Source organism: Sciurus carolinensis, chromosome 18, assembly GCF_902686445.1.
Source record: "Sciurus carolinensis chromosome 18, mSciCar1.2, whole genome shotgun sequence".
Lineage (NCBI taxonomy): Eukaryota > Metazoa > Chordata > Mammalia > Rodentia > Sciuridae > Sciurus > Sciurus carolinensis.
Window position 1 is genome coordinate 8,688,351 of NC_062230.1, and position 128,925 is coordinate 8,817,275.

Genomic DNA, 128,925 nt, shown 5'->3' on the forward strand with positions numbered 1-128,925 from the left:
TTCATTAAGGATATTGGTCTAAAATTTTCTTTCCTCGCTGTGACTCTGTCTGGTTTAGGTATCAGGGTGATATTGGCTTCATAGAATGAGTTTGGGAGGGTTCCCTCCTCTTCTGTTTCATGGAATACTTTGAGAAGTATTGGAATGAGCTCCTCTTTAAAGGTTTTGTAGAACTCGGCAGAGAACCCATCTGGTCCTGGACTTTTCTTTGTTGGTAGGCTTTTGATGACTTCTTCTATTTCATTACTTGAAATTGGTCTATTTAAATTGTGTATGTCCTCCTCGTTCAGTTTAGGCAATTCATATATCTCTAGAAACCTGTTGATGTCTTCGAAATTTTCTATTTTGTTGGAGTATAGATTTTCAAAATAGCTTCTAATTATGTTTTGTATTTCACTCGTGTCTGTTGTGATAGTTCCTTGTTCATTCCGAATTTTAGTAATTTGGGTTTTCTCTCGTCTTCTCTTCGTTAGTGTGGCTAAAGGTTTATCAATTTTGTTTATTTTTTCGAAGAACAAACTATTTGTCAATTTTTTGTATTGTTTCTTTTGTTTCAATTTCGTTGATTTCCGCTATGAGTTTAACTATTTCCTGTCTTCTATTACTTTGGTGTTCGTTTGTTCTTTTTCTAGGGCTTTGAGAGTTAGGTCGTTTATTTGTTGCGTTTTACTTCTTTTATTGAATGCGCTCCATGAAATAAATTTCCCTCTAAGTACTGCTTTCATCGTGTCCCAGAGATTTTGATATGATGTTTCTTTGTTCTCATTTACCTCTAAGAATTTTTTAATTTCCTTCCTAATATCTTCTGTTATCCATTCATCATATAATAGCATATTGTTTAATCTCCAGGTGTTGGAGTAGTTTCTGTTTTTTACTCTTTCATTTATTTCTAACTTCAATTCCATTATGATCTGATAGAATACAAGGTAGTGTCTCTATCTTCTTGTATTTGCTGACATTAGCTTTGTGGCATAATATATGGTCTATTTTAGAGAAGGATCCATGTGCTGCTGAGAAGAAAGTGTATTCGCTCTTGGTTGGATGGTATATTCTATAAATATCTGTTAAGTCTAAATTATTGATTGTGTTATTGAGATCTATGGTTTCTTTGTTCAATTTTTGTCTGGAAGATATGTCCAGTGGTGAGAGAGGCGTGTTAAAATCACCTAGTATTATTGTGTTATGGTCTATTTGGTTTCTGAAATTGAGAAGGATTTGTTTGACATACATGGGTGAGCCACTGTTTGGGGCATAGATGTTTATGATTGTTATGTCTTGCTGATTTATGCTTCCCTTAAGCAGTATGAAATGTCCTTCTTTATCTCTTCTGACTAACTCTGACTTGAAGTCCACATTATCTGAAATGAGGATGGATACCCCAGGTTTTTTGCTGAGTCCATGTGCATGGTATGTTTTTCCCCATCCTTTCACCTTTAGTCTATGGGTATCTCTTTCTATGAGGTGAGTCTCTTGCAGGCAACATATTGTTGGATCTTTCTTTTTAATCCAATCTGCCAGTCTATGTCTTTTGATTGATGACTTCAGGACATTAACATTCAGGGTTATTATTGAGATATGATTTGTATTCCCAGTCATTTGGTTCATTTATTTTATTTTATTTATTTATTTATTTTGACATGACTTGGTTCCTCCTTTATTTGACAGTTCCTTTAGGGTAATTCCTCCCTTTGCTGATATGCTTCTTTGTTTTTTATCTCTTCCTCATGAAATATTTTGCTGAGAATGTTCTGTAATGCTGGCTTTCTTTTTGTAAATTCTTTTAGCTTTTGTTTATCGTGGAAGGATTTTATTTCATCGTCAAATTTGAAGGTAAGTTTTGCTGGGTATAAGATTCTTGGTTGGCATCCATTTTCTTTCAGGGCTTGAAAAATGTTGTTCCAGGCCCTTCTAGCTTTTAGGGTCTGGATTGAAAAATCTGCTGATATCTGTATTGGTTTCCCCCTGAATGTAATTTGGTTTTTTTCTCTCACAGCCTTTAAAATTGTCTTTATTTTGTATGTTAGGTATTTTCATTAAAATGTGCCTTGGTGTGGGTCTGTTGTAATTTTGTGTATTTGGAGTCCTATAATAAGCCTCTTGAACTTGATTTTCCATTTCATTCTTCAGATTTGGGAAATTTTCTGATATTATTTCATTGAATAGATTGTTCATTCCTTTGGTTTGTTTCTCTAAGCCTTCCTCAATCCCAATAATTCTTAAATTTGGTCTTTTCATGATGTCCCATAGTTCTTGGAGATTCTGTTCATGATTTCTTACCATCTTCTCTGTTTGGTCAACTGTATTTTCAAGGTTAAATATTTTTGTCTTCAATATCTGAGGTTCTGTCTTCCAGGTGTTCTATCCTATGGTTGTGCTTTCTATGGAGTTTTTAATTTGGTTTATTGTTTCCTTCATTTCAAGGATTTCTGTTTGGTTTTTTTTTTTCAATATCTCTAACTCTTTATTGAAATGACCTTTTGCTTCCTGTATTTGATCTTTTAACTGTTGATTGGTGCGATCATTCAGTGCCTGCATTTGCTCTTTCATCTCATCATTCAATGCCTGCATTTGCTTTTCATCTCATCGTTTGCTTCCCTGATCATTTTAATTATGTACATTCTGAACTCCCTTTCAGTCATTTCTTCTGCCATACTATCATTGGATTTTATTGATGTAACATCTAGATTTGTTTGGGGCATTTTCTTCCCTTGTTTTCTCATATTGTTCAGGTATCAGTGGACCGCTGAGATATTGCAGATTTCCTCTTATAATGTCCCTGAAGATTTCTAGTATATCCCCTCTTATCCTTCAGTAGCCTGAAGTCTTGGAGGAAGTTGATAATGTGGTGCTCCACAAGGAAGCTGCCTCTCTAGGGGTGTGGCCTTCAGGTGGGGTATATTCCCTGCTAGTGGGCAGAGGTGCCTCCACTTGTTGACCAATGGTCATCCCAAGGGGAACTAGGCTGCAGGCTGAGGCAAGGCCTGTTTGGGCCTGTGTCTCTGGTTTTACCGTCCTTGTGAGAAAACCTCACCTGGCGGGGAAGACTCACCCAGTGGGGAAGTCTTGCTGGTCAGTTCCCCTCCTAGAGGTTCCCCTCAATCCACAACTACCGCCTGGGCTGGGCGGTAGTTGCAATGTTTCCAGGGGCCTGGACCTACCTCCTGGGCCTGGAAGCCTCGCCCTTTGCAGATGAGTCTCCTTAGGCTGCCTCTCCTCAGAGAAGCTGCCCGCAGTCCTGGAACCTTCGCTCCACCCTTCAGCTTGTCTCTGTGCGGCTCTTCCACCAAGAAGCCACGTAGGTCCTGGGACCCTGCTCTGCACCTAATTGCCTGGCTATGTGGCCCCTCCTCTGAGCCGCCACCTGGAGCCCCGTACAGTCGCTCCGAATCCCAGCAACCCACCACACGCCTCTTCCTCCGGGCAGCCACCCGGTGTTCTGGTGCGGTCGCTAGGAGTCCAAGCAACTCACTGCATGCCTCCTCCTCCCACCAACCGCCCATAGCCCTGAGCAGTCACTCCGAGTCCAAGCGACCCGCCGCACTCCTCCTCCTCCTCTGGGCAGCCCCCTGGTGTTCAGGAGTGGTTGCTCTGAATCCAAACAGCTCACCACGCAGCTCCTCCTCTGGGCAGCGGCCCGGAGCCCCGGTGGGTTGCTCTGAGTCCCAGCGTCCTGCTGAGCGGCCTCCTCTACGATGCTCCCAGTTGTCCGAGTTCACTGCTCCAGCGGGGGGAGGGGTGTCTTGTTGGGCAACTCTACTTCACAAAGTTCCCTGCATTCCAGGACTACCGCCCCCTCCAGGACGCCTCCCCAACGGGAGAGACTCACCCGGCGGCTTTGAGTTGGTCCCAAGTCTCTCACTATCTCCTCTTCTTGAATCCTGAGTCCTGGAGCAACATGGAATGCAGCCACCCTCTAGTCCACCATCTTGAAACGCCCCTGAGTTGTTTTTGTTTTTGTTTTTTCCTTACTCCTATGGCAGCTTCAGTCTTAACAGTTATGCCAAGTTCACCACTAGCCTGCATACTAGGAAACTGGGATAAGTTTGACCCACAGATGCTCAAGAAAAAGCACCTCATTTTCTTCTGCCAGGAGGCCTGGCCTCAGTACAAACTCCCTGATGGAGAATCCTGACCACCAAAGGGAAATACAAATTTTAATACTATTTCACAGCTTGATGCATTTTGCAAAAGGGAAGGAAAATTGTCTGAAGTTCCCTACATTTAGGTTTTCGTTGCTCAAAGAGAAAACTCCAAACTATGCCAACAGTGTCAAGTAGACTCAGCTGTAATCCCTGCCATGAAAAGGCCTCAAGGATCACCTACTGAGGGAAAGGAAACAGGAGGACCCCCAAAACTTCCACTTCCTGCTGACATCCACCAGAAGCCCTCCTGTCCTCCATACCCTGGTTTCTCCATCTGCCCCAACAGGCAGGTCGAATTTACAACCTTTCTAGGAGATGCCAGGGGGAGAATTTGGACCAATTAACATACATACCCCTTTCTCTCTCCAAGAATTAAAACAAAACAGATAAAAATGGATTTAGGGATTGGATCCAATTTGGTGGACTAGAAGGAGGCTGCATTCCTTGTCACTCCACAACTCTGGTTTCAAGCAGAGGATATCTATTTCTTGGTGAGGAAGTTTTTGTTGCTTATTGATTCCCTCTGTTTAAGCCATTTGTCTACTGTAATCACCTGCAGTCTGCCAGCATATGGACGCCTTTTTGAGTGCAGATTGCTCACTGTCAGGCGCCTATCATCTGCCATTTGCCTGCCTCTTGCCGGTCCATCACATGCCTTACACTTATCCATCACCCACCACCCGAGGTTCACCTCCCGATCGACCGCCAACAGTCAGCAAACTGATCACCAACTGCCAGTGGAACGCCAGCTGCCTGCTGTTGCCTGGAAATTCACTGTGACAGTACCTGCAGGTTTGATTTCACGTGGCTGCCACCATTTTGAGACAACATCCAGGCCCTGTAGGACCCCTGCCCATACTGACCGAGCTTCCTCTCCGGGATCCCTCAGCCCAACAGATCACTCCCTGCCTCCAGGGCCCTCACATTGACTGACTGCTCCCTACTGCCAGGACCCCCAGACCAACTGACTGCACCCTAACTCCAGGATCCTGAAACCACATCAAACACACCACACCTCCGACACCCCTGCCTGACCAACCGCAACCCACCTCCAGGACCTCCAGCCAACCATGTCCACACCCGAGCTGCAGCTCCCCATTTGCCAACACATTTGGAAGTCAGAGCGGCCATCTTGGATAATCCTGGAAGCCGGAGCTCCGATCTTTAGGTGGGGCAAATCCCATCCTGAGATACCTGCTGGAGACCTGAAGATCATTGTCAGGTACCTTTCATGCATCAGGCTACTGAAGACTGATGTACTGTAGATTTTCTTTCTTCTCCTTATGGAACAATTTTAAGTTTTTATTTCTTTACTTTTCTTGCTCTCTTTTCCTTTCATTGACCTGTTCCCTCAGAGTCTCTTTCTCCCTTTTTGCATGCTAACATCCAATTTCTTTTGATTATACTCTCACCCTTTCTATTATCTAGAACTTCTGTATATTCTTTTCTTATCCCATTAACAGCTACATCCTACATCTCTCTGCATCCTCTTTGTTTTGTTCTGCAGACCTTATTGCAAATTTGTTTGTTATACTGAAGATAATATTCAAACTCATTCTATTTATTATGACAATTTTTTTATTGTCCTCATAGGGGCTATTGGTCTAGGATTGCATAGTGTCTGATTTGGGCACTCCTAATATTGTTCTCCCCTTAAAGAAAATGTTTTGGAAACCTATAGGGCCACTATAAGCCTATAGGGGGAAATCTGCAATACCCCAGATCTGCACTGCTAGAGGGGAAGATACATGAACAAAATGAAAAAACAAGGGAAGAAAATGATCCAAACAAATCTAGATACTATATTAATAGAATCCAATGACAGTATGTTAGAAGAAATGTCAGAAAAGGACTTCAGATTATACATGATTAAGATGATTCACGAAGCAAAGGAAGAGGTAAGAAAGCAAATGCAGGCAATGAATAATGATACCAATAAGCTGAAAGAGCAACTGCAGGAAGCAAAAGATCATTTCAACAAAGAGATAGAGATTCTCAGAAAAGACCAAATGGAAATCCTTGAAATGAAGGAAACAATAAACCAAATAAAAAACTCAATGGAAAGCATCATCAAAAGAATAGAACACTTGGAAGACAGAACCTCAGACAATGAAGACAAAATATTTAATCTTGAAAATACAGTTGCCCAAACAGAGAAGATGGTAAGAAATCATGAACAGAATCTCCAAGAACTATGGGACATCATGAAAAGACCAAATTTAAGAATTACTGGGATTGAGGAAGGCTTAGAGATACAAACCAAAGGAAAATTTCCCAAACCTGAAGAATGAAATGGAAAATCAAATACAAAAGTCTTCAGAACACCAATGCACAAAATCACAACAGATCCACACCAAGGCACATTATAATGAAAAATGCCTAACATTCAAAATAAAGATAGGATTTTGAAGGCTGAGAGAGAAAAGCATCAGATTACATATAGGGGGAGACCAACACGGATAGCAGCAGACTTCTCAACCCAGACCCTAAAAGCTAGAAGGACCTGGAACAATATATTTCAAGCTCTGAAAGAACATGGTTGCCAACCAAGAATCCTATACCCAGCAAAACTAACCTTCAGATTTGAAGATGAAATAAAATCCATCCATGATAAACAAAAGTTAAAAGAATTTACAAGTAGAAAGCCTGCACTACAGAATGTTCTCAACAAAATATTCCAGGAGGAGGAAATGAAAAAAAACAATGGAGGTCAGCAAAGGGAGGAACTACCTTAGAGAAAAACCACTAAAAGGAGAAACCAAGCCAAGTTAAAAACCAAAAATAAGCCCAAATGACTGGGAATACAAATCTTATCTCAATAATAACCGTGAACATTAACGGCCTAAACTCATTAATCAAAAGACATAGACTGGCAGAATGGATTAAAAAGAAAGACCCAACAATATGCTGCCTGCAAGAGACTCATCTCATAGAAGAACACATCCACAGACTAAAGGTGAAAGGATGGGAAAAAACCTACCATGCACATGGACTCAGTAAAAAAGTGGAGGTTTCCATCCTTATATCAGATAAAGTGGACTTCAAGCCAAAGTTAGTCAGAAGGGATAAAGAAGGATATTTCATACTGCTTAAGGGAACCATAAGTCAGGAAGATATAATGATAGTAAATATTTATGCCCCAAACAATGTGCATCCCTGTACATCAAACAACTCCTTCTCAATTCCAGGAATCAAATAGACCACAACACAATAATTCTGGGTGACTTCAATGCACCGCTGTCACCACTAGATAGATCTTCCAAACAAAAACTAACCAAAGAAACCATAGAACTCAATAACACAATCAATAACATAGACTTAATAGACATATATAGAATATTCCATCCATCAATGAGTAGATTCACTTTCTTCTCAGCAGCACATGGAACCTTCTTGAAAATAGACCATATGTTATGCCACAAAGCAGCCCTTAGGAAATGCAAAAAAAATAGAGATACTGCCTTGTGTTCTATCAGATCATAATGGACTGAGAGTAGAAATCAATGACACAATAAAAAACAGAAATTATTCCAACACCTGGAGACTAAATAATATGCTATTGAATGAAACATGGATAACAGAAAACATCAGGGAGGAGATTAAAAATTTCTTAGAGGTCAATGAGAATGACGATACAACATATCGAAATCTCTGGGACACTATGAAAGCGGTACTAAGAGGAAAATTCATTGCATGGAGCACATTCAAGAATAGAATGAGGGCTGGGGAGATAGCTCAGTTGGTAGAGTGCTTGCCTCACAAGCACAAGGCCCTGGGTTCAATCCCCAGCACCGCCAAAAAAAAAAAAAAAGAATGAAAAGTCAACAACTAAATGACCTAACATTACAGCTCAAAGCCCTAGAAAAAGAAAAACAGAATAATAGCAAAAGTAGTAGAAAACAAGAAATAATTAAAATCAGAGCTGAAATCAATGAAATTGAAACAAAAGAAACAATTCAAAAAATTGACAAAAAGTTGGTTCTTTGAAAAAGTAAACAAAATAGGCAAACCCTTGGCCACACTAACAAAGAGAAGGAGAGAGAAAACTCAAATTACTAAAATTCATGATGAAAAAGGAAATATCATGACAGACACCACTGAGATACAGAACATAATGAGAAACTACTTTGAAAATCTGTATTCCAACAAAATAGGAAATACCAAAGATATTAACAAATTTCTAGAGACACATGCTCCTCCCAAACTGAACCAGGAGGACATACACAATTTAAACAGATCAATATCAAGCAATGGAATAGAAGAAGCCATTAAATATTTACCATCCAAGAAAAGCCCAGGACCAGACGGATTCTCTGCCAAGTTCTACAAGACCTTCAAAGAAGAACTCATTTCAATATTTCTCAAAGTATTCCAGGAAATAGAAAAGAAGAGTACCCTACCAAACTCATTCTATGAAGCTAATATCACCTTCATACCCAAACCAGGCAAAGACACACCAAGGAAAGAAAAATTTAGACCAATATCCTTGATGAATATAGATGCAAAGACCCTTAACAAAATATTGGCAAACCGAATCCAAAAACATTAAGAAAATTGTGCACCACGATCAAGTAGGGTTCATCCTGGGAATGCAAGGATGGTTTAACATCCATAAATCAATAAACGTAATCCATCATGTGAATAGACTTAAGGATAAGAATCATACGGTTATTTCAATTAACGCAGAAAAAGTGTTCGACAAAATACAACACCCCTTCATGCTCAAATCACTAGAAAAAATAGTGATAGTAGATTCGGGCCTACTTTGTCTTCTATTAGGTGCAGGGTCTCTGGTCTAATGCCTAGGTCTTTGATCCATTTTGAGTTCAGTTTTGTGCAGGGTGAGAGGTACAGGTTTAATTTCATTTTACTGCATATGAATTTCCAGTTTTGCCAACACCATTTGTTGAACAGGCTGTCTTTTCTCCATTGTGTCTTTGGCTCCTTTGTCTAGTATGAGGTGACTGTATTTATGTGGTTTTGTCTCTGTGTCTTCTATTCTGTATCATTGGCCTGCCTGTCTATTTTGGTGCCAATACCATGCTGTTTTTGTTACGATTGCTCTGTAGTATAGTTTAATATCTGGTATTGTGATACCTCCTGTTTCACTTTTTCTCTTCAGGATTGTTTTGGCTATTCAAGGTCTCTTGTTCTTCCAGATGAAGTTCATGATTGCTTTCTCTATTTCTATGAGGAATGTCATTTGGATTTTAATTGGAATTGCATTGAATCTGTATAGTGCCTTTTTTAGAATGGCCATTTTGACAATGTTAATTCTGCCTATCCAAGAACATGGGAGGTCTTTCCATCTTCTAAGGTTTTCTTCAATTTCTTTCTTTAATGTTCTGTAGTTTTCATTGTATAGGTCTTTCACCTCTTTTGTTAGAATCTTCATCACGTTGGTTTAGGATCAGACTTCCTCAACAAGACTCCCGAAGCACAAGAAATCAAAGCAAGAATCAATAAATGGGATGGACTCAAACGAAAAAGCTTTTTCTCAGCAAAGGATACAATCAAGAATGTGAAGAGAGAGCCTACAGAGTGGGAGAAAATCTTTTCCACATGCATTTCAGATACAGCACTTATCTCCAAAATTTATAAAGAATTTACAAAAGTTTACAACAAAAATACAAAGAACCCAATCAATAAATGGGCCAAGGAACTGATCAGACACTTTACAGAAGAAGACACACAGGCAATGAATAAATATATGAAAAAGTGTTCAACATCTCTAGGAATTAGAGAAATGCAAATTAAAACAACTCTAAGATTTCATCTTACTCCAATTAGAATGGCTTTTATCAAGAACACAAACAATAAAAGACGTTGGTGTGGATGTGGGGGAAAAGGCACACTTTTACATTGCTGGTGGAGTTGTAAATTGGTGCAGCCACTCTGGAAAGCAGTATGGAGAATCCTAAGAAAACCTGGAATGGACCCACCTTTTGACCCAATATCCCACTCCTCGGTTTATACCCAAAGGACCTAAAATTAGCAAACTACAGTAACACAGCCACATCAATGTTTATAGCAGCTCAGTTCACAATAGCTAAGCTGTGGAACCAACATAGATGCCCTTCAACACATGAATGGATAAAGAAACTCTGGTATATATACACAATGGAATACTATTCAGCCATAAAGAAGAATAATATTATGGCATTTGCAAATAAATGGATGGAATTGGAGAATATCATGCTAAGTGAAATAAGTCAAGCCCAAAAAAACCAAAGACCAAATGTTTTCCCTGATAAGTGGAGGATGATATATAATGGGGCTGGGGGTGGGGAATGAGAGAATAATTGGGGAACTTTAGAATATGTAGAAGAAAATGAGAGGGAGAGGGTATGAAAAATGGTGGAATGAGACAAACATCATTGCCCTATGTACATGTATGATTACACAAATGGTATGAATCTGCATTGTGTACAACCATAGAAACGAAATTATGTACCCCATTTGTGTACAATGAATCAAAATGCAGTCAGTAAAAATTAAAAGCCAAATTAAAAAAAATAGATATAGTAGGAACATACCTGAACATTGTAAAGGTTATTTATGCTAAGCCCATGGCCAACATCATTCTTAATGGAGAAAAACTGAAACCATTCCCTTTAAAAAAAGGAACAGAACAGGGATGTCCTCTTTCACCACTTCTATTCAACATTGTCCTCGAAACTCTAGCCAGAGCAATTAGACAGACTGAAGAAATTAAAGGGATATGAATAGGAAAAGAAAAACTTAAGCTGTCACTATTTGCTTATGACATGATTCTATATTTAGAGGATCCAAAAACCTCCTCCAGAAAACTTCTAGACCTCATCAATGAATTCAGCAAAATAGCAGGCTATAAAATCAACATGCATAAATCTAAAGCATTTTTATACACAAGCGATGAAACATCTGAAAGGGAAATGAGGAAAACAACTCCATTTGCAATAGCCTCAAAAAAAATTAAATACTTGGGAATCAATCTAACCAAAGAGGTAAAAGATCTCTACAATGAAAACTACAAAACATTGAAGAAATTGAGGAAGACCTTAAAAGATGGAAAGATCTCCCATATTCTTGGATAGGCAGAACTAATATTGTCAAAATGGCCATACTACCAAAAGTGCTATACAGATTCAATGCAATTCCAATTAAAAACCCAATGATGTACCTTACAGAAATAGAACAAGCAATCATGAAATTCATCTGGAAGAATAAGAAATCCAGAATAGCTAAAGCAATTCTTAGCAGGAAGCATGAAACGGGGTATCGCAATACCAGAACTTCAACTATACTACAAAGCAATAGTAACAAAAACAGCACAGTATTGGCACCAAAATAGACAGTAGATCAATGGTACAGAATAGAGGACACAGACACAAACCCAAATAAATACAATTTTCTCATACTAGACAAAGGGGCCAAAAATAAACAATGGAGAAAAGATAGCCTCTTCAACAAATGGTGCTGGGAAAACTGGAAATCCATATGCAGCAGCATGAAATTAAACCCCTATCTCTCACCCTGCACAAAACTCAACTCAAAATGGATCATGGACCTCGGAATCAGACCAGAGATCCTTCATCTTATAGAAGAAAAAGTAGGTCCAAATCTTCAACATGTCGGCTTAGGATCAGACTTCCTTAACAGGACTCCCATAGCACAAGAAGTAAAAGCAAGAATCAATAACTGGGATAGAGTCAAACTAAAAAGCTTTCTCTCAGCAAAGGACACTATCAGCAATGTGAAAAGAGAACCTACAGAGTGGGAGAAAATCTTTGCCACTCATACTTCAGATAAAGCACTAATTTCCAGAATATATAAAGAACTCAAAAAACTCTACACCAAGAATATAAATAACCCAATCAACAAATGGGCTAAGGAAATGAACAGATGCTTCACAGAAGATGATCTACAAGCAATCAACAGATATATGAAAAAGTGTTCAACATCTCTAGTAATAAGAAAAAGGCAAATCAAAACTACCCTAAGATTCCATCTCACCCCAATTAGAATGGTGATTATCAAGAACACAAGCAACAATAGGTGTTGGTGAGGATGTGGGGAAAAAGGTACACTCATACATTGCTGGTGGGATTGCAAATTAGTGCAGCCACTCTGGAAAGCAGTGTGGAGACTCCTTAGAAAACTTGGAATGGAACCACCATTTGACCCAGCTATCCCACTCCTTGGCCTATACCCAAAGGACTTAAAATCAGCATACTACAGAGATACAGCCACATCAATGTTCATAACTGCTCAATTCACAATAGCCAGATTGTGGAACCAACCTAGATGTCCTTCAATTGATGAATGGATAAAGAAACTGTGGTGTACATATATACAATGGAATATTACTCAGCCATAAAGAATAATAAAAGTATGGCATTTGCAGTCAAATGGATGAAATTGGAGAATATCATGCTAAGTGAGATAAGCCAATCTCAAAAAGCCAAAGGACGAATGATCTCGCTGATAAGCGGATGATGACACATAATGGGGGTTGGGAGGCGGGCAAGAATGGAGGAAGGAGGGACTGAATAGAGGGAAAAGAGGGGTGGGAGGGGTGGGGGGGAAGTAAAAAATAACAGAATGAATCAAACACCATTACCCTATGTAAATGTATGATTACACAAATCGTATGCCTTTACTTCATGTACAAACAGCAACAACATGTATCCCATTTGTTTACAATAAAAATAAATTAAAAAAATAAAAATTTAAAAAATGGATTTAGGGAGGTTTTCAGAGGATCCAACTAAATATATTGAGGTGTTTCAGAACTTATACCAGGTGTTTGACCTCATCTGGAAAGCTATTATGCTATTACTTAACCAACCTTAACCTCCAATGAGGAGATCATCCTAAAAGTAGCCGAACTCATGCCCCAGCAGCATAAACTAGAAGTCAACCTCATTACACATCTGGAGCACAGGACATTCCCAGAAATGATCCTGACTGGGATTTGAATAACAGGAATCCTGGAAAAGTAGACATTTCTGGACGTTAATCCTTGAGGCCCTCAGGAAAACAGAACAAAAAAAACTATTAATTATTCCAAGTTACCTGAGATTGTACAAGGCCCTTGGGAAAGTCCTACTGTTTTCATGGAGAAATTCTGAGAGGCAACACAACATCCTGAATCCACAGAGGACTGCTTATCTTTAAAAGATAAGTTTATCATTCAGTCAGCCCCAGACATTTGGAGGAATTTGTATATGGCCCCAGTGGATCCTTAGATAATATCCTCTAGCTTGCAACTTCTGTCTTTTATAACAGAGATCAGGAGGAAAGAAGGAAAGGGAGTGTAGAGACAGGAAAAGGGCTGAGGCACTGGTCATGGCCATAGGAGGAGCAAGCTTTCCAGATAAGAAAGGAGAAAAGTGGAATGCATTTCCAGTCACAAAAGGGACTTGTTTCTATTGTGGAGAGGAGGGACATTTCCAATGGGAATGCCCACAGGCCAAATGGCCACCTCTGGAGCCCTGTCCTGAATGTCAAGGTGATCATTGGACATATGGCTAGATATGCCACGGTGACTTCCTGTGATACTTTGGAAGCACAATCTTTGCCCCCGTGCACAGCTGGCAGAATTGATAGGCCTAATGAGAGCACTTGAGCTAGGAAAACAACAGAGAGTTAATATTTACACTGACTCTGGTTACACCTACCTAATCCTGCATGCACATGCAGCAATTTGAAAAGAGAGAGGAATTCAAACAACTGGGGGAACTTCCATAAAAAACCATGAACAGATCTTAAAACTGTTAGAGGCCGTCCATTTACCTAGAGAGGTAGCAGAAACCCACTGCCAAGGACATCAAAAGGGAAGAGGTGAGATATCAGAAGGCAATAGATGAGCAGGTCAGCAGGCCAAGAGGCTGCTAAGGGAACTTTCCACCAACCAACAACCTTAGCCCCAGAGATAAGACCTCAATACACCCAGGAGGAGACACACTAGGCTTTATCTGGGGAGGCATTCTCTTACCTTCTGAGTAGATTCAGATGGCAAATAATAAACTTTACTTATTTGCTAACTCTCAAATGGAAGATTTTACACACCCCACATCAATCTTTCCATTTGGGAGAAGAAAGCACTCTCAAATTAACTTGAGAGATATTTGAGGGGAAAAAATATACCAAAGACAATCCATCAAATAGTCAAAGCCTGTGAGACATGCCAGAGAAATAACCCACTAAACTCTGCCAAAAAGCCTCCAGGATTACAAAAGACAGGACAATTTCCTGGGGAGGACTGGCAACTTGATTTTACCCACATCCTTAAAAGCAGTGGGTTCCAATATTTATTGGTTATGGTAGGTACTTTCACTGGATGGATGGAGGCCTATGTCTCCCAAACTGAACAGGTAAGAGAAGCAGTCAAAGTCCTATTACAGGAAATAATTCCCTGATTTGGGCTGCCTCACAACCTCCTAAGTGACAAGGAGCAGCTGTCACTCAGGGAATATCCAAAGTCCTAGGAATAATATATCATCTCCATTGTGCATGAAGACCTCAATCCTCAGGAAAGGTAGAAATACTAGTGACATCTTAAAGAGGCATTTGAGAAAACTCACTCAAGAAACCCACTACCCAAGGCCTAAGGTGCTCCCCTTGGCCTTGTTCAGAATCAGGAAGACTCCAAAAACACTAGGGCTCAGCCCATTTGAGTTCTTTTATGGGAGCTATTCCTAAGAAATGATATTCTTGCAGTTCAGAAAACTGCAGATCTGATGGCTCATATCACAAAGCTGCCCAAGTTTTAGGCTGAAATCTGTAGATATCCCATATCTGAGCCACTCACTTCTCCACCTCTGTATGAAACTGGGGATCTAGTTATGGTCAAGAACATACCTTCAAATTCCCCAAATTTAGACCCCATTTGGAAGGGACCTTTTTCTGTAATTTTATCTACCCTCTCTGCATTGAAAGTGCTTGGACATGAGAACTGGATCCACCACTCTTGGGTAAAATCCTGCCATCCTGAGTCAACTTCCAGAGAAACTTCTCCTTCCCAAGGAACTGAGGAACAATATTCCTGCACTCTAATAGAAGACCTGGAATATCTCTTCTGCAAACACAATGGTGATATGCAAACTTTTTTATCTCTTTATTATTTTAGACAGGTCCACTGAAATTAACTCTTTTCTAGATTGGGCTCAACAGTATGCCACTAGGTTACAGAAAGATAATTGTTGGATGGGATGATTATGCCTTTCCAGCATATCAGGGCTACCATTGATGGGTAGCCCCCTTGCAAGGAAGTGGTTGGATAAAATTACAGTTCTTAATGTTAGAACAAAAGGAAGAGAGACACTGTTTACAAACTGCTACTCATACCAATATTAAATTATGGTCTATAAATGAAACTTTATCACAACCAGGTCATGGGAAAGCTTTCTCTTTAGAACAAACTAATCTTCCAACCTCTACAACTGTTAAATCACATCCACTTCTCTCTTTCCACCATCACTGTCAGCATGTCAAATGAATAAGGATGGTTACTATCAGATTTGGGATGGATATATGTGGCTTACACCCACCATAGGGCTTCTAAACCAAGAAGCGCTGATGTGTTAGGAACAACATAACCATGCCTATGACAAATGGCCTAATGCTACTCAGGAATTAGGATGGACCCCAGAGTCACTATGCCAACACATTGTGATTTTACAGGCCAATGATTGGTTTGGGACTAATTGGTTCTCTAGACCTGAAGTTAGATGGCCAGCACCCAATGGGACCCACTGGATATTTGGAATGAATTTATGACCATGGCTTCCATCAGGCTAGATAGGGAAATGTACTATTGGGATGCAAGAGAGAGGGATGACATCCAGGAAATCTCCCCAATCTCAGACATAGGTGGGGATGATCCATTTTTCATTGATATGATCATCTAGCTTCACTGTTTATTCCACAATTGGATTAGAAGAGTAACGTGGCCTGTGAAGACCCTAACCCGTTATACTCAAACTGCCCCCTACGAGGTTGAGGGAAGTATTTCTCCCCTTCACGTAGAAGTAACACTCATGAGGAAAGATGTGTTACAAAACCAAATTGCTTTAGATGCCCTCACTGCGGCTCAAGGCGGCACTTGGCCATTCTTAGAACCGAATGCTGTGTCTACATTCCTGGTAACTCTGGAAATGTAATGAAGATCCTTACAGATTTACATTCCCAGATAGAGGCCACATTCTCACCATCCTTGTAATGGGAACAAGTTCTCCATTCCAGGTTCTCTGGTACCTCCTGGTGGAAAACATTGCTAATCTCTGTTGTCATTATCACACTCATTAGCATGTTTGCATGCTGTGGCATTTATTGTTGCATTAATCTTATTCCAACACTCATATCTTCTTGTTTCTCTCATAGATCACCCACCTCTCAAATGACCTTACGGCCTATTGCTTCCAAACCAGACTTTTGGGGGACCCCTCAACCAAACCAATTTCTAAAAGGGAAATCCAAACGGCTTGCCACACATCACCCACTTTCAGCTTGAAGCAGCCAGAATGGTCATTGTCCATTTTCCTTACAACAGTAAGGATTCCCTAAAATTAGAGGCGGGAGGGATGCAAGAACAAAGGTCAGGCAGTTAGTATAGATAGACGACTGGGTTGGGTCAGGCAGATGGAAGTTGATTCAAAAGGAAATAATGTTAATGCCTCTGGGGTTCATCCCACTCACTTGTGGTCAAAGTCACCTGTTTCTTCCTCCCAGAAGAAAATTATTAATGAGTATTTCCTGGGTGGCTCCCTTCCTGCTTCTCTAGGTAGACAATGTAAAATGGGGAGAGGTACCCCTAAATTACCCCCTACACATCTTTTTGCCACATGGGCAGGATAGAAGGAGTGGGTGTAAGAAGTAAGAAATCTGGAAACTACAAAAAGACAAAATTTACCCCTCCCACAAGTTAGCACAAAAAGATCGGAACAGATGCAAACTTCACCAATCAGCCAAAACCTTACTTCAGGAATGGAGTCACTATTCTGATGGACCCACTCTCCTGGCAGAACATGAGCCACTGAACAAGGAAAAGGACTGGGTTTATATAAGTTATTGTAGGGAGTGGTCTAGTGAGCATATCAGTTTTCTTGGCCACTCAGGAATTTGGGGTCTGTTCTATCAATCAGTGAATATGTCAGTTTGAGGGCTTAGGAATTTGATCTTCTTGGGTCTGGGGTCTACGGGCAGCATCTGGAGAGGATCTATTTTTGAAGGGCATTAATGCCCTCTGGGGACTGTTAATAAACACTTGATGAAACACCTCCTCCCTGTCTGCAATCAGGACATCTGGAAAACCTTCCTCTCGGGGGATGAAGGCTGTCAGTGCGTGGTCTTCTTTATCACTCCCTTTTCCCAGGCCACATTATCTTGGGGATTTTTCATATCTAATATCACAGATACCAGCTCTTGATCCCCTATTCCTCCCAGGAGAAGCCTGTCTCTGTTCTGTCCTTTAAATAAAACTTGCTCTCTATGCTGGCCTTGGCATTGGCATTTCTCAGGAGTTCAATCTTCATATCTGGGGAAACAGAATTCATCATCTCCGGTAACAGAATCAAACTAGGCTCCTCTGTCTCACCACTTACGAAAATCAACTCAAAATGGATTAGAGACTTACATAAAGGTAAGACCAGAAGCCATGAAATTACTAGAAGGAAACATAGGGGGAACATAACAGAACCTTCAAATATGCATTGAAGTTTGGAATGACACCCTGAAAGCAGAGGCAACAAAATGAATTAGACAAGTTGGGTTACGCCAAACTAAAAAGCTTCTGCACAGCAAAGGAAATGATCAACACAGTAAATAGACAATCTGAGGAATGAAAGAAATGATTCTTCAAGCTACACATCTGGTAAGGGGAATAGATAAGGAACTCAACTCAGTAGCCAAAAAAATAAGTAACCTGATTTTAAAAACAGGTAATAAACCTAAATAGAAACATCTCAAAAGAAGACATGCAAATGGCCAACAGAGGTATGAGCAACTACCTGACATTACTAATCAGCAGGGAAATGCAAATCAAAACCACAATGAGAAATCACCTCGGTACAGTTAGAATGGCTGTTCTCAAAAGAACAAAACACAAGAGGTGCTGGAGAGGATGTGGAAAAAAGGAAAACTTTGGGCACTGTTATTGGAAATGTAAACTAGCACAATGTTTATGGAAAACACTACAGAGACTCCTCAAAAATTAAAAATAGAACTACCAGATAACCCAGTGATCCCACCCCTGGATATATGTCCAAAGGAAGTGAAATCAGCATGTCAAGGAGACATCTGCACTCCGACATTCATCACAGCCTTATTCACAATAGCCAATAAAAGAAATCAATCTTGTTCATCAAAAAAGGGTGGCTTTTGAAAACATGAAATGTCTACATGATGGATAGCACTCAACTGCATAAAAGCATGAAGTGCATGATGGAAGTGGAAAAGAGTAAGTGAAATAAACCAGGCACACAAAGACAAGAACAACCCAACCTCACTCATACCCAGAATCTTTTTTTTTTTTTTTTGATACCAGGTATTGAACCCAGGGGCACTTTATTGGATATGAAAAAATGACAAACCCCAAAATAGTGTGGCTTGGGAAAAGGGAGTGAAAAAGAAAGCCATACACTGATAGCATCGATCTTTCCTCAGGGCATTCTTTCCCTGTGACAAAACAAACCCTGGGGAGAAGATGTCCATCAAACCTAGAATGACAGTCCCTGGGAAGAGACTTCAGTATTGATCTCTCCCAAAATAAATCCTTTCCAGATGCTGGCTACAGAGCCCCAACCCTCCACCTTGCCCAGTAAAAACAAAACCTCCACTGCTCAGTAAAAACAAAACTTCAAATTCCTGAGTGGTACATTCTGACATTAATTAGGTCACCTCTTGGTGACACGTTCTGGCAACTATAAAATCACCTTTCAGTATAACCCATATAAATGTAGACTCCCTTTTGGGCAGTGGTTCATTTTCTACCAGGAGAGTGGGTCCATTGGAGATGTAATCCCATTCCTGAATAAAAAGCTGAGATGATCCATGAAGTTTGTGTAAAGCCCAGTCCTTTTGTGCTAAAACACTTAACCACTGAGTCACATCCCTAGTCCTTTTTTGTATTGTATTTAGAGACAGGGTCTCACTGAGTTGCTTAGGGTCTCACTAAGTTGCTGAGGCTGGCTTTGAATCCACAATCCTCCTGCCCAAGCCTCCCAAGCCCCTGGGATTACAAGTATGCTTCTCCTCACCCAGCTCATACATGGAATCTTAAAAAGTTGATCTCATAGAATTTGGGAGCAGAATACGGGTTACCAAAGGATGAGGAAACCGGGATGATGGGGGAAGGTCTGATGGGGTGAGCTTAGTCAAAGGGTATGAAATTACAGTTATATAGGGAAAAATAAATTCTGGCATTCTATTGTACAGTAGAGTGACTCTTGAAAATGATAATATGCCATATGTTTCAGAAAATGTAGAATAAAGTGTTTGGAATGTTTTCACCACCAAGAAAGCATAAATGTTTGAGGAGATAGATATGCTTAGCTGGATTTGAACATTACACAGTGTAGACATATATCAAAACATCATATGGCATTCCATAAATATAGATATGTAGATAGATTTGTTTAAATGCCACTTTAAAAGTAAAATAAAAATAAAATATGTGTAGAGATATAATTTACATAATATAAAATAACCACTTTAAAATGAACAAATCAGTGGGACTTAGTTGATGCCCAGTTTTATCCAACCACCCGTTCTTACTAGTTCTAAAACATTCCCATCACTCCAGAGCAAAATCCTGTGCCTATTAAGCAGTCTATCCATGTATTTCTTCAAATATTGAATTGTATAGATTCAGCTAGGACAACAGTAAATCTGATTGCTAAGAGTACTGTGCCTTTTGTTTTCTTTATCTTATACACTACAGAACCTATAAAGTGACTCAGAAGCAGAACCAGTAAGCCTGTCACAACTTTACCATAAATGAAAGACATCTTAAAAGAGAGTGCAAAATAAATGTAGCATTGTCAAGATCCAGGTCCCTCCCAAAGATAGTCAAGAGGGGTACAGATGCAGATAATGGCCTCCCTCACTCTCAGTTCCCCAAGACAAAGCAAGAATTAGTCCATTAGATGCAAGAGGGATCCAAGCCGTATTTCTGTCAAGTCATATACTTGGACCTGCCCCCAGCCTTAAGTTGGAAGTTGGCATTTTCCAAATCAACAAGCAGAACCTGACCAAGGAGTTAAGCCCAAAATAACACACAGAGCAGGACAAACAGAAAAGTTATACCTGCCCTGGAAGAAAATGATCAATTAGAGGTGGGTAACCCCAAACCAAATTTATACATAAGCCAAAATTCAAATGAATGGCTTTTTTTTTTTTTTTTTTTTTTTTTTTTTTTTTTTTTTTTTTTTTTGCTCTTGCCGACTTGATTTTTCAAAGGAAGGTGAGGCAGGAATTGAGACTCCTCCAGTTGCATTGGTCATCACCCCACAGAAGGTTGCTACAGAAATTCCCAGCCCATCTGCACAGGAGAGGTGGTGCATCCCTGCCCTGAACAACAACGAAGACATTTCTCTGGCCGTGAAATCCAGAAAGTCTGGTGGCCCATTTTCGGAATACAGTATTTAGCTTTAAACAAAGAATGACTTGGGATGAAAAAAGAAAACAGCCACAGGGGACAAAGGACCCAAGGTTACCAGCAGTGGACACCTGAGGGTGACAGATTCACAGCCCCTGACAGACAGGAAGTGAGAAAGAAGGAGCATCAGAACAACAAAGATACACTGCAGGGGCTGGGGAGATAGCTTACTCGGTAGAGTGCTTGCCTTGTAAGCACAAGGCCCCGAGTTCGATCCCCAGGACCCAAAAAAAAAAAAAGACTATAAAGATACACTGCAAACGCAAACTCACCACCCTCCCACCACAAAAGAACAAAGGGAGGTGGGGACAACGAAGGGTACCCTTCTTTAAATAACCCAGTAGGAGACAGTAAAACCTAGGTGACTTTCGGGGAGACTGTATGCCCTATGTTACTCAGCCAGTGAGGAACTGGTCGGGGAGATCTTGCCCACTAGGGAATAAAATGCTGCTGGCAACCGCTCGGGGTATACCTGATCACTACACACCTGCAATCCCAGCTGCTCGGGAGGCTGAGGCAGGAGCAACTTAGTGAGGTCCTAAGCAGCTCAGTGAGACCCTGTCTATAAATAAAATATAAAAAAGGGCTAGGGATGTGGCTCAGTGGTTAGGTGCCCCTGAGTTCAATCCTTGGTTCAAAAACACACACACACACACACACACACACACACACACACACACAAAAACATACACACAAAAACCTAGAATCAGAAAAGCAAAATCTTAGGGAAAGCAAGAGGGAACCACATTTAAGGGAGAGATTCCCTTGGGCTACCCACAGCACATCTCCCAATTTTCCTCCACTGCTTGTAATGACAAATGTACTCCTAGAATGAGGGCATAAATGTTGGACTTTGCAAAATTACTTAATAGCTATGACATAAGATTGCATATTTCAACCTTCATGAAAAATGTCTAGCTTTATTTTCTCAAATAAAATTAAAACTGGAATTGATACTGCTAGAACCCAAACTTCAAAACCAGTATCTGCTTTCTGAGGACTGGGGATAACTCAAAGAATAGCTTCTCCTTATTAGACAGGACCTATATTCCCTGTGATCTCTGTCATGAACACGTCACACACAACAACTGATTTCATCACCACTTGAGACAGTTGCCAGCATTACCTCCCTGCTTTGCAGATGGGAATGTGAGGTACTAAGGTACAGAGAGAGTTGGTCAAGGTCATGAAGACTGTGCATGTAGTGGATAAAGGAACTGGATTCCTTGGACTTAGTCATGACCCAACCCCAGCTGCTGTATTGGATTCCAATAGATCACAGTTGCCCCACCCTTGGAAAGTCACCTTTGGCAAAGCTTAAACCACTTCTGCTAGGAGTTTATTCCTCATGGAAGAGGCAGTCTACTATGGTTTGCATGTGAGAAGTCCCTCAAAAGATTGTGTGTAAAATAATACAAGAAAGTTTAGAGGTGAAATGGTGGAGTTATGAGGGTCTTAACCTAATCAATGCATTAATCCACTTGAATGGATTAACTGGGTGGTAACCATAGGCAGGTGTGGCTAGAGGAGGCATGTCACTGGGGTATATATTTTGTCCCTGGTGAGTGGAGCTCTCACTCTGCATCCTGGCGCCACATCCTGAGCTGCTTTCCTCTGCTGCATCCTTCCGCCATGTTGTTCTGCCTCACCTCACGGGCCAGAGCTACAGATTTGGCCATCTGCGGACTGACACCTCTGAAACCATGAGCCTCAAATAAACTTTTCCTCCTCTACCTTGTCCTTGTCAGGTCTTTTGATCACAGCAGTGAAAAGGTTGTCTAAAACACAGTCTATGATTGACTAAATAGGTACAAATATGCCCCCTTGACTCAAAATACGAGCCTGACTTCAGAGCTCCCCATGGGATAAACTGAAGTAAATTTCCCGAGGCTGCGGTTTCACCCAGCTTTCCCTCCCATCCTACCCAGCTCCCCTCACTTCCCTTCTCCTATGAATACTCTTTCAAAAAACCATGTGCACCAGAACTCCCATCACAGGCTCTGCTATTAGGGTCCCTGACCTATGACAGTGGCTTACTAAGTGCTAACTGGTGCACACTGGTGTTACTGAGGGGCATTTAGGAGCTCAGATTCAGTCCAAACTCAGTAGTCCATGCCATGTGAATGAGCACCCTTTTCTCAGGGACCAAAGCCACTGATCAGTCAGGACTTGGCTGAGATTCAAAACCCAGGAGCTCCAGCTTCAGGGCCCACACCCTCAATCACTGTGTGGTGCTGCCTCCTTGTGCTAAGTGAACAAAACCAGTGAGACCAAGAGACTGGCAAGTTATGTAAAACCAACAAGTGCCTGTGTGTCTTTTTCTCCCTAAAACAAAAAAAAAAAAAAAACAAAAAAAAAAAATCACACAGAAGTTTGTTTAAAGAACTATTATCCTGACCCTTCTGACACAAAACTGCCAACTCAGCACCTGATACCTTATATGCCTGTAAATGGAATATTCACTACATTATTACATCAAGGCCATCAAAACCAGGAAGTTAAAACTGATGCAACACTGCCCTCTAATCCTTAGCCCAAATTCACCTTTCCCCCCAGTTGTCACAACAATGTCCTTCATAGCAAGAGGATTCTGCCCAAGGGTTGCGTTTCATGATCTGTGTCTTTAGACTCCTTGTGTCCAGAACACCTCTCAATCTGGTTTGGCTTTCATAACCTTGACTCTTTTGAAGATTACAAACTAGTGACCTGCCAGAAGGAGAATGTTTCCAAGTCAAGTTTGTCTGATGTTTCATCTTACTCTTGTTCAGGGCTGTCTCCTGGCAGGAAGATCACAGTTGGCATTGTGTTCTCTTCCCTTTGTTCTGCCATGTGTCCCATAAGTGGTTGATCCCACTCCGGAGGGCATTTTTCCTCATCCTGGGTTCTGAACTTTCTACTGAAGTTACACTTTTCCCTTCACAATTAATTTGCATTCTGACAGTTCCACCCTCAAACTGCATGAATGTGTTCACCAATCTTTCAATTTATTTGTGAATTTTGTATACCTGTATGTATCCATGTGTGGTTCTTTAAATCAATGGATGATAAACTCTTAAAGTCATTATCCATTGTGAATCAAATGGCTGCTTATTTTGTCAGCAGAGACTTTTCAGGTTGCATTCTGTGTTTTTTGATATACCTGTTACTGAGTGGTTATAATAACTACCTGGGAGGAATAGGCCAGTCTGTAATGCCTGCTGCTCCAAAAATATCTGTAGTCGAACTGGTAGGAAAAATGAATTTCATTCAAAGTCAACTTTGAGCTCTTGCACAGCAAAGGAAACAATGAAGAAGTTGAATACAGAACTTACAGAAAGGGAGAAAATCTTTGCTAGCTACTCTTCTGACTGAGGATTAGTATCCAGATGATATCAAGAACTCAAAAAACTTCACACCAAGAAAAAAATCATAAATAACCCAATTAATAAATAGGCAATAGAACTTCTCAAAAGAAGAAATACAAATAGCCAAAAATATATGAAAAACTGTTCAACATCATTAGCAATTAAGGAAATTCAAATCAAAACTACACTGAAATTTCATCTTGGACCAGTCAGAATGGCAGTCATCAAGAATACAAACAATAATAAATGAGAGGATGAGGAGAAAAAGGAACAGTTTTATGCTGGTGAGATTGTAAATTAGTATAAGCACTATGGAAATCAGTATGGAAGTCCTTCGAAAGACTATGGAACTATGGAACAAGGCTGGTATCTGCCAATTGATGCATGGATAAGGAAATGTAGTATATATACACAATGGAACTTTATCCAACTATCAATAAGAATGAAATTATGTCAATTGCAGGAAAGTGGTTGGAACTTGAGAATATTATATAAGCAAAATAAACCAAACATAGGTAAAGCATCATATATTCTCATACACGTAAGCTAGAGAGGGAAGAGGAAAAGAAAGGTGAGGGGTAGAGCTCACAAACCTTGAAGGGAGATCAGTAGAGAAGAGCAATAGGGGTAGGAAGGGGAGAGAGGTAAGGGAAAATATTGGAGAATGATTTTGGCCAATGTTACCATTTAGATGTGAGGTGTTCCCCAAAAGCTCATATGTGAGATCATGCAAGAGGGTTCAGAGGCAAAATGATTGGGTCATGTGAGCCGTAAACTAACCAGTGCATTGATCCACTGGTAGGGATTACCTGGATGGTATCTATGGGCAGGTAGAGTTTAGCTAGAGGAAGTGGGTCGCTAAGGGCATCCCTTTGGGGTATATATTTTGTCCTTGTTGCGTGATCATCTAAACAGACACAGAAAAAGTCTATGACAAAATCCAGCACCCATTCATGTTTAAAATACTGGAGAAATCATGATGCAAAAAAACTTACATCAACATCATAAAGGCCGTATACGACAAATCCAAAGCCAACATCACACTGAATGAAAAAACCTGGGAGCATTTCCCCTAAAATCTTGAACAAGACAAGAATGTCAATTCTCACCACTTCCAGTCAATATAATTCTTGAAACTCTAGTCAGAGCAATCAGATAAAGGGAGGAAATGAAAGGGATGTGAACAGGAAAAGAAGAAGTCAAATTATCTGTTTGTTGTTGAAATGATCCTATATCTAGAAGACCCAAAAAACTTCCCCAGATTTCTAGAACTGACAAATTAATTCAGCAAAGTTGGAAAATACATGATCAACATTTATAAATCAATAGCTTTCCTTATACTACAACACTTATTCTGAGAACTAAATCAGAAAAATAATCTCATTCACAATAACCTCAAAAAAAATACTTGGTAATAAATCTAACCAAGGAGGTGAAAAATCTCTACCACTAAAAAAACTATAGGGCTCGGGAGATAACTCAGTTGGTAAAGTGCTTGCCTTAAAAGCACTGGCCCTGGGTTCGATACCCAGCACTGAAAAAAAAAAAAAAAAAAAACAACCTATAGAGCACTGAAGAAAGACATTGAAGAAGGCCTTAAAAGATGGAAAGACCTCCCATTCTGTTCGATAGGCAGAAGTAGTATTGACAAACTAGCTATACTACCAAAAGATGCAGATTCAAAGCAATTCCCAACAAAACGCCAATGACATTCTTCACAGAAGTAGAAAAAAAAGTCCTAAAATTCATTTGGAATAATAAAAGACTGAGAATAATAACCTAAACAATACTGAACAAGAATAACAAAGCAGGAGTCATCACAATACCTGAGCTATAATAACAAAAACTGCATTATATTGCATCAAAAGAGATGTGAAGACCAATGGAAGAAGATAGAAGACACAGAGAAAAATTAACATACTTACAGTCATCTGATACTTGAAAAAGTTGCCAAAAATAGATGTTGGAGAAAAGATAGACTTTTTAACAAATGGTGCTGGGGAAAACAAATATCCATATGTAGAATGACACTTGATCCCTATCTCTCACCCTGCATAGAAGTCAAATCAAAGCAGACCAAAGACCTAGGAATTACGACCATAAACTTTAAAGATGTTGGAAGAAAACAGGTGCAACATTCTGACACATTAGGGACGGCACCAGCTTCCATAACAAGACTCCAAGTGCCCACGAAATAAAAACAAGAATCATTGAGTGAGATGGCATCCAATTAAAAAGGTTCCACACTTAGCAAAGGAAACAACTAAGCATGTGAAGAGAGAGCCTACAGAAAAGGAAAAACTCTCTTTAGCTACTCCTCTGATGGGGGATTAATATCTAGAATGCAGAAAGAACCCAAAAAAAACATCAAAAAATAAATGAATAAATAAGTAAACTAATCAATAGATGGGCAAAAGAACTAAGTAAACATTTCTCAAAAGAAGAAATACAAACGCCTAACAAAAATGATTGGCATTTCGAGCAATCTGGGAAATCTGAGATTTAATCTCCAGTAAGAATAACAGTCATCAAGAATACAAATAAAGGGGCTGGGGTTGTGGCTCAGTGGTAGAGTGCTTGCCTAGCATGTGTGAGGCACTGGATTTGAGCCTCAGCACCACATAAAAATAAATAAATAAAATAAAGGTATTGTGTCCAACTACAACTAAAAATTTTTTTAAAGAATACAAATAAAAATATCTTCTGGTAGGGATTTGGGGAAAAAGTTATATTCATACAGTATTAGTAGGACTGTAAATTAATACAATCACTTTGAAAAGCAGTATAGAGATTCCTCAAAAGACTAGGAATAGAACCATTTGACCCAGATATCTCACTCCTTGGTATTTATCCAAAAGAAATACAATCAACATACTGTAGAGATACAGGTACATCAATGTTTACAGAAGTGCAGTTCACAATAACCAAGTCATGGAAACAGTCCAGATACCTGTCAACAGATGAATGGACTAAGAAAATGTGGTATATATACACAATGGAGTTTTACTCAGATGTAAAGAATACAATTATGACATTATGCTGGTTATTGGATGAATCTGGAGAACATCATGCTAAGTGAAATAAGGCAGACTCAGAAAGTCAAGAGTCTAGTGTTTTCTCTCATATGTAGAAGCTCCACCAAAAAATGGGAAAAGGGGATTGGATTCCATGATAGAAGGGAAGTCTGCAGAACAGAGGAGAGAGATTAAAGGGGAGATAAGAGGAATGGGAAAAGGGAGGAACAGTAGAAGGAAACTGACACAATTATGATTTGTACGTATGTGGATTATATCACAGTGAATTCCACCAATTTTAAAAAATAACAAACAAATAGGAGAAAGACCAGTAGAACAGAAGGAGGGGAAAAGGGGAGGAAGGAGGGTAAGAGGAAGCACTGGGGACTGAAATGGAGCAAATTATATTTATGCATGTATGATTATGTCAAAATAAATCCCACTGCTATGTATAACTCTAATACATTAATTTTAAAAACATTTTAAAAAATAAAACGGAAGAGAAGAGCAACCTGTGTGACCAAGTATACTGAAACACCTTACCAACAAGTGTCATGGCAGATGTCACTACAGAGAGAACACAGAGCACCCAAGACTCCAAAAATATGATTCAGCCTTTTCATTGGGTCAACAGATGTCAGACCACCTACCTTTATGCTTTTATTTTGAATTTTTAGGAAAGTGAGGTAGTCTTTTTTTGTGGTTCTGGGGGTTGAACCCTGAAGCACTCTACCACTGAACTACATCACAGTTCTTTTATTCTTTAAGATAGGGTTTCTCTAAGTTACTGAGGCTATCCTCCTGCCTCAGCCTCTTGAGTCACTGGTTTATAGGTGTGTCACCTTGTCTGGCTTATTTTACATTTTTAGTGGTGCATAATATTAGGATTTGTTGTGATACGTTCGTACATGCACAACTAACAATTTTCCCGCCTTCCCTTCCTTGCCTCACTTTCTCCCTCCCTCCCCAGATCACCTTCCTATAGTCTGTTGGTTTTTCTTCCATTTTCACAAGGGCCTTTTTTTTTTCCTTCTTCTTTCTCTCTAACTTCATGTGTGATAGGAAACCTATGATCCTTGATGTTCTGAGTCTGGCTAATTTCAATTAGCATGATGTTATTTAATTCCCTCCATTTTCCTCCAAATGACACAATTTCGTTCTTCTTTGGGGCTGAGTAAAACTCCATTGTGTGTGTGTGTGTGTGTGTGTGTGTGTGTGTGTGTTTGTATGTGTATGTGTGTGTGTATCACATTTTCTTTATTCATTTAATCTGTTGAAAGACACCTAGGGTGGTTCCATAACTTGGCTATTGTCGAACTGGGGATGTGGCACACCCCCCAATGACTCTCCTCCAGCCACAACCTACCTGCCTGTAGTTACCACCCAGTTAATCCTTATCAGTGCATTAATGCTGTCCTAACCCAATCATTTGACTTCTAAACCCTCTTGCATTGCCTCACACATGAGCTTTTTGGGGGACACCTAATATCTAAACCATCACACTGGGCTTGGGAGGTGTAGAATGCTATATAGGTCCTTGTCTTCCGCCAAATCCTAATCTGTCCCAGTTCTGCCCATTGGCCTCGTTTCTTATCACAAAATTTAGACCACTAATTTCCAGGGAAAGTACTCTTCACTCTTCTCCACTCCAGACTTACAACCCACAACCACAACACCCACTGCTATCCAGAGCTTCCCCTGAATCTGTGTCAAAGTCTCACTCCTGTGCCCAGATTAACCCATGAATTGGGCACCCAGCACTCCCGTGAATAGCCATGCATGAGAGGCCTTTGCATCCTGGGTACTCAGAAAGCATACCAATAACAAGAGAAAAGTAGTTTTTAAATAGAGAAAAGAAATTTAAAAACAGAAGCATGGAACCTAGTTTCATCTCAAAACTGGTTTCAATGCTATTTGGGAGACCTTGGTCTGCCCTCTAGTCCAGGGCACTTAGGATAATGCTATTTAGGCTTCTGCTTTCACCATCGCCTTACTAAAATGGAAGTAGATTGATGATTAATCTCTTCCATCTGGTGTCACTCGATCATTCTGTATCTACCTCCTCATCACTCTCACTGAACCTCTTGTGATTCCTTCACTTTCTCCTTTATTTTCAACTTCCTGATCAATACTTTGCATTCCTTGTTTCCTAATTTTCAGTTTCTCCTATATCACTTGTGGGACTGTGCTGCTCAAGAAATGGGAAAGAGCCCACAGGAGGGCTCAGAATTGATATTAGATCTCCAAAATATTGCCCCAAAGTCATTCAAAGATTAGTGTGTTTCATCCCTACTGTCCACGTTTTATTGTCAGGACCAGTGTAGTCCACCACATAAATGGCATGCTTCATCCCTAACTCTCTTAAGACATCTCACAATTCTTCCATGGATTGCCATTCTGGAAGTCCCATCAGTCAGTCCCTCACATTGGGCCAAGTAGTTTTGCAAACAGCTATCAACCAGGATAATGAAGAGATGATAAGATTTTCATTGGTGAATGAAACATAAATGTTGCTGTGGATTAGGGTTGTGGTAACTGGGGCAATTTTCCTCTTTTCACTCCATGACAAGACTGAGTATGCTTTCAGCCCCAAGATAAGACCACCAGAATTAAATATGGAAAGTTACTTTCACTCTTGGCTTCCCTGTCAGTTCCTGAAAATAGCATGTACCTCATTCCCAGGTAGAAGGAATCTCTGAGCTAAGTTCAAAGATTCCAAGGCTTCAGTCTTTGAAGACAGTGACTGAAGGCAGGTGCAGAGACTGGGACCAGCTGGAATATGTTGCACTTTAAATGAAGCCACCGACGATGACAAATGCATGATATTTTCTTACAGCACTTTCTCACTGGAATAATTCTCATTGAATACTAAACGACAATATCAACTGAGCCTGTGAGCCTTAGGAAGTTCAGATTACAGTGGGACACAAATCTAAAAACACCAGTATTATAAAATCGGTTAGTAGCTTCGCTTTTTATTCTCTCACAGGATGTAAAAGACAAGAGGTTACAAATAAATACAAGGGCTGGGGATATAACTCAGTTTGTAGAATGCTTGCCTGTCAAACACAATGCCCTGGGTTCAATCCCCAGCACCACAAAAAAATAAATATTATCCTGTGATAACAGGTTCACAGTGGGTGAAGATAACTTGTGACAATGATAACACAAATGGAGGTGAGAGTTGTGAAGAAGTAGAGGTTTTCTGTGAAACTGAAACTAAGTTGAAATCAGTTTAGAATCAATTAGTGTAACTGTAGAATGTTTGATGTAATCCACAACCCAAGGGGCAGGAAAGTGCAGTCCCAGAGGTTAGCTGTTAGCAACCCATTTCCTTTTCTTTGATAATCAACCCCCATATTTCCAACCTGATCATTTATTATCTATGTTGACTGCCTGTCCTTCACCCTGTCTCAAGGGATCAAAGAGAGGTCCCTCAAAACCAGTGACTATGACGACCAAACATAGTGAGTTTCTGCTTCTGCCTCATTCACTTCTCTAGCTTCACCCCACAACCACCCACTGCCCCAAAGTGCATAAGATTCACATTTTTAGAAATAAATATTTATTTATATTCTCAAACAATAATTATTATGTTACAAAAAAATTTTATATAAATTTCACTACTAGGGTCACATGGTAATTCCCATTTCCATTTAAAAATGCTGATAAAATGACTGACAAATATTTGCTCTAAACAGACTACAAAGAATTGATGATGCTAAGTGGGGATGGATGGAGAGAGTCTCATGAAACCAGACAAGGTGACTATACATATCTGTCACTAACCCAGTCATTTCCTTTACATTATACAACACAAAACACTCTACAAGGACACTGAGTACATTCATTCATCAAGGGCAGTAGATCAAGCGCATTGTTGTCTGGGTTTTATTCAAAAGTCAATTAAAGTCTCTGATATTCTGGGACATGGCTTCTGTGAGGAATGAAGCAGAAGTTCTTAAGTAAGGTCAGGCTCCACTTATGGTCCAATCTCTCAACACAACCTTTAGAAAAATAGATTTCTCTGGTTGAATAAGTTTCTGCCTGCTTAATTTCAAGGGGATCTGTAATGGTTGAACAAGCACATGAAGAAGCAATGGATGAAGCACCAATGACCACAGAGCAAAATAGAATAGATGCATTAAGGACACTGATGCTTTATAAACACATTAAAAACTACATTGAAAATCTTACATCTTCAATTCCTTATACCAATCCTCTAAGCTGTATCAAAATTGGAAGCAAAATCATTCATACTTCTATTAATGTAGTAAAATATTTATTGAACACCTGTACCAGACCTGAGATAAAATCATGATGGTTTTTGTTCTTCATTGATTTAAATTTTAGGTAAAAAGTATGATTTTTTAAAATTTAAACCATATTTTTAGGTATTCTGACAATTTGATTATATATATATGGATATATAATATATATATATATATATATATATAGTTTAAAACCTCCAAAGTGATCCTCCTTAAGTATTATACATTATAACTTTATGACCAGTCCTTGAATTCTGAAGAGTACAGTCAATCCTCTTGATTAAAGGCATCCAGTTTAATGATTGGAAGAGGTCGTTAGGAAGCATTATGCTTTTGTCTCCTTATATCTCCTCTTGGCTTGCAAGGATAGTATGAATGGGAACTTCTGAGTTCTATAGTATTATGACTAATCCTTGAGGTCCAGATAAGTACTTTTCTGATCTAAGTAGAGGTAAGAATAACCATTGTCCTGGAGATAGAGAAATATCAACTTACAGATGACTAGATCCTGCCAAGGAGTATCTACCCCATCCCAAATGTGCCAGAGGCCTTCTTTTTCTCAAGACTATGCCCCAATATGGACACACTTACAGGACAGTCACACAGCTGCCCTGATGCCACAAGATGATAACTACTTCTACCCACCTTCTACCCAACTACTTCTTCTTCCATGAAGAAATCTTACCAATAGGAAGAGGCTGCATATTAAATGCATTAAATGCAAATTAACCTTATCAGGCATTGCTTCATGTGAATCAATGACCATTGTTCTTTATGTTCTTATGGGGAAACACTTCAACACTTTCTCTAAAGGTACCATGTGATTATTTAAAATTTTCAAATGGCATGTATATATTTTCCCTGATGACAGACAAAAGACACACACACACACACACACACACACACACACACACACAGTTAAAGTTTTGTATCAAAGAACTCCAAAATAACTACAAATCACTCCTTAAGCATCTATTGAAGGTTTTCAATACACAAATTCCCCTGCTGTGCACCATTAGGAGTTTATGGAAGGAGTAAATTGATATAGGAAGAAGGAAGGACATTCTCCAATGAGAAAACAGAGAAAACATAGACAACCAAATTGGATAGTCAATGACAAAATATTAATAGGTGATGATAACAGCCTGCAGAAACCAATAATAGAGCAGATGAATAAATAGGCCCTGGACAAGATGGAGAACACACATGGAAGAGCTTGGAGGTTAAGGTAGGACTTGAAGAATAAGAACACAATGAGAAGAAAGGAAAAAAGATTCATGCACTTATCATGAGAATGTGCAAGGCACCCAGTTTGTCTGGCAGGGAACTCCTGAAAATGAGGTCAGATTGTCAGGATGCCCCTTAGTGTGGGAGTTCTTTGTATTGAGCAGTAATGCTTCAGTGATTCTCAATCTTGCATGTACAAGGCAACTAGTGGGGAGCTTTTAAGGCCATGATCTGATTAATTATTTTAGAATATCTGAGAAGACCCAAGCATCATGTGTTATTACAGTTCCTCAGTGATTCCAATGTACAGCTATTGGTCTAGAGATATTGTCAAAAGGAGATTTCTCTAAGTCCTGGTGAGGGGAGCTCCACACAAACATCATGACAATGTAATCATCAACCTTCTGATTGTGCACAACACATCCCACTCAACTGAAGTTAAAACAGCACACAATTTCAAGGATACCATATATAATAATGTCATGCTAATATGTGTTAACTCTACATAATCTCTGTAGTACTGCTTTGTATGGACATAGATTTATAGCTCCAGAACTGAAGGACCTTTAAAGTTCACACTGGGCTCTGAGTAAATCCCTTTGTCATAAAAAAAAATTATTAAATGATGAATAAGCATATTCTTTTGTGTATATAGACCTCTACATTTGAAAAATAATCTCCTCAAAAGTCATCATTTTTACAGAAAGCCTACTCTCCTACCTCTGTTTATTTACAAGGTTGGAAGAAGTACTACAGTAGTTTGATGAGAGCAAGTTTCATGCTCATGAAGGCAAACCTCATGCCAATGCAGCTTCTGGGTCCACATCCAAGAGGCATTTATATGTAAAGGTTGATGTTGTCCTTGTTCTTCTTACTGAACCTGGTTCCACAATTGTAGATAAAATCCTGTTAATAAACAGAAAAACCACAAAAGTTACATGTGTGCAGTTCTAACTCACATTCCTCAACCAAGAGCACACAAGATACTTTTGAGGACTGGTCATTGAAATTCTGCTATAGTTATTTGGCCCTAAGAATTGTAAGCTAAAGGATCTTTCTGCTCCCATAAAACTATAGGAGCTTCCAGGCTGGTTGAGATGACATGAGGTGAATGCTGTTTCAAAGAAAATATATTTGTAAGCACTAAAATTTCATTAAGGATGGTGATATGTTGCCACCCTGAAATTCACACAGGAATTATACTGAGGGGAGGAATTATACTGGTTCCAGCCTCAACTCACACTTATGTTGGTCACATGCTCACTGAGGAAGAAGGAGAAACCCTATGTCCCTACTGAAATTCAGCTTTTCCCTTCCCTTCTCTCCTTCACTTTCCTCTTTTTCCTCCTCTTAATCCTCACTCTGGTTGTAACTGTCATCCAACTCTTCTTCCTCCACCTTCTCTTCATCCTCCTTTCTCAAATTCTCTTTCCCTTTCTCCCCCTGCCCAATGAATGGTGAAAGTCAGGTAATTTTCAAGGGCATACAATGCTTCTCTACTGCATTATCTTCACTGACCTCCTTGTCTATCTCCCTCACTTGGTTATGAAATATGAAGAGTTGAGAACTATGTTTTATTCTAATTTAATTCCTCATTATTTTATTATATTAATAAAAATGTTGGTTTTGGAAAAGGGATGAGGGTATCAAAATTGTGGGTTTTTAAAGTCTTATACTTTGAAGAACATTCTGAAATTTTATAAGTGATGTGCTACAAAAGAGCATGAGAGTTGGGGAGGGGGACTGTGGGTGATGTGTGGATGGGGCAGCTGACACAGGTGGATAGCTATTAGGGTAGGTCATGAATACGTGGAGATATATTTAAAGTGTCCTATAAGGGCTGGGGCTGTATCTCCATGGCACAGTGCTTGCCTAGCACATGTGAGGCACTAAGTTTGATCCTTAGCACTGCATAAAATAAACCAATAAAATAAAGGCATGCTGTCCATCTACAACTACAAAATATTTTTTAAAGTACCCTAGCCAGGTGCGGTGGTACGTGCCCATAATCCCAGTGACTCTGGGGGCAAAGTAGGAGGATGGAGAGTTCAAAGACAGCTTCAGAAACTTAGCAAGGCCCTAAGCAATTTAGCAAGACCCTAAAATACAAAAAAGGGCTGGGGATGTGGTTCAGTGATTAAGTACCCCTGAGTTCAATCCCCAGTACCAAAAAAAAAAAAGTATCCTATAGACTCATGACATAGATTAAACTGAGATTAAACTTAAGTATGTGTCAAATGCACTCTATGATAGATATTTTTAACATTTTGAACATGAATTTCTCAATGCTTAGAGTAGCCGCTGACAAATATTAAGTGCTTATCTGTTTGATGACTGAATGAATCCAAGTACAGTGTGTGGTCTCTGCATTTACGATCATGAAGGTATAAGATGTGGAAGTGTTGAACTTAGAGAATGCAGAAGTCCTTGGACAAAAAAAATACACACAGAGAGGAATCAGTTACCTTTTTTCCTGCATGATTTATTACGTTATAAATCAATAACCTTAAGATATAGGGAATCCCAATCCCACAGTCAACAACTTCAAAATTAAATGGCACACTTATAAATATCTCACAGGTCAAGGAATAAAGCACAAGAAGAGTAAATAAAAAGTGCTTTGAATTAAGTGATAATAAAAGCTTAAAGTATCAGAATCTCTGGGATAAAATGGCACTCAGATGAACATTTATAACAAAGTACTTGTATCAGAAAGAAACTAGATTAACAATCAAATTATTTTCAAATTATGTAGTAGGGAGGGAAAAATGAGAGTAGAAGTATAAATATATAAAATAGAGAAGAAATAATACAGCTAAAATTTGATAAAAATCAAACAAACCTGAAAAAAAGCAAGAACATAATAATATCAATGGAACTGGAACTATCAAAATAACCCTATAGATGCTAAAAAATATATTAAGGTAATATTACAATTGCATGCCAACATATGTGATAGCTTATATAACATGGTCAGTATTAGAGAAGGAGCTCTAATACTGATATTACTAATACTAACGATTACTAATACTAATACTGCTGAGCAGAAAGTGTATTCAGCCATTGATGGACTCAGTTACCTTTGATTGACTTCTGCAACATGTACTAGGTGTAGACTTGATAGTAGCACTAGGGATAATACTACAGCCACCAAAACTGCCATGAGGAAGTGTATAATCAGGGATCAATAAAAATCTAAAATTCAGGCCTGCTGACTTGCCAATTAAAGAGTGTGAAGATCTTCATTCTCTACTTTGCTTATTAATACAATAATAGGCAAACATCAACTCTTTCCAGAGTACAACCTACACCCAAAGTCTGACCTTGGCTCCAAATTCCCTGAAGTACATGGTTGAGACACCTACAAGAAGGAATTTCCCCAACACCTAGAGAGCAGATGACTTGATTTTAGAAGAGAGCACTACAGAGTAGACAAGGGAGCAGGCCCAGGTCAGCAACCAGAGACAGAAGGGGGAGGACCTGTGCTCTCTCCTGTCCTCTGTGAAGCTAAAAATTTGAACTATCAGGTAGCAAAATTCTCAGGCCTCAGCCTGCACTTAAAATCACACCAGAGGAACCAGGAACCAACATTTAATCAAGGGGAATATGGGAATATTTCCAAAAGTGGTGGTACATTAAGAATGAAGGAAACAACACAGAACACCTGAAAGAAGTAAAAAGCATAAACAGCTGAAATAAGATAGTTATGAAAGATACATACAATCACCAAGAAAAAAATTCATATACACACACATAAATATATATATATAAAATATATGATATTAATATATAACAACAAATCCCATCAATATGTACAACTATAATGCACTAATGAAAATGGGAAAAAATAAAAAATTAAAATAAATTATAATATATATAATTTAGGGGTATATATAAATTTAAAATGAAACCATAGATAGTTTACTAAAAGCAAAGTAAGCATCAATTCAAAGCATATGTAAAGTGTGATATCATTCTAGATACTAAAAATGTTTGCGTGTATAGAAATATATTCAATACAACCAATCCTTTCTGCAGTGCAGGGGAACAAACCCAGGGCTTAGAGCTTGCCAAGCAAATATTTGACCCCTGAACCACATCCCCAGACTACATCATTTTATTAATGGATTTTATCTTAAGGTGTTGGGACTGGATAAGCAACCCTTCCCTTTTTTTTTTTTTTTTTTTCATTCTTTTTCTTTTTCCTTTTTGGTGTAAATTTTGTTTAGTTTCAACAACAAAATCTTATTTTTTTACAAAAAAATTCTAAAACGACATAGATTGCAATAATCACATTTACATCATCTATACTAAGAGATGTCAGGACTTGCTTGAACCAGCCTAGTTCAGGGGGGATTCCTTTTTGGGGGGCCCTGTACCTTTCAGGGCAGAACTCCTCAAGTTGCAGCCAGTACTTCGGGTCTTGGTGAAGAGACATCCTCACTTGCCACCACAGCTATCAGGAGGCAGCATTTCTGTTGAACATACATAGTAATGTCATTAAGCCCCTTGAATAATCATAAAATTACTTTAGCTATAAATAAAATGTGGGGTGACAGTTCCTCAGGAAATTTTAAAATTATTCTACCTAAAACATAGATGGAATGAGACAGACATCATTACCCTAGGTACATGTATAATTACATGACTGGTGTGAATCTACATTGTGTACAACCACAGAAACGAAAAGTTGTACCCCATTTGTGTACAATGAATCAAATTGCAGTCTGTAAAAATTAAAAATTTTAAAAAATTAAAAAATTAAAAAATTAAAATTTTAAAAAGCATAGATGGAAAATTGTTAAGAGATTTTCTCAGATGAAACTTCATTGTATGGAATATTAAAACATCTTTCATCTGAACAGATGTAAGGGGACAGTATAGGACTACTGAGAAACTCTAGATACTCAGGGTGATCCATGGACCAGCAGCATCAGCAACATCTGGGAATTTATAAGAAATGCAGAAACCCACTCTCCACCCTAGGTCCACCAAGCCAAAGTCTGAGCTTTCATGAGATGTGATGATTTGTATATGCACATTCAGGACTACAAAGCATCAGGTAATTGAAGACCCTGGGTACCTTCCCTTCAAAATGGATACTCTCACAATGTACATAAATTACAGAGCAAAACAAAACAAAACAAAAAAAGAGTAGTAACTGATCCTTGTCATAGTGTGACATTAAAGTAGTAAAAGAAGGAATGGGTCGAGAGCTAAGATTTTGGTTTCTAACTACCATTTCTCACTAAAAGGAACCAGGGCTCCTAGAAGAAATGGCTGACTCCAGGGCTGTCTGATGAAAGAGAAAAGAACCCTGGGGTATCCTCCACCAGAAAACAAGATGTTACTTACATAGTAAATGTTAAAATGGATGCGGAATACTGTGAATGTTACTTTAAGGCAGAAGAGGGTGTATCATCATACGTTTTTCAAAAAACAAAGGATGCACAAGACTAGAGTGAACCCCAATGCAATACAGAGCTGGGATGGTGGTAATGTGCTAGTGTAGGTTCATCAGTTACCTCACGTGCACACTGCAGTGAGGATGCTGGAGTGGGGGAAGGTATGCATACATCAGGACAAGAGTATAAGAGAGAACTCTATACTTTCCCTAAATTGTGCTGCAAACAGAAAAGTGCTCTAAAAAAAATAGTGTATTTCAGAAATCTAAAATTCTCCAAAAGAAAAAGAAATGATCCAGTAGACCACATTAAGAAGGGCTTTCGGTGGACAACCTAAAAGAATTTGAAAAGCTAAGTAATGAAAATAAGAGACAAAATTGGGATACATAAGATCACACTGACATAAATAATCAAATGCATCAAAAGTAAACAAATAGGTAATAATGGAATGAATACTTCCCTTGAATTTGGTACCAACACATAAATGTAGAAGAGATGATGGAATCTGAAAGTTGTCATTCTGCAGCCATCATAGAAATGATGGACTTCGTCAAAAAACAACCAACAATGATAAAACTAGTATATGAAAGTATGAACACAAACAGGATCTTTACACAGTCACAAAGGCTATGAAAACACAAGATGTTGATTAACTACAAAGGGAAGCATAAGACCTCACAGTAGGCGAAGCTAGTGAAAAACTTTCACCAAGCATTCCCAGTGACCATCATCACAATTGGAACAGTCTACCTCCCGACCGAATGTCCAGATACAAGTTTCCAGGAAGAAGTTCTGATGCAGTGGGTCTGGATGAGACTGAGTCAGCTTTTGTTCTGATGCAGGTGACCCAACACTGACGACTTACAGGTATGCTATTCTTGCTGCTGGTGGCCCTTTAGCTGTGAATATACCTATGTGTCTGTGTGCTCCTAGAAAGTGCCTCTGGCTACCACATGTAACATCAAAATGTGTTTTTGCAATTTGGCAGAAATGCTTCTGTTATGGTTTGGATGTAAGGTGTTCCCCAGAAGCTCATGTGTGAGACAATGCAAGGCTTAGAGGAGAAATGACTGGGTTATGAGATCCTTAACCCAATCGGTGGATTAATCCCCTGATGGGATTAACTGAGCAGTAACTGAAGGTGGGTAGGGTGCATCTGGAGGGGTGGGTCATTGGGGTATACATTTTGTATCTGGCAAGTGGAATCTCTCTCTGTCTCTCTGTCTCTCTCTCTCTCTCTCTCTCTCTCTCTCTCTCTCTCTCTCTCCTTTCTGATCATCATGCCAGCTGCTTCTCTCTGACACTCTCTTCTGCCATGATATCCTGCCTCACCTCGAGCCCCAAGGAATGGAACCAGCTGTCTATGAACTGAGACCTCTGAAACCATGGGCCCCTAAATAAACTTTGCCTCTTCTACTTTGTTCTGGTCGTCTTTTAGTTGCAGCAGCAAAAAAGCTGACTAAAACATCTTCTCTACTGAAAAACACCTCCTGAATAATCCCTCCCTCTGAGCTTCCCATTAGTAGACCCTAAAGCAGTTTTGGTTATCTTTATAGGATTCCACATCTTTGGAATTCTGAGATTTCATCATCAGCTGAAGAAGATCCACCAGGTGCTGAAAACAGAAATTTTAAAGACAGAAGGACAACCATGTGGTCAAGAGTAAATCAGGAGTACAGAATTTAAACTCTTGAGAATGTGGCTCCTGTATGTCCAGAAGTCTGGCTAGGGTTGCCTAAGTCACTGCTCAAAAAATACACCCATCTACAAACTTTGGAGAGTAGGACATTTCCCTGAGTGAGAACCAGATATGGTGTCCAATAGCTACTTGTATTAGCTGTCCCTGCTTCTGAGCTTCCCTGGCTTCCAAACTCCTGGGCAGACAGTGGTGGGCTACTTTCCCTGTCACACCTGCTTGTGACAGGAATGGATTTTACTCTTTTCTGATCTCCTGCCTTTATTTTTAACCAATGACCTCATGAATTTATCTTCTGCCATTTCCACAGTTCATGACCAGGTGTGGTGGAAGAACCTGCAAATGCTCCCACACTCCCAGAATGCTACGAAGTCTTCAGCAGACTTTAAGTACCCATCCTGGCTCCCTGACCTGCAGAAATAATTCTTTGCCAATATGAGACATGGGCATATCAGAATACATGATAGTTGAGTGGTGATTTATATTTTGGGACGATTTTTTGAAGGAAAGAAAAGTAACAAAGTATTCGTTTCAACAGTACTTGTGCCATGGCACACCAATTGTTAAATGCTAAACTCTATCTCTGTGACTCATTCTCATATTGACTTGTGCAAACTCTACCTTCAGTCTTCCCCCCAAATGTAAGCAGTCTCCTGCTCAAACCTGGAGTTCTCTATGTATCTTTAATAAGATACAGAGGGAAGAGCACAAACCTATGAATTCAGTCCAGTGTATCAACAAACAGTGACCATTGCCATACCATTTCCTCATTTTACCTTCTGGGTACCTTCCAGGTGATTCTCTTTTTTTTGGCGGGGGGTGCTAGGGATAGAACCCAGGGCCTTGGGCTTACAAGGCAAGCACTCTATCAACTGAGCTATCTCCCCAGCCCCCCAGGTGATTTTCTTTCATCCTCTTTATAAACTTTTTGGGAAAATGTTGCAGAGTTGCTTGGTAAAATGGAGATATTGAGCATCTCAAATAGTGAGGTAATCTCTGTTGGTTTTCTTCTAAGAGCTGTGTAGCTGTACAGATCTTTGATGTAGCTTGAGGTAGGATTTGTACCGAGGGTGAGAGAAGGGCCACACTTTATTCTTTCACCTGTGGCTACCCAGTTATCCCAGCATCATTTGCTGAAATGTTTGAGATACAACTGCAAGAGTGAGAAATAAAGTCTCTATTCCCTGGACGCTTACGTTCTAGACAGGGGAGGTAGATGATAAACAGGCTAGAAAACATACAGTGGTCAGAATATTAAGGAGGAAAATAAACCAATGGAAAGTGATAGAAAGCAATGGATAGTAATCCAGATTACTTTAGTTGTCAAAGGCCTTTCCAAGGAGCTCATGCTTGTGCTGAGTTTTGATGGTGGTGGCACACACACCTGTAATCCCAGCAGCTCGGTAACCTGAGGCAGGAGGATCATGAGTTCAAAGTCAGCCTCAGCAAAAGCAAGGCACTAAGCAACTCAGTGAAACCCTGTCTCTAAATAAAATAGAAAAGAGGGCTGAGGATGTGGCTCAGTGGTCGAGTGCCCCTGATACCCTGGTACCCCAAAAATAAAAAAAGAGCTGTGAGGCTGTGAGAGCAGGTAATAATGGGTTCACACTGCAGACCCAAGCCCTGCCCACAGGGTCATGGCCACTTCCTGGGAGACAACCTTTTTGCTCTTGGAAAATCATTCCTGGTAGGAGTATATTAGTATATCTGGAGGGACTTCAGGACGCCAGAGAAATTTTGCTAATAATGTAATTTAGGATGCAGGTCTTAGACCATGCTGTATCAGTTTGACTTTTATTGAAGCTGTAGACCAAAGAACCAGTCAGTCATATGGTGCTCCATGCCTACATGATGATCCTCAGGAAAAAAAAAAAAAAAAAAAAAAAAAAAAAAAAAAAAAAAAATATATATATATATATATATATTATATATATATGAACAAGATTTTTTTTTGCTTTAATAAACTAAAACTGATAGTGCTACTGCTCTACTGAGTTCTGTAGAAAAGATTTGAACCTGAGCATGGTTTCAGGGACCCACTGACACAGAGGTACTCTGAAGGAAGATCATCCTAGGCAAAGAGAATAACTAGCACAAAAACTGGGGAAAGCCATTGAGAATTAGACAAAGAACAGCCAAGGTGTCTGTCCAAGACCACACACTGATGCAAAGAATTGATCCAGAGGGTCTCACCTGAAGCCTGGAATGGAGGACAAGAATGCTTGCTCAAATCCTGACTCTATACTTACTTGCTCTGTGACTCTGGGGAATCTGTTGAACCTCTCTTAACCTCAGCATGCTCATCTCTAAAAAGAAATTGATGCCTACTTCTTGGCTTACATGCAATTTAACTGATAAAATGAATGTAAAACCCCTAGTTTATAATAGGGCTCTCTGTCCCAGTTTCCCCATATACAGACCATGCAACAAAGATTTGGATATAAGTAGTTTATTGGAGAGGTAATACCAGGAGGTATTTTGAAAGAATGGAGATGTGACTCAAGGAAACCAGGAAACAAAGACAGTGCATGACAATGAGCAGGTCACTGCTGTGGGCAACTGGGACCTTCCAACAGAGGCTCCTCTGATGTAAAACACAACTCAAAATGGGGTAGAGGCGCAGGAAGCTAGGATTTCTGCCACCAATTACCACCTTCTCATAAAGAAGTGTTGCTCACTTGGGCATGAATCCCCTGGCACGTCCCACCTGTCCCTCAGCCAAGCATTTGGAGACTTCCCTCAGGAACCGAGTCATGGGAGAACCCCTGCATGGAAACTATCTTCAGGGTTCTGTTGTGGAACTGAAATTGCCTACTCCAACTGATGTGGAACAGAAGGCTCTACATCATTTTGGCCCATTCTGACTGGAGCATATAACCTCTTGGGAGAATGAAATTCATCAACAAGGAGTTGGAAATATTGGTAGAAATAAAACTATTTTATTTCTTCACCACCAAGCACCATGCCTGGCAAGAGAGCTTAGGAGTGCATGATAATCCAAACGGAGGGCAACAAGGGCCTGAGCTTACAAGCTCAGCATTTCCCTGCTGCCTGCCAGCTGTTGATGGTGCCCTTACCGCCTGCTCCAGCTCTTTCCAAAGGCCTGCATCTCTGTCTTTGGACAGGCTCCTGGGGAGGGAGGTGGGCGGAACAGCCTTGCAGGGAGATGACATGCAGAGTTGCCAGGCTGGAGCAGAGGGACGTGTCCAGACAGAGGAAAGACAAAGCTGGAAGGAATTGACAGCAGCTTGAGGGAGCCTCCAAGGTCAGTTGAAGGGTCCATGCTCACCATTTGCATCACCTCTTTCAAGCAGGGCCACCACCAGAGGTGGGAATGGAGATCGGGAGAAGGTGATGCCAAGTGTCTAAGGCCCAGGCCCCATTCGCTTCCCCAGAGCAGCTTTGTAAATAGAAAGGAATCAAACTTGTAATTAAAAATATTAATCAAATACAAAGAAAGACTAGAAGGAAGAAATGAGCCCCAAAATCTATAAGAAATGCAGAAGACCAGTTACAAAAGTACAACCATGACTTCTTCCCTAACAGCAATTACCTTAAATGTAAATAGATTAAACTCTCTAACCTAAAGACATTCATTAGCAGAACAGATCAAAAAGGGAATCCAACTATATTCTGCTTTCAGCCCACTCACTTTAGACCTAAGGACAGGCAAAGGTTGAATGGGATCTGGATCATGACCACGTGGTAATAAGAGTGGCTTTGCTGGTATCAGACAAAATAGATTTTGATTCAACAGAATATCATGAGAGGGGCTGAAGAGGGCAAAGTGGAACAAGGTGGCAGACCTCTTCTCCTCTGCAGCCTGGAACTGGGGCAGTGAAAAGACAACTGACTCAAGAGTTGGTGGCAGAAGGAACACATTAAGACACAACATGGGACTGTCCGAGACTTGAAGGGTCCCAGGAATTCTTGGAACAGAAAACAGGAAAGAATAAGTTAGCCCCAACCCTGATCGGGAGGGCTCGGGAGGGGTAACAAAAGTAGAAAGAGGGAGAGGCCAAGTTGAAAAACCTCCTTCAGAAACAACAGTAGAGGACAGGGGTCTGTGGCTCAGGGGTAGGGCGCTTGCCTAGCATGGGTGAGGCACTGGGTTCGATTCTCAGCACCACATATAAATAGATGAAGAAAATGAAGGTCCATCTAAAGAAAATCTGATTGAGTTAAGCCAGGGAGGAGTGGCAGAGCTGATCTCAAATTGCTGGCAGAAGACCGAGCTGAGCTGCCACCCTGCAGACTCCACACCTAAGCCTGCCTCCCTGGACGGAACTTGACCTGTACAACTTCAGCCCAGCCACAGACGGCACTGAATACCATCACGAGGAAAGCCTTTAAGATAGGCTGCCAGCAACATAAGCCGTAATAAATGCTGGAGGGGATGTGGAGAAAAAGGAACACTTACACTGTGGGCGGGATTGTAAACTAGTACCTTACACCAATGTGCACATGTAATTATTTTTCCTAATAGTACACACACACACACATGCACATAAAGGTCATATAAGGTCACATGAAATTGATGAAATGAAAATAAACTGTAGACTGAGTCCATGCCAGTTTCTTGCTACTCTCTCAACAGGAATATATTATATTTATGCTCACACAAGTCATTGTTTTAGGAAAAAACAGCATGAACCTTCTACCTTCTTTTGGAAACTTACTGTGAAACTATAAGTATTTCAAAATAAAAATTTAATAAATATTACATTTCTAAGTTGCTGAGGTCGACCTCGAACCCCCCATCCTCCTCCCTCAGCCTCCTGAGTTGCTGGGATTACAGGCATGCACCACCACACCTGGTTAAGAGTTAAATGTTTCTAAAAAATAGCTGCTTACCAGCTGGGTTGTGAAGGCAGAAAAGCATTCTCTCACCAGCATCGTTTTAATCATCTCTGGATCTGTGATACAAACTGTGATGGGAAAACAGAGCTGATTAAGCCTAAGAAGCCAGATTGTGTACCTGAAGCCATGCCCAGAAATCCAGACTTTTTTTTTTTTTTTGCGGTATTGGGGATCGAACTCAGGGCCTTGTGTTTGCGAGGCAAGCACTCTACCAGCTGAGCTATCTCCCCAGCCCCCAGAAATCCAGACTTTGATCCTGACGTTACATGATCCATAGGCCTAGTGTACAGCATTAACTCCTAGTTCAAGCTCAGCATTCTGACCTCAGAGGCCACGGAAGTCTTCATAAAATGAAGGGTAACCTGGGTCAATTAGGGAATGAACACTTAAAGGCAAAATAGATCTTCAAAGAGATCAGAATTAGAAATAACATTGCAACTTTTATAAAGCCTAGGCGGTGCATAGATGGGTATTGTCTATACCATTCTCCTTTGTATGTTGAAAATATTTCAGTATAAGAGCTAGGGGTACAGCTCAGGGGTAGCACACTGCCACAACAAGTGCAAAGCCCTGGGTTCAATCCCAGCACTGCAAAAAAAATTAAATTATCTCAAAATCAACAAAGGTATTAGATCCGTGTTCATGAGTATTAAATATGGGAAGAGGCACTGAGGATCGGACCACAGGAGATCCAGCCCTGTGCACTCTTGCCACTGCCTCTTGGTCCTGTTATGGGCCACGCCAATCCAGCAGACCTGAGCACTGGTGGCAGAAGGGGTATGAAGAGGCAAAGAATTTTTTCACCTGCTTTTACCATAAAAGCATAATTATATCTCTTGCGCTGCTCTCAGCAAACCTCCAGCTGTTCCCAAAGGAAGCAGCTGTTGCAATGGCTCAGATTATCCTGCCAAAGGCATTAAGTGCATAGCCCAAAGGGAACAGCGGATTAAAAAGATCCCACATCACTTCTTCAAAGTCAGTAGAATGAGTTAGACAAGGAAATACCCATAAACACTTCAATTTAAAAGTCTTGGCTGAGGCGGAGGTGGGGGCACATGCCTGTAATCCCAGCAGCTCAGGTGGGATCTCAGGTTTAAAGCCAGCCATAGCAACTTAGTGAGACTCTAAGCAAACCAGCAAGATGCTGTCTCTAGATAAAATATTAAAATAGGGTTGGAGATGTGGCTTAGTGGTTAAGTGCCCTTGGGTTCAATCCCTGGCACCAAAAAGAAAAAAAAAAAAAGTCTTGGTTTGAAATAAACAATAAACAAAACAAAAACTCTACACGTGGAGAAGAAGTAGAAAAAAAATAATAATTAGAAAGCTGAGCATAAATCACTTCCCAATTTGCTACCCTGTATCTTCTAGCCCATCTTTGAAAACACATAATAAATTCAAAGTTGACATAAAGGAGTTTCACTAAAAGTCTATCAATGTGGGAAGGAGATACTAGCTTGCATTTATAAGCATATATTAGAAGGATCTGAATCACACATATCATACAGGTTAGAGGAAACCTAAGGAAGAGAAGAGGGGAATTAACCAGACACTGAACAGAAAGTGATCTTGGAAGTCCCTGGGACATCAAAGTCTGGAGAAAGCAGCTGTTGCAATGGCTAACATTCTCAACCCAATTCAGACCGTGGACTTCAACACTGGGTGACATGTGGGACCCCTGGTAGGATCAGACCCCAAAGGCTTTACTACAGAGAGCTGTATACCAGCACACTGGGCTGACATTGACCTCATGCAGCAGGGTGCCTCGGCCATAACAAGTCTACCCAAGGGAAGTTTCCAGGGTACTTATCCCCACGTTTGTCTGTATTTTATAGGACTCTACGTCAAATTTCCACATGCCTTGGAAACAGAAACAAAAGGAAGATCAATTATTGTACTGAATGCATATCTAACAGAACAAATTGACAGGAATCTAATGAAACCAGGCTGTCTCTCACTGTGACAGTTAGCAGGCAGCTGGTATTCAGAGATGTCAGAGGGGAAAGAAAATACAGGAAATGTTTGAAATGGACAATTTAACATCATTCTTGAATTTTCTCCAGTTTTGCAACCATGAGAAGCAAAGGAGGGCACTCAGGTGACATTCACCTTGCAGTAAGAAAGAGAATAGTTCCTAGAAGAAGCAATGATTTTGGCCCAGGAATTTCCAGCTTCTAAAGAAGTTCATGGTACCAAAGCCAGGTCACAGGGACTGTGACTGTATATATCTGGGGTTCACCAGTCACAAACTCAGAAATCAGAACAGTCCATCCCAGGGGGGAACATGTAGGCAATAAATAACAACAAAATCCTGAAAGCAAAAATCACTTTCACTCACCATCTCCTCTTCCACCTCCACTGAAGGATCTCCAAAACTCACAATTGGCTAAAATCAGCTAAAGCATTCATGCTTCCAATCCTAGAGTGAATATTTGATAAATATCCCCAAATTTAAATGTTCCTTGGATATTCAGACTGTAGTTTTTCTAGGGTCTGTCATTTGCCAACATTAAAAAAATCACCTCTTCCCTGAAGTAGAGATTCTCACTCCAGATAGGAGAGGGGAAATGTTTTTCTTCTGTTCCAATGATAAGATTTTGTTTCACTGCATTTTTTCAACAATGCAGGATCATGGAGTACCTGTAACACTGATCTTACATATATTTGTCTGGAGGCTTTTATGTATTTCATTTCCTTTAAAACACATACCAGTTAAGAACTGGTCCTTCTTTAATCTGCCTTCCCAGAAATACCCAGAAGTGCTCACAGTGCTCTTATTCGTATAGAATGACAACTTGATCCAAGGTTTCCATTGGGTTAAGAGAAGTTTTAATACCTTCAGAGACATCCAAGTCTGTGTTGTCAGACAATCTGGATGACTTGAGTTTTAGAGAAGGCTAATTTCCTAATAAAGCATTCTACTTTATTTATAAACCTAAGTAGTTTATAATTGTCATTATTACTAATGAAATATATGATCTAGACTCCTAACATCATATAAAGAGAAATAGCCATATGGGCCACCATTGTAATGTGTTCTTGCCAAAATGGGAAAGACAAATCTGGTTTCCAGTTGATACAGAGGGCAGTGAAATATGTTAAATAATGTCAGGGGTATGCAAATAACAAAATTCAGAATGTAAATTTAAAAAGGCTATAGTATAGATAATAGCTTTCTCAATGATAAACTTCAAGGAAATAAAGGAAACTATAGATTATGAGATTTAGAAGACAAAGCAACAAATTGTATTTTTAAAGTATATGAGTTTTTAAAAATCATTAATTGTATGTTTTGACATTAAAAGATTGTTCATCTTTTTAGGTGTAATAGTACTGTGGGGGGTTTTTTAACAGTTCTTACTTTTTAAAGGCACACACTGAAACATTTATAAACATCTGGAATGTGCTTCAGAACACTTCAGTGAGGGAAGAAGATAGAGAGGAAGGAGTGGGTACAGAAAACAAGATTGGCTATGTGTTTACAATAAAGTCAAATTATGACTACATGAGACTTCATTTACATATGCTTAAAATCTCCTATTATAAAACAGTCCTTATGAAAAGAAAGAAGGTAGCATCAAGGAAGTTCTGAGGACTGGCAATTCTGTTAGATTTTTATTTAAATAGCTCAAAATTTTAGATATCACTTTTGGAGAAAAGTCACTATGTATTAGTGGTGAACCACATCTCTGCCCTAAGATACAAGATTATTAACTTCCTGATAGAAGATTTCTCCTGAGTTTTCTTTCACACGTCCTAGACTTCCAAAAAAATTTATAGATAATAAACAGAGGTATGAAAAAGAAAAGTTTTTAAAGAACAGAAATGTACAGAAAACAACAAAATATTTGACATTTCAATGGGTATAAAAAACGAGATTTCTACAATTCCATGGAAAAAACTCCCTTTTAATGGAGGCTTTTTGGAGACATTGTCTACATGCTTTGGCCTCAGAGCAGACATGGAAGAGGCCAAATGGGCAGCGGCAAGGCTCAGCTCATTCTGAAGCTTCTCTCCAGAGATTCCAACTTGCTGAAAATCCAGAGGCCTGGTCAGCTAAGTACATGATCAAAGTGAATCAACCTAATCCAAGTAAATACAGACACTGATGCGGTGGTCTCCATGGTCCCTGCATGGTTTTGAGACACAGATTTCCTGAGAAGGCCACACTCAAGCCTCAGGACTTGGGTCCTGAGGACCAGAAGCCTCCCACTGGGTTTGGCTGGCGGGGGGCTGGCAATCTTGCCTAACTTGTCTGAGAATTGGGGGGTTAGGGGAGGCTGATTTTTCACGTGGACCTCTGCATTGCTCAGGAACAGCAGCGACCCATGTGGACGTCTCAGTAACACTTACACCCTGGTTTAGTGCAGTCTTGTGGGCCCAGCAGATGGGCCAGGAGGACCAGGAGGGTCATTTACTAAGTCAAAACTAAACACCATGGCGGTCTGCCAAGACATAGGTTATGAAAGCACATGTTCCAAAGTGGACTGTGTAATGCAACTGTTCGTCACTACCACTATCTCATTTACAGTGTAAAATGGGAAAAAATCTCTCAAAGAATATGACATTAGAGGCTGGGGTTGGGGCTCAGTGGTGGAGCACCTGCCTAGCATTCATGAGGCACTGGGTTCGATTCTCAGCACCACATATAAATAAATGGGTAAGATAAAGGTCCATCAACAACTTAAAAAAATATTTTTAAGAAAATGACATTAGGAGCCACTATCAGACATACGACATCTTGCAATTGTAATGGCACACAGTTGACAAAAGACAAATTTAGCAGCCAGTGTTCAAGGCACAGCGTCAGTGTCGCTGCAGTGCAACCCATGCTCATTATGCAGGATCTTAAACAGGAAGAAAACCCTCTGTAATGGCAAAATAATAAGAAAGTTCAAACACAGATGCAAATACTGCAGCTTCTTATTCTTAATGTTTTAAATGCCTACAAACATCTTTGTTTTCCTGAATTGGCACTCATGCAAAATAGGTCACTACCACCTCTTCATCGCCAGTTGGTGTTCAGGACCCCAAATATCTTGGGCGACAAAGGTCCAGATGAGAAGGACAGAGACTATTCAGTAAGAGGTAGGTGGTGAGTGCAAACCAGGGCAATAAGCCAACAGGACCAAGAAAACCTGCGAGGCCCAGAGGGCTTATGGGAATATCCACAGATTCTGAAGATCAAGGGCATTACTAAGACGTGAGATCTGCACGGTCAGGGATTCTCCCCTATCATATTCACTGATGTATCTCAAGTACCAGAAGAGGTCCAGGCACACTGCAGGGCCCAATTACTTATGAAATGAATCAGATAAGAACATACAGAAAAGCATTTTATATGTGTCATATAAAGTGCCATTGATATAGAGCGTTAATACTAGTTCATCTTTCAGACTCATTCAATCAGGTCTTTTTACAGAATGCAGTATTTTTTAAAAACATGTTCATGTTTATTCATGATCAATAGCAAAATAATAATTTCCCTAATAGCTGTTGTTATAGTACAAGGAATATGCTGGAATAGAGAAATTTTACAGATCAGGGTAGAATATTACAGTCAGAGACAAAAGAGGCTAAAATGAAGCAGAATAAAGGAGGCTGCCTGAGAGAAGCTTCCAGCTGGGTGGAGGCTGAAATGAGATCGAGCAGGGAGCAGGCTGGCAGACTGACAGACACCCTTGCAACACAAACGCACTTTGGAATCCTCTGTGACAACAAGGTCTCCTCTGTGTCCGTCTCATTCACCATGGTATTCTCGGTGCCGGGAGCATAGAAAGTGTTTAATAAATATTTGTAAATGGAAGAGTGTGGGGCAAGTCTGAGCTAATGTTCTCACAGGCAGGACAGAGGAAAATAAGGAAAATAAGTTTCAAGCTGCCAACCACTGACAAAATTCTGCCCCTACTACTGGACTTGGAGGTGTCTAAACACCCCACTGACCAGAAAAACTTTAGCCTGAACTAGAGTTGAGGATACTGTCTCCCTAAAGGTTACCAGAAAAACCATAGGCACCACTTAGGTAGGAGGTCCAGGCAACTGTGCCCTCTGGGAGCTCAATAAACCAGCCTTGTCCTCTGCCTGATTTGAGATCAATGGAAAGGAAATGTGTCAGAGTGCCTTTCTGCATGCCATTGCTGCTGTCCCTCAAGCCCATCAGAAAGATGCAGGGATTTCCTCCAGGTGGTGCCTCACTGCACGGGGGGCTCCAGGCGATGCTGGGTCTTCTGGTGCCGATTGAGGATGGATCTCTGGTTGAAGCTCCGTCCGCAGGCAGGGCAGTGGTAGGGCTTCTCTCCCGTGTGGATCCTCTGGTGTCGAACCAGTCGCTCCCCTTTGCTGAACCGCTTCCCGCACACCTGGCACCCGTAGGGCTTCTCCCCAGTGTGGGCACGCCGGTGCACGGCCAGGTTGGCATTCCTGCTGAAGCTCTTGCCGCACTCGCAGGTGTAGGGCTTCTCGCCAGTGTGTGTCCTCCGGTGCACCTGCAGGTGCTGTCTCCGGCTGAAGCTCTTCCAACAGTCCCCACACTTGTAAGGCTTCTCCCCTGTGTGGCTCCGCTGGTGGACCTCCAGGTGGTGTCTCTGGCTGAAGGTCTTCCAGCACTCACTGCACACGTAGGGCCTCTTTCCCAGGTGGGTCCTCTGGTGCTTCATGAGGTACTCCCTCAAGGTGAAGCCCTTCCCGCACTCCACGCAGCCGTAGGACTTCTCCTCTTCATGGGTTCGCTGGTGTCTGACGAGATTGGAGCTCCGACTGAAGCCTTTCCCACACTCAGGGCACTGGAAAGGCTTCCAGAAGGAGCCATGGGTTTTGAGATCCTCGGGTAAGGGGACACTGTGCTGTGGGGCAGGAAGTCCTGGCAGGGTGCTCCCTGATTCCCCAGGCTCCTGCTCACAGGCTCCTCCCAGCCCAGGTCCAGGGACAGGAGCTTCCCCAAACCTCTCAGACGACAGTCCAGCAAACACCCCTTTAAGGTCTTCCTGCTGGGGTTTTGCCTCCTTTTCCTTGCTCCCAATGCCTACAGGAGAAGAGAGATCAAGACTGAGTCCACGGTAGCTACCAAAGGCCATTTATGTTAGAGCTCTGCATCCAAGCATGGCTCACCAAGAGCAGCTTCTCTTCTCCCTGTAACAAAACTTCAACACCTTTTACTTCCATGGATCCTAAACTCACAACTTCCTTTACCTCTTACCACCTCCCTGCCTTTTACAGAATAGTCTGCCACATTTTAATACTCTCTCACTTAAAAGTCTGCTAATTCAGACTTTTCTTCAAAATCTAACTCAGTGATTTCCTGAGAAAAACACCCTAGTTATTCTCATCCCCTGACCCCTTCTGCATTGAGGTCCTCAATTAGTACTCAATTTATTCTGCACCTATTTACATGAGGCCTTGCTGCAAACGCTAATTTACATTCCTCCACATGTTCTGCCTTCTCCAAATAATTACAAACCCATTCCACATACCCTGCTCCCTCTGCCTCACCAGGTGCCATTAATCTGAGCCCCCCTGGAGCCTGGCAGGTGACTGCAGCAGGGAGATGCTAGCTGAAGTAATGAGCCCAATCAGTAACTGAAGTTCCAGCTGCAAACCAACTCTGTGCTGGCACAGCTACCAGGACTATCATATACCCAGGATCATAATTCCGCCTAAGAAAATAAATATAAGTTACATGTACACAGTATCTAGTTCATGTGCAGATTTCCCCAGGAGCTAAAGTTCATACATTGTACTTAGTTTTCCTATTCATAACACTTCAAAACTGGAAACTACCCAAATGAACCTTAATCAAATTAGTAAACAGACTGGAATAGTCTTACTGTGAAATACCACACATACACTCCATGAAAAACTAATTACAGCTCCACACCATGAGGAATGGTGGTCACATGTCCTTGTTATGAGACGCATGTTGAAGGATTTAGGAATGAAAGCTCAAGATGGCCCCAAATGGGCTGGGGATATAGCTCATTTGGTAGAGTGCTTGCCTAGGATGCTCATAGGTCCTGGGTTCAATCCCCAGCACCACAAAAAAAAAAAAAAAAAGATGGCTCCAATTTCAAAATCATTTTGAAAACACATTTTATAGATAAACATGGCAAATGTTAACAACTATTGAAAAAAGAAAAAATATGTGTGTTCACTCCTATACCCTAGTCTTTTTGTATGTTTGGAAGTTTTTACAGTAAATGTTTAAAATATAAAGCTGGAGGGAAATAAAATATCTAGGCAAATGAAAACACTAGAAGAAAAATGCATTAGTGGACAGAGGATGGACTGAACAATCAGAACTGGTTTTGAGATGGCACTGGCTACTCAACAGCTATGTGATTGGAAAAATCAATTAATCTTACTTTCTTCATCTTCGAAATGGATTGCAGACTCAGGAAGGTTCCTGTATACACGACAGTATGCCATGGTAGGTGATATGATTTTAGCCCTCAGACCAGGCACTGGTTCCCAGCTACTTCCAGAGACCCTCCCACTGGATCTCCAACTCAACAGATAGAGCCCTCCATTCTCCCTCCCCATTAAGAAAACACTGCCCTTCCTTCTGACAGTAGCACCAATTTTCAGGTCCATTAGCCAGGATCTCAGCCTCCTCCTTGACTCTACTCCCTCCTCTCCTCTGGCCAATCTGTGACCAATCCCCGAGACACGTCTTGGTGAACCACCTTCTTCACCACTGTCAAGCCTGATTTCGGCTCTCACCTGATGCCTATATCCTGCACCCCAGAGGTCAGCTGCAAAAACACTTTCACCACATTACTCGACACTGCAGACATTTACAAGAGCCCACAGTCCTCAGCTGGCCTCGCTCTACTTATTCACCCTCTCGCTCTCTCCTCTGAACACTCATCTTTCACGCCCAGGGCCTCCAGCTGGTGTGTGCACACACTACTCTCTGCGCCCATTATTCCAAATCAGCCTCCAAATTCCCGCACCAGCCCTACATCCCATCCTACTTGTCCCCTTGACTGCACTTATGATCCAGACCACAAGGTTGGCTGTTGGTCACTCTCTAATGAGGACAGGCCAAGCCATGAAGAGGAGCTGAGAACCCGCCTGGCCCAAGAGTTTCCCCGAACTCTTGTCCTCTTTACAAAAGAAGCAGCTGGGGCCCAGCTGCACCCTGCTATCATTGCGAGTTCTGGGATGACAGGGGACTGATTCCAGGAAGACCTGAAGGTTGGCACTGCTAGCAGATGGTACACTTGGGAAACAGATCACTGCACAAAGCAGGGGCTCCTGTGATGTGCCCCTGACAGAGGCACATCACGCCACCCAGCAGAAACACTTAGGGATGTGTGCCCAGGCTGTTTTGAAACACGGAGCTGGTGAGAGGACCAACACACAGCCAGGAGGAGGTAACACTGTGAGAGTGGGAGGACAGAACCCTCACCCGCACAGCAGCGTCACTGGCAGAGGCATATCCCTAAGGGGATGAGAAGCTAGGACTTCTGTCTGGGCACACCACAGGAGCCCCGGCTTTGTACAGTTATCACTGAAGTTTCCCCATTCTTAGCATTTTGACAATTGTGTACCTCTGTGTAAAATACATGAGCATCTTTTGCCACCCACATCACCTGGCCCTGGGCCCAGTCTCCAACTCCCCCCACCTGGTGCTCTTCCCTATTCCAAAATGACCATTGTCACATGCACCTGGCCTCTTCGCCTGATCTGTAAGACCCTGAAGGAAAGCATTTTAATTTTTCACTCTTCATAGTGACCAGTAAAACACTGGCCATATAGTAAGTGACAAATCTCTGTGGGTAAATAAATGAATGAATACTCACTGTCTTAAGAAGAATCACTTAATAATATTTGTACAAGTTCTGACCAACAAATAGATGAAAAAATGTTCAACACCATTTGTAATAAGGAAAATGTGAATCAAAAGTGCACTGAGATTTCATCTCTCACCAGTCAGAATGACAGTCATCAAGAATACAAAAATAATAAATGCTGGAGAGAATGTGGAGAAATAGGAACAACTTTTACACTATTGGTGGAACTGTAAATTAGTACAACCACTATTGAAATCAGTATGAAGGCCCCTCAAAAGACTAGGAATGGAACCACCACATGACCCAACCATACCACTCCTCGGTATTTATCCTAAAGAATTAAAGTGATCATGCTACAGTGATAAGTGCACACCCATGATTATAGCAGCACAATTTACAACAGCCAAACTATGGAACCAGGTGTCCATCAACAGATGAATGGGTCCAGAAAATGTGCATATGCACAATGGAGTTTTATTCAGTCATAAAGAAAAATGCAGAAAAATGGATGGAGCTTGAGACCATTATGTTAGGCAAAATAAGTCAAACTCAGGTCTCGGGTCAAATGTTTTCTCTCCAGTGTGGAAACTAGAGAGGAAAAAAATGAAAAGAAGGGGAGAGGGGAATCTCATAAAAATCCAAGGGAGATCAGGAGAGGAAAGGGACCAGGGGTGGAAGGCAGGGAGGGAGGGCAGTGCTGGGGAATGATACTGGCCAAATTACATTGTTCTATTGTGGGCAGGTGCAAATATGTAACAACAAATCCACCATTGTGTACAACTATAATGCACAAATTTAAAAATGTGGAAAAAAAATCAAAGTTGAGCAAACCCCTCTCCCCAAAATACAGTATTTGTACAATAATAAAAATATGTAACACACATATGTTTGCCACACATTTTGGCCTCACAATGCCATAAGGCCATGTGTAGTCAGTCCCATTTCATGACTGAGAAACTGAGACCTAGAGAGGCCAAGTGAGATGCCCACAGTCATGGTCAGTAAGTGATGGAGGCAGGATGGAGTCTCTGGTGTCCTGAAGGAAGCACACAACCCTCCTGCTCAGCCCTCAGTGTAGTTCAAGGTAAGAAAAGGTCAGGTGGGGTCTGTACAGATGAGTGGTCAATACACAATTTACAAGGTTGTGAAAGGAAAAAGAAAAGAATTAGGGGGAACAAAGCGGGGGGTGGGTTGTTCCCGGCCACGTTTTCTTCTTCTCCCACTGTTCTCATCCACAGAGTCTCCACACAGCTCCTGGCTCCCTGGTCCCCACACCTGCAGTGCCCTCTGCTGGCTTCCCCACAGGCCCTCACTCCTGCTCCTTCTTCCTCCGGGTTCCTATCTTACAAATGCAAGAGGCGTGAGGCGTGAGGCGTGAGGCTTCCTGAGGCTCAGCCAGGCCCTCCCAGTGCAGCCACAGGTCAAATCCGACACTACCGAAGGCAGAACCAGCAAGAATCTGCTTCCTCTATGACAAGCCCACACCAACCTGTCCCATTCCTAAATCACTACTGTGCACATACACGGACACACGGACACACACACACAATAAATGTGCCAACACTTTCCTGTATGTTAGTCCAGGCCACTTCCTGCCCCAATACAAAGCTACTATATGGGGCCTGCATTCAGGAAGCACTCAACAAACATCCTCTGAATGAGTACCATCAGGTGCTCCTTTTATGCTGTTTTCCTCTTGCTCTCAGGCAGCTAGGGACACACACAGTTGTCTAGGGATGCTAACGACTGACCTGTCTCATTAGAGCCAGAATAGCTGCCTCACGCTTTCCTGCTTCATTGTCTGGCTCCTGACACAGGAATGTACCAAGTCAGCTTACTAGCTGGCCTGGGTTCCTTCCTCGCCTGCCATGAAATCCCCTTCCTTTGTCAGCAGCACCAGAGTTAGGGCAAGATCCCTGATCCATAGCTTTCAAAACTCCTCAGTTTCTCACGTGTAGGGTGGGGACCGTCTTACCTGGAGAGACCCCGCAGTCCTGTGGTTCCACGTATTCCCCAAAGCAGTCAATCTGGGCTGGGGTCACATGCCTCCACTCCTCCTCAGGGAAAGTCAGGGCCATGTCTTTAAAAGTCCCCAACCCCTGAAAAAACAGAGTGCTGTGGATGAAGAGAGAGTCCCTAAGGAAGAGCCATCTTACAGCCATGGTCAACAGAGGGGATGACACAGGGCTGAGCAGAGCAAGAAGACAGGAGGCCATCCTCTAGATGCCCTGGGAGCTGAAACAACCCCCTTCTGACAGTTCAGTGAGAGAGTGATTGACTTGTTCGAGTCTCTACTTCAGCGGCTCAGCATCGAGTGCCACTCAGTCACCTGCACTCACTCCTCAGGCATCAGAGTCAGGGAGCTGCCACACACACTCTCAAGTCCCATTCAAGAAAGACACCATGTTAAAAGGAATGGGTTCTCATTTTCTCATTCACTACACCAGGAAGAAACTCCATGGCAGACGTGGTGGGTCTGACCAATTGGAAAAACACTGTCATTCCTCAACCCTGCAAACCACCTTGGAAAACAGGAATGGGGAATGGCCCAGACTTAATGCTCAAATATGGCTCTAGCTATAGGTAAGATATGACTTGCTTCTTTTTTTTTCTGCCAAATAATTCCTTTACTTCTCAAGGAAGTGCTTCAGTTAAGACTCCTCCCCTTCAGAAAAGTGCCCCACGTCCCTGGTCACACTGGGCACCTGTGGAAGGGACTTCAACTGGGGTGAGAGCATCCCATTATCCTCATGTGCAGCAGGTTTGCAAGTATTAACAGGGCCCCTGACTTGGGGTGGCAAGTGCAGACCCAGAGACACTGCTCAGGGCCCCAGGAGCCCCACGCCAAGTCAGCGGCCACCCTGCAGACATCTCCAGAGCAGGAGCAGTAGAAGCACCCAAAAGGACATCTATCTCTTGGTACCAGAGTCCCACCTACAGGGAATGTCTCAGTGTCTTCCTCCTCCTGGTAAGAGAAGTACCCACACAAAAGGGCAGAATTATGGCTCACCTGCTGTGCTCCTGCTGAAAGAAACCCAGCTGACATCTCTTGGTCTCTGGTGCTCACTGGAGGGAGGCCTGGACCCAACTGAAGAAGAGGGAGAGCTGAGGAGAAACAAAAAGCAGGAGAAAGATCGGTGCTGCTGTCAAATTCAAAGGATCCCCCACACAAAACACACAACCTCAGAAACCTGCAGACTCCAGAGAAAATTGCTCTCGTGCCACAATGACCCACACTGAGTGTTCCCTGCCCTGTCCTCAGCAGTGAAGACCATCCCAACCCTGTCAGGCTCCCTGGTCACACTCAGGAATAACTCCTTTGAGATTCAGTAACAAAAAAAGTAACATATTACTTTGAGAGGTGTGATTCGTGTTCCCACTTAATAAATATTCCACCATCAGTTGCACGGTTCCTGGTACATTCTAGAAAGGATGTGAGGAGGGAAGGAAGTAGAAACAATAAAAGAACATTATTCCAGACATGCCTTCCAGAAACCAGAGTCAAGGCAGAGAACATGATTTTGTCTGTTTCCTGCTGAGGTCAAGGAAATAACCAGGAATACTCAGAATTAGACCTTGTAGGTAACGGTTTTATCTACTGCTGGGTTTTTGAAGGACAGGGGTGGTGAGGGTTGATCACAGAGCGGTTTTCCGTGCCCTTTCATCTTTGCTGTCTGCATCTTACCCTGCTCTTGGAAGGCCTGCGTCCCATCTCCAGGGTCCTGACTCAGCTGCTCTTCTGTTCTTTGGTCTAGGACTTGAACTCCTTCCCCATGGGGCATCCCCCACTCAGGCTTGACCTCCACTGGCTCCAGGTGGACGCCTGGCTCCCAAGCACCTCTGCCGAGGGCTGTCTTTTGCTGTTCTCCCTGCATGTGACACGGAACCTAAGAAAAATTCCCAGCACCAATTAGAATGGGGCTTGGTCAAAACTGCTCTGAAGGGAGATGAATTAAAACCTAAAAGGAGAACCATTATGGCTTCAGGGGAGCTGAAGGAAAAGTCAGATGAGCTCTTCCTCCAACATCAGTGAGGAAGTGAAAAGGAAGTGACATTCCTTTTATCAGGCCCTGAGCAACCTGTCTCTGTCCATGCTTTTTTTTTTTTTTTTTTTTTTTTTTTTTTGCGGTGCTGGGGATCGAACCCAGGGCCTTGTGCTTGCAAGGCAAACACTCTACCAACTGAGCTATCTCCCCATCCCCTGTCCATGCTATTTGACAAGGCTTCCTCTATCTATCTGCCTTGACACTGATCAAACTTCCCATGAATGCTATCACAGAGAACCCAAATACTGTCCTGCTGAGAACTTAAGCACAATACACTCACTACTAGAAAATAAATTTCCTAGTTGTAAAAGCAAAAATTTTTAAACTGCTAAGCCCAGACACCATAGTGAATTAGCCAGTGAAAAATAGCAGTTCTACAAAGAGCAGGAACAACCAGGAGGACTCGCACTGAGACACACTCACAAAAGCAAAGTGCTTCCTGGTCCACTTTTAAGCTCCTGTGTGGGAGGGAGGCTGGGCCACAGAATGATGCCCCTTGCCCTCCTTTCCCAGTCATGAGTCAGGTGACTGTACCACATAGTGACAGCAACATGGCCAGAGTCCCAGGGCAACATTTATGGTGCAGAGTCACTTGATGTCATCAGAACAGCACTAGGAGTCCTAGGAGTTGATGTGGTCAGCATGGAAACAGCACAGATATGGGCAACTTTTAGGAGAAATATTCACCATTGGGTTCCCTATACTCCCACAGGCATCTCCCCCAAGGCAGGGCTAGAGACCCTAAAAACAATCACAACTGCTTTCTTAGGACCTGAGGCTCACAAAGGAATCAGGGCCAGGCCCTGCCCTGATACCTAAACAGGAGCACCAGGCCAGGCCCATCAGCACACCAGCATCTTCCCTGGGAACAGCTCTTCTGGCTGAAAAACCCCACCACTCTCCAGAAAGTTCCCCAGGCAGAGTGGAGGTTCTAAGCCTCATCCAGTCCACTGCTTCCTCAAACCTCTCAATTCTTTAGAACTCCCTTCCCACGGCAACAGAGAAAGACCCGGATACCCTCTTCTCACCCACCGCCTTGGCCTCCAGCGCATTCTCCATCAGGTCCTCCACCATGGTCACCAAAGCCTTGCCACTCTCCAGGCTGTGCTCCCGGATCCAGGCATAGAACTCCCGGGGCAGGATGGTCAGGAACTGCTCCAGCACCAGCAGCTCCAGGATCTGCTCCTTGGTGTGCAGCTCAGGCCTCAGCCACCCGCGACAGAGCTCTTGGAGCTCCCTGAGGGCTTCCTGGGGACCCGCTGCCTCCTGGTAGCGGAACTGCCGAAACCTCAGACGAAAAGTCTCAGGACTAGAGTCTTCCCTTGCCCTGCCCCATGGCAACTCTTTCTCCAGTTTCACCACAGGAACTCCCATTTGCTGCTGAGGATCTTCCGCCATCCCTGAACGCTCTTTAAGCATCTTCACACTTCCTCTCAGGAGACTGAGAATGATAGCATAAATTACCCTTTTTGAGAACACAAGACACATGAAAGGTCAGACCATCCTACCTGTGTCTACATCAACGAACATTCTGCTAAAGAACATGGTAATGACCTGCTATGATGCATTTTCAAAAGGCTAAACATATGTCCTGAAAATCAAGTCAGTGAAACTATTTGCCAAGCACCTCTTAGATACAGAGAATAAATAGAAAATACATAAGAGTTAGCTTACACTCAAAAGTAGCTTAAGACCTCAGTGGAGAGACAACACAACAATCAGGGACTAATATAAACTGGACTATAATTAGGTTAGTCAGCAGGACCCACTCTTTCAATACCCAAGGAAACATACATTCAACACACACACACACACACACACACACACACACACACAGTCACATACCACATAACAGTGGTATATATGATAGTGGTCCCCTAAGATTATAATGGACCTGAAATTTTTCCATTGACTAGTAAAAGCATAGCTTACTTACTACTAATTATAAATAACTCTGTTATTAGCTCATGTATTTACCAGTCTATACTTTTAATTGCTCCATTCAGAGTACCCTCCTTCTACTATTAAAATTAAAAAGTTATATACTATAAAACAGTATGCTGTGTTGTGCCAGCAGCAATCTCATATATCTTGTGTTTCCCACATCTCTTATTGTATCCTAAGGCAAGGTCCAGGTCTGTGACATCATATTCAATGATATTCAAATAACAATGCATTTCTCAGGATGTGTCTCCATGATTAAGCAATGCATGATTCTGTGTGTGTGTGTTGTGTGTCTCTGTGTGTGTGTATGTGTGTGTGTGTGTGTGTGTGTAAGTATACATACCTTCCCAGGCATGCATAAACAAGAAAAAAACAAGGACTCTGTCTTCTTGAAACTCATACTAATGCAGCAGACAGAAAATATATCAAATGAAGAAAATACATAAAAATTGCAAGTGAGGACAAGTTCTAGAAAGGCAATAATAAGGTACTGTTAGTGGAGACAATGGACTTGAGGTTGAAGAGGTTTTTATTGTTGTTTTGTTTTTTGCAGTATCAGCAGCAAGACTATATATTACAACATTATTTGCTTGGATTCCATTACAGTTACAAAATTTTATGCTCATCTAGCACTTTTCAGCTCAGAATATCAGAATGCTCTAATTACATGACCCTTGAAACACGCAGGGAACAGCAGGGAACATACTTAAGTTGAGACCTAGAGGACAGAGAGTGAGCCAGTCATTCAAACATCATTCCAGGCTAGAAATAACTCTGCAAGTTCAAGAGCAAGTCAAAGTCCAGTGTGGCTTTAACAGAGTGAGTGAGGGGCAGAGGTGCATAAGAAAAGTTCCCAGAGCCAAGCAGAAATCGGATTACTCAGGGTCTGGGCCACCATAAGAATTATGGGCTTTACACTTATGTCTTAGTTTAGGGGGAGCTACATATTTTACAAGTCATACTGCCTGTGTGCCAACAAGAATAGAATGCGTAAAAAGGGAAGTGGTATTTCAGGAGGTTCAAGCAAAGGATGACAGGTCTTTAGGTCAGGGTGGCGACAAAACAGACAAAAATCAAAACATTTTGGAGGCAAACTTAATAAATTTGCTAGTGGTTTGAATGTGATGGTGTGCTTGGCCTAAAAAAGACAATGGACATGGTTTAGACAATACTCATGTTTATGGAAAAAAAAACTCAAGGACTGTATTTATGACTAATTATATGACAGGTTATTTTAGTTTCTGTTCTGTGGAAAGTGTAAAGCATTCCAACAAAAGGTAGACTTTTTTTTTTTTTTTTGCACCCATGTTGTTGATTGCTAAATGTAATAGTCTGATCATGATGCTGAATAAATGTGTCTTAAAAAAAAAAAAAAAAGACAATGGAGCAACATATATGCCAAGGTCTGCCTCCCAAAATACTTGGTAATATGAAAAACATGGGGAGTTAAAAAGGGAAAGATTAAGTCCAAGCACTTCTGAGAAAGAAGCTGGAAGTAGACTGGAGGATGAGTCCTACTAATCTCCAGGGGGAGCAAATCCGGAGGCCCTAAGCTAGGGAGACAGATCTCAAATCCAAAGGAACAGGAAAGGATAACGGTTTGTTAGGACAGATCACCCCGATTAGTGCAGAGAATAAGCAACTAGATGGGCGTTTGTGCACTTAACCACCACCCTTCCACCGATTTTACCTTTCGGGCTACCGTATGTATTTCCTCTGCTGCATCAAATTTCTCTTTCATGACTTTCTAGCTATTGCATTGGTTCACTCCACTAATGCATTTACTGTTCTATAGATGCAACCGTGTACTAGTGGCTCCGTCTACCCGATCCCCCTGTAGGCAAGAGAGAGCCTCATTCATCTTTCATTTCTGCATTTGACAAACAGAACGGTTTCCAGCCGTTCCTTAGGTGGCTGTACTACGTCCTATCCTAATTACTTTCGCTTTCCCAAGAGTTCTGCCTTGCTTGGCGACCTCCCGGGGTTCGTGGACGACCTACGTTAGGCCAAGCCAGGCCGGGCAGGATCAGCCGGGCTCCTACCTGAGTCGACCGCGGCGCGGACGTGCGGATCCCGACTCGCGGGGCCTCCGCGCCGGAGCTCGGCCCCGCTGTCCGTCCACGGCCTCGCCCGCCGCCCGCAGCCCGCCGAGGGCCCGGCCCGGCCCGGCTCCAGCTCACCCACCGCCGGGCACCAGCGCCAGGTTCGCCAGTGCCCTCAGCGGACCGGAAGTGAGTGGAGAGCGCTGTCAGACAGGTGCGCCCGGAAAGGGCCCCTTCCGTTTCCCCTCTAGGACTCCTGGAGGTCTCGGAGGTGCGTCTCGATAGTTGCTCGTCCGGACTTGGCGAGACTACCAGAGGCTGCTCCTCCTGGACTGGCTGCTAGGCTTTCAGTGACCAGGTTCCATTGCATCTGCTTCCCCGCCCGTGGAGAGGGCTCGGTGCATTGCCAGACATCTCGCTGGACACAGCGCTTCTCTCGAGGGGCGTTAGTTTGTCGATCAACACGTTTCAGTTCTGCGCCGCTAGTGCTTTGTGCGAGACGTAGGGGCAAAGGGGGAGGGAGCGAGGACTGGACAGTATGGGTTCATATTCCAGGGCCGTGGACCCCGGGGTGTTGGGTCGGGGAGAGTTACTCGGGGAAGGCTTCCTGGAGGAACGGGCACCTGCGCTCAGTTTTGGAAGGTGAACCCAAAAGTGTTTCCACAAGAGGGAGCACAGGGAGCCCAGAGAGTGCAAAGGGATCGATTGCATTTCCACACCCCAGAGCGCGAGAGCCGCAGGCTACACTGGCAAATCACTCAGCATTTGGAAAGCTGCCAAAAAGCTTGAAGGCGGGAAGGGACAGATTTTAGAAGGAGGCTGCGGAGAAACCCTCCAGAAAAACTGAATAACAGAGCAGGAAGGGATCATGAGACCACTGAGTGATCAGGCCAGATGGCTTAAATAATGCAATCCAGGAGTGAAAAATTGAAACAGAACTGAGAATAGAAATTGCAAGAAGGGTTTAGGTGTGAAACTTATTGGGAGGTATAATTGGCAAGGCTGGAGAATTGATTGGAGTTGGAGGTTGATTGAAAGGGTGGAGTTAGCCTCGCGGTGGCGATAATTCCAGCAACTAGGGAGGCCGGGACATGGAAGATCACAAAGTTGAGGCTAGCCTCAGCAACTTAGTGAGGCCCTAAGCAACTTAGTAGACTCTATTCCGAAAAAAATAAAAAGGACTGGAGATGTAACTCAATGGTCAAACGCCCCTGAGTTCAATCCCCAGTACCAAAAAGAAAGGAGAAGGAGAAGAAAGAAACGATGGAGTTATTTAATAGGCCACATCTTATAAGAATGGACAAGCAGTTTGTCACCAAGAAAGATAAAGTGTTGGGTCCATACCTTACACCACAGGCAGAGGGTGGAGGTGGACAGGAGCCAAAATCCAAATGGATCAGAGATTAAAAAAATAAAACATGAAACTTTAATAATAAAGAATTCTTGTATAACTTTGAAAGGAGAAAGTTCTAATTATGATCCAGAAGACATGAAAGATGGGCACATTTTACTCTATCAAAATCAAAAACTTTGGCCCAAAAAATCAAAAGACAAATCATGGAGAAAACACATTACAGGGGGAGAAAAAAAAGGTTAATTTCACTAATAGATGAAGAGTGCCTAGAATTCACAAAAAAAAAAAAAAAAGGCTAACAACCCATACGGGAAATGAGCTCACAGGAAAGAATACTAATCGTTGCTAAACATATGGAAAATATGCTGGATTTCACTGGTAATATGAGCAATGCAAATTAAAACGGTACTGGGATGCAATTTCTTACCCAATTTGCCAAAAAGAAAAAAAAAAATCAACACTGTGAGAGGAAAGGCCTGTTAAGTTAATTACAAAAGCATTTACTCTTTGAGGAAATTCTGGGAGTTTATTCTACAGGTACACACACACACACACACACACACACACTTACAGGCTTACTGCAGCATTGTTAATAGTGCAAAAGAGTGGAAACAAAAGTATCCAACAAGGTACTGGATAAATAAACCAGGATATATTCACATAATGCAGCTCAATATACAGCTATAAAAAGGAAGCACCAAGATCACTAAGGTATAAAGTATCAAAAACAAGAAACTGAAAGTGTATCTGATACATGTATCAATACTGTAATATGTACACCTAGCTAATGTAGATATAATAAAAGGTAAAAATGGGCTGGGGATATAGCTCAGTTGGTAGAGTGCTTGCCTCGCAAGCACAAGGCCCTGGGTTCAACTCCCAGTACTGCAAATAAATAAATAAATAAATAAATGGTAAAAATAAGAATATTTCATGGGGCTGGAGTTGTGGCTCAGTGGTACAGTGCTTGCTTGGCACGTGCAAGGCCCTGGGTTCAATATTCAGCACCATATATAAATAAATAAAAAATAAAAGATCCAAGGACAACTAAAAAATATATATTTTTTTTTAAAAAAGAATATTTACTTGTTATTTGGGCACTGTGGCCCATGCCTGTAATCCCAGTGACTTGAGAGGCTGAGGTGGGAGGATCGCAAGTTTGAGGCCAACATCAGAAATTTAGCAAGACCCTGTCTCAAAATTAAAATAATAAGAAGGGCTAGAAACGTAGCTCAGTGTGGGTTCAATCCCCAGTACCAAAAAAGAAAAAGAAAGAATACTTTCTTGTCTTAGCACAAAACTACACAGGGTAATTCTATTTACGCCACCCTAGTATGTAAGATAGTGTCCCCCAAAGCCTCGGTATTAAAGACTTTAGCCCACAACTTGGCATTTTTTTATATATTTTTTACTTTTACAGACTGCATTTTGATTCATTGTACACAAATTGGGTACAACTTTTTGTTTCTATGGTTGTACAGGATGTAGAGTCACACCATTTGTGTAATCATACATGTAAAGATGTCTCATTCCACTATCTTTCCTACCCCCTTCCCCGCCCCCATTTCCCTCTACACAGTCCAAAGTTCCTCCATTCTTCTCTTACTCCCCCAGCCCAATTATGTATCATCATCCACTTAATCAGGGAAAACATTTGGCCTTTGGTTTTCTGGAATTGGCTTATTTCACTTAGCATGATATTCTCCAATTCCATCCATTTACCTGCAAATGCCATAGTTTTATTCTTCTTTATGAATGAACAATATTCCATTGTGTATATATAACATAATTTCTTTATCCATTCATCTATTGAAGGACATCTAGATGGGTGCAAGCTCTCTGGTCTAATTCCTAGGTCCTTGATTCATTTTGAGTTGAGTTTTGTGCAGGATGAGAGATAGGAGTTAAATTTCATTTTACTGCATATGGATTCCCAGTTTTCCCAGCACCATTTGTTGAAGAGGCTATTTTTTTCCATTGTATGTTTTTGGCACCTTTGTCTAGTATGAAATAACTGTATTTATGTGGGTTTGTCTCTGTGTCTTCTATTCTGTACCATTGATCTGCCTGTCCATTTTGGTGCCAATACCATGCCATTTTTCTTACTATTGCTCTGTAGTATAGTTGAAGGTCTGGTATTGTGATACCACCTGCTTCGCTTTTCCTGCTCAAGATTTCTTTGGCTATTTTGGGTCTCTTATTCTTCCAGATGAATTTCATGATTTCTCTCTATTTCTATGAGGAACATCATTGGAATTTCAATTGGAATTGCATTGAATCTGTACAGCACCTTTGGTAGTATGGCCATTTTGACAATATTAATTCTGCCTATCCAAGAACATGGGAGATTGTTGCCACCCGCAGCAACAATCCCGCGGGAATTTATTGGAGGCAGACTGGGAATGAACTACTTCTATTATCTAGGCTGCTTGTTTGCTTGCTTACTAGTTTATAGAGAAAGAGAGGCTTGCTTGCTTTTAGAGGTCCTACGCTTTCAGAGAGGCTATCGCTTTCAGAGAGGCTACTTCTTAGAGGTCTGCTGCTTCTTCTTAGAGTTGCATCTTAGAGGTGCATTCAGAGGTGTACTCTAGAGGTGTGTATCAAAGGTGCTCCCTATAGGTGCATTTCTTAGTCCTCCTCCTGGGTGAAGAGAATGCCTTATATACACTAAGGCAGCCAATCAGTTTAGGATTAAGTAGCACGGTTGGAGCATGCGCCAGGGTAACAATTAAGAAAGAATGAGGAACATCTGTTGACCACTAGCACAGAAGAGACATCAACCAATCAGGCAAAGGTAGATCATGCCATGTTAACACTAATTATGCGCCACCTCTTGGCCCAACGCCAGTCGCCATCTTAGAGCTCTCTATAGGAGATCTTTCCATCCTCTAAGGTTTTCTTCAATTTTTTTCTTTAGTATTCTGTAGTTCTCATTGTAGAGGTCTTTCACTTCTTTTGTTAGATTGATTCCCAAGTTTTTTTTTTTTTTTCTTTGAAGCTATTGTGAATGGAGTAGTTTTCCTAATTTCTCTTTCAGAGGATTCATCACTTATGAATAGAAATGTCTTAGATTTATGAGTGTTGATTTTATATCCTACTACTTTGTTGAATTCATTTATTAGTTCTAGAAGTTTTCTGGTGAAGTTTTTTGGATTCTCTAAATATAGAATCATGTCATTCGCAGTGATTGCTTGAGTTCTTCTTTTCCTATTCGTATCCCTTTAATTTCTTTGATCTGTCTGATTGCTCTTGCTAGAATTTCAAGGACAATGTTGAATAGAAGTGGTGAAAAAGGGCATCCCGGTCTTGTTCCAGTTTTTAGGGGATTGCTTTCAGTTTTTCTCCACTTAGAATGATGTCAGCTGTGGGTTTAGCATAGATGGCCTTTACCATGTTGAGGAATGTTCCTACTATCCCTATTTTTTCTAGTGTTTTGAGCATGAAAGGATGCTGTATTTTATCAAATGATTTTCAGCATCTATTGAAATAATCATATGATTCTTAACTTGAAGTCTATTGATGTGACAAATTTCATTTATTGATTTCCAGATGCTGAACCGACCTTGCATCCCTGGGATAAACCCCTCTTGATCATGGTGCACTATTTTTTTAATGTGTTTTTGTATGCAGTTCACCACAAGTTTGTGTCTATGTTCATCAGGGATATTGGTCTGAAGTTTTCTTTCCTCAATGTGTCTGTCTGGTTTTGGTATCAGAATGATATTAGCTTCGTTGAATGAATTTGGAAGAGTTCCCTCCTTTTCTATTTCCTGGAATATTTTGAGGAGTATTGGTATTAGTTCTTCTTTGAAGGTCTTGTAGAACTCAGCTGAGAATCCATCTGGTCCCAGGTCTTTCTTGCTTAGTAGGCTTTTGATGGCTTCTTCTATTTCATTGCTTGAAATTGATCTGTTTAAATTATGTATGTCCTCCTGATTCAGTTTGGGTGGATCATATGTCTCTAAAAATTTGTCAATGTCTTCAAGATTTTCTATTTTGTTGGAGTATAGATTTTCAAAGTAGCTTCTAATTATATTATGTATTTCAATGGTGTCTGTCGTGATATTTCCTTTTTCATCAAGAATTCTAACAATTTGAGTTTTCTCTCTCCTACTCTTCATTAGTGTGACTAAGGGTTTATCAATTTTGTTTACTTTTTCAAAGAATCTACTTTTGGTTTTGTCAATTTTTTTAATTGTTTGTTTCTATTTCAATTTCATTGATTTCCTGTCTTCTACTACTTTTGGTGTTGATCTTAGCCCCTTCCTCTTCCGTTTACTCAAACAAAGAAAGGGACTGGGTCTATATAGGTTATCTTGAGGGGTGGGCTAGTGAGCACATTGGTTTTCTTAGGCACTCAGAGAAATTTGGGGTCTGTTCCATCAATCAGTGATGGCTTAGGAATTTGATTTTCTGGGTCAAGTGTCTGCAGATAGTGTCTGGAGAGGATCTGCTTTTGAAGAGGATGAATGCCCTCTAGGGACGCTCACTTTAGGGGTGATAAACACTTCCTCCCCATCTGTAGTCGGCATCTGGAAAACCTTTGTCTCGGGAGATGAAGGGTGTCGGTGCGTGGCCTTCTTTTTCCCAGGCCACATTATCTTGGGGGCTTTTTATTTTCCATATCTAATAATGTACATGTTTGATTGTATGAATGGTGTGACTCTACATCGTGCACAACCAGAGAAATGAAAAGTTGTACTCCATTTGTGTACAATGAATCAAAACCCATTCTGCTGTTATGTGTAACTCGATAGAACAAATAAAAATTTGGCCTCTTTATATACATATATATATATATCTTCCTTTTTAATTCCTCTGTCACAACTAAGGTGTCTTTGATACTGCCTCCTTGGCACTCTGCCTACCCTCTTGCCTATTCTCTTGGAGAACTCCTACTAAATACAATGGAATCACTCAATTGGGTCTCCATGTTTATTGGTTATTCTTTCATTTGAAAATCACCTGTGGGCTAGGGTTGTGGCTCATTGGTAGAGCATTTGCCTGGCATGTTTGAGGCCCTGGGTTCGATCCTCAGCACCACATAAAAAAATAGTCTTTAAAAAAACAGAAAATCAATCATGTGGTTCATTGTTGTGCTCAGTCTGGTTGATGCCATCTATTACAGCTTATTCTTTCACTCTAACTACTGCATAGTATCTTATTGTATGAGTACATCAAAATATACTACTCCATTCTATAGAATTTGGGTTACTTCAAGTCTGCGGTTATTGGGAATGGTGCGGCTGTGCATGTCATTGGGTGAGTACATATGCACACTTCCACTGAGTGATCGACAAGGAGGGTTGTGGAGCTGTGTGGTGGTACAACTGTACTGCTGTACTCTCACCAGCCATGTGTATAAATTCTAGCTGTTCCACATTTGGGTCTTTGTTCTCTTAAGTGACTTTTCTTTTTTTTTTTCTTTTTTTGCGGTGCTGGGGATCGAACCGAGGGCCTTGTGCTTGCAAGGCAAGCACTCTACCAACTGAACTATCTCCCCAGCCCCTTTTTTTTCTTTTTTAATGGCACTAGTGATTGAACCCAGAAGGACTCTACCATTGAGCAACATCCCCAGTCCTTCTTTATTTTTTATTTTGAAATAGGGTCTCACTAACTTGCTGAGGCTGGTCTTCAACTTGTGGTCCTCCTGCCTCAGCCTCCTTAGCAGCTGGAATTACAGGTGTGCAACACCATGCCCAGCTTTTTTTTTTTTTTAATGATTTTTGTGTGTAGTGTTATGATATGGTAGTTTTAATTTGGGTTTCCCTAATGATCAATGGAATTAAACATTTTATATGCCTATTTTCTATATTCATATCTATATTCATATTTTCTTTTCCCAGAAAAATCTATTTAAGCTTTTTGTTTTTGTCTTTTTTTTTTTTTGTACCAGGGATTGAACACTCAACCTTAGGGACACTCAACCACTGAGCCACATCCCCAGACCTTTTTAATATTTTATTTAGAGACAGGGTCTCACTGAGTTGCTAAGTGCCTCACTAAATTGCTGAGGCTGGCTTTGAACTTGCAGATCCTCCTACCTCAGCCTCCAGAGCCGCTGGGATTACAGGTGTGCACCACCTCTTTTGCCCATTTTTTATTCAGTTGTATCTTTTCCTTACTGTGGTGTTCCTTATGTCGTTTGACTGGGGGTCCATTGCCAGATATATGTATTGCTAATATCTTCTGCCACTTCATGGCTTACCTTTTCACTCTCTTAAGTTTGCCTTTTGATGAAAAGAAAGTTCTAAATTTTAATTAGCCTTAAGCAAGACCTTAATGTAGCTAAATTAATTTTTTTCTTTCTTATTGTTATTTTTGTGTGCATTTATATTTTATCAACCTACTCTCTCATTCTTGAGAGCAGCATTAGCCTTTTCCAAATTACTCTATGATATCAGAAGAGGAAGCATAACTGTGTACCTTTAACTTTCTAACTGTAATGTCTTATCTGTAATAAAAGCATTCTGGAAGAAAAGCATACCGAAGTATCTGCAAAAAGAAATAAAGAAGCATTTAGTCCTGGTTTTGACAGGAGGGTTGTATTAGGTGTTAAGAATGGGTGACGTTTCAGTTGGGATTGTGGAGATGAACAGGATTTTCCCAAGATGGAAGGAATGATGAAGGACACTGGAATCAGAGATGGGCACTCAGAAAAGCACCAACATTCAATGAATGAGATATGCTTGAAGAATGTCAATATATTTAATGTCCCTCAAATTCATACCAATAAGAAAGAGATTTGCAGCCTGGCCACAGTCAAGAGGCCCAATCTGAACCCAGGAAGGAGGGAGAAAGTGCCCGTATGCTGGGGGCTCACTTTCCTGTGCTCAGGCTTCCAATCTCAGGAGCTCAATCTTGGGGAAGATTTTACCTTCAACCAGACTCAACCCTTCCCCCAAACATATATTTAAGAAAAATTTTTTGCACTGAGTCACAGTTTTATCCAGGATGTCACTTTTTATAATGTCATCCACTCAAACAACTTCTCCTGCAGTTTTAGTCTGGAAGGTTTTTGTTCTACTAAAACCCCACTTCACTTGCTCATCTTGTGATATTCTTCCCCTCCTGGACTCTAGGCTTGGTTTTTGAGGTATGGATCAAAAAATTACCCTTTCACTTATTTAAAACACCTGCAAAAAAAAAAAAAAAAGTAATAATAATCACTCCGGAATCTTAGAAGAGTTCAAAGAATTTTTAACAGATTTCAGACACCAGCAAGATAGACTGTCTGTGAGGACCAGGGCACAGAAGGTTGGCTTGATGCTTAAGAAACTCCTCAAAGGCAGTGGAGACTAGCGGAGGAGGAGGAGCTGCATACACCTGCAGGCTTCACTCACGCGGCTTCCAGAAGGGTAGAGAGACCACATCCAGGGCTAGATAACTGTTTCTTCCCGCAGCCGTGTCTCCTTTTGTACCCAGCTCAGTTTTCCTCCCAAGTTCTCCAGCTTCTCCAAGTGTGGGGTCCCCTGGACATCATCAGTACTCTGGTAAATGGACAACAAGCGACATCTAAGGCAGATTTTTCCTTGAGAAAGGCAGATGGCACCTAGGTAGCAGCAAAAACATGAGTCAGATCAGAGACAGAAAATGTCAGGCTCTGTGCTGTAGACTGGAGGTCAGGAGTTCCCTCCTGTAATGTGAGTCCTTGGATCTCCCCTCCATGGTCCTCCCCTCCATGGTCCTCCCCTCCAAAAGAGTATTACAGAGACAGAAGGGGAAACAGAAGGTGTCGTAAGACAAGGAACACAAACAGGTGGATAAAAATCACAGGACCTGGGCTGGGGATATAGCTCAGTTGGTAGAGTGCTTGCCTCACAAGCAGGAGGCCCTGGGTTCAATCCCTAGCACTGCAAAAAAAAAAAAAAAAAACAGGACCATGGCCAGAGCTGAACAGCATCACAGCAATTGTCTACCAATAAAATGTGAACAAAGAAGCTTTAGAGAGGGGAAGACCCACCAGAAAACCCAGGCTCTTGTTTTCTAATTCAAGAGCCTGAAGAAAGTAAAAGAGAGGACAAGGACAATCCATGACCATAAGAATAAATGGAGCAGTTGGGGTTTAGCTCAGTGGTAGAGGGCTTCCTAGCATGCATGAAGCCCCGGTTTCAAGAAGAAAGAAGAAAAGAAGGAGGAGGAGGAGAAGGAGAAGGAGGAGGAGAAGGAGGGGGAGGGGGGAAAGAACAAATGGAGAGCTCTTACACAAGTAATAAATGTGGTATTAAGGTTAAGGTAAAAGACATATTTTATTTTTTCATTAGAGCAGACCAGATACTCTCCTGCTAAAAACAGCAAAAATTCTAAATAAAATATTACTTTAAAAACTTATTTTTAAATAAACCACCAAAGTGAAAGATAGTTAAGCACACATTCAGCTACATTTTGGAGATACGCACCCAACTCAGGTGACCATGAGTTTTCATTCTGTTGGCCATTTGAGGATAGAAAACAGGAAGAAGAAAAAAAACCAGGGCCTACTCAAAATAGGGACTCTAAGCATCTACTATATTAAGTTGGAACTCCAAAGTGACCCACATTGACTGAGAACACATGAACACAGGCTGGTTATTATGTGGATCTGCAGCTAAGTTCACAATACCTAAGGATTTTGTTTGTGATCGTAGGCTGTTTACAAACCCAAGCACCAGGCAGAATCAACTACAAATCTCTGGGGAAGAAACACTTTAAATTCAGGTGTCAAAGACTCCACAGATAAAATTCTATGGGAATGAATTCACAGTGGGAAGAACACACATACACAGACCCCTTAAACAAGACACTACCACAAGAGGCTGCAGAAATGGTAGAAAGCAGACTCAGACCTGCAAATAATTCAGTTAGTAAATTTATGAGATGCAGAATGTAAAATAAGTATGTTTTACATTTATGATAAAAAATTTATTGTCGGGGTTTCGGCCGGACCCCTGGCCCTAGGTGTGGCAAGGCTAAGATGGCGCCTGGCAGTGAGCCAGAGCAGTTAACTTTTGCACAAACAACTGACATTATTTTGAGGAAGTTCCAGGGATTGGCTAAGCTCCCTGATGGACAGTACAGGTCCACTATATGCCTGCCTTCGCTGCCTGTATCTGTGAATGCTCTCCCCTCGTGCGAAAATGCTGATTGGTTACAAGTACTGTATATATTGGAGTGTAAGTTCCACAAAGAGGGAGAACAAAGAAAGAACTATGAGGAAGAAGCGCGCAAAATAAAGAGCTCAAAAGAACCAGGCCTGTGTCTTATCTCTCTGCGGGCAGGGAGTGCGATAGGTGGCGCCGAAACCCGGGAATCTACAGATAAAGTAAGAGGTAATTATTTATTTTCATTTATGACCTTGAGTCCGTCATTGGTAGTTCATTTATGACCTTGAGTCCGTCATTGGTATTTCATTTATGACCTTGAGTCCGTCATTGGTAGTTCATTTATGACCTTGAGTCCGTCATTGGTAGCCGGCAGTGAAGGGTAAAGAACCCAGAAAAAAAAAAAAAAAATTAAAACTTCATAGATAGATGCAGTGGTACCAGATTGTTTGTGTGGTGTGTGTTATTTTTGTGTTTGTTGTGTGGCTTGTTTGTGTGCTTGGAGCTCTTAGTGCTGTAAGATTTAATCATAGGAACAGAACTGTCTGGGACTGGAATGAAGCAGCCTCTTAGGGAGTTGTTGGGGAATCACGGAATGCCGCTGAAGGCAGAACAGCTTGAGCATTCCTTGATACCATAAAAAAGGTCTCTCCGTGGTTTTTAGATAAAGGGTTGTTAAATATATTCCTCAGTGGAAGCACCTGGGAGAGGATCTACGCATAACAAAAAAGCAAAAGCTGTTACCTGTTGGAACTTTAGCCATTTGGTCCCTGATTAAATCTTGCTTACAACATAAAGATAAACAAAATCTAAAGGGACCCCTGGAAGAGGGAAGTCAGGTTTTAGAAGAGATTAAAGAGAAACGGTTCTGTTCTCAGAACTCAGAAAGAAATAATAACTCAGAAGGGGAAGATTCAAAAGAGGAACTTTCAGGGGAGGAGCTAGAAAGGACATTTGGGAAGCTAACAATGCAGTCTAAGCACCCTATTAATGATGACATTGACACCGGTGAAGACTCGAGACCTGTGGGCAATAGTTAAAAAAAACACTCTTTTGTGGAGCCTCTGACTGAGGGCAGTCAGGTTTTGGAGAAAATATAAGAGAAAAGGTCTAAAACATCAAAAAGGGCGTCAATAAGATCAGGGACAAACAAAAATAAAAATGAAAGTGGGTGTAAGGAACAACTTGTTAGAAAGAGGGAAATCAGTTTAGGAGAGGGTCCCCCTAGGCAGAGAGCTCAGCAGCTCCATTCCTTAAAAGTAGTAAAAAATAATGTTTTGTGATTTTCTGCATTCAAACCTAACCTGATTTCTCAACCAGGAAAAAAAGGGTTAAAAAGTCCTGGGTGATCCTCCCTCCCCCTGCCACATTGGAATGTAAAGTCTCAAGGAGAAAAGGGGGGTAACCTAAAGATAAGAAGAAAAGAAGAAAAAAAGTGTCCGTTTTAAATTCCTGGGCCGCTGCATAAAACTGACTTATTCTTCAGGATTCTTGTTTGGTTTTGTTTTTTTTCTTTAATGCTGTATTTTTGAGCTCATAATTTTGATCCTGCATACCTAGGTTAATGATTTTTTTTTCTTTTTGATCAGTTCTATTTTTTATTCAACTGAAGTTTTTGAACAGCTGTTTCATTGCAATGAACATTCACCTATAAATTACAAGGCCTTTGATTTTGTGTTATTTGTATGTCGTACTGTCTGGTGTTATGTCTTATCTGCATCAAAACTGAGCGCTCTCAAAATTAAAATTTAAAAATGGATCCAAATACTTTTATTCACGTGATTTAAAAGGGTTCAATTTAAATTGGGTAAACTAATAAAAGTAAAATATTTTTAAAAATAACTTACAAGTCTCCAGGTGGTCAAACTAATGAAATGTTAATGTTAAACAATGTCTAATATCAATTGCTTCTAGGACTTTTCTTCAGCAGGAAAGAGGCAACGGATCCTGTTCAGGACACTTGTCTGATATCTTGGTTTTTATAAAATAAATAAATTGGAGTTAACATGTATGGGATTACTCAAATGTGTTTGTAGAGACGTCTGGTTAATTTACAAAGTTAAAATGCTAATTGTTAAATAACATCAAGTACTCTTAACTCCTCAAATTCCATGGGGTATCATACTTAAACATTATTGGTGTTTTCATAGGTTGGTAAATAAAAGGGTTTAAACTTGCTTTGTGTCATCACTAAACTAAAAACAAGGTTACTAAGAGTTATATCCTAACAAGTGGAATTCTATATATAAAGGGTCCCAAAAGTTTCAACTGTGTTTCAATTAAGAGTACTATAAACAACAAAATATTTAATCTTATTAAAATAGGGTGATTTATCTAAATTCAGAAATTTCATAAGAGTTGTTTCAGAATGTGAACAAAAAGGGGTCAACAAATAGGGAAGAGAAAATAAAAGGTTCTGGGTTTAAAAATGTATTTAATAAAAAGGAAAAGAAAATGTTTCTGGATAAAAAAGTCTGTGTGTAACAAAGGGCAAGTTTCAACAAGTCTGTGTGTAACTAAGTTGGTTGTGTGTATGTAAAACAGCTAAAGCTATTTAAGGTTTTTCCTAAGGTGAAATACTAATGTTCTGATATAAGCCAAAGTTTAATCTATATGGTAAAATGACATGGTAAAATGACAAGGATTTCTTAGAAACACCAATTCATTCTTAACTTTGTGTCTCTTAAGTTTTATTAAAAATAGGGGTTTATACAATTATGGTTAAGCAACTGTTAAAAATTTGTACTACGTTATAAAGTCTAAATTTTTCTTTAAAAACTAAAATTGGTAAGAACCAATTCCTCACTAAAATTAAAATAACTCTAACCACAGATGTACCTTATAACCCACAAAAACAAGGTATTGTTGAACATACACATCTCACCCTCAAAAATGTTCTTTATAAACAAAAAGGGGGAATAGAGGAGACCTTCAGGTCCCCTAAAGATAAACTTTCTCTTTGTCTCTTTGTTTGGGGTTTTTTTTAACTCTGGGTAATAAGAGTAACCCGGTGCTTTACTGGAGCTGCGGCTCAGTTTGTGTGTTTCCACGGAATAAACTAACTTACTACCTCTTTTTAGTCTCTTAGGAGGAACAGTTCAACTATGTAACAAAACAACTGCTTCTCTCAATTGTACTTCAGATTTGTGCTATCTCTCAATGTTAAAATGCTTCTAGGTTCCTGCTGGCAGACTTAATGTGTGTTCCTACCTTCCTACCAGTCCCAGTCTCTGTTACAGATGCAAAATTGCCAGTGTTACTATCAAGAAACAGGAGAGAATTTGACATCACAGCGGCTATGGTCACTGCAATAGTGGTTTCTGCAACAGCAGCACTAGCAACTGCCATACCTACAGCAACAGCAGTCAATCACTTGGCCGAAAATATAGCTGCAGCCTTACAGACTAAAGAGACCCTAAACCAACATCTAACAGCAGGCATACTCCTTATGAACCAGCGAGTGGACTTACTTCAAGAACAAATGGACATTTTACAGGAACTGTTAAACGTGGGATGTATTTATCATCTGGCGGGACTGTGCGTTACACCTGTAGCTTACCATAACTTCAGCTATGCAGCAAACTTGTCTAGAATCTTGTCTGCTCAGCTACAAACAAACTGGTCTTACGAATTTGATAATCTTACTGCTATTCTTAGATCTCAAATTGTTAGTCTCAATGCTACTAGAGTTAATGTAGCCCCTATGTCCGAAGTGCTAAGTTGGCTATCCTCCTCTTTCAGCTTTGTAAGCAATGGGCAGGTATGGGAGCCTTTTGTATGTTCATGGTTATTACTGTTATCTTCCTCACACGCCTTATCATGCGCATGCGCCGAGATCAAGTTAGAGATCGTATCATCTTCCATCAGGCCATAGCTGCCCTAGAGGCCGGCAGTTCCCCACAAGTATGGCTCATGAGGCTGGATCGCTAGCCAGACGGGTAAGGAAGGAGGTGACCACTGTACCGACCTAAGACAGGAGCTGTAGCATGCTCTACAGTTATCCGATGACGGGTAAGGACGGTGGTTGACCACTCCGCCTAAGACAGGCACGGTCCCGAGCTTTCCTTTTCTTTTTAAAAGAGAAAAGGGGGAACTGTCGGGGTTTCGGCCGGACCCCTGGCCCTAGGTGTGGCAAGGCTAAGATGGCGCCTGGCAGTGAGCCAGAGCAGTTAACTTTTGCACAAACAACTGACATTATTTTGAGGAAGTTCCAGGGATTGGCTAAGCTCCCTGATGGACAGTACAGGTCCACTATATGCCTGCCTTCGCTGCCTGTATCTGTGAATGCTCTCCCCTCGTGCGAAAATGCTGATTGGTTACAAGTACTGTATATATTGGAGTGTAAGTTCCACAAAGAGGGAGAACCAAAGAAAGAACTATGAGGAAGAAGCGCGCAAAATAAAGAGCTCAAAAGAACCAGGCCTGTGTCTTATCTCTCTGCGGGCAGGGAGTGCGATAATTTATGTAAATGTATTTACACATATGTAAGGAACAAGAGAGTAAAATGACAAGATTTATGGAAAAATATCACTTCTAGTTAAGAAAACAGATGAATTTTTTATGGTACTGGGAATTGAACCCGGAGGTGCTCTACCTCTGACCCACCTCTCCAGTCCTTGTTACTTTTTTTTTTGAGACAGGGCCTAAGTTGCTTAGGTACTCACAAAGTTACTGAGGCTGGCCTCGAACTTGTGACCCTCCTGCCTCAGCCTCCCAAGTTGCTGAAATGACAGGCATGCACAACCACAGCCAGCAAAAGTTTACATTTAATGTTTGTGGAAATGGATTTCAAAATAGACTACAAAATAAGTCTCAATAAATTCAAAGGTGCAGGATTACACAGTCCACATTTTGTGACCAAAGTGGAGTTAAGAATAACCAACACATGAAATTATGGCATTTGCTGGCAAATGGATGGGAATGGAGAACATAATGCTAAGGGAAATAAGTGAGACTCAGAAACTCAGAAGTCCAATGTTTTCTCTCATACGTGGAAGCTAGAGTAAAATAAAGGAAAGGAGGAGGGAAAGATGGGATGCCATAAAGATCTAGGAAAGATCAGTCATGTAGAAGAAGGAGATCAAGAGGGAGAGAAGAGGCTGGGGATATAGCTCAGTTGGTAGAGTGCTTGCGTGTCAAGCACAAGGCCCTGCGTTCAATCCCCAGCACTGCAAAAAACAAGAATGGGGAAGTAGTGCTGAATGAATCCTTTAAAAGTCATGTCATGGGGGCTGGGGAGATAGCTCAGGTGGTAGAGTGCTTACCTCGTAAGCACAAGGCCCTGAGTTCGATTCCCCAGTACCGCAAAAAAAAAAAAAAAAAAGTCATGTCATGTGCATATATAAGTATACCACAGGCAATTTCACCTTTATATATAAGTAAAAAGAAGCAATCAAATATTAATGGATAGCCAAGCAAAAGGAAGTCTAGTAGAGTGGAGGAAGCAGAGGAGGATAGAGGGAAAGGGGGAGACCTTGAACTGAATTCTAATTCCATGCATATATGCTCCTGTCTGGATGAACCTAGCTACTATGCATAACTATAAAGCTCTAATAAAAAAAAAAAGAATAATCAACAATGACACAAAAAAAATTACATTTGGAAATTTAAAAGTATACTTTAAAATGATCATGAATCAAAGCACGTATCATAAAGGGAGCTAGAAAATATTTTAAATAGAACAATAACTAAAATATTACACACAATGGAAGATGTAGACAAAGGTAATTTTTAGGAGAAATTAAAGTTTTAACTGCCTGTTTAGAAAAAGAAGAAATAGTCAACAAATATAGACCTGATTTGAGAAGTTGGGAAAAGAGGTCAGAGTGGTGAAAAAGTTGGCTAAAATACACCCTTCTTAGGACTTTGCATATGTTAAATTAGATTTACCAGTGACTAGATGCTGTGCGCAAAAAGACTCAAGGACAAAAATAAGCTGGAAAAAAGAATATCCCAAAGACAGTAGAATGGAGGAACATTCAAAATAAGAGCAAATATTAGCCAGGCACCATGGCACATATGGAAGCGTAATACCACGGCTTGGGAGACTGAGGCAGGAGGATCTCGAATTCAAAACCAGCCTCAGCAACTTAAGGCCCTAAGCAACTCAGCCAGACCCTGTTCTTTCTTTCTTTCTTTTTTTTTTGTACTGGGAATTGAACTCAGGGCACTCAACCACTGAGTCACATTCCCAGTCTTTTTTTATATTTTATTTAGAGACAGGGTCTCAATGAGTTGCACCCCTGGGTTCAATTCCTGGTACCATTGCTGTAGCTGGCTTTGAACTCCTGATCCTCCTGCCTCAGCCACCCAACCTGCTGAGAACAGGCATGTACCCCAACGCCCAGTCAGACTCTGTTTCTAAATAAAATATTTTAAAAGGGTTGGGGATGAGGCTCAGTGGTTAAGCGCCCCCCTGGGTTCAATACCTGGTACCAAAAAAGTAAATATTAATTAAATCGAAAACAAACAAAGCATCTTCATGCTTCAACAAAGCTAAATCTGATTCTTTGAAAAGACTTTAAAAATGGTGAACTTCTAACAAAATTCACAATAAAAAGAAAAATTATGTGTGGAAAAAAGTATATAACTAGATACGGCACAAATTAAAATTTTTTTAAACTTTTTTATAACCATACAAATTTGAAAATTTAGATAAAATATATAAATTTGTATAAATATGTAACCTACCAAAACAGACTCAAAAAGAAATAAAATACCTGAATAGTTGTATAATCACTAAAGAAATTGAATCATGAGCTAAAAATTCTCTCAAAGAGAAACACTATGTTCCTTTTATAGGTAAGCTTACCTAGAACAAAATAACTCTAAACATAAATTCAGAGATTAGAAAAAGATAGAATACACTGAACTCACTTTGTGGAGCTTATAAAACTATACCAAACATCACACAAGGTCAGTATAAGAAAGGGAATTTCAAGACCAATCTCACTAGAAAATGTTAGGGAGATTTTGAATAACAAAAGCAAAAAAGATAAAAACTAATGGACAAGTTAGGTTCGTTTCAGAAATACAAATTTTGAATTTGGAAATTTTATCTTCTAGATTAACTGCTTAAGTTAGAAAAACTAATGACCCCAATATGTACAGAAAGAAAACGTATCCAGTGAAATTTAACATCTATCCATGACTGAAAACAAAACTTTTTGCAAACTGGGACTAGAAGGTTACTTCATTAAAGTGATAAAGACTGCCTACCCAGGGCTGGGAAGATAGCTCAGCTGGTAGACTGCCTGCCTCGCAAGCACAAGGCCCTGGGTTCAATCCCCAGCACCGCAAAAAAAAAAAAAAAAAAAAAAAAGACTGCCTACCCAAAATGTTCACAAACACCTTACCTCGTAAAGAAACATCAGAAATATCCCCTTAACTATTGCCACTTCTATTATCATTGTACTAGAAGTACAAATATCTAAAGGGGAAAATGCAAACCATAGGAAAAATTATAAGACTTTGCAGAACTCATTAAAGAACATCCAAGAAAATAGGAAGAAAATATCATGTTTGTGGATAGAATAATTCAATATTATTAAAAAGAGGGAAAAAAGGATCAGTGCTCCTTACATTGACCATATATGTTCAGTGTAACTCAAAAAAAAAAAACCACAGTTTTTTTGTGAAATGTAACAAGCTGATAATTGAATTTCTACATAAGGAAAAAATGCCAAGAATAACTAAATACCTTTGGAAAACAAGCGCAAGGATTTTCCTACAAGATATCAAGATACATAATGTCAGGAATAGTTCAAAGTTGTAGCAATAATGAAAGTATGGTTTGTACACCAGGATGGACAGAGTAGTGGAACATGAGAACTTGATTACTGACAAAAAATGGCACCGCAGATCAGAGGAAAAGGATAGTGTAGTGGATACATAGTACTATGACAACTGGCTCTTCATCTGAAAAATGAAAGCAATCCTATCTTCACACCATAAATCAATTCAAGATGGATTGAAGACTTAGATAAAGAAGGCTGGGCATGGTGGCACAGACCTGTAATCCCAGCTGCTTGGGAGGCTGAGACAGGAGGATCTCCAACCTCAGCAACTTAGTGAGGCCCTAAGCAAGTTATTGAGACCCTGTCTCTAAATAAAATATATAAAATATATTTTTTGAAAAGGGGCCTGGGGATGTGGCTCAGTAGTTAAGCACCCCTGGGTTCAATTCCTGGTACCAATAATAATAATAATAATAGGTGAATATTTAAAATATATAAACACCTCTGATAAATCAATTTGAAAGGGACAAATGGTCAATAAACCTGTTCAAAGATGTTCAACCTGATTAATAATCAAGGAAACACACATTAATAACATAAGATAACTGCTTATACCAATGAAACTGGCAAAGGTTAAAAAAAACTGGTAATTTCAAATATCGACAAGGAGACGGGGCAACAGGAATTCTTTTGGCCTGCCTATAGGCACGTAAATTGTTATCAGCTTTTGAGAAATCTATTTGGCACCATCTGGAAAACCTAAAAATATGCATAATCTCAATATAAGAATTCCTAGTATATATCCTAGAGAGCGTCGAGCACACGTGCAATAGGAGATAAGTTCGAAAAGTTCAAAGGACAGTGAGTGACAATAGGAAACAAACCTGAAAACACTCACTGTCCACTGACAGGAAAGTGGGTAAATTGTAGAATATTTATACAATTAAATATTGAGGGCAATAAAAATTAATGAATCTCAGTTACTCTTGTTAACATAGAGGACTCTAAGGGACATAATATTGATTGAACATAGCAAGTTCCCAAAGAATAAATACAGTACAATTATGTTTACATAAAGTTTCAAAACATGGAAAACTAAATAATACGGTGGTCAAGGAGACCTATGTGTGTAGAAAATGTGACTGGCATAAATCTCAGACTCATTCATTCTGGAGGGGAGAGAAGATGTCATCAAGAAGAGTCATGGGTGAGGTGCTTCAGAGATACTGGCCATGTTCTACCACATTTCATTTATTTTGAGAAGTCAATTTTTTTTTCATATTTTAACATCTCCAAATTGAAGGTGTTTTACAAATTAAAGAATCTCTGGGGGCTGGAGTTGTGGCTCAATGTTAGAGCGCTTGCCTAGCATGTGTGAGGCACTGGGGTCGATTCTCAACACCACATATATATAAAAGAATAAAATAAAGATCTATCAACCTCTAAAAAAATATTTTTAAAAAAAATCTCTGAATTACACTTGGCACCAATTTCTCTTTCTCATTGGTACATAAAATAATCGTTTACATTATGAACAATGGATTCATTGAAATATGGCTAGCTCTTAACTATACGGTGGGAACTGGGTATCTCTATTTTTAATTACTTGTATCTTATAGATATAAATGGGTGTGTGTGTGTGTGTACATGCAAGCGTATATGTGTGTGCCGGGATTGAATGAAGGGATGCTCCACCACTGAGCTACATCCCCCACTCTTTTGGTTTTTTGGGTTTTTTTGTTTTGTTTTGTTTTGTCTTGTTTTTGCGGTGCTGGGGATCGAACCCAGGGCACCATCTGGAAAAGCTAAAACCTTGAACTTGTGATCCTCCTGCCTCAGACTCCCAAGTCACTGGGATTAGACGTGTGTACCACCATGCCTAGCTACAAATATTCTTTTATATATTTGATAGATCTTAAAATTGAGACATGGAATATGATCAGGGGTCAGGTTAACGCAGCAGAGGAAGGATTAGGAGTAGAGACAGAATCAGACAGGATTAAGAATCCAGGTGGTGATAGTGTTTAAAGATAAAAGGTTAGAGTGAAGAACGAGATTGATAGATTTCAAGATAGAGACAGGAATAGAGAGCCTTAGAAACCAGGATGGTGTAAGGGAGAGCACAGACACCTGGAAGGTTTCTTTCTAGCACCAAGAGGGATAAGAACCAAAAGGCCAAGTTTGGGGATAGGTTTGAGGCAGTGCTGTCCATGGGAACTTTCTGCAGAGATGGAAATCTCACTACCCACACTGTCCAATGTGGTAGCCAACTAGACGCATGCGGTTGTTGAAAATCTGAAAAGTGGCTACTGGGACTGAGGAAGTGAATTTTTAACTTTTAATTAAAGTTAAATAGCTATGTAGCTAGCGGCTATGGTTTAGAACAGTGCAGCTCCCCCATAATTGCAGACAAGAGGACAAGGAGGGGGCCACGGCCACAGGACACTCACCAGCCACTAGGAACAGAAGGATGTCAAAGCCCAGGATGTAGTAAGGCCACTGTATGGAGAACTGCAGCGGGCTGGGCTTCATCCTCAGATCCCGGATCTCCAGGGCGTGCAGCAACATGGCCAGGAAGGCACAGGTCCCTGCAGGATCACGGGAGGCACGCTTACTCTCTGGCTGGGCTTCCTGCTTTGGCCCAGCCTTCCTCGCACTGAATCAGGCAGAGCCCACGTGGCTCCTGCTTAGCGACTTCGTCCCACTCTGAGCCAACAACAAACCCCCTCTGCATGCTCATCGCAAAGCCCTGTGCCTCACCACCCAGGGCTCCCACCAACAGAAACCCCTTTCTCGGTATCCTTGGTGTCTGTGACCTTGGCTCAATTCCGGTTGAGCCCTCTGGGTGCCACACTTTGGATGAAATTCAACAGGATTTTCCCACTGAAAGTATTCTACCTTCTCCCTCGGCCAGGGAGCTTCCCAGGGTGGGGCCTTGATCACCCTTTTCAAATGCCAAAAGGTTCAAAAGGGCAAAGAAGTTCTCTTACATTCAGTCATTCAAGAAACATTGCTTGTTCTTTTAGATATTTCAATTATGATTCTTTGCCAGATTCTATGACAGACAGTTCCTGGGTAGCTAGGTGACCTACCAGACACATGACCCCAAGGCAACTGGGTCAGAGAGGAAACTAACTGTAGAGTGCTAAGAAGCCCCAAAAGAAGAGACATCATAAACTCTAAAGGGGCAGGTGTGGGGGGTCAATTAATTCATACAGAAGGCAAAGAGGAGGAACCTTAAAAATCACGCTTCTCGGGCTGGGGAGATAGCTCAGCTGGTAGAGTGCTTGCCTTGCAAGTACAAGGCCCTGAGTTCAATCCCCAGTACCGCAAAAAAAGAAAAAAAAAATCACGCTTCTCTTCACATCACAGAAACCAACAACCCACTTCCTTTGCATCCCTCTGGGGCACTAGAAGGACAGGGATTGCCTGGCGGTTCCACACCTGTGAGGAAGCTGACAGAGGCTGACACAACATTGTGCTTCCAAGTCCTTGGGAAGAGTTCAGATGCAGAAGACACCGTGAGGAAGATGGTGAGGAAGGCCAAGATAACTGCAGAGATCAGGAAGAACCGGCCAAGGAGGATGTAGACTGCAGGAGAGGGAGAGCCAGGGCAGGAGCTGGGGACCCTGCCCTCCAAAAGGCAGAGACCCTCAGAGCCTGGCACAGGGGGCCCTGGAGCCTCCACCACCCTCAGATCCCAAAGCATGGCCTTGGGATCAAAGCCTGGGACCCTACCACTTTGCCCCCCACAAATGGTTGGGCCTTACTTACCATTTTGTTCCCAACAACATGGAAGCACATGGGGCCAAGGGGAGTCAGATTGACAATGTCAGACATGGAAATCATTCATCAGTTCTTAACAGATATGATTATGTGATTTTGGTTCCATGAAATCATGTAGGGAAATCATGTATCTTCCATTTAGGGAAAAACAATGGTTTTAATAAAACACATAAAAAGCAAACTCTCCAGGTAAAAATTGGTTGCATGTGCAATTGTGAAAACTCACATCTGTATTGGTTATGCTAAAATACCCGTAGAAAATCAGAACTCTACAAGCTCAAAATGTTCAACTCCACAGGGAACCCCCTCAGCATTATTAAATTTCCCTGTTAACAACATAAGCAAAACAGACCAAAAATAGTAGAGTCTAGGAACAGGGCAATTTGTCCTCCTGTTGATGATTTCGACCATGCTAAAATTAGTTTGAACACCCTGAGCACACAGAGATGGACATCTGGGAGTGGGACAAAAGACAGAGGTGTTGCTGAACACCCAGACATTCCAGAATCCATCCTTGGTTAAATCAGTGGTGGTCCTCAACGGGGAGAAGTTTGGTCCCTCAAGTATTTGACAATGCCTGGAGACAATTTGGTTGTCACGACTAAGTAGTGAGTGTTACTCCAGGCATCTTGTGGGTAGAAGAGGGCAGGAGTGCTATTTCCCATCCTGCAAGAAACAGGAGAGCCCCCATATAAAAGATTACCCATCCCAAAATGTCAGTAGCACCAAGATTGAGGAAGCTTGGGTCAAAGAGCTCAAAGATCGTCAAGCCATCTTAACCCAGGTGGCCTCTCCTGTTCCCAGGAATTAGTCCCTGGGTCTCCCTGAGTCATGTCTTTTCCAAGACAGACACCCTTGGGGCCTTCAGCTCTTTCCTTATAGGGACTAGGGATGTAGCTTAGTGATACAGTGCATGCTTTGTCTACATAAGGCTCTGGGTTCAATCCCCAGCATCAAGAGGAAGATTTTTTTTTTTGTAAAAAATAGTCTCAAGTGCTTTGCTCATCCTCCAAACTCAATTATTTGTGTCCATTCCCTCTCACATGTGGTCCCCAGGCCTGAGTCCATTCTCTGCAGGGCTGCCACTTCATGGTAACTGGGGAAGCTGAAATTCAACCCCACTGGGGGCTGCGTCAGCCTTGAGGAGCAGAGCAGAAACCCTTCCCTCATCCCCATAGAGCATCCTGGTCTAGAAATAAACTTGGTTCCTAACACATTTGCCCCTACTCCGGAGGTCAACATGACATTATCACCCTTTCACAGCCTCCTACATTCCTCTCATCCCAAAAGAGTGAAGATTCAGAGAAAATGCCTTTATGGGCTTATTAAATTTTGTCCTCTGCCCCCAATCTGCCCTATCTCCACCCAGTCATCAAATTGGTCCCATCTCCCCTTTCCTCATCCCTACCCACAGCCCTCCTTACCGGATAAGGGTCGAGGCTTCCAACATTTGATATGGAAGCAGTTCTCAAACAGGCCACTGAAAAACACATCATGGGTCTCCTCATCCATGAGCCGCACCCAGAAGGGAAAGATGGAGACCAGCAGTATGAGCAGATAGCCCAGGGAGGCCAAGACCAGGACTATGGCCCAGGTGTATCCTTTCAGGTTCTTGTCCTCTAAAGCCAGCATCGCCTGTGTAAGGGAAAAGTGAAGGCAGAGGTGGAACTTCTCCACATTCTCCCGTGGCTCAGGGGGAAGGAAATGCAGGCGCTGTGCATGGCGCATGGGTGAGGTTTGTCCGTGGGGAGTTCTTTGCCTTGCTTAACTTTACAGCCTCTAGGCCTCTGCGCATGACCTAAAACATGCAGGAAATGTTGTCTGCCCTGATTCACTGGGTGGCCTTGGGCATGGTGGGGGCCCATTTTCAGTCCCAGTTTCCTCCTCAGGCAAAGTGAGGAGGTCAGCCCCAACCTTCCCAAGGTCTCTCAGCTCTACAGTTGCAATTTTTCCATTCCGCGAATGCCCACCCCCCACTGCCAGCAAAATGCATCTCCATCAGCCTCTTCTGTGTCAGCTGTTTGCCTTTTGATTGCAGAATGAGGACCTGGGGGAGGCAGTTGAGGCCAAAACTCCAAGTGTCCTTGCTCAGTGACTGGCCTTCTGACCACAGGAAACAGGGGAGGGGCCCATCGGGCCAGGAGGTGGCCTCTGCTGAAAAAGGAGCAGATTCACTAAAGAAAAGTGTACTCCTAGTTTCAGTGCTCCACAGAGCCTCCTGAAGTCCCGGTTCCCTTTAAGCCCAGAGAGAGGTCAAGGCCCTCGGCCAAGGAAGCCCTCAGCCCAAAATACCTTCTCTTTTGCTACCATCAGTCAGTGAGTTTTCTTCTAAAGGAGCAGCTAGGCTGTGCTAGGCAAGTCTTGATCAGGAGCCCGAGACTGTTGCCCCAGCCTCTCCAGTCCCTAAGTGTGTCATCCTGGGAACTTGCTCAAACTCAAACTCTCTAGGCCCTGGTTTCCCCATTTGGGGGGGGGGGGGATAGATACATATATATGTATGTATGTATATTGTGTGTGTGTGTGTGTGTATATATATATATATATATATATATATATACACACATATATACATATGTGTATGTGTGTGTGTGTGTGTGTACCTCACCTGCCCAGTGTGACCAGTGGGAGACCAAATGAAGTAATACATATCAAAGGGCCAGGCCCAGTGCTCTGGACTCAGGTGCTTGGTTAAAGATGTGCTCAGGGGGCAAGGACAGGATGGAGAGCAGACATCTAAAATTCAAACCTCCCTGTGGGAGAAGGAGCTAGTAGCCATTTGCATCTTTGGGGCACATGTATTCAACCAGTCTGCTTTCTCCCCTGTCTTTGCAGAGCCCAGCAGCCCGGAAGGAAGTTTTCCTGTGGTGGTGAGAGATGAACTGGGGAAGGAGAGGGGGTGTCTGGCAGCCTGGTTGCTACACAGAGGGCAGGCTGGGTTGGGAGTCATCCGGGGGCACTGTGATGAGCCTGGCTACCTGGCAGTGGAGGAGAAGGGTACTAGGAGGTGAAAGAAAAATGGGACAAGGTCTTGAAAATCCTGCCGGAGCGGAGCTGCGTTTGGCTGTGTTTGGTGAGTGCAGAAGACGAGACTCTGGGAATGAGGGTGCCTCTTTCCCTTGTCCCTGTACCCTGCGCAAATGTTCGTGCCCAGTGCCAGGCACTAAGGCCCCTTCACAGTCCAGTGAAAACCCTTTTGCTGCAGCCAAGGGGATGGTTGTCTCTGAGGGCTGCTGAGCACTCTAGCCCAACAAGCCTGATGGCAGAGGGTAGAGGTACAGGTCCCTCCTGCGTCCTCACACCCAAACACGCTGACCAATACTAACGGGCAACAATGTTCCTCCTCCGTGCTGTCAGTGACTTGAAGATGTTTCGGTGCACTTTCTCCTCCTTTCTGTCAGTCACTAGTTTCTCTGCTCACCTAAAGAATTATACTCTCCCCCTAAGTCACCCCTTTCATCTTCCGTCCGCTCTCCAGCTCACACTGATGAGTCCTGTCAGTCTCAGGGCCAGTTTCCTTCACTCTACAAGGATGAAGTGGATCGGACCAGAGAGTGCTGAGGAGCCCTGCTAGCTCTAAACCTCAACAGGAAGGCGTCATGATCACTGCATGGGACTGTGTACACAGGGCATCTCAACCTGTCTAGAAGTGACCTCTGTCTGTCCCTATTTCCACCATCCCTTGCTCACCCCGGGTCCAGCCTTGAGGTCATACTGCTTTCCCCCTCCCCCACACATGCTTCCATCTTATCACCCTCCCTCACCCCCTAGTGTTCCTTTCATAAAGTTCCCAAGCACCCTGCAAACCTCCCTCCACACATGGAACCCGACAGTCATTCCTGAGACCCCAGCCTCCTTGCCTGGGTTCCTTCCCAGGGTACCCTCTCTGCTCTCCAAAGCCTTTCAGATTCCACTTCCCCTGAAGAGTGCCACTTGGTCCACTCCATGCAGCCCTCCCAGAAAACAACCACCTTCTGTTCCATCAACAAAGATAAACTGTGCACTTACTGGTTGCCCCATGCCCAGCTTGGGCCAATGGTGGGGATCAGGGATGAAAATTGACAGGACTCAATGGCTCCTGGAAACTACTAGGGGAGAGACACATCAACATGTCACATAGCACAGTGCTTTGCTCCCCAGCCTGGGGCTACCCAAGGTACCTAGTGCCATGTGCTCCCTCCCTAGCCAGACAGTTGCCCAGTGATGAAGATCATGTCCTCCTCCCCAAGCCTATGGCCAGGACCCTGCAGAAAACTGCCCTTAGTACTAGTGCTGGACAACTGTGCTTCCAAGGATATGCAGTCTAAGATATGCATGGATACAGGCCAGACCCTAGGATCCTAGGAATTTTAATCAAAAAAGAAAAGCAGAGACAGAGAGAGGGAAAGACTGATGGAGGAGTCCACAGTCAGTAAGAGCATGGGAACCAGAATTCTGCATGGCTGCCCACCCACCTCACCAGCCGCCATGGGTCACAGTTTGATTGATTCCCAAATGTGCGGGTTGCAATGGGCGATAAGAAGGGGCCACCTAAAGCGCACCCCAGGTAGGCCTGGGGAGATGCCTGGAGGAAGCATCCAGATAACCGGGAGCTCTCAGCCCCCACTGTTCCCACTGACTGAGGGGATCTCAAGAGGTTCCTTCCTGTTGACAATCCTCCAGACCCTGAATGCCAGGACTCAACCTTTCGATGGTCCCAAAGCCATAGGGCTGTTTTCCAGACCCCAAGATGGGCCCTGACCTGGCTACCCGGCTACAGACCCCGCCCTGCACCCCAGGGCCTGTCGGGTGCTGCTGAGTCTGGGGATGCGGGTTTGGGCAGGAGGGCGTCTCCATGCTCTCCCGCTCCCACCCTGAGGAGCCCACCTCCGCCCCTGCCTGGGGCACCCGTGAGGTCTCCGGTCCCGGCAGGGTCTCCCTCCAGACGGGTCCCTTGGCCACCGGTCAACCCTTTCAGACCTGGTCAGGGATCTCGTCCTGCAGCTTCCGTTGGGGCCTCCCGCGCGCCGAGCCTCGCGGCCCAGCCCCCGCCGCTGCAGAAACTGGGGGCTCAGCCCTCCCTCCCCGCGGTCTGCTCACCTGTCCTCGGTGGGTCCCCGGCCTCCGCCTTTGTTCCAGGTACCGGCCTCGCTCACAGATGGGTGGGGGTCGGAGTCATCAGTAGCGGTCAGATCCGAATTCGAATTCCAGCGCTGTCATTACCGGGAGGGAGACTTTAGGTAAGTAGTTACTTCTTCCTGGAGTTTTCTCAGATGTTTAAAAAAATAAAAATAAAAATAAGTAGAATTACAATAGTTACTCTTCCTGTTAGAAGGCTGGAAGGGTCCAAGGATGTGCCTGGAAAAGACTCCTGTGCTAAATAAGCAACAGCTATTTTTTTTTTTTTTTTTTTTTTTTTTTTTTTTTTTTTAGCGGTGCTGGGGATTTGAACCCAGGGCCTTGGGCTTACGAGGCAAGCACTCTACCGACTGAGCTATATCCCCAGCCCCAGCAACAGCTATTTTTAAAAAATATTTTTTAGTTGTAGATATACACAATATCTTTATTTACTTATTTGTTTTTATGTGGTGCTGAGCTTTGAACCCAGTGCCTCACACGAAAGGCAAGCACTCTACCACTGAGCTACGACCCCAGACCTGGCAACAGCTATTACTGAAGCAGACCAGAGACCCTTACCCAGAAGACCCTTACCATGATTAAGCAGAACGCCCCTCCCCCATATTTGTATCATAAGTTTCTCTTGTCGGAAAGATTTTCTCACAGGACATCAGCAAAAACTTCTGCAGAGGGCATTGTGTAGCTTTCTCTCTCTCTCTTTTTTTTTTTTGTAAATGCCAAGTTTGCAGAAAAAAAAAAAAACTTGTAAAACCTCTGTCTAGCCAAAAAAAAAAAAACCTTCAAACCCCTCCTCCCACTGGTTATAAAGTTCAAAGAATTTCCAGACTCTGGACCCTGCAGCCAATAAACCTGCTTCCTGAAAATTCCTCGAGTGTCCAGCCTCTTCTGTCCTACATCATTATCTAGAGCAGGAAGGACCCCAGGAATCTCTGACTGCTCACGACCCTTCTCACACTGGACACCTATTGCCATCCCTCCCCTCAACAGGCTCTGGCAGTCAGCTCCCTCTCTGCCTTCCCAGAAAGCTATCTGACCCTCTCACCAGGACCAGTGATGGGCTGCCCACACTGCTGGTTTTAACCTGGGGAAGACTCTTCAAAGTGGTTGGAGACAAGAGCTTCCAGCCCCCAGACAGGGGCGGGGGTCTGGAACCCACATTGACTCAGAGACTTGGGAGGTTGAGGAAGGAGTATCATAAACGTGAGGCCAGCCTCAGCAACTTTTAGCAAGACCTTGTCTCAAAATAAAATAAGGACTGGGAATCTAGCTCAGTGGCAAAGCACCCTGGGTTCAATCCCCAGTAGCCCAAAAAGAAAAAAAGAAGCCTGCGTAGAAAAAAATATTTCCAAATCTATTCAAACTCTAGAAAAACATATAAAAACAAAAAAAATACATAAAATAAATTCCACAGGGTGGGATAGCACACTCCTATAGTCCCAGCTGAGACTGAGGAAGGAGACTGACTTGAGCCCAGGAGTTCAGGGCCAGCCTGAGCAACACAGTGAGACTAGGCATCTTAAAAAAAAAAAAAAAAAAAAAAAAAAAAAAAAAAACTGTACCCTTTGCTCTGTATCTAAGGGAGATAACAGAAACACATTTCCCATTTACTTTAAAATATTTCTTCTAGGGGATTTAGCTTCATGGAAGAGCACTTGGTTAGCACATGCAAGACCCTGAGTTCTGGCCTCAGTCCTGGGGGAGAAAAAAATCTCCTCTCAAATTTTACTTGTTAAAGATGACTTACTAGCCAGGCCCAGTGGTACATGCCTGTAATCCCAGAAACTCAGAGGCTGAGGCAGGAGGATCACAGGTTTGAGGCCAGCCTCAGCAACTCAGTGAGATGCTATTTCAAAATAAAAAAATAAAAAGGGCTGGGGACGTGGCTCAATAGTTAAGCACCCCCTGGGTTCAATCTCAGGTTCAAAAAAAAAAAATAGCTTACTAAAACTAGAAAAGTTGTTTTATAGCAATATTAGGGAGAGTTGGTGCTCTGCTTAAAGGGCTCTTTCCAGAAAACAGGGTGCTGAGCAATACCCAATGTTGTATTTCTGTCAGCATTGAAAGCCTAAAACATGCACAGCCCTGATTTTATTAGATAATGGTCATGGCCTTGAGAGAATTTCAAAATCATCTGTGACACCTTATCAGGGAATCTATTCACACTAGTCCCCCTACCTCCAGATCCATCCTTATCTTCTGCACATTTGGTCTGGATACGGGTTTTAACATTTTTACACCCCTTGCACATGTATTTGACTGTGTGCTAACCAGATGGCAAGCCATGGAATGCTGGGATTAGGTTTTTCCTTTTTTTTTTTGGGGGGGGGGGTGGGTAGGGGACAGGGTTTTGTCAAGTTGCCAAGGCTAGCCTTGAACTTTTAATCCATCTGCCTCAGTCTTCCACATGGCTAGGATTACAAGCAAGAGTCACCCCCGCAGAGACAATCACCTCAGTAGGGACAAGGTTCTCAAGAAGATGGATAAGGGCACAAAGTAGTCTAAACACAAGGAAGTTGAGACAGGATCTCAAAAAAAATTATTTTATTTTATTTTTTTTAGTTGTAGACAGACTGTAGATAAGACACAATACCTTTATTTTATTTATTTATTTTTATGTAATATTGAGGATCAAACCCAGTGCCTTACATGTGCTAGGCAAGTGCTCTATTACTGAGCTACAACCCCAGCCTCTCAATTTTTTTTTTAAATAAAGGGCTAGGGGTGTAGTTCAATGGTAAAGGGCGTCCTTAGCATGCTCAAGACTCTAGTCTCCATCCCCAGCACTAAAGAGATTGTTTAAATTGGTGTAACTGTATCCAATTTTCAATGGTAACAAACTGAATTCAGCTGTTTCCTGGCCATTCAGCAGATAGAGCTTCTAGAGACCTAGACATCTAGAGACCTCTTAGTTATCCTTCCCAATTCCTTGCAGATTTACCTCCTGACTCATTGTTGCCCTTGCCAACATCTTTCTTGCAACTCTTAATAATACTTTCATTATCTGTATCAATTACATTTCTCATTCCCTGGCCTCTCGGTCTCAAATCCTCCTCTGCTTTAACCCCTCACTCTATGATCATGGCATTGACCAATAATCATAGCCCATAATCTCAGTGTCAGGCAGCTTGCTCACTTACTACCATCAACATCCTCTCTGCCCAGTCTCAAGAGATCAACGTGTACTAAACCTCTGCTCCTTCAGGTCCATGAGTATCTGGTCCAGCTGCACGTCCCGCGTGGGCGAGGGAAAGGGTTCCTATAGGAGGGATGGGTTGGCTGCGAAATAAAAGCCATGAAATTTATTTATCAGAAATAATGACAGGGGGATATAGCCCAATTGGCAGAGTGCTTTCTTTGCGGCACCACCAAAAAAAAAAAAAAAAATGACAGAAGACAGAATTAGCTTTAAAGTAGGGGCATGATCAATTGAGCTGTCCATAAGGGTCTGACTCTAACAAAGGAAAGAGCCCATCCTTGCCTTATTTATAGCAGTACAGATCAAAAGGGGACTAGTAGGAGCTTCTTTGAGAAAAATAGGACAGCGGGTGGAGGTAAGCAAGCCATTTGGCTCTAACGTGTCACTCCCACATCCAGAGCTTGTATTTGAACTTCACTGGTGAACCAACGCGGGATAACCATGTGACTCAGGCAGTTCCTGAAGCTAGATCCTCCTAATAGCTCAACCAAGCTTGGTTCTTCTACAAGACATGGGTGGCTCCCTGCAACCTGGTATAATATTCTTCAACTTTTTGTAGCTTTCATATTTTTCAAAATAAAAAGTGGAGGACAATGATAAATGCCTCTCTCTGCTCCCACATTCACTCAGTAAATAACTTGCTTCTACCCACAGTGCATGTGCCAAATCCGGCCCTGCCTTCCTGTTATCACTATTAATGTCCTAAAGTCGGATTCTAACCACTTCCCATCTCCAGCTTCTCAAATGGCCTCCTTGTACCAATGTTTCCCCAAGTGTCCCATGCTAAATGACACCGTCAGAATGCTCTCCTTGATACTGACACCATACGCAGTCCTCCTGTTTAAGAAACTTTACATACCCCAATATCCACCACACCAAATCTAGACACTCTGGCCTGATAATCTCTTCCCCTCTTCCAGGTCTCATCCACTCTCACATCTTCTCTGTGCTCCAGCTGATATGAACTATTGTTTCCTGAATATGTACATCCCTGGGCACTTCCTTCTCCACCCCTCCAGCTGTAACGGCCTCCCTCCTTACTTCACCCATCACAAGAATCCCCTTCTAAACCCACCTTGAGAGCAGCCTCCTTCCTGAAACCTAAGCCTGCTCCATCTCATCCGGAAGTGATCTCTTTCCTTTGAATATCTAAAGTATACAGTCGCTGCCTCCTTTAAGACAGTGAATATATTCTGCCTTTGGGTTCCTCTTTAGAAGTTTAGGGTGTGTGTCTGTTCCCTTCAAATCACAGCGAAAGAATCTAGGTAATTCCATCTCTAGATGATTCCATCTCTGTTTTTTTTCCCTCCAATCCAAGTACAGCATAAAGAACTCTGCACACAGTAGATACTTTAAAATGCTCCCAATGATTTCCCAATAATCCATTTAAAGGAAGTTTGGGGTTGGGGATATAGCTCAGTTGGTAGAGTGCTTGCCTTGCATGCATAAGGCCCTGTGTTCAATCTCCAGCACCACAAAAAATAAAAATAAAGAAAGTTTGACTCCACCGAGAAGAGAATCTATGGTCCACCAAGAAAAGAATCTATGCCAGGTGAGCACAGTGGCACATGGCTGTAATTCCAGTGATTCAGGAAGCTGAGGCAGGAGGATTGCAAGTTTGAGACCAGTCTTGGCAAATTAGTGAGTAGTGAGGCCCTAAGCGACTTAGTAAGACCCTGAATCAAAATAAAGAAAAGAAAAGAAAATGGTCTGGGGATGTGGCTCAGTGGTAAAGTGCCCCTGGGTTCAATCTCTGGTACCAAAAAAAAAAAAAAAAAAAAAAAAAAGAAAGAAAGAAAGAAGAAAGAAAAGGATCTATAAATCACTTAGGGTTCCAAATAGACCATTTATTTTTTAAAAAATTCTTTAGGAATGAGACTCTGAATTCAGAGAGATACATCTCCTTAGGGGTCTGAGCTACTTGTAAAAGAAATGCCCAAAAGAACTTGGATTCAAAATCTGGTAGATGACAGGAGCCCTGGAATACCTGGCCAATGTGGGACAGAGCTAGAGAAACCCCAGAAGAAAGCAGCTGCCTTCTGAAAAAAAGAGGCAAGTCAAGTGTGTCCTTGTGGATGAAGGTGATTTAAAAAGTATTTTGACTGATTTTCCAAAGGGAGGAGGAACCTAGGAAGTCTTTCAGTAGTTTAACTACAGAGCTACGTGATCCTCCAGTCCCACCAAAACTCAGGTCTACCTGTACATGAGGGTCTTTGCAGGGGTAACTAATTGAGATGAGATCAAAATACACCAGGAGGCCCCGAATCCAATGGTTGGCATCATTTTTTAAAATATTTTTTTTTAGTTGTCAGTGGACACCTATTTTACTTATTTATATGTGACGCTATGAATGAGTGCCTCACCCAGGCTAGGCAATCGCTCTACCACTGAACTACAACCCCAGCCTGCTGGTTGGCATCTTTATAAGATATAAAACAGGGAGACTCAAACACAGAGACCCAGAGGGAAGACAATTCTGTGACACTGGAGGCAGAGACTAAGGGGCAGCAACCAGAAGTCAAGGAGCCCCAAGGACTGCTGGGAACCCTAGACAGCAAGAGGCAAGAAGGATCCTTCCCTAGAGCTTTGGAGCATGGGCCTGCCCACACCTTGACTTTTAACTTCTAATCTCCAGAAATTGTGAGGACGCATTTCTTTTAAGTCACGCAGTTGTGGTAATTTGTGACAGCAGCCCTAAAAACTTCCTGTTTGGCCAATCCACAAAGATCTATGAACCAACTACTAGGAAGTAGATACTGGTAGGGGAGTTATTATGGAAATATATGACCCAGGTACTTCAAGACACAAAATTAGGAAAAACAACCTCCACCTAGGTGAGTTGGGGACAGCAGCAAGAATGACATTAAGCTGGAACCTGAACTATGCTCAACAAGGTAGACAAAAATAATAGCATGTTAAGGTTCAGAAACATAAGGTGGAATGCTAAGTTTAAGAAGTAGTGAGGAAAAAATTCAATGTGACTTAAATGTATGCTCCATGTGGGAAGGAAGCAGAAGGTGTGGCAGAAAAATAAAGAGAAACCAGATAGAGACTTACACCAGGCATGGTGGTGCCTGTAATCCCAGTGACTTAGGAGGCTGAGGCAGGAGGACTGCAAGTTCAAAACCAGCTTTAGCATCTTAGTGAGGCCCTAAGAAACTTAGTGAGACTCTGTCTCTAAATAAAATATTAAGAAGGGTTGGGGATGTTGCTTAGTGGTTAAGCACCCCTGGCTTCAATCACTGGTACCAGAAAAACTTTTTTACAGGGCCGACGATGTAGTTCAGTGGTAGAGTGCTTGCCTAGCACGTGTGAGGCACTGGGTTCAATCCTCAGCACCACATATAAATCAATAAAGAAATAAAGATCTTGTGTCCATCTACAACTAAAAAAAAATATTTTAAAAAAATTTACAAACCACACTCAGAATTTTAGACAGTATCCTACAGGTAGAGAGTAACATTATCAAAATTTATTTCCAGGGAAGTTCATTCTGACAGCAGTGTTGGGGGCAAACTGGTGGGGGGGGGAGACCAATAGCAGAGGGATATGCTATAGTGTGGATCTAGAATGTCCCTCAAAGGTCCATGTGTTAGAGACTTAGTCTCCAGGGAGGCACTGGTGGGAGGTGGTGGAAACTTTAAGAGATAGGACCTAGTAGGACATCTTCTGGTCACTGGGTAGATGTGCTGCTGAAAGGGATAGTGGAACCCCAATCCTCTTCCTTTCTTTCATTTTCCAGCCATGAGATGAGTAGTTTTGCTTTGTCATATACTTCCATTATGATACGCTGCTTTTTCACTGGCCCCAAAGCAACGGGACCAAGCAACGGGACCAACCAATCATGAGCTGAAGCCTCCATGAACCATGAACTTTTCTCTTTCAAGTTGATTATCTCAAGTATTTGTTATAGTGTCAGAAAGCTGACCGGCACAGGACTTGTTAACAATCCAGGAAAACTAGAACAAGCAACTAAAAAAGGAACTGGTGATTGTAAGAAACGGAATGAAATTTTTCTGAAAAAAATGACTGAAGGTTTGGTGATTGACTGCAAATGCAGGGAAGGAGAATGACTCCACACTCTGTTAACTTGGGGAAAACAGTTACTAAAATTAACCTGGGCAGGTCGGGAGGAGGTGGGAAAGGATGAATTCAGAAATGCACCTACGAATGCCAGTCAACATCTCATATTCGTGAGTCAGCTAGAAGTCAGCGCAGCACACAATGGTGGCCAAAGTCGTGGAAGAAGGGAGCTCACCCACAGAAGTGAAGAGTAAAAAGGGCTGAGGATGACACTGGGGGAAATTAATATTTAAGAAACAGCTAGAGCCAAGTGTGCAGCACACACCAGCAATTTGGGAGGCTGAGGCAGGAGGATTGCAAGTTTGGGGCAAGACTGGGCAACTTAACCAGACCCTATCTCAAATTAAAAAAAAAAAAATGGTGCTGGGCATGGTGGTGCTCGCCTATAATCCCAGCAGCTTGGGAGGCTGAGGCAGGAGGATTGCAAATTCAAAACCAGCCTCAGCAAAAGTGAAGCACTAAGCAACTCAGTGAGACCCTGTCTCCAAATAAAATACAAAATAGGGCTAGGGATGTGGCTCAGTGGTCAAATGCCCGAGTTCAATCCCCAGTACCAAAAAATAATTTTTTAAAATGTATGGGGCCAGGCATAGTGGCACACACCTGTAATCCCAGCGGCTCAGGAGGCTAAGGCAGGAGGACTGCAAATTGAAAACCAGCCTCAGCAACCTAGTGAGGCCCTAAGCAGCTCAGCAAGACCTCGTCTCTAAATAAAATATTAAAAAGGGCTGTAGCTGTGGCTCAGTGGTAAAGCAACCTGGGTTCAATCCCTGATACCAAAAAAAAAAAAAAAAAAAAAAAGAAAAGAAAGAAATTAAAATTTTAAAAACACAGCTGGAGACATAGAAGTGGGTAGAAAGCCTGAGAAGGCAAGAGGTAGACCAAGAGAAATCTGCACTTCCAAAACCAAGGAACAAAAGTAGCAAAGAGTAATCACTTCATCAGAAAATACTAAGGGTTGAAAAATGTGCCCAGTATCGGGGTGTCGCTGGGGGTAGGGCTCAGTGTTAGTGTGCTAGTCTACCATATGCAAGGCCCTGGGTTTGAGTCCCAGCACTGCAAAAATAAGTGTACAGTGGACTTGTGTGTTAAGCCACTGGTAACTTTGAAAAAAATTTTTGTGGTTTTTTTTTTTTTGCGGTACTGGGGATCGAACTCAGGGCCTTGTGCTTGCAAGGCAAGCACTCTATCAACTGAGCTATCTCCCCAGCCCCTGTGTTATTTTTTGTGAGTACTGGGGATTAAATCCAGGGCCTCATGCATGCTAGACAAGTGTCTGCCATTGAGCTACAATCCCAACCCTAAAACCAGTTCTGAAGGAGCAGAAGTAGTGCCCTACATTGAAAAGTGACTAAGGATTAAGAAAATAGCAATGGCAGAGCTAGATGAGGTGGACCAAGCGGAGCTGCAGCCTCTGGTGGCCACCAAAGAGCAGAAGGCATGGTTCACTGCAGTGCTTCACAGAGGCTAGTCTGGGATCAATGAATGGAGAAGCCCAGGAATCACCCAGACTCTGGCACTGAAAACGATCTCTCTAGCTGTGTGGACTGCTTCAATGACACTACTCTTGCCATCACCAGTTGGCTTGCCCAGATCATACAGAAAGGAGGGCAGTAGGTCATCCCCTGGGAGAATGCCAAAAGCAGCAAAGGACTCCTTATTAAGCAGGCTAAATTGCCGGTGGGGGAAGGTTGTCAATCCGCTATCAGGTCAGCAACAGGCTGTTATCAAGTTTGGCAGTGCTAAAAAAATAATGGATCAAATATTCAAAAACTGAAATTTATTTATTTGGAATTCAGAAATTCCAGGTTGTGTCACAGCAGTTACTCAATAATGTGAATTCTCTGGGGGAAAAAAGGAAAAGAAAAGTAAAGGAAACGGGGTTATTTTAGCAGTATAACTGGGAACACAGGTAAGTGCATCCAACCTCCCCTACTGCTTAATCGGCCACCAAATTCCAGGTTTCTGTGTAAATGTCTTGCATCTGTTGATCTGCGCAGCTTCAGAAGCTTCATAGAGAAGACTACCCTGCTCTGAGTCATGGGTTGTGTGGGGTTAGGACAATATAAGGACAGCAAGGTGCATGGGGAAAAGGACACAAAGGCACAGTAGGGGTAGTACATTACCTTGCAATTACCTGTGCAGACACAACAGTCTTGCTGGGTCTGTCTTGGAGTACACTGAAGTAAGACCTTGAAGTTGGGTTGAGGTCACATGGTACAGTACCCTAAATCAGGTTATGGGGCATGTACTGAATGCAGTGTACTGTGAACGATTATGAATATATGAGTCTTTTAAGCATGATAACAAGGACAACTGGCCTCTAAGGTCTCATTCCTCATTTAAAACCTGACTCCTTTCTTACTATACGTTCTTTCACAGCCAAACTCATGAGTTTCTTAAAGCTTCCTGAGCCAATATCCAGTTCACCCTGATGTCCTTTTGAGAACTTCAGCATTGCTTATTGTCCCATAGACCTTCATCACTGACTATTCCCACTTCAACTCCACATTCATGGGTGGATAGGGATTAGTCTCCACATAACAGGAACTTAGAGATGCTGCTTTTGCTAAAAGCGGTGATTCTTCATTTAGGTCTGCAGGTAACAAAAAGCAGGATAAAGCTTGGTATCTCTGCCTTTGTTTTCTATCTGTCTCCTTTATTACCTTAAACTTTGGGTCAGTTCCCAGTTAGCTCTGCACACAGGTATGTTAATCATCAGAGGAGTGTTCATCTAAGGTCTTTAAACCTAAAGATCCTCTCAGCACCCTGAAGATAGAGCTAAGATGCTCTGTCAATAGTTACGTCGATATGGCAAAATTGACTAACTTCTTTTCCAGCTTTTCACCATTACCTTTTCTGTTTGGTTTTTGGGGCAAGTGGCAGGATCTGGTTTGTTGGAACCTCCAGGGTCAGGCCTCTGGGCCCAGGACTAACATGGGTAACACCAGTACCTCGTACTAATTACCCCATGAAAGTTTAAATTAAGTTAGCCTGAACTCATTATTAGAAGACTAAATTTGTGCAAGAAAAATCCCCAAACATAAGCCATGATGTGGACAACCAGAATCTTTGTAACCCAATTAAATAATCCAACTCCACTTTTTAAAAAAAATGGCCATACACCAGATTAACTGATGGTCTGGCAGACTGAAATAGAAATACTGATAAAAGTAGTTCAACCTCATTTTCAACAGCAGGTGGCTGACCTATTGTACTCCACCAATGAGGCACCCCCTTCAAGTTTATACCTCAGGTAAAGGGGGCAGGAGTGTCAGGTATCCAGTCTTTTCCAGGAAGCTGGTATGCATGCATTTATTTATTCATATATTTACTGAACTTCTCCAAGCACCAAGCAAGTTAACTGGTGCAAGTTGAACTGGTGCCGGAAGGGCAGATTCTCACAACAGCGCTTCTGCAGTCGGACCGGAAACGCGGTTTTTCCACCGACTGGGTCCCACATCTGATACTGCCCCAAGGGCAAGATCTTCTCTGAAAATTCTTCAGAATAGAACACAAGGGAGGCACAGTCACCTCGGGAAATGATGCGAGAAGGGGACAGAGCGAAGGGAGCCGATGAGTGACGTCTTCCCGAGAGGGGCTCCCCACGCAGGAAGAGATGTCAGAAGCTCCATTCTTTCTCCAAGCAGGATCAGGATGGGCGGAAGCAACTACTCCTGCTCGGGGTGCAGCCAGCTCTGCAAAAACAGAAGGCACCCGCCGCCCTGGACCCAGACCTGTATCCGAAAGGGGTCCCGCAGCCCCGACAGCCCCTTCTTGGCCTGGGGTCTCTGCCACAGACCTCGTATCACCGTGGAGCCCCGAAACTCACTCGCTCATCCCCAGGGGCCCTCAGGGTCCTCCGCATGCAATTCCGAGTCCCCTCTAGGAGGCTCGGAGGTCTACCTCGATGGCAAGTTCGCTAGCCGCTGGGGAACCCGGACCGAGTTGGATGGCGAAGGGCGTCCGGCCTTCCCCGAAGAGGGACTGAGGGTGAGACCGATCCCTTTACCTCCCCTTCATTGCCAAGTGGACCTAGTCTAGTTAGGTTGCTGGCTTCCTTTGCCACTGCCCCGTGTGCACTCCGTCAGTGCTCCCCGTGACTCCCCGCCAGCTCCACCTCCCTTCGTCATGCCAAGGCCAGGCTGACCAGCGGGACCAGAACTGTGTCACCGTCCACAGTCCTTTTCACCTCAACTGCTACCCGTTTTGCCTAGAGTATATAAATAAAGAGGAGGACCAGCCTCGACCAACAGGCAGGAAGTCTTAGAGAAAAGGCCACCAGCCTACCCTGCCAGATGTACGGTTTCGCTAGAGGACTATCTGATATGCAGAAGCAGGAGAAAAAGAAAAAAACATAAACTTGTTGTTAAACCCAGAAACAGCAGCTACCGGCTATGGAGCACTTAGGGTGACATTATGTCATGATCTTCACAAGCGTAGAAAGCTGGTATTCTTTTCCTCTTTTACCATTGCCAGCAGCTGCATAGAGTAAGCATCAAAAGTAGCATATTTTGAACTCTGGCCTACTCCAACCAGAGCCAGGGTCGCTAACTACTGCCATGAAGGACAATGGAAGAAAACTGGAGGCTGTGATATAAAAAAAAGACAAGCTGGAAAGTATATCCAAGGTGTAATTTTATGAACATGAATGAAATATAAGCTAAAAAATGTTTTTAAAAAAATAGGTTGGGCTGGGGAGATAGCTCAGTCGGTAGAGTGCTTGCAAGGCAAGCACAAGGCCCTGGGTTCGATCCCCAGCACCGCAAAAAAAAAAAAGGTTAACCATTTTCTAAAAGCAGAGTGAATGAGAAATGTTAGCAGAATAAAAAATTACGGTACTTATTTTGTTGATTTGTATATTGCAATATCTGAAATCATTTACTCTGGGATTAAACATTGGTACCTTTGCAGTCGTATTTTGAAGGGAGTACTGATGTGATACCATGATACAAATGTTAGGGACAGGTGCCCATTTGCTGGCTCCAGCAGGGAATAACTGTCAGGAGGCAGTTCCTATTCACAACCCAGGATACCCAATCCTTTCTCTAGTTGTATCTAAATTCTCCAAATCCAGGGGATCCTTCCTCTGACAATGCTGGTCTTACAGTGCTAAATGTCTGTTCATTATTTCCCTCAATTTTAGAATTCATCTTAGCCCTCTTCTAAATTTATTGGTTTTTCTGTTAATATTGCATTAACTTTTCTTTAATATACCTTTCAAGAGCAATTTTGAGACATCTTTTTTTAACTTTTTTAATGTGCTGAGGATCACACGTGGTAGGCAAGCACTGTACACTGAGCCACAACCTCAGCCCTTAGGGTTCACTTTTGAGTAGTGATCAATACCTTTTATATTATCTCATGTAACTTTCATATTATCGTGAAGACAAGGAAACTAGAGGTTAAACTTCCAAAGCCAAATCTCAAGTATAGGTGTGTATAATTCTAGTCATTGCTTTACTACTCTAACCTGCAGTCCTCTTATAAAGTTTGATTTTATCAGGTGAAATGCACCTGTTGCCTAGTATTGATATCAGTGCTTAGCAATTTTACTACTGAATTAATGAGGTTACATTTTTCAGACATGGGAATTCCATTGTACTTTGCTGAGTCCCTGGGGGCCTCCTTTGAACTATTCTTAAACCTGCTCAGCAGGACTTGGGGTGTACCTCTGTGGTGGAGCACACGGGAAGTAAGGTCTTGAATTCAATCACTCGGAAAGGGGGTGGCTGCTCAGTTGCTCACATACTACTTCACAGGGTAAAGCTTTTCTATAGGGAGCCCCCTTATTCATTACCTTGAAAATGCCATACTCTCATGTCTAAGCCCAACACACTACCCCTTTTGCTTAAAATATTCTCCAATCCTGTTCCAGTGCACCCCACGTTTCTAGTCTATCTGTATCCTTTTCCATGCCTAAAATCAAATTTGCTTGTTACCTGCTTTGTTCCACTGCTTTAACTAGAAGTAATAATAAACATGGTTAAGGACATGTATCCATCAGGGTTAGCAGGAAAATTAAGAACAAAATGTGGAGCATTGAGAATTGGAAATGTGCAACTAGTTGATGGGAACAGGGATATCACAGCAGGAGACAGAACTGGGAGTTTTGACATTGCTGAAATTATCTAAGCTGTGTCAAAGAAGGGTTCTGACTAGCTCCTTAAAAACATCTCCTGGGGATATAGCTCAGCTCATAGAATGCTTGCCTGTCAAGCTCAAGGTCCTGGGTTCAATTCCCAGCACTGCAAAAAGAGCTCTGGGAATCTTGGGATCAGTTGTAGACAGACAATACTGAATCACTGGCTATGTAATGGGAAGTGAAGAGCTATCAAAGAAAACTTCTGAGTTCTGAGATGTATCTGACAGCATCCTTAATTTCTCTACACTTCAGTTACTCCATAAAACGAAGCCAGCTCCCTTGTGGAATTGTGGTGAGAATTGTTTGACTATGTACACACCTATATGTGCATGTAAGTAGGTGGAGCGACAGTAGATAAACTGGATGACCTTCTATATATTTCTTCTCTTCCCTCCCGCTTCAAGACCAGAAAGACTAAAGAACACAAACTCAAATCATAATGGACTAATTAAACATCTTGAAGAGGCAAGTTACTCACACTCAAGGGCTATTTTGGCTTTTCATTTTTTAAAATGTATTTTACTTATCAAGAAAAAATACTCTTTCTGGTTCTAGTGAAACATGAAACTACTCTCATTTCCTGTACTGGTAACACCTCAACTGAATAGCCCTTTAAATCCTAAATATGCAGCCAGTCTGTGGAGAATCAAATTTCGCATTCATACAAAACAGGCTGATCCATTCTTGTTATGAAGCAAGTGAATTTCGGGGAAGAACAAAGTTGCAGTCAGGAAGGTGATTCCAAGGACTTTCAAATGCTTCTGGCTGAGGCCTTCAGATTTTGTTTGAAACAGATTCTCAGAATATTAAGCACACCTTTATTCAAGTAGAAGTACAAAAGCACATTCCTAAACCAAATGCATACATGTGATTTTTACATATTCTGCTATTGAGGGATTACTTAATCCTCTGTAACATAGTCACCAGAGGTGACTATTGGTCTCTATAAGTAAGGGTATACATGTTTGATAGAAAAAACAAAAACAACAACAACAAAAAAAACATGCATTCATTTGCTTTTACATTTAGATCATTATATATTTCATTTAGGTCCCCACTTTGCCCTGATGAGATCCTAAGCTCGCTGATGGCAAAGCAGCAAAATATAGTGGCAGAACTGGCCTAGAGGTTAGCCACAAAAGGCTTATAGAGCAATATATTTTTATATATTTGTTAAGGATCTCTAGTGAATATTATAACATCTGAACAATGAAAGCCTCAATTGCTGGACTGACAACTAGAATTTTAAGTAACACTTGTCTTATTCACAAGTTGTTATGAAACTTATGATGGAAAAACAATAAAATGCTTTGACCACATCTAAAATATTACGAACTCTTTAGATATATGACAGTAACCTAGAACTCTGGAGACAATATCTGTAATCACTTTTATCAAACAAAAAAGTCATGTTCTTTTATATGGCCTGTAGGTTCTATTAAAATACAAAAATATAAGCCAGTGCTATGGTGCATGGCTGTAGTCCCAGCTACTTAGGAGGCCTGCTGGAACCCAGGAGTTCAAGGAGTTCAAGCCTGGGCAACAAAGTGAGATCCTCTCTCAAAAGAAAAATGATGACACACAAATAATTATACACAAAGGCCCCACACTTCAAATACTATCCTGGATTCAAAGGGTTTGGGGATACAAACTGATAAAGTAATCCTAACGGTTAAATTTTTATCAGGAACAGACCTGCCATACTCTTGAAATATTGTCTCTAAAGATATCACATAAGAATAACAACATCTTACTGAAGGTTGTACTCCCTTGTGAAGTTTTCTGATTTTTTTTTTTTTTTTTGTATGTTTGCCCTATCAAAAGCAGACCTGAGCATTTTGCTGGCCTTCAATAGAGGCATATAAAATAATTCTAAACTTAGACATGCAGAACAGGCACTGAATGACTGTAGCTAGGCTACCAGGAGTCTGATTGGCTCCCTGATGTCTCCAACATCTTTTTTTAAGAGAGCTGTGGATGCAGACAAAGCAGCTAAAAACTTTTATGTCACTTGAAAATGTTTAGCTGCCTGCCACAAACTTAGGGAGATTAAATCCCCCATACTTACAGATGGGCTGGATGTAGACATTCTATTCTCTTAAAAGACAATGTTTTGCTTTAGGAAAGAAAACACCAGACCAGCAACATCAAAGTAGGAATAGCATACCTGCTGATTGAAAGCTTAAAACTAGGAAACCATCATTTGAAGGTGCTTAAGAGAATTCGGAAAACCAAGGGTTATAGCTGTAAAGTTCCTTAGCAAAGTGCAGCCTGAGTCTGTTGTGGAGAGAACTTGAGCCCAGAACAGCAGAAAAAGCTAATTGAGCTACTTTTCCAGAAGTTGGTGTGTTTTAACAATGGTGTATTGTGTTAACAATATAGGAAAACTGTGAATAATAAACCAATTTCAGGAAAAATAAAAATGTGTATAGACCATGTTAAAATACAAAATAGCTTAAATGAATCTATAAATAAAATATACATAACTACTTAGACCACTTATTAAGGAATGCCATAAGAAAACAGGACTGCATTTATCAGACTAGTTTCTATAACGGAAAAGATTGGAACTAAATACTAACTAACAATTTCATACACAAGTAATAACAATTTTATCTCCCATTCTTTGATGTCAGGTAAAGCCTGAAATATAGTGGCAAATTTCTCCATCTGCATTATCTCAGATTCTCATCTGGTACAAATGTTCTTATTATGACAAAGACTTGATGAATACCTACAGAAATATCTGCCATGTTTACTACACTCAAATGACTTCTCTTGGCATAGATTCTTTAATACTGAATGTTGGGTTATGAGAGAATTTCCTCACACACATACACATTTATTACACTGACAGCCTTTCTGCATGGCATGAATCTGATACTGACCCACGGTAGTTTGGCTAATGACTTCACATCAATTACAGTAATGGAATTTTATTCCAGTATGGATTCCCCAGTTGTGACTAAGGTATGAAAACAGTGTGAAGAATTTACCACACTGAGTACATTCTTAGATTTTTCTCACTGGTATAGACTGGTAAAAGAGCCAATTAAGAGTTTAACATTAAAAGCTTTCCAACCTCTGTCATTGTCAAAGGGTTTCTCTGTGGTGAGAATTCTCTCATGCTGAATAAGGGTCAGGCTACGAGTGAAAGCTTGACCACATTCGATACGTACATGACTTCTCCCTGGTGTGAACTCTCAGATGTTGAATGAGGCCTGAACATGACTAAATGTCTTCCCACGTTCATCGCATTCATAAGGTTTCTCTTTGGTATGAATTCTTTGATGTTGAACAAGGTGTCCTCTCTGACTGAAGTTCTTTTCCCATGCATCACAATCAAAGACTTTTTCTCTGGTGAGAACCTCTTGTTGCAGGGTAAGATCTGAGCTATGACTGAAACTTTCCTCATAATCATTACATTCATATGATTTCTCTTTCCTGTGTATTTTGTGATGCTGAATAAGGCATGAGGGTTGACTGAAAGCTTTTCCACACTCATTGCATTCATGTGGTTTCTCTCCTGTGTGAATTCGTTGATGCTGAATTAGATGTGAATTCAATCTGAAGTCTTTTCCACATTCATTACATGTATAGGGCTTTTCTCGGAAACGAATTCCTTGATGTTTCACATAGGCCAACCCACATTCGTCATACTCATAGGATTTCTCTGGATGGTGGACCCTCTGATGTTCAACTAGGTATGAAGTATGACAGAAGTCTCTGCCACAAACAGTACACTTACAGGGCATGTCTCTGTGAATTCTCTGATGTTGAGTAAGGTGTACACTACGGCTGAAGACTCTTTCACAATTGCTACATTTATAAGATTTGGCTTTGGTATGACTCTTCTTATGCTGAACTACGTCTGAGCTCTGACTACAGGATTTATCAGATGTTTCACAGGATTTATCGGATGCTTCACATTTATAGGATTTTTCTCTAGTGTGTATTCTTTTATGTCGACTAAGACTTGAACTCTGACTGAAAGATTTTTCACATTCTTTACATTTGTAGGGTTTCTCTCTAGTATGGATTCTTTGATGTCTAGTAAGGGCTGAGCTCTGATGGAAGATTTTCCCACAAGCATCACATTTGTAGGATTTCTCAGTGGTAGGAATGCTTTCCCATTTACTAAGGTGGGAGAGATCCATTAAGCTTTCTTTATTTTCACTACTCTGAAAATTCTGTGTTAGGTTTATGTGTTCATGTTTACCAGCAGCTGAGTCGTGGCTGAAGTTCATGTCGTACTTATTATCATCAATATTCTGTATTCTAAGAACTCTCTGATCTGTATCAAGGGTAGGGTCCAGACTGAAGCTTTTTTCAGGTTCATTACATTCACTGTTCTTCTCACTGGTGAAGGTTTTCTTGCTGATTGTTATTTGCCTAAACTCTCTCTCCAAAAAAAGAAATTTCCTTAGGATTTCCTGAAGTCTTTCTAATCTGTCCTCAGATTTATATACTTCTCTAGTCTCAGGAACTTGGGAAATATCCTGTTTGAGTCTTCCTACTCTCACTTTGTATGAATGTACTTCTTCCGAAATTCTCTGCTTAGGAATCAACAGCTTGTTCTCTTCTCTGGTCTCTCCATCTGATACAATACATAAATAGAAAATGCAAATGTAATCTGTAGTACCCTGTGCTTAAAGAGAACTCAGAAAGGAGGAAACTAAATGACGTAGTATCTACAAGGATAGAAGAAGTTTATTTACTCTAAATAACAGGCACAAATTCTCAATAGCAGGGGCTGGGGCTATAGCTCAATGGTAGAGTGTTGCCTAGCATTCGTGAGGCACTGGGTTCAATCCTCAGCACCGCATAAAAATAAATAAAGTAAAGGCATTGTGTCCATATACAACTAAAAAAAAAAATCTCAATAGCAGACCTAAGGGCATGAACAAGAGCCGTTAGATAGGATCCAAATGGATCAGGGAGTAGTAAGAACAGATGGAATATTCAGCAGAGTAAGAAGATAATCAGTTAAGGTGTTTCAAAGGGGATAATAATAAAATTTTTTCAAAAGAATTTTAGATAAGCAACTTGACTAGGGACCTAGTACAACTTGTGCATAAGGGGTTAAATGAATAGAAAGGGTCAATTGAAACTGCAGGGAAAGGCAGGAGCTCTGCCTAGCATGCATGAGGCCCTAAGTTATATTCCCAGCAACCCCTGCAAATTAAAAATAAAGGCAGGAGCTCTCCATTCTGGGACAGACAGAGCTCTTTGTTTTGAGTACCAAAGCAGTCACAACTTAGCTCAACAAGTAACCTTCACTTCCCTATTAATTCCATCTAATTGATTCTGCCTTACTCACCTGAGCAGTCATCTTTTAAGACTTCTCTATTCTTAGTGTCCAGATCAAAGACCTGTAGATCTTGTTCCAGCTGGGAGATGCCATCAGCCTTGGAAATTGGAAATCCTGCTCATAGAGAAGGAAATGGGATGTGGCAATTTACCCCCAGATGCTATACCATTCACTTTTTAACTAATGATTAATAGAGAAAAAGTAAGTTCTGAGAAGACATCAGTTAGAAAAGCCTGGAAAATGAGGAAGGCAAAGACTGCCACAAGGAGCTCAGATTTGTGCTCCAGAAAGTGGTATGTTAAGGGTTAAACTGATAACTTGGGAGCAACAATATTCATTTAAACCCTATTCAGACAAAGGAATTTGGGCACGGGTGTGAACCAGTCTTCACAGAAGTTATCATTCACATTATCTTGACCTAAAGATCAATCTTTGCATTAGACCTGGTTTACAAGTATCAAATGGAGATCATCAAAACATCATTTTGCAGACTGGAGAAAGATGAAACCCAAGCACCTGCTGCTGTCTAGTGAGCTAAACTGTAACAACAGAAGAAGAGAAGATTAAATAGTCCAAGGACAACGTTAGGAAACAATTAGAAGATGCTCAATAAGGAGCACCAAAACACAAAAAGGAAGAATTACTTCTTTAGCAAACAATCCATATTTCAAATGACTAGGAGAGAATGAATTTCCTAACACATAAACATGATCAATATTTGAAGAGATGAAAATGCTTATTAACCTGACATTACATAAACTTGCCAAAGGTATACAAATATTACAACTCAACGTTCGTAAAAAGAAAAAACAATTAGTTCCAGTGCACATGAGGAAAACAAATATGACATATCATTACTCATTAGAATTACTGTACACTATTCTTTATCCAACAAGCATTTATGGAATGCCTCTTATATACAAAGAACGAAGGGGATAGAGGGCCCAAGCAAAAGGCCCATCCCCTCAAGGTCCTTAAGAACCTCACACTCTAACTGCAGAGACAGTTAGTTATAAACAACTATAATATCATACAGTGAGAAAAAGTGCATTCAAACATCAAATGGTCTTCTATGGCTTGCATAATGGACTGCTAGGATTTAAAATCTCTTTTAATGCTGAAGCAACAGTCTGCTTCTAAGGGAATAGAACTTTGATAGTATTAGTATCAAAAGGCAGTTTTTATATGTGTTGAGTCTAGCAAATGTCTAGTACCACACATGCAAGATCTTGCTCAAGCCCTCATCTCTAAAATGCTTTCTCTCCACTGAATGTATGTCTATAAAACTTATTATTTGTTCCCCTTATCCTGACATGCCACCAGATAATAGTGTTTTTTTGTTTTGTTTTGTTTTGTTTTTTACTGACAGGTTTTTTGTTTTTTTTTTTTTCCCGGTACTGGGGATCAAACTCAGGGCCTTGTGCTTGTGAGGCAAGCACTTTTACCAGCTGAGCTATCTCCCCAGCCCGATAATAGTGTTTATAGTTGGGTTTTTTTTTTTTGTTGTTGTTTTTTTTTTTTTTTTTTTTGGGCTAATGAGGATTGAACTAAGGGACACTTAACCACTGAGTCACATCCCCAGCCCTTTTTATTTTTTATTTTGAGACAGGGTCTCACTTAGTTGTGTGGGGTCTCCTTAAGTTGCTGAGGTTGGCTTTGAACTTGTGATCCTCCTGCCTCAGCCTCCTAGTTGCTGGGATTTATAGGCGTGTGCCACTGCATGCACCTGGCTATATTTTGAAAAATTGGTTTCATGAATTATTACCCTCACTTGATTTATAAATTCTTTGATAGAAGGAACCAGGTATCTTTTAATTCTTTTGTTGTTGTTCTTGTTTTTGGTACCAGGGATTGAACTCAGGGGCCCTCGACCACTGAGCTACATCTCCAACCCTACTCTATTTTATTTAGAGACAGGGTCTCACTGAGTTGCTTAGGGCCTCACTAAGTTGCTGAGGCTGGCTTTGAACTCATGATCCTCCTGCCTCAGCCTCCCAAGCTGTTGGGATTACAGGTGTGCACAGCTATTTTATCCCAACTTTGTGCCCATGTATCAACATATGAACAGCTTACCAACTTTTATAAAAGTAGCACTGGCCCTGGAAAACATCATGAACCAATAGCTGCCCCTTTAGACCCCATGTAAGAGCCTATGAACAAAGAGATCAGAATAGATCCATGAAAGGCACTTACTGTTTCTGAATGCCAGCCGGGGATTAATAATGTCAGTTCTTTTGGACTCAGTTAATTAAGCTCCTTCACATCAAACAAAACAGTTTTGCTGGGCTGAGAATGTAGCCCAGTGGTAAAGCACTTGACTACCACTCACAAGGCCCTGGGTTGATCCCTGGTACCACTCCCCCAGAAGAGAGAGAGAGATAAAATTTAAGTTACAGTGTGCATAAAGGAGTAAATATTGTGCTCAGAATTCTTATTTTTCCATGCTAGGGATTGAACTCAGAGCCTTAAAACATATGCTAGGCAAGTGCTATACCACTGCCCAGTTGCTTGGATTCTAATAACATATTTGTAACATTTAACTTTGAGGTATTTATTAAGGTGTTTCTCAATATCTAATAACAGAACACATTTTGGTTACTCCCTCTATAGTTACATTTAAAATACAAATGCACAATAAAAGGATGTTTCCACGTGGGATGAGGTATCTGATTTTTTTTTTTTTTTTTTTTTAAATACCAGGGATGGAACCCAGGGGCATGTCACTACTGACCCACATCACCAGCCCTTGTTTGTATTTTATTTTCAGACAGGGTCTCACTGAGTTGCTTAGGGCCTCATTAAGTTGCTGAAGCTGGCTTTGAATTTGCGATCCTCCTGCCTCAGACTCCCCAGCTGCTGGGATTACAGGGATGCACCCAGCGAGGTATCTGATTTTAAACTAGTGTCTAAGGTAATATAAAAATGTACAAGCCAGGCATAGTGGTGCACACCTGTAATCCCAGCAGCTCAGAAGGCAGAGGCAGAAGGATCAGAAGTTCAAAGCCAGCCTCAGCAACTTGGTGAGGCCCTAAGCAACTCAGTGAGACACCATCTCTAAATAAAATATTTTTTAAAAGGGGTGGGGATGTGACTCAGCAGTAAAACATCCCTGGGTTCAATCCCCAGTACCGCCCCCCCCAAAAAAAATATTGTACGTGAGAAAATATCTAACAGGCAGAAACACAAAACCATAGAAGAGGCCTGGGGTGGTGGCACAGTGGTAGAACACTTGCCTAGCACGTATGAGGCATGGATTTGAGTTTCAGAACAGCATAAAAAAAATAGTTTTTATGTCCATCTAAAACTATTTTTTAAAAAACTGTAGAAGAGGAAAAAATGGTTTGAGATAGCCTTAAAGTCAACTGATTAAGTCAACTTAATCAAAGTATTAAGGTTTACTAAGCACTTAGTAGGACACAAAGCACCATACAAGAAGCTATACAAGTTTTCACTCATTTAACACTCACCATAACTTTATAAGATAGGAACTATTATTTTTCTCATTGAACAAATGGAAATACTAAGATTCAGAGAAGTCTAAGTAAATTCCCCAAGTCACAGTAAGTGATTAAGAAAGCTAAGATTCAAATTCAGTCTTATTTCAGAATCTGGCTTTTAGAAGCCAAGCCTGGTGGTGCAGGCCTGTAATCCCAGCAATGCAGGATGCTGAAGCAGGAAGATCACAAGTTTGAAGTCAGCCTCAGCAATTTGATCAGGCACCTAAGCAACTTAGCAAGATCCCATCTTAAAAAAGGGCTGGGGACTTAGCTCAGAGGTAAAGCACTTCTGGGTCTAATTCCCCACAGCCCCCACTACCGAAAAAAAAAAAAAAAAAAAAGAACCTGTCTTTTAAACATTCTACTAGAAAAAATAATGGTTGTGCTAGGCGGTATAATGGCACAGACCTATAATCCCAGGCACTTGGAAAGCTAAGGCAAGAGGATTACAAATTCAAGGCCAGTCCCAGCAATTTAGCAAGACCCTGGTCTCAAAATAAAAAGGGACTGGGGATGCAGCTCAGTGGGGTAAATCACCCCTGGGTTTAATCTCCAGTACCCCCATGCCCCCCAAAAGAGAAAGAAAAGGTAATTAGAATAAAACACAAAGAGCTAGCTAGGATCCTAAGAATTTGCAATCACAGAAATTTTAACTAAAAGGCATCTAGAAGATCATTTCATGTCAATGAAATAAAAATCTCTTATAATAAAAATTCTAACTCCTAGAAAACAGTCTAAGCAATGTTCAATTTGAGAAAATTCCACTATAAAGAAATAATCTGAATATATTCTTAATCATTTTGATTAGTAAATCTCATCTATAACTCATATCACTTGCTGTGCTTTCCAAAAAACTGCAGTAACTAGCATGAGCCAGGTACTTACATACATTTACAATATACAATTTAATTTGTATAATATGTACAATTTAATCCTCAGCATGACCCAGAAAAGTAGACATTATTTTTCATGTTTATAGATGAAGAAACCAAATGTGGATTAAATAATCTGCTCAATGTATCACAGTTGGTAAACAGAATCAGTGTTCGGTTCCACAATCCATAGTCTGTCCATCTATCATACTGCCTGTCACAGAAAGCATTAATGGTAAGTTTTCTTGCCAATGACCTGAATGCCTTTTTTCTACAATTTAACTTGAAACACTATGCTTTCAAAACATGCACTTGCTTTAAATTTTTTCCTGTCTAAAATTACTTTTTATTCAAACCTTTTTATCTTTTTCATTTAAATTTTTAAGAGTTTTTAAATGAGATTCTAAACTGTCTTTAGGGCTGGGTTTGTGGCTCAGTGGTAGAGTGTTTGCCTAGCATGTGTGAGGAACTGGGTTCGATCCTCACCACCACATAAAAATAAATTAAATAAAGGTTCATCAACAACAAAAAAAAATTAAATTAAATTAAATTAAAAAAACTGTCTTTAAAAATAACATTTAGAATTTACCTTATTCGGCTTGTTGCTCTTACCAGGGTTGTGCTAAGATTTTAGCACAACCGAAAGCTTCATGTTCTTCTTCCTGATCCTTAATAATTTTGCAAATAAAATCTTTCCTGGGGCTGGGGAGATAGCTCAGTTGGTAGAGTGCTTGCCTTATAAGCACAAGGCCCTGGGTTCGATCCCCAGCACCCAAAAAAAAAAAAAAAAAAAAAATCTTTCCTTAGCAATAGCATTCTTTTGTAGATACCTATTGTGCTGGAATGAATCCATAGATGGCTTTATTTCTTGAATGCATATCCTTTCTGGTTCTGAGCTATACAAATTGGCCTGTCTATCCAATTTATCACAGTTATTTTGAAGTTTTCCTGCCATTCAATACAGATAACCCATCAAAAATATTAAAAATGCTATATATGTTTGAACTTATTGACCTACTGACCTGAAACACCAAAAAGAGTATAGGCGCTGGGCACTTAGCTGCCTATAATCCCAGCAGCTGGGGAGGCTGAGGCAGAAGGACCAAAGTTCAAAGCCAGAGCCAGTCTCAGCAACATAGAAAGATCCTGTCTCTAAATAAAATATTTTTAAAAGGGCTAGGGATGTGGCTCAGTGGTTAAGCCTTGGTATCACAAAAAAAAAAAAAAAATAGAGGCATAGACTATAGACAGACCTGTGTTCCAAGCCCATCACTGATCCTGCAAAAAAATCACTTAACTTTCCTGGGCATCAGTTTTCTCAGATACAAAGTAAAGATAATACCTTCTCTGTTCACAGGGTAATGCTAAGGCCTAAAAGAGAAAGAGAGAGAGAAAGAGAGAGAAAGAGAAAGAGAGAGAGAGAGAGAGAGAGAGAGAGAGAATGAATATCTAATAACACATTGTCTGCTCAGTAAATGGTAAATAGCCATGACAGTAAAAAACATTCTGTGCGAAATCCCTGTTGTCCTCCATGGCATCGAGTTCAAATAGCAATGGTATGTGCCAAACATTCCAGATCTACAGACTCATTTATCATCAACAAAAATTCCGACAAGAATGTTTTGAACACCACCATCTAATAAGGCATCTACCACAATAACCCATGTGAAACGCAACCCAGTCCCCTTTCTGGATCTTAATCTCTAGCTCTCACTCACAGGTCACCACTCTTTGGATACAATCCTTAAACCAGTTATTCATTCACTTCAACAGAATATGCTTCTTTTTAAATTTGATAATAAGAACTATTTACCTAGTTTTTTACTCAGTCATTTATACTTTATATAATTTACTATCTAGTAGAAGCACATACCCAAAGGACCAAAGTTCTAATGACTGTGTCAAATACAATTCAGAGCTACTGCCACAGGAAAAAGATGTAAACTAGACAGTGGGACTGTTAAATCAGGGACTGATCATAAAGTCTTTATGTTACAACCCCAAACAGTAAGTAAAATAATAAACAGGTAACTTTAATTCCATGGAGTTTGCTGAACCCACAAACATGAAAATAACTTCCCAAAGACTGTAAAAATAATTGCTAAGGAGATGCAACTGACTTGGTCACAAACACAGGTTGAGTAGGAGGGTTTCTTGTTGTATGTCTGGCATTGTGAGTGTGCATGCACGTCTTGTGTGTGCAGAAATGAAAGAAAATGGGATGAAGTTCAGCTTGGCATGTTGTGCTACGTGACTGCATTGAACTGCTACAGTTTTTTTTTACTCCAAAAAATAGACAGGTTAACTGTTGGAAATTCTGTAATTATTAGGTAAAATTAACAGTAGTTTACAATTATATATATCATTTTACAATTTACAAAGTTATTAAATATACATTCATTTTGATGCCCTGAAATAGAGATTTAATTTTTTTGCCCTCCCATTTCCCCTCCATTAAGAATAGTTCTAAGGTGTTGGGCACTGTGGTGCACACCTGTAATCCCAGCAACTTGGGAAGCTGAGGCAGGATTGCAAATTCAAGGTCAGCCTCAGCAATTTAGCAAAACCTTGTCTCAAAATAAAAACTAAAAAGGACAGGTGATGTAGCTTAGAGATAAAGTGCCCCCAGGTTCAATACCCAGTACAAAAAAAAAAAACAGTTCTAAGGAACAAAGGGACACTTAATCAGCAAAGGTAATAAAAATAAATCAATCTATATAGTGACACAAAGAATCAAGGGGAGGAAGGCAGGCCCTTGAAGGAGAAAACTACGTTAAACACGATGAAAGCCAAGGGGGTCACAAAAGAGTAGGGCAACACAAGGGGCAGGTCGTGTTCACTACAGAAAAGAAGGGGCACAGAGCACATATTCCACACTCTAAAATAAAAGGAAAAGACCATAACTGAAGAGTTGGGGTTGAACTTCAGTTTCTCAGAACACAAGCAGCTGATCACCAAGCACCATTTCTAAATGAACTGGGTTCAAAATTCATCTGTTTGCAAGAAAGGGCTTTTGCCCCTTGTATCAGGAATTTAACAAAGCTCATTTGAGAAGCTGCAATTTTACATAGTGGTGGCATTCTGGGAAGCATCTATTCCAATTAATCAAGTTTATTATCTTACAATTGTGGAAAAGGAGTTTCCGAGCAGGGCCGAGCACTACCGATGGAAATCCGATACTTGGGCCATCTCTTGGAGATTCCTGCTGTAAGAACTGCAAGTGTTTCTCCAGAGAAAGCACTTGCCTGGGTATGACTCAGGGCTGGGCAGGAATTCACACAATGAATCCGGGTGGTGGGAAGGCGAAGAAGTATGCCTATAAAGATCAAAGAGCCAGGAATGGAAAACACACTAAAAACTTTCCCAGTGGGCAGACTGCCACCCCGCAGGTAAGAAGGCCTCTCGAATCCTGAGTATAATCTGGAAAATAAAGAAATGTCCTAGATGCCACCTAAATAGGCAAAGCTAAAAAGAAAAAAAAAAAAAAAAAAGCTATAAGTAAATAAATGTGTGCGTGTTCACACACACACAAAGAGTACAGAAGACCGGGAAATAAAAAACCATGCTCATCAAGGAGACTGCCAACAACTCCCCACTGGTGCTTCTCAACAGTGCTACAGGTTGCCTAATCCTTGCTCCTACTATCCAGAATGACAAAGGAGAGACGTTCAGTTACCTCACTAAGGTGGGTAAAGACTTCGGGTTGCCCTGGGTGTGGTTACTTGGGATTACCATCTAGGTGACTCACTGAAATGAACTTACAGTGAGTCATGCTTTTAAACAAAGTCTCTTAAATTTGTCTGACTGGAGATAAATTGGGGATCTTAAAGTGAGGGAGTACTCAATAAAAAGAAGAGAAGATGAGAGAAGAGATAGGGAAGACATAATGGGAGGTGAGATCACTGAGGTACTATGAAAATCATGAGAGGACTATGTGGCTTTTACTCTGCATGAAACAATGGACCCACTGCAAGTCTTAGAGCAGAAAAGTGACTTGATTGGATTTATAATTTTAAAGGGTTACTCAGGATGTGATGATAAGAATAAAGTGAAGGTAGGCAGAAACAGGGAAACTCTTTCAGAGATTATGCAGTACTCTAGGGAGGCATAATGGTGGCTTGAACAGGGAAGTACCAGTGAAGGCAGTGACAGTGGCTAAATTTGGATATATTATGAATAGTTAACAGGTTGGATATAAAGTATGAGAAAGTGAGGAGCTCAGGTCTTGGGGTCTGGTTTGGAGATGGAACCTAGGACCCTGCACATGCTAGGCAAAAGCACTACCACTGAACTACTTCCCTAGCCCTAGTCTATCTTTTAAAAAGGTACTTCCTCCTAGGACAATGAGAAAATCTCAGGTACAGAGTCACTGAAATACCAGAGAGCAGAGTCTGGTTGGGGTTGGGAGGCTGCTCTAGAGTGTCTTGTAAAAAAGAAAAAAAAAAAAGAAAGGTAAGGTGAGAACTTATGCAAAGTACAAGCAAGTTTCTCTTTGCTAACAGGCAACAAAAGTCCCATAAGAGCATGAAATATGAACTGGGATAAGGAGTAGACAACCCAAAGGAATCTTAATTATCCACCCCTAGAAGCCAACCTTAAAAGTAGATAATTCAAAAGTTTTAAGAACTGAAATCTGCCAGGTGTAGTGGTGCACGCCTGCAAGCCCAGTAATTTGGAAGAGTGAGGCAGGAGGATCTTAGGTTCAAGGTCAGCTTCAGCAACTTAGCAAGGACCTAAGCAACTTAGTGAGACCCTGTCTCTAGCCAGGCACAGTGGTGCACGCCTATAATCCCAGGGGCTGGGGAAGCTGAGGCAGGAGGATCACAGTTTGAAGCCAGTCTCAGCAATTTAGCAAGGCTGTAAGCAACCTAGTGAGAACTTGTCTCAATATAAAAAATAGGAAGGGCTAGCTAGGGATGTGGCTCAGTAGTTAAACGCCCTTGGGTTCAATCCCTGGTTTCCCCCCACCCCCCAAAAAAAAGACCCTGGCTCTAAAAAAATTAATAGGGCTGGGGATGTAGCTCAGTGGTAAAGCCTCCCAAGTTCAATCCCTAGTACTTCAAAGGTAGCGGGGACTGAAATCGGAGCCATACCCTACTGACCTTCTCAGAGACCTCACACCTCCTCAAAAACAAGAAGAAATCCAATAGATACATTGAGAAATAAGAAAGACGGTCCTTACCCAGTGAGACCACGTTCCCATAATTCTCTAACATCACTTCTCTGTAGAGGTCCCTCTGAACAGGGTCCAGGCATCCCCATTCCTCTCGAGTAAGGTGCACAGCCACATCCTCGAATGTCACAAACTCCTGAAATAACACATTCTGGCTGCTCTGGGGAATGAGGCCACTGTAGCACCATGGCCAGAAAATGAGGATGATGACAGAGAGGGCATCCAGTGTGTATTTACATTGGGGAGGAGGGAGAACAGATTAGAACCTAGGGAATAAATCCCCATTAACCCTTAAATACGGAGTAAGTGCCCAGCATAGCACGAGGGACAAAGAAGGTTTGCTTGTGGTATTGGGGAGATGGAACAGTGTTTTGTGTGAAGTGCAGGTCTCTGAAGAGGATCAGTTCCCAAATTGGGGTCTGCTATTGAAAAAATACCAGGCAAGGATTAATGGATGGGATGAGGGAGAGGTCACACTCATATCAGCAGCAAGAGTCCCTGAGGAAAAGCAGAGGGTTCCTCAGCTCACCTGGTACCCGGCTGTCAGCAGCGCAGCTGCCTGGTCTCCTGGGCTTCCCCCGTGGGGAAGAGCAGGCACCTGGGGAACAGGTGGAGCTGAGGGAGGAGAAAGGAGCCAAGAGTGAGAGCAGCCCCTCCCCAGGGCTCCCTTTCAGAAGAGGCCTCTCTAGCCCAAGGGGTGTCAGTGGGACCTCCTTTACATCAATATTCTAGTAAAACCAGTGAACATTTTATCAGGCATTAGGTGTGTCTACTCTGCTCCTCCACAGTACTTCACGGCCTACTTACACATGTTTAGACCTGTGCTACCGGATTTTATTAGGAATTCTCATATTTCACTTATCCCCATGACATGACATTCTTCTCACAAAAGGACAAGCATCATACCTGTTCTACAGACGGTCAAAGCAAAGCATAAAGACTTGTAGCGACTTATCCAGGGCCAAAGTTATTTAAGAGACTTCTGACACTTTCCCAGACATCATTCTATAAATCTATTAAGCCTCTCTCTTATGTGTACAGGCACTGTCTCTGCAATCAGTGTGTAAGGCTCCCAGGAACAAGGAGCCTCACCCTCCCAAAATGCCCTATACCATCCTACACACTGTGGCACAATCTACATTGCAACACACAAGTTGTTTCAGGCACTGGAGCAGGCTATAGCAATCCAAAACACAATTCTCAAAAAACAAAGGAAAAAAAAAAAAAAAAAAAGACTTGACAACCTATTTATAGACAAAAATGTGACTGCATTGTCAATATATAACATGTATGTGTTCAAACAGGCATTGTGCTCAACCAAGGAACTGAATCAGATTAGTCACAAGCACTGCAGTTGGAACAGAAAGGCAAGTGGCAAAGTAAGTAAAGTGAAGAGGGGAAGAGAAAGGTCCTGGATCTAAGAGGAAATGAGAGCCAAGCTAGGATTGTGAGATACGGCAAAAGTAGTAGCAAATCTCAGAAATTATTCTGGTTGTGTTAAGTAGGATGAAGTGAAGGTTGTATGAAAGACAACAACCAGAGCAGAAAATGAGTGACTACCACTCTGCTTATTAAAGAAAGATAAGCTGGGCTCAGTGGTGTATGCCTGTAATCTCAGTGACTTGGGAGGCTGAAACAGGAGGATTGCCAAATTCAAGGCCAGCCTCAGCAACTTAGTGAGATCCAGCAACTCAGTGAAACCCAGCAATTAAGCAAGACCCTGTCTCAAAATAAAAAATAAATTGGATTGGGGATGTAGCTCAGTGGTAAAGCACCCTTTGGTTCAATCCCCAATACTAAAAAAGAAAGAAAGAAAAAGAAAAAGAAAAGATGAACAGTCCTTAATGAAGAGACCCAGACCAGGAATGAACTGAGTCACACCTGTCCCTTCCAGTCCTCCCTCTACAGGAAAACTTCTTATTCAAGTTCCTAGCCTCACCCTGGCAAGCCCAGGAGACCCTCTACACTCCCATTCTCCTGGATATAAGTGTTGTCTCTGCCTTACCCCCAGTGAGTCCCTGTTCCATGTCGGTGTCCTGCAGGAACTGAGATTCTGGGGAAAGACACTCAGACTGTGTCTCCAAAGACTGAAACTGGACCCTTGGTGATCCTGCTGCTTCCTGGGCCGATATTTCCTCCATCCCTGTTCTGGAGGACAATGACCATCACTGCAAGGTGAGATTAGAAGAAATTATTGTAATAAGTTAAAATATCACGTCAATTTTTATCCCACGGACTTAGCACAGTATCTTATACAATGTAGATACTCAATAAAAACTAGTTAACAACGATTAACCACTCCAAATAAACAACAAGAGGAAAATGGGATATTATTCAGTTTCAAATACTTAAGATCCAAATCATTGGGTCGTAGTTCGCAGGTTTATTTGAACTCCACTAAATCTGAATTTACAGGATTTCTTTAAGGAAAAAAAAAAAAAAACACTACACGTGAATGTTGTAAAGCTTCCTGTAGAAAGTTTAAAGTATTTCAAATGTACCACCTATTTCTGGAGTCTCAAACTCGTACCCAGAGAAATACGCTCGTTGTGATTACTCATTGTTTTCTAAAGCAAGTCCCTCAGGAACTATTTGGTAACAATGACAGCCCACTTGAATGACTGAATGGGCCTAAATCATAATCAAACTCAACCTTGGGGGTTAGACCTTTCGTCAGACTGGGTGGGCAGTCTGAGAGTAACACACAGCAGGGCTGCGACTCAAAGAGGTTTGACTACTGCCCTTCAAAACCAAGGACGCGACTGGGTTACGTCCTCCTTCCACAACCCCGTCTAAGGGCCCTCGGCAGGCTCCTCACTTGGTGCGCGAAAGGCCTCGCCTAACGCTGCCCTCCTCCCACTTCCCTTTTAGGCGAAAACAGAAACCCAAAGGGCGACGCGGGTCATACAGACCCAGCTCACACCCAGGCACGGTCACCGAGTTCTGACCGCCGGGCCCTCGGTCCGCGCCGGGCTTCCGGGAGAAACAGGCCCTCGCGCGCTCCAAGAGAGACGGGAACAGCCTTCAGCCGAGGCCCGGGTCGCCGCCTCCTCCTCCTCCTGGGGAGGCGAAACAACGGGTCGCTCCCACGGCGACGCGAGAACGGCTTCCGGGGGACTCACCCGAGCAGGGAGGCGGACCTAACGACAGTCCCGTCACGAACACCCTCGTTTGCGTAGCCGCGCCAGCCTTTCCGGGACCGCTCTAGACTGCCCGGAGGCGGGTGCTCTCGTTTTCACTTCCGGCGGCGGAAGGAGGGCCCCGGATGAGAGCCCCGGATGAGAGCCCCGGATGAGAGCCCCGGATGAGAGCCCCGGATGAGAGCCCCGGATGAAGGCCCCGGATGAGGGCCCTGGATGAGGGGCTGGGTGCTCTAGGAGGGAACGTAGACGCTCTCGCGTATGATTTTCCTTCGTCCTTTTGCGGTCGCACTCACCTGATAGGCGCTTTTAGCCATCACACCACCAGTGACTGCGACAGACGTGGGGAAAGCGCCCCCCACCGGCTCTTCTCTGACGCCAGCCGACCCTGGAGTCTCCCCAAGTGGGCCGGTCACCGGGAGGGGCAGTGACTGAGCTAATGGTCATAGTAGGGAGCTAGCAGGAGGGTGCCTTCGCAGAGTAGCGCCTCTGCGAAAGGAGGACTCCAAAATCGTGGAATCGACTGAAATTTTTGGACCTTGAGTAATGTAGGGGTGGGGGAGCTTTGAGTAAGTTGAAATGGAAGAGAGACTGAAAAAGGCAGTTGCACTTCTGGAGCAAAGATTCAGCCACGCAGAAACAGGGATGGGTGTTGCATAGTGCCTTGCCCCGGCAGGCAGTGAGCTGGGATAGGAATCCACAGGGCATTGTGACTCCATAGTACTCTTGTATCCGAAATCAGCTAGGGACAGTTAAGCCTTTTAACAGAATCAAAACTAAAGAAGTGATTTGGAACGGACTTCAGACATTGTCTAGCAAGACAAATGCTATCCTTTAATGTACTTGTCATTTTAAATTAAGAAAAATCTGAACTGTGCAGCATTCTGTATGCTTTTTCAAACTCTATCAACTTCTCAGAGATAGTGTTATGCTTTCCTTGTCCTTCCTCCCTGGGTATCATTGATCTAGTCCAACTTCATACTGTGACACAGTTCTTTAGTCTCCAATATCCTTGTCACAATGGAGTCAAGACCAGAGATAGAAAATGCACCGCTTAGTTAACTGCTTGCTGGACAGCTCCAGTTGGAAACTGTGTCTTGTGTTAAACACAAATATACCCTCAGGTGATGTTTAACTATCGTTCCTATTGAAGTTCTTGGGACAGTGGATGACATGACTTCCTCCTTTACATAACAGCTGTTTTAATATTCTCAGGTAGGTATAGGTTTGGATTCTTTACTGAATTGCCATTTCTCCACCTCAAAGTATCTCATACTTGTACTTATAAGCAGAGTGGCTGGGGAAAAAAAATCTGCAAAAGAGATGAGCAAACTGGAAGTGATGTACAGTGTGTCTAAGTTTTAACTGATTCAGGCAGTTTGTTCCAATGAGAGGACCACAGGAGACACCCATTTAAGAGTTCCCTCCCCTTCAATAGCCATTGAGCCCTAACAGCAGGGTTCTCTAAGAAACAGTAGCTACCGTTTTGCTTTTGAGCAAAACAGTCTTTGAACACGTCTTCAGATGACACGGGTAGGAACAACCAACTCAAAATTTATGATTTTTAGCATTAACTATATAAAGAAAATGCATATGCAGCTATTCCCAAGGGATTGAGTGCTTCATTAATTTTTACCTTAAGCTCCCTATTGCACTAGTCATGGATAGGTACAAAAGAAGTAAAATATCACACCTCTATTTATACTTTTGTAGTTTGAGATAGACATTTTCATGTGTACATAAAACTAAGCTAGTCGGGTAAGGTGGCACAGGCCTGTAATCCCAGCTACTGGGGAAGCTAAGGCAGGAGGATCACAAACCCAAAGCCAACCTGGGCAACTTAGCAAGACTCTGTCTCAAAATAAAAAGGTCTGGCAATGTAGCCTAGTTGTAGAACACTTGCCTAGCATATTCAAAGACCAGTTCAAGCACCAGTCCCAGGGCAGGGAAGCTGAGCTAAACGATTGCTGAGGAAACATGGGGTAATTAGGCAGATTGGAACAGCTTCTGGAAAGTTTTGAGTTTGAATCTGAACAAAGCAGCAAACTGTTGCTGGGCACATGGTGGCACACACTTGTAATCCCAGGAGACTGAGGCAGGAGTGACAGGACACACAGATGGGGACATGAGGTTAAGGGAATTCTATAAAAGAGGCCCACTATGTTGACCCCCACATGCTTTCTTTGCCAAGAAGCAATTTAACTGCAGTCCTGCCTGGCTTAAGTGCACAGACTATATCACATTCCTCGGCAAACTGACTGTTATCTGCAGGAGAAATGCAGACCCAAAATAATGTTAAGAGGAACCCAAGTTACCATGAAGGGGGAGACTTTTGTGTGCCTTTTCACATACCAGATTCTGAAACTCAGGGAGGTAAGAATAATTCCTCCTAACCATAAAACTGTAAGAATTTGTGGTTAAGAATCCAATTAGAACCAGTCAGTATGACCAAAGTGCCCCAGAGTTGGCATGGCAAAGGGGACTTGAAAGTTTGATGTCATCCTGCTATCAGTCAAAAGTTGGACCTGGGCAGGACTCTCTGGAAACTTCTCTGGGATCCCCAATTAAACTGGAGTGCAGAAGAGTCAGTGTCCCTCTCCTGAGAGGAAAAACTCTCCCTTGAGAGTGTCTCCTTTATCCTTTTTCTATCCTTTCAACAAACTCATGCCTGTTACTCTTCATGACATAACAAATCTTTCCAACTTGATCACAAAAATCAGTGTTTGAAGGTATGGGGAGTCTTCATGCTACTTCAGTTTCCCAGAAGACCCCAGTTCTGTAAGAGGAAGATTGCAAGTTCAAGGCCAACCTCAGCAACTTTGCGAGGCTCTATCTCAAAATAAAAAAGGGCTGGGGATGCAGCTCAGCACCCCTGAGGTTAATCCCCAGTACCAAAAAAAAAAAAAAAAAAAAAAGTAGCAAACTGCTATTTTAACCGGATCAGAAATGCTGAGAGGAGAAGGGTGCTATGACTTGTGTAAGTGTCACTATTGGGAAGTGGTGCAACCTTTAAGAGGTTAGGTGAGGCCTAGTGGGAAGAGGTTAGATCACTGGGGGGGCTGGTCCTCCAAGGGAATATTGAGACAACCCGTCCTCCAACACTTTCTCCTCCCTCTTTGCTTCCCTGCTGCTATGGGGTGAGTAACTTTCTTTGCCACCTTCTTCCTGCCATAGTGTGCTGCCTCACCACAGGCCCCAAAACAACAGGGCTAGCTGATCACAGACTGAAACTTTTGAAACTGAGTCAAAATAAACTTTTCCTTCTTTAAAAATTATCTCAGGTTACTTTGTCGCAGTAATGCAAAGCTAACACTATAATAAAAAAATCTTCGGCATAGATTAAGTATTTAGAAATACTGTCTGCACAACTGGCAACACATAAATCATGGTCCCAAGAGAAGCAACCACTTCAATTTTTTGAACCACTTATCCTTGATCTTCTTTTACCCATTCCCTTGTGTCAGATCCTCAGCCATACAGACACCCTAATTATTATTATTGACTGATAATAATTATAACTATTAACAATTACTGCCATCAATAAGAAAAATATAAGTAACGTGTAAGTATCTGTGAAGGGTAGTTTCCCTGTCTTCGAAGCTGAACAGAGAGATCTCCAAAGCCAGAGATTAAAGCTCACATAGCCGAGGACAGGGGCACAAAGTCCTCCCATGATCCTAGAGAGAACCACGAGCTCGGCGGAAGACGGGTGCTGACGCGTTTCCGGTTCTTGCAATATTTGTTCCCTCTGGGTTCTAGTGACCCGAGGATCTGAGTTTCCCGCATCTCTCCCTTTTTCCATCCTGGCGCTCCAGTTTTCTTTCCGGGCGTTTTTTTGAGATGTGGGTCCCGCCGGGGCACAGGGCGGGGCAAAAGTCGAGGTATTCCGCAATGCCCCTGGCCACGACCGCCCCTGATGCAGGTGGAAGAGGGTCCTCATTCCGTGTCCTGAGTCCCAGCCTTGCAGAAGGAAGCACCGTCTCCTGCGGAAACATCCCGGGATCCTGGCGGGAAGGGAGCGTAGTTTGGGTAACGGGCTGGGGTGGGATATTTCGGGACCAGATAGAGGCCCTCTGTGTGCCTTTCCCGGGCCCACTCGCTCTCGGTTTTCACCCTGTGGGGTCTTGGATGAAATAACCCTACTCTAATTTCTGAGTTCCTGAGGACCCCAATTACTTTTAAGTTGACAGGTTCATTACACATTATAAGAGTTGCAGATCATCTGTTCACCCCAGAACCCACCACCGCTAATGGTGATTACAGAATGTTTGAAACCTAGGAAAGATTAGGAACACGTAAGCTTTTTCCTTTCGGTTTTAGGACTTTATGAAGGATTTTAAACGAGAGAATCCAGCCCATAGTGAATTTTTCAGTTATGGGAGGTAACTGCCCCATTTTGCAGGGTTCCCTCCTAGTGAAGAGGGTTTGTGGGTGGTGCAGTAGGACGTGATTTGGGCCATTAGGAGTTTGATTACCAGGGTGCTGTGTGCCACCAACTGGCAGGGTTGTCCCTGAAATTTGCCCTAAGTAAAATAAGCTGCTATCTCCAAGACTTTTTGGTTTTCAAATTCAATGACAGCCTGAACTTCACTGTGAAAAATTCAGCTAGATAAAACCTAATGCCCACATCCATTTCTTGTGGTGCTACCAGCTTATGAAAGATGTTTCTTTTATTAAGAAATACTAAATGGCAGAAGACCAAATAAAAAATTATACAGGCCACTGGCAAGTAGATCAGAAGCAAGCAATAAATGAATTGCGTAGAATACACTGTGAACAGATCAATTAAATCTAATAGAATTTGCTGGAGCAATAGGTTTGTTACACAGGGAAATGTAATGGGAGGCATTGTGATGGGCTGACAGATATGGCTCCATGAGACTGTTATAGGCCAGACTATAAGGGAAATGACTAAACAGACTCCGTTTTGCTCTGAGACTGCATGTTATGTAAGAAATAAGCTTCTCCCATGGGAAGACCCGGCCTCTGTACCCATCAACAATTGCTTAGCTTCTCCCATGGGAACACCCCACCTCTCTACCCATCATCAATTACTTAGCGTGACATGTTTAGCAATACAAAATGACAATTCTTAAGTAATGAAAAATTGCTCTCTTTTGATTCCTATTGCTCCTAAACAATGTACCAGGTGAACGGTGATTGTGTGGATGTTAGTAACCATTCTTTAGTTTGTACCTAGGTAAGGGTCGTTTTGACCCATTTCCCCCTCTGATGATGATCTCATGAGGTTAGTTTGTAATTTCAAATCATAGCAACAGACACTTATAATTTTTGTGATTTTTGTGATTTTATAAGAACCCCTACAACCCTATGGTCGGAGCTGTTCTCCCAATAGCTATTTTTTGGGGCATTGTGTGAGACAGTCAGCTGGCTGGCTTAATAAAGATTCTCAAATTTGGACTTCTCAGTGGTGATCAGTCTGTTCTTAAGTTGTGCCCCATAACATTTGGAGGCCCCAGCGAGATCTTTGTTGCCTGGTGAGTAACCACTACTCACCACTGACCTGGACTTCTCAGTGGTGATCAGTCTGTTCTTAAGTTGCGCCACATAACAGCATTTGTGTAACTTACTTATTGACATAATTTATTTCTGTATTTTAAAAATACTGTTCCCCCTCTCATTAAGATTTTTCATAAATAACCTTACATTTGTGATACAGCAAAAACTCTAACTTGTAAGATATGCCCTTGCAAGAAGTGAAATAGTAGGCCTAGAATGAACTTTATACTTTCTACAAATGAGGAAAAAAAAATGTTGATATTGTATCCATTTGAACAGATACTTTTTAAATTTCAACTGCTTTACAAAGAACAATGTTGAATGTTATGTTAAAAATAAAATTTTATTTTTTGTTTTTTATACTGGGGATTGAACCCAAGAGCCCTTTACCACAGAGCTATATCACCAGCCCTTTTCGTTTTTTATTTTGAAACAGGGTCTCTAATTTACTGAGGCTGGCCTTGAACTTGTGATCCTCCTGCTTCAGCCTCCTGGGTCACTGGCATTACAGGAGAACACTACTTCACTACTCAACCAGTCTTTATTCTTTTTTTGTGGTACTGGTAATCAAATCCAGGTCTTTATGCTTGGCATGTGAGGCAAGCACTCTACCACTGAGCCACATTCCCAGCCCTTTTTATTTTTTTATTTTGAGACAGGGTCTCACTAAGTTACTTAAGGACTCACTAAGTTGCTGAGACTGGTTTTGAACTTGCCAACCTCCTGCCTCAGCCTCCTGAGCTGCTGGGATTACATACATGTGCAACTGCACCCAGCCAGTCTTTATTCTTGAGTAGCCTAGTTGATATAAAGTAGGACATCATTAAAAATTACATTTCAGGGTAAGAGCTATTGCACTTTTGCATATGAACTGGTATACAATGGTGGAGACAGTCTGGAGGCCAGAGAGGATTAACTAGGTGCTGGGATCATTTGAGAAATGTAAACTAAAACCCAATCGTTCCACTATTCCCAGTGCTGCCTTGAAACAGGAAAATATTCCCATGATGCCCTGTCCAAATCAGGAATGACCGACTGATCCTGACTGCAGCCTGGCTCTCAGTGTTGCCTCCTTATTGGAGTGCATTCATTTTGATTCATACTGCCACTGTGGGCAAAGGTTTCTGGGAATGTTTTCTCCTTCTCACTGTTAGAACTTTGACCCAGATGTCAAAAACACTTCCTCCATTTTAAAATACCAGAGACTGAATGGCAATTTCAGAAGACCTGTCACTAAAATTGAAGGAAAATCGGCAAAGAAAATATAATGGAAAGAATGAGAAGAATGGCAACATAAATAATGACAAAGAGAACAAAAATGGTGTAAAATGGGACAAAAGTGTCAACAGCTGTTGGAAACGTTTAATAGGTTTCAAGAAAAAGTAGAATTTTAAGAGATGGAACTGGGAGGGAAGTTGTTCCAGGCGATGGGATGAAGATGGGAAGTCTCAGTGGCTGAACAGTGAGACCAGTTTGGCTCAAGCATAGGGTCTGTGAAGAAAAGGGAGATAAGACAGAGTCAGAGTGTTACATTATGGTGGTCTTTTTTTTTTCTTTTTCTTTTTTTTTTTTTTTTTTTTTTTTTTGGGTGCTGGGGATCAAACCCAGGGCCTTGTGCTTACAAGGCAAGCACTATGGTAGTCTTTGAATAGAGGGATTTATAATTAATTTTTGAGGGGAAAGAGTGATGTGATCAGAAGTATGTGTTGGCAGTACTGTTCAATCCTTGTTATGTAGTTTGATTTAGAACCAGGAGAAGTTGAAGCTAATGAAACTAACCAGATCATTGTAGTAATCAATGCTGTAGGTAAGGAGAGCCTGAACTGAATTCCAAGAACAGAAATAGAACTGTAGGAAAAAAATGTGTTTGAGAGAAAAAGCTCTATTGATTCTCAGAGATGAGTTAAGTAAAAGAATTAAGATTTCTAGGAAATACATTAACTTCCAGTAGCGGATAAAGTTGGTAATAATCCTTGGAACATGATTCCTGGCTTTTTTTTTTTTTTTTAATGTTTCTGGGGATGGAACCCAGAGCTTTGCTTATGTTAGGCATGTGCTCTACCCCGTGCTTCTTGATATGATCCAATCCATCGTTGATGTACTTGTCATTATTTCTTTTCAGATATCAGTCAACCCATCTGACCAATTTGTGAGGGTTAGTCTAGTAAAGCCAAATAATTTCTGTAAGTCCACAAGGCTCACATAACCAGTACAGTGTTACCTTATACTGGAAACAGACAGCCTCCATGTCTTGTAGAAATCCTGTTCTTGGGGCTGGGGTTGTGGCTCAGTGGTAGAGTACTTGCCTGGCATGTGAGGCCCTGGGTTCCATCCTCAGCACTGCACATAAATAAATAAATAAAAGATCCATTGACTAAAAATACTTTAAAAAAAGAAATCCTGTTCTTCACAATAATTCATAAATCTATGTAACACGAAATGTTCTAGTATTCATACAGTAATCTTATAGCTTACTTTATTATTATTTTCTTTTTTTTA

General features: G+C 41.7%; 3 protein-coding genes across 19 annotated transcripts; 1 reads left to right on the forward strand and 2 right to left on the reverse strand.

The window, feature by feature from the left end:
- Nucleotides 1-30,776: 30,776 nt before the first annotated feature.
- Zscan25 (zinc finger and SCAN domain containing 25) lies at nt 30,777-62,617 on the reverse strand. 5 transcript variants are annotated; one of them, XR_007106042.1, is made up of 9 exons: nt 62,419-62,617; nt 59,465-59,873; nt 58,072-58,273; nt 57,397-57,491; nt 56,362-56,485; nt 44,593-44,666; nt 37,017-37,112; nt 33,358-33,543; nt 30,777-31,206 (listed from the first exon to the last, which is right to left on the reverse strand). XR_007106042.1 is itself a non-coding variant. In XM_047532851.1 (8 exons), the coding sequence occupies exons 2-7, from the start codon at nt 59,849-59,851 to the stop codon at nt 37,035-37,037; spliced, it is 960 nt and encodes a 319-aa protein (XP_047388807.1). In that variant the 5' UTR covers nt 59,852-59,873; nt 62,419-62,617; the 3' UTR covers nt 31,615-33,543; nt 37,017-37,034. The 5 variants fall into 5 exon arrangements, 4 of the variants coding, with proteins under 4 accessions (XP_047388807.1, XP_047388804.1, XP_047388805.1 ...); XM_047532851.1 differs by lacking the exon at nt 30,777-31,206 and having other exon boundaries at nt 31,615-33,543; XM_047532848.1 differs by lacking the exons at nt 30,777-31,206; nt 33,358-33,543; nt 37,017-37,112; nt 44,593-44,666 and adding an exon at nt 47,924-51,616 and having other exon boundaries at nt 62,419-62,616.
- An 8,197-nt stretch (nt 62,618-70,814) lies between these two features.
- LOC124969861 (zinc finger protein 655) lies at nt 70,815-120,996 on the reverse strand. 13 transcript variants are annotated; one of them, XM_047532842.1, is made up of 8 exons: nt 119,772-119,876; nt 89,451-89,608; nt 88,380-88,459; nt 85,799-86,009; nt 84,033-84,179; nt 83,039-83,176; nt 71,116-71,324; nt 70,815-70,908 (listed from the first exon to the last, which is right to left on the reverse strand). In XM_047532842.1, exons 3-7 carry the CDS (start codon nt 88,389-88,391, stop codon nt 71,152-71,154), a joined length of 681 nt encoding a protein of 226 aa, XP_047388798.1. In that variant the 5' UTR covers nt 88,392-88,459; nt 89,451-89,608; nt 119,772-119,876; the 3' UTR covers nt 70,815-70,908; nt 71,116-71,151. The 13 variants fall into 13 exon arrangements, 12 of the variants coding, with proteins under 12 accessions (XP_047388798.1, XP_047388797.1, XP_047388799.1 ...); XM_047532841.1 differs by lacking the exon at nt 70,815-70,908 and having other exon boundaries at nt 70,964-71,324; XM_047532843.1 differs by lacking the exons at nt 70,815-70,908; nt 88,380-88,459 and having other exon boundaries at nt 70,964-71,324.
- On the forward strand, nt 98,141-98,385 carry LOC124969878 (mitochondrial import inner membrane translocase subunit Tim8 B-like). The gene is given in 2 exon segments (XM_047532873.1): nt 98,141-98,228; nt 98,231-98,385. Coding segments are annotated over 2 exon segments (243 nt in total).
- Nucleotides 120,997-128,925: the final 7,929 nt, after the last annotated feature.

What these genes read in the sequence shown, in the direction of transcription:
- LOC124969861 (XM_047532835.1), bottom strand. Translation starts at nt 119,907, where the DNA reads ATGGAGGAAATATCGGCCCAGGAAGCAGCAGGATCACCAAGGGTCCAG. An exon ending in TGGGAACGTGGTCTCACTGG is followed by an intron (nt 108,339 to 117,775) that starts GTAAGGACCGTC and finishes CTCTATGAGCAG; the next exon opens with GATTTCCAATTTCCAAGGCT. An exon ending in CTTAAAAGATGACTGCTCAG is followed by an intron (nt 107,511 to 108,233) that starts GTGAGTAAGGCA and finishes GTATTGTATCAG; the next exon opens with ATGGAGAGACCAGAGAAGAG.
- Zscan25 (XM_047532848.1), bottom strand. Translation starts at nt 59,851, where the DNA reads ATGCTTAAAGAGCGTTCAGGGATGGCGGAAGATCCTCAGCAGCAAATG. An exon ending in TTTCAGCAGGAGCACAGCAG is followed by an intron (nt 56,486 to 57,396) that starts GTGAGCCATAAT and finishes CTGTTTTTTCAG; the next exon opens with GGGTTGGGGACTTTTAAAGA. An exon ending in GGACTGCGGGGTCTCTCCAG is followed by an intron (nt 51,617 to 56,361) that starts GTAAGACGGTCC and finishes CTTCTCCTGTAG; the next exon opens with GCATTGGGAGCAAGGAAAAG.